Source organism: Acanthochromis polyacanthus, chromosome 18 (assembly GCF_021347895.1).
Source record: "Acanthochromis polyacanthus isolate Apoly-LR-REF ecotype Palm Island chromosome 18, KAUST_Apoly_ChrSc, whole genome shotgun sequence".
Lineage (NCBI taxonomy): Eukaryota > Metazoa > Chordata > Actinopteri > Pomacentridae > Acanthochromis > Acanthochromis polyacanthus.
The window spans coordinates 33,532,175-33,676,353 of record NC_067130.1 but is presented as its reverse complement, the minus strand read 5'-3'; the positions used below and the strand labels follow the sequence as shown (position 1 = coordinate 33,676,353).

Genomic DNA, 144,179 nt, shown 5'->3' with positions numbered 1-144,179 from the left:
TTATGAGTTTTTTTCAGCAGTGGTGTCCTCCTTGGTCGTCTCCCGTGAAGTCCACTTTGGCTCAAACAACGACGAATGGTGCGATCTGACACTGATGTACCTTGGCCTTGGAGTTCACCTTTAATTTCTTTGGAGGTTGCTCTGGGCTCTTTGGATACAATTCCAACGATCCGTCTCTTCAATTTGTCATCAATTTTCCTCTTGCGGCCACGTCCAGGGAGGTTGGCTACTGTCCCGTGGGTCTTGAACTTCTGAATAATATGAGCCACTGTTGTCACAGGAACTTCAAGCTGTTTAGAGATGGTCTTATAGCCTTTACCTTTAAGATGTTTGTCTATCATTTTTTTTCGGATATCCTGGGACAATTCTCTCCTTCGCTTTCTGTTGTCCATGTTCAGTGTGGTACACACCTTTTCACCAAACAGCAGGGTGACTACTTGTCTCCCTTTAAATAGGCAGACTGACTGATTATGAGTTTGGAAACACCTGTGATGTCAATTAAATGACACACCTGAGTTAATCATGTCACTCTGGTCAAATAGTTTTCGATCTTTTATAGAGGTACCATCATTTTTGTCCAGGCCTGTTTCATTAGTTTGTTTTTTTAAATAATTATGTTAATCAACAATTCAAAAGTGATGGCTGTTTTTGATTATTTAATTTTCAATAAATTTTTATTTATTGTTACTTTTGTGAGTTTCAAGTGATTTCAGTGAGAATTGTGGGTTTTTCCTTCTTTAACTGAGGGGTACCAACAATTTTGTCCACGTGTGTATGTCTGAGGTTAAAGGTTCCTGGTTGGTTTGTATCTTCATGTCTGAGGTTAAAGGTTCCTGGTTGGTTTATATCTTCATGTCTGAGGTTAAAGGTTCCTGGTTGGTTTATATCTTCATGTCTGAGGTTAAAGGTTCCTGGTTGGTTTATATCTTCATGTCTGAGGTTAAAGGTTCCTGGTTGGTTTATATCTTAGTGTCTGAGGTTAAAGGTTCCTGGTTGGTTTATATCTTCATGTCTGACGCTAAAGGTTCCTGGTTGGTTTATATCTTCATGTCTGACGCTAAAGGTTCCTGGTTGGTTTATATCTTCATGTCTGAGGTTAAAGGTTCCTGGTTGGTTTTCTATCTTTATGTCTGAGGTTAAAGGTTCCTGGTTGGTTTGTATCTTCATGTCTGAGGTTAAAGGTTCCTGGTTGGTTTATATCTTAGTGTCTGAGGTTAAAGGTTCCTGGTTGGTTTATATCTTCATGTCTGACGCTAAAGGTTCCTGGTTGGTTTATATCTTCATGTCTGACGCTAAAGGTTCCTGGTTGGTTTATATCTTCATGTCTGAGGTTAAAGGTTCCTGGTTGGTTTCTATCTTAGTGTCTGAGGTTAAAGGTTCCTGGTTGGTTTATATCTTCATGTCTGAGGTTAAAGGTTCCTGGTTGGTTTATATCTTCATGTCTGAGGTTAAAGGTTCCTGGTTGGTTTATATCTTAGTGTCTGAGGTTAAAGGTTCCTGGTTGGTTTATATCTTCATGTCTGACGCTAAAGGTTCCTGGTTGGTTTATATCTTCATGTCTGACGCTAAAGGTTCCTGGTTGGTTTATATCTTAGTGTCTGAGGTTAAAGGTTCCTGGTTGGTTTATATCTTAGTGTCTGAGGTTAAAGGTTCCTGGTTGGTTTATATCTTAGTGTCTGAGGTTAAAGGTTCCTGGTTGGTTTTCTATCTTCATGTCTGAGGTTAAAGGTTCCTGGTTGGTTTTCTATCTTTATGTCTGAGGTTAAAGGTTCCTGGTTGGTTTCTATCTTAGTGTCTGAGGTTAAAGGTTCCTGGTTGGTTTATATCTTCATGTCTGAGGTTAAAGGTTCCTGGTTGGTTTTCTATCTTTATGTCTGAGGTTAAAGGTTCCTGGTTGGTTCGTATCTTCATGTCTGAGGTTAAAGGTTCCTGGTTGGTTTATATCTTCATGTCTGAGGTTAAAGGTTCCTGGTTGGTTTATATCTTCATGTCTGAGGTTAAAGGTTCCTGGTTGGTTTATATCTTCATGTCTGAGGTTAAAGGTTCCTGGTTGGTTTATATCTTAGTGTCTGAGGTTAAAGGTTCCTGGTTGGTTTATATCTTCATGTCTGACGCTAAAGGTTCCTGGTTGGTTTATATCTTCATGTCTGAGGTTAAAGGTTCCTGGTTGGTTTATATCTTCATGTCTGAGGTTAAAGGTTCCTGGTTGGTTTTCTATCTTTATGTCTGAGGTTAAAGGTTCCTGGTTGGTTTGTATCTTCATGTCTGAGGTTAAAGGTTCCTGGTTGGTTTCTATCTTAGTGTCTGAGGTTAAAGGTTCCTGGTTGGTTTATATCTTCATGTCTGAGGTTAAAGGTTCCTGGTTGGTTTATATCTTCATGTCTGAGGTTAAAGGTTCCTGGTTGGTTTATATCTTAGTGTCTGAGGTTAAAGGTTCCTGGTTGGTTTATATCTTCATGTCTGACGCTAAAGGTTCCTGGTTGGTTTATATCTTCATGTCTGACGCTAAAGGTTCCTGGTTGGTTTATATCTTAGTGTCTGAGGTTAAAGGTTCCTGGTTGGTTTATATCTTAGTGTCTGAGGTTAAAGGTTCCTGGTTGGTTTATATCTTAGTGTCTGAGGTTAAAGGTTCCTGGTTGGTTTTCTATCTTCATGTCTGAGGTTAAAGGTTCCTGGTTGGTTTATATCTTAGTGTCTGAGGTTAAAGGTTCCTGGTTGGTTTATATCTTCATGTCTGAGGTTAAAGGTTCCTGGTTGGTTTATATCTTCATGTCTGAGGTTAAAGGTTCCTGGTTGGTTTATATCTTCATGTCTGAGGTTAAAGGTTCCTGGTTGGTTTATATCTTAGTGTCTGAGGTTAAAGGTTCCTGGTTGGTTTTCTATCTTCATGTCTGAGGTTAAAGGTTCCTGGTTGGTTTCTATCTTAGTGTCTGAGGTTAAAGGTTCCTGGTTGGTTTATATCTTCATGTCTGAGGTTAAAGGTTCCTGGTTGGTTTATATCTTCATGTCTGAGGTTAAAGGTTCCTGGTTGGTTTATATCTTCATGTCTGAGGTTAAAGGTTCCTGGTTGGTTTATATCTTAGTGTCTGAGGTTAAAGGTTCCTGGTTGGTTTTCTATCTTCATGTCTGAGGTTAAAGGTTCCTGGTTGGTTTATATCTTAGTGTCTGAGGTTAAAGGTTCCTGGTTGGTTTTCTATCTTCATGTCTGAGGTTAAAGGTTCCTGGTTGGTTTATATCTTAGTGTCTGAGGTTAAAGGTTCCTGGTTGGTTTTCTATCTTCATGTCTGAGGTTAAAGGTTCCTGGTTGGTTTATATCTTAGTGTCTGAGGTTAAAGGTTCCTGGTTGGTTTTCTATCTTCATGTCTGAGGTTAAAGGTTCCTGGTTGGTTTATATCTTAGTGTCTGAGGTTAAAGGTTCCTGGTTGGTTTCTATCGTCATGTCTGAGGTTCAGGCTCTTCCAGAGCTCCTCATGGATTATCAGCAGCTCTTTGGTTCATGGTCTGGATGGTGGAGGCTGCTGGTGACGGGACTCAGCGGTGTGTGTTTGGCTGCCTTGGTGCTTCACATCATTACTGGGCTCTAATCCAGCAGCACAGAAACACTCGACAACTGCTGCTACACACACACACACGCACTAATTACTAGCGACATGCACACAACCACAGTGGAGGCTGATGTTGACTCTTATGGCCACAGATATAAACATCACACACTCTCCTTGTTTCACCTCCACGTCTGCAGCACAGACGACAAACACACAACACAACCTTCAACACAACAGACACACAACACAACCTTCAACACAACAGACACACAACACAACCTTCTACGACACGACAGACACGACACGACAGACAACATTTTAGAACCTTCTACACAACAAGAGGTCCAAACTACAGCTCAGAAGTCTGCTAACACTTAGGGAAGTTACTGTAGTGTAGTACTATACTGTATCGTACAGTATAGTACTGTAGAGCAGTGGTCCTCAACCTTTCTTGTGCCACGGACCGGTTTAATGTCAGACAATATATTCACGGACCGGCTTTTAAGGTGTGGCGGATAAATGCAATATAAAATGATACCACCGGCTAGGGTGACCATACGTCCTCTTTTGCCCGGACATGTCCTCTTTTGAGACGCTGTCCGGCCTGTCCGGTCGGCGTTTATAAAGTCCTTCAAATGTCCGGGTTTTTGATCTTGCCTAGCTTGAGCGTGTCACAGACCAGTGTGTTTATCATTCACGTTGAATGGTTCCTTTGGAAACACGCTCTGAGAGGCGGAGTTTGAGCCGAACCCCGGAACATGTATTCATTCATTCACAAATCAGTACAGAGGCGCTCCACGCTCACTCACTCACTCACTGGCAGGCTGACAGGCAGGAAAGCAAATATCATTTCACTGATGAAATGTGAAAAAAGTACATCAGTACATCAGACAGATGTGGAGGAGAGAATTAATTTTAATTTAAAAAAATAAAACATCGTTCAGAATCAGACAATAAATAATACGGAAATAATGTAAGTTATGAATTTTTTCTGTGCGGCCCGGTACCAATTGACCCACAGACCGGTACCGGTCCACGGCCCGGGGGTTGGGGACCACTGCTGTATAGTATAGTATGGTATGGTACAGTATAGTGTAGTGTAGTATAGTAGACTAGACTTGGGTAGAGTATAGCATAACATAGCAGAGTATAGTATAGTACATCATAGCATAGTAGAGTATAGCATAGCATAGCATAGCAAAGCATAGCAGAGTATAGCATAGCATAGTATAGCATAGTATAGTATAGCATAGCATAGCATAGTATAGCATAGTATAGCATAGCAAAGCATAGCAGAGTATAGCATAGCATAGTATAGCATAGCATAGCATAACAAAGTATAGCAGAGTATAACATAGTATACTATAGCATAGCAGAGTATAGCATAGCATAGCAGAGTATAGTATAGTACATCATAGCATAGTAGAGTATAGCATAGCAAAGCATAGAATAGTATAGCATAGTAGAGTATAGCATAGCAAAGCATAGCATAGCACAGTATAGCATAGTATAGCATAGTATAGCATAGCAAAGCATAGCGGAGTATAGCATAGCATAGCATAGCAGAGTATAGCATAGCATAGTATAGCATAACATAGCAGAGTATAGCATAGTACATCATAGCATAGTAGAGTATAGCATAGCAAAGCATAGCATAGTATAGCATAGCATAGCATAGCATAGCAGAGTATAGTATAGTACATCATAGCATAGTATAGCATAGCAAAGCATAGCATAGTATAGCATAGCAAAGCATAGCAGAGTATAGCATAGCATAGTATAGCATAGCATAGCAGACTATAGCATAGCATAGTATAGCATAGCACAGCATAGCATAGCAAAGCATAGCACAGTATAGCATAGCATAGTATAGCATAGCAGAGTATAGCATAACATAGCAGAGTATAGCATAGTACATCATAGCTTAGTAGAGTATAACATAGCAAAGCATAGCATAGTATAGTATAGCATAGCATAGCAGAGTATAGCATAGCATAGTATAGCAGAGCATAGTAGAGTACAGCAAAGCATAGCATAGCAAAGCATAGCAAGGTATAGCATAGCATAGCATAGTATAGCATAGCATAGCAGAATACAGCATAGCATAGAATAGCAAAGCATAGCATAGCATAGTATAGCATAGCATAGCATAGCAAAGCATAGTATAGCATAGTATAGCAAAGCATAGCATAGTATAGTATAGCATAGCATAGCAGAGTATAGCATAGCATAGTATAGCAGAGCATAGTAGAGTACAGCAAAGCATAGCATAGCAAAGCATAGCAAGGTATAGCATAGCATGGCATAGCAAAGCATAGCATAGTATAGCATAGTATAGCATAGCATAGTATAGCATAGCATAGCATAGCATAGCAGAGTATAGCATAGCATAGTATAGCATAGCATAGCAGACTATAGCATAGCATAACAAAGCATAGCATAATATAGCATCGCGTAGCAGTATATGTAGTACTAAGGTAAGTATATAGAATAGAATAGAATAGAATAGAATAGAATAGAATAGAATAGAATTACTTTATTCATCCCCAAAGGGAAATTCAGTTGTCAGGGTTCTTATCTGTTTAATTCTGAATTGAAGAGCCTGACTGCTGATGGCAAGAAAGACTTCCTGAATCTTTCAGTCCTGCAGCGCAGGGATAGGAGCTGTCCACTGATGTTTCGTTGTTCACTGAGGCAGATGTGAAGTGGATGATCCATGTTTGTAAGAATGAATATGTAGATATGTAGAATATGTAGTATTAAGGTAAGTATCTGTAGTCCTAAAGTGAATGTAGTACTAAAGTAAGTATCTGTAGAATTAACTGTAGTACGGATCAGAGACACTAAACTCGACCAACTCGCTGCATAAACAGGGTTTACAGGGATAAATGGTTATTTCTCGTCTCTCTGGTAAATTAGCAGCATTTTATCGACCATTGTTCACTTCCAGACTCCTCATTACTTAGTTTTCTGATAAACTCGTTTAATGACTGGGTTGGTAATAACTGCCTCCATTTTCTGTCTAATTAGTGTCCAATTAGTCTCCCAGAAATCCCAGGAATTCACACACAATTTCACTGTTTTAACATGATGCTGGCTTTTCTCTGCTTTTCAAGGTTTCACTGAGATCTGTGTGTTTATTTATGTTTACTGACGTACTGAGATTTGGATTGTTGTGTTGCCAACTGTTGTTTTCAGTAATTGTTAATAAAAACTGTCTAAATTCTGTGATTTCGGCTCCTAAATGTGAATATTTTCTGTTTTTTTCCTCCTTTATGACAGTAAATTGAACATTTTTGTGCAAAATAAGACATCCAAAGAAACTCTGATTCACATTTTTCATCATTTTCTGACATTTTAGAGACAAACAGCTGATTGATGAATGGAGAAAATAAACAACAGATCAATCAACCATGGAAATAACCATTAGTCGCAGCAGAGACACAAAAATCACTCACAGCTAAAACCAGACACACAAAACAGCAGCAAAGATGTTCAAACTGACCACAGATAAACACAACGAGACACAACATGAACACAACCATGTTTCACTGCAACCTGAGAAAAAAACACCTGAAAGACACACAAAAGGACAAAAACTCACTGCTAAGAGACGCAAACTGATACACAATGAGCATGAACAAACCAGAAAGACAAAACAAACCAAGTAAAATAAACACAGACACACATAATAGCAAAGAGACACAAAACAACCACAAAGAGACACAAAACTAACACAAAGAGACACAAAACTAACACAAAGAGACACAAAACAACCACAAAGAGACACAACAACCACAAATAGACAAAACAACCACAAATAGACACAAAACAACCACAAAGAGACACAAAACTAACACAAAGAGACACAAAACAACCACAAATAGACAAAACAACCACAAATAGACACAAAACAACCACAAAGAGACACAAAACTAACACAAAGAGACACAAAACAACCACAAATAGACAAAACAACCACAAATAGACACAAAACAACCACAAAGAGACACAAAACTAACACAGAAAGACACAAAACAACCACAAAGAGACACAAAACTAACACAGAAAGACACAAAATGACCACAGAGACACAAAACTAACACAAAGAGACACAAAACAACCACAAAAAGACACAAAACAACCACAAAGAGACGCAAAACAACCACAGAAAGACACAAAACAACCACAAATAGACAAAACAACCACAAATAGACACAAAACAACCACAAAGAGACACAAAACTAACACAAAGAGACACAAAACAACCACAGAAAGACACAAAACAACCACAAAGAGACACAAAACAACCACAGAAAGACACAAAACAACCACAAAGAGACGCAAAACAACCACAGAAAGACACAAAACAACCACAAATAGACACAAATCTAACAAAAAGAGACACTAAACAACCACAAAGAGACACAAAACTAACACAAAGAGACACAAAATGACCACAAAGAGACACAAAACTAACACAAATAGACACAAAACAACCACAAAGTGACACAAAACAACCACAAAGAGACACAAAACAACCACAGAGACAAAAAACAAACACAAATTGACGCAATACAACCACAAAGAGACGCAAAACTAACACAAATAGACACAAAACAACCACAAAGTGACACAAAACAACCACAAAGAGACACAAAACAACCACAGAGACAAAAAACAAACACAAATTGACGCAATACAACCACAAAGAGACGCAAAACTAACACAAAGAGACACAAAACAACCACAAAGAGACACAAAACAACCACAAAGAGACACAAAACAACCACAGAAAGACACAAAACAACCACAAAGAGACGCAAAACAACCACAGAAAGACACAAAACAACCACAAATAGACACAAATCTAACACAAAGAGACACAAAACAACCACAAAGAGACACAAAACTAACACAAAGAGACACAAAATGACCACAAAGAGACACAAAACTAACACAAATAGACACAAAACAACCACAAAGAGACACAAAACAACCACAAAGAGACACAAAACAACCACAAAGAGACAAAAACAAACACAAATTGACGCAATACAACCACAAAGAGACGCAAAACTAACACAAAGAGACACAAAACAACCACAAAGAGACAAAAAACAAACACAAATAGACGCAATACAACCACAAAGAGACGCAAAACCAACACAAAGAGACACAAAACCACCACAAAGAGACATAAAACCAACACAAGGAGACACAAAACCAACACAAAGACACAAAATGACCACAAAGTGACACAAAACTACCACGTCTTTTTGAGGTTGTTTAATGTCACATTTTGATTATTTTGTGTCTTTTTGTTCTTGTTTTGTTATGCTTTGGTAATTTTATGTGTTTTGTGGTTGTTTAATGTCACATTATGATCATTTTGTGCTTTTTCTAGTTCTTTTCTATTATGTTTTGGTAATTTTACTTGTTTATGAGGATGTTTAATGTCACATTTTGATAGTTTTATGTGTATTTTTGGCTGTTTTGCACCTCATGTTGGTAGTTTTACATGTTTTGTTGTGTTTTGACACATTTTGGTTGTTCTATGTCTTTTTTGGTTGGACTATATCTTGTTTTGGTAGTTATACGTGTTTTTTGGCTGTTTTACGTCACATATTGGTTGGTTTATGTATTTACTTGGTTGTTTTATGTCACATTTTGGTCATTTTATGTCTTTCTGTGGTCATTTAGCATCACATTGGTAGTTTTACATCTTTTTGGTTCTTATATTTGACATTTTGGTAGTTTTGTTTCTTGTCACATTTTGGTTGTTTCACATCTTTTTTGTTTTTTAAATAATATTTTCGTTGTTTTACATGTATTTTTGGTTGTTTCATGTCTTTTTGTTATTTTAAATATAATTTTGTGTTTTTTTTCATGTATTTTTGCTTGTTTGATGCCTTTTTGTTATTTTAAATTAAATATTGTGGTTGTTTTACATGTATTTTTGGTTGTTTTATGTCACATTTTGATTGTTTTACGTCTAATTGTGGTTGTTTTGAATCACATTTTATGCTTCTACATCTTTTCCTGATTGTTTTTTGTAACATTGTGGCAGTTTTCACATGTTTCTGTGGTTGTTTTCCATCACATTTTTGTAGTTTTACGTCTTTTTATGGTTGTTGTATGCCAGCTTTTTGTGTGTGTCCCCCCCCCCCGTCAGACGTCACGGGGCAGAACGAATATTCAGATATTCGTCTTTAATAGGGCCCGAATATTCGGAGACCAGAAACCACTATTCAGGCCAGCCCTACATTTTATGTGTTTTTGCGGTTATTTGGTTGTACAATTTGGTGTTTTGACATCTTTTTATGGTTATTTTAGGTCACTTTGTGGCCATTAAACACATTTTATGGTTGTTTTGTGCAATATTTTGGTCTTTTTTTTATTTTTTTGGTTGTTTTGCATCATATTTTGGTTGTTATTTTACGTATTGTGATTGTTTTATGTCACTTTGTGGCCATTACACATATTTTATTGTTGTTTTGTGCAATATTTTGGTAGCTGTTCTATCACTTATTGTGGTTGTTTTGTGTCATATTTTAGCTGTTCTGTTACTTATTGTGGTTGTTTTGTGTCATATTTTAGCTGTTCTGTTACTTATTGTGGTTGTTTTGTGTCATATTTTAGCTGTTCTATCACTTATTGTGATTGTTTTGTGTCATATTTTAGCTGTTCTATCACTTATTGTGGGTGTTTTGTGTCATATTTTAGCTGTTCTATCACTTATTGTGGTTGTTTTGTGTCATATTTTAGTTGTTCTATTACTTATTGTGGTTGTTTTGTGTCATATTTTAGCTGTTCTATGACTTATTGTGGTTGTTTTGTGTCATATTTTAGCTGTTCTATCACCTATTGTGGTTGGTTTGTGTCATATTTTAGTTGTTTTGTCCCCTATTGTGCCTGTTTTGTAATATTTCGGTCTTTGTGCGTGTTTTTGTAGCAGAGTTCTGTCCCATATAACTGTTCTTTCTACCTGTTAAATATTCAGAGAATGAAGCAGCATGAAAGCGACGGGGTGGAGCAGCGATGAGGACTATATTTAGTCTCAGTGTGTCGACTCTCTGCAGGTCTGTGACTTTTATTTCAACTCTATTTGCATAAAATCACACCAGTGGAGGTGCCGACATTCACAACAACTGTGTTTATGTGAACTGTAATAAGACTGTCTGCAGAAGTTCACACGTTCTACGGGAGGTTTAGCGCTAAAAGCTGAGGAACATCAGCGTGGTCTAAAGGTTTCTGATGAAATGAAAAATAGATGTCTAAATGGACGTTTTTCTAACCTTTCTGACCTGGAATAAATAAATTAACTGTGCATCCCAGAATGAATATGTAAAGTAGATGTGGAGAAGATTTAAATTTTAATGCTGTGATTTTAAAATGTGACGAACAACACAGGAAGATGTTTTCTTTACCTCCCTGATGAGGTTTTTAGAGCTGGACCAAAATATTGTCTTTTTTATCTGCTTGGATGGGTCCAGATTTATCACTTTTGAATGGACTTTTTCAGAACTTCATCAGTCCAGCAGATAGAACCAGGACATCTAAGAGGAGAAACATCTGGGAAAACTGCAACTGAAATAACTACAAAAAGCTGGAAAACCAACACAAAAATGGCCAAAATTACAACAAAGCAGAACAAAATCACCACAGAAAGGCACAGAATTACCACAGACATCAGTGAAAATACCACAAAAAGATGTACGATTACCACAAACATACAAATCATGACAAAAAGACACAAAATTACCATAAAATCGCCGCAAATGATCACAAAGAGACCAAACCACCAAAAAAGGACCAAAATTACCACAACGAAATACAAAATCAGCATAAAAAGACCAAAGATCACCACACAAAGAGGCTAATAAACCACAAAAACACACAGAATTTACACAAAAAGATGCAAAAACAGGCCAAAGCTACCACAAACAGGGTCCAAACTGCCACAAAAAAAAACACAAAATCAGCACAAAAAGGTACAAAACTGCCATAAAACGACCCCAAATCACCAAGAAAATTAGTGAATATATCACAAAAAGACACAAAACCTCTAACAAAAGAAGAAAAATGACCCAAAAGAACCATCTGGTTCTACAACTCCTGTAACTTTATTAATGATCAGAGTTCTACTTTGAACTAAAATAACTGAAAAAGCTGAAAAATTAACACACAAAGACACAAAACCACCAAAAATGGGTCAGAATTACCACAAAGAAACACAAAATTACCACAAAAAGACCACAAACAGGGTCCAAAGTGCAAAATTTCCACAAAAAGAAAACAAATCACCAATACTGGGGCAAAATTATCACAAGAAAATAAAAAAATGACCACAGAAAGATAAAAAATGTCCACAAAAAGGCACAAAATCTTCACCAAAAGAAGCAAAATGACCACAGAAAGATTTTTTAAAAATCATGTTTTTTTGTTTGTTTTTGTCACAATTTGGTCATTGTGCATCTTTTTGTGGTCATTTTGTTGAACAATTGTGCTCATTTTATTTGTTTTGTGGTTGTTTTCTGCAATATTTTGGTCCTTTTCCATCTTTTTGTGGTCGTTTTGTGTCACGCTTTGGCCTTTATATGTACATTTCTAGTTGTTTTAAGTCAGATTTTATCTTTTTAATATCTTATTGTGCTTGTTTTGTTTAATATTGTAGCTGTTTCACGTGTTTCTGTCGTTGTTTGCGTCACAGTTTTGTTGTATTACATCTTTGTGTGGTTGTTTTCAGTCACATCTCAGTTGTTGTACTTCTTTTCATGGCAGTTTTGTGCCATTTTTAGTTAACTGTACATCATTTTGTGCAATATTTTAGTCATTTTATGTGTTTTTGTGAGAATTTTGTCTTACATTTTGGTTGTTTTTCATTTTTTTGTGGTCATTTTGTTTAATTCTGTGGCTGTTGAATTGTTGTTTTGCGTTTCTTTTTGGTTATTTTTGCGTTTTACTGGATGTGGTACAAACAGAAGCTCCCATCAGGTTCTTTTTTTTGCCCAATCTGAGTAATTTCATCTTTTTTTGTGCAGCTCTGTTTGTGATTGAGGCTTAAACAGCAGAAAAACAGAGAGGAGAGGCAGAGTGGTGTCGGATACCAGCTCCTCTGATCTGTGACCCGATGAAGCCAAAGCAGCCTCCTTAGCGTTCCGTTCAGCCCACGTTCTGAAGAACGCTCGGTAAATAAACGTTCTGCTCAGATCAGATCAGAGACCAGACCAGGTTAAAGCTCTCAGGAGTTTAAAACACACCAAAGCAGAGCACCGAGCTATTCTGGGCGACCCGGTTCTGGAAGGTAAAGCTCCGTTTGTTTCCTGATTGATGACGCTCGCTGAGTCACGCCTCCGGTCTTTTAGAGCCTCGTTGACTCATCGCTTCAATCACAGCTAAAAAACACCGTTAGTTCATCTGATGAACTAAAAAAAAATGACAGGGAGAAAAATTAGCACAGGAAGACACAAAATCACAACAAAAACAGACAAAATTATCAGAAAAAGATGTAGAATCACAACAAAAACACAAAAATCACAACAAAAACACAAAAAAATCACAATAAAAATAGACAAAATTATCAGAAAAGATGCAGAATCACAACAAAAGCACAAAAAATCACAACAAAACACACAAAATCACAATAAAAACAGACAAAATTATCAGAAAAAGATGTAGAATCACAACAAAAACACAAAAATCCCAACAAAAACACAAAAACTCACAATAAAAATAGATAAAATTATCAGAAAAAGATGTAGAATCACATCAAAAACACTAAAAATCACAACAAAACACACAAAATCACATTAAAAATAGACAAAATTATCAGAAAAAGATGTAGAATCACAACAAAAACACAAAATCACAACAAAAACACAAAAAATCACAATAAAAATGTACAAAATCACAACAAAAATAGACAAAATCACAACAAAAATGTACAAAATCACTAAAAAAACACAATCACAACAAAAAAACCACAAAATCACAACAAAAACACAGGTTGTTTTGTACAATACTTTGGTCATTTTATGTTTCTGTGGCACATTTTGGTTGTTATTTGCATTTTTGTGGGTGATTTAAACCCACAATGTTGATGTTTTACATCATGTCCTTCTTGTCGTCATATCGTTGTCTTTTTGATCATTTTTGTGGTTGCTCTGTGCAATATAATGGTCACCTTTTGTGGTTGCTTTGAGAGAAATTTTGCTGTTTTATATAATTTTCTGGTTGTTTTATGTCCATTTTTGGTATTTTTTGTATTTCTGACGTCGTTTTGTGAAACACTTTGATGGTAATACTTTTTATGGTTGCTCTGCGTCACATTGTGATCATTTTACATCTTTTTTTGGCACATTCTGGTTGTTATTTGCATTTTTTGGGGGGGTGATTTACACTAGGGCTGGGCGATATGGCCAAAAAATAAAATCTCGATTGTTTTAGTCACCTTGGAAATTACGATTTTAATGGATTTCTGTTGTTTCTTTGCGGTCTGTTTGCTATGGCTAGTGCTAGCCACTCCCGTAGCTGCAGCACTCTTCCCATGCTTTAGGATGCCTCTGTCCGAGGTGCTGAAAGAGGTTAGTTGTGCTGCTACTCTTTGTTTTCACAGTACCGTATTTTCAGCACTATAAGGCCCACCTAAAAGCCTTCAATGTTCTCAAAAGCCGACAGTACGCCTTACAATCCGATGCCCCATATATATGGATCAATATTGATTAACCATGGCTACCGTAGTCAGGGGGGTGTCGCAAGGCATCCAGCCTGCTGGAATCCCTGGTTTACAGACGCTTTTGTTATGACAACGAGGCACTAATGTGAGCATTACAGGAGGGAAACACGCCAAGCACCTCCCTCCCTCCCAGGCATTTATCCATCTCATACCTGTGTGTGGGTTTGTACTGTGTGGTTTGCTGATTGGTCATTTCTGTCAGTCTCCACTCGGTCGATCACCAGCCATTATCAGGGACAATGCTCACACTCCTCAGAAATGGTCCTCATTTCAAAATGAATAGATAGCAGCCAGAGCCATCTGGCACAGTTCTGGGAGTAAAAAAAACATGGCAAAACCTGGGATTTCATACGTTAAACATGAAGAACACGCTTCACACTTCTGTATGTCCACGACTCAGCATAATAAACAATCCACCAGTCTTCTCTTCTCATTCATGATCAACACGTATCTCACGGGATGCTAAGTGCTAACGTTAGCTCACAGGCTGGCCCATTCTTCTTCTCTTGTTTATTGGTAGAGCAATACAGCGCCCCCCCAAAGGTCTGGCATGTGAACTGATCTCTGAACGGCTCTGTGGATGGCAGAAACGACTTCGTCTTGTAGCTTCTATCTATGCGCCGTATAATGCAGTGCGCCCTATATATGAAAACTGTTTTCAAATAGGCCATTCATTGAAGGTGCGCCTTACACTCCAATGCGCCATATAGTGCGGAAAATACAGTATTTTTGCAAACCTTGCACATGACTGTAGTTTGCTCTGTGTCAGTCTTGTCAAAGCCGAACCACTTCCATATAATCGATGTAACATGAGGCCCTTTTCTCGCGACCAACTCTTCGTCTGCTGTTCTGTCCGCCATGACGGGGGGGTGAGTGTTTTGGCTGAAGGAGATGAGAGGCGGAAGCAAACGCCAGTGCACAAGTCGTGAAAGGCAGAAGAAGAATCTGTATTGTTCTATATTTAAGCTCGCCTCGATTTTACGATTTGGCAAATTTTCAAATCGTCAGGTTTTAAAAAGGCGAATTAATCGAATTAATTCGATTTGTCGCCCAGCATTAATTTACACGCATAATTTTTGTGTTCCATAACTTGTGTTTTTCATTTTGTGTTTTTGTGGGTGTTTTGTGTCACATTTTAGTGGTTTTACATCTTTGTCATAATTTTATGTCAGTTTTTCATCATTTATATATTTCTGAGGGTGTTTTGTGCAATACTTTGGTCATTTTATGTGTTTATGTGCCACATTTTGGTTGTTATTTGCATTTTTTTGGGTGATTAACAGCCATAATTTAGTTTTTTTATGCGCTGAGCTGCTTGTGTCTTTTAAAGCTGCTGATTTAGAGTCTGGTTTGTCGTATTTCTCTGCCTGGTGGAGCTCTGTCGCTCTATAAACAGGCTATTGCTCCTCTAATGGAGGATCTAGTGACAGCAGCAGCTGAAGGTTGGAGTCAGAAAACGGAGCAGATGTTAGACGGTGACTTTGTGAACTTCCAGTTTGTCGGTCTTTGTCGGTCTGTGTGTGACGTCTTTGTTCTGGGCCTCTGCGGCTTCGTTGCCTCTGATCCTCGCCGTCTCCCTGTGATCCTATCGTCTGCTTTAGCATTCAGGCCGTGGTGGAGGCTTCGCTCTGACTGGACGGATGCAAAGAGACGTCGGTGTTCATGAGAGCAGAGCAGCAGCTGCCAGGATCAATCAGACGCTAACAGGTGAGAGGATTCACCTGCAGCAGCAGCAGCAACGCCTCCATCCCTGGAGAGCAGCCGGGCGGATTACACACACACAACATTATAACACAACAACGACACACACACCGCCAGAATACAAGGACAATAACAACACAACAATAACACACAGACAGGACAACACAACAACCAGAGACCACACCACAACCGTTTCTTTCTTTATCTACGGTTACTTTAGTGGAACAGAGGCAAGATTACTGCAGAAAGATGATAAATTACTGCAAATGTTCTAAATTACTGCAAAAACATGTTAAATTAATTGAAAAACATGCTAAATTACTGTAAAATATGATAAATTACTGTAAAAATAGGATAAATTACTGCAATAATATGATAAATTATTGCAAGAACATGCAAAATTGCTGCAAAAATATTTTGAAATGACTGCAAAAATATGAAAAATTAATGGAAATCATGATAAATTACTGCAAAAATATGACAAGTTCTGATAAAAACTGTAAGAAGTTTGACAAGGGGGAAAATCAAGACATAAGGACCCAAAATCATCAAAAAAAGATGAAAGACATAAATTACCAGAAAGGTGAGATTACTATTAAAACATGCAGATGTTCTGTTAAAAACCACGAACAAATCCCCACAAAAACAAAGCAAAAATACACAAAATGATCATAAAACGCACAAAATCATGACAAGAAGCAAAACCATAACAAAAACACAAGAACTCACCATAAAAAGAAGCAAAATCACTACAGAAAGACATAAATCACCACAAATAAAGATGAGATTCTTGCAAAAAGACACTTAATCACCACAAGATGATGATAAATTATGACAGAAAGACAGAAATCATCACAATAAAATTCAAAATCACAACAAAAACTCAACAAAATGACCACAAAACAGCAACATTTATAACAGAATGATAAAATTACTTTTAAAGAATTAATGGTCATTAATAAAGTTTATGTAGATGAAGAACCAGATGTTCTGAGGAGGAGCAGGAGGAGCTCTGATCATTAATAAAGAACCAGATGTTCTGAGGAGGAGCAGGAGGAGCTCTGATCATTAATAAAGAACCAGATGTTCTGAGGAGGAGCAGGAGGAACTCTGATCATTAATAAAGAACCAGATGTTCTGAGGAGGAGCAGGAGGAGCTCTGATCATTAATAAAGAACCAGATGTTCTGAGGAGGAGCAGGAGGAACTCTGATCATTAATAAAGAACCAGATGTTCTGAGGAGGAGCAGGAGGAGCTCTGATCATTAATAAAGAACCAGATGTTCTGAGGAGGAGCAGGAGGAGCTCTGATCATTAATAAAGAACCAGATGTTCTGAGGAGGAGCAGGAGGAGCTCTGATCATTAATAAAGAACCAGATGTTCTGAGGAGGAGCAGGAGGAGCTCTGATCATTAATAAAGAACCAGATGTTCTGAGGAGGAGCAGGAGGAGCTCTGATCATTAATAAAGAACCAGATGTTCTGAGGAGGAGCAGGAGGAGCTCTGATCATTAATAAAGAACCAGATGTTCTGAGGAGGAGCAGGAGGAACTCTGATCATTAATAAAGAACCAGATGTTCTGAGGAGGAGCAGGAGGAGCTCTGATCATTAATAAAGAACCAGATGTTCTGAGGAGGAGCAGGAGGAGCTCTGATCATTAATAAAGAACCAGATGTTCTGAGGAGGAGCAGGAGGAACTCTGATCATTAATAAAGAACCAGATGTTCTGAGGAGGAGCAGGAGGAGCTCTGATCATTAATAAAGAACCAGATGTTCTGAGGAGGAGCAGGAGGAGCTCTGATCATTAATAAAGAACCAGATGTTCTGAGGAGGAGCAGGAGGAGCTCTGATCATATTCCTTAGGTTTTCTCCAGAACATCCTCCTGGGTTCCTGTAAAACTCTCTGAATGTCAGAGCTGTGAACCTTTCGGCTCTTTCTCTGAATGTTTTCATGTTTTATTCACCGTCTGGTCACCTTGAGCGCTGGGATCAAACTAACACCTGGTGAAGCTCCAGCAGAGAAATGCTCTTCAGGTTTAAACTTAACTCTGCTGCTAAAAATCAATCCAAGAAATCACTTCACAAAACTCCACTGCTGCTGAGGAACTACAGAGAAATTGAAGAGAAGTAGAAAGGAGCAGAAAGACATTTATACCAAAGCACCTTCTGATTAAACCACAGCAACAGGAAATAAATGTTAAACGGTAAAAACAGAAAATACTCTAAAAAAGGAAACGTGTTTAAAAGAAGAAGATACATAAATAACAGAGATATTATTTATAGTTTTGGTTTTAATACTAATCAGGGAAGGGTCTAACCCACAGCGCCTCCTACTGGAGCTCTGAACCATCCTCCATCAGAACCTCCATGAAGCTCTGCTGGTCTACACCTGAACCTGAACCTTCCTTCATCTGGAGGAGGAAGGAGACAGAACATACTGAAGGTGGAGGATGAGAATGAGGTCTTTCCACCTCCTCCATCCTCCTCCATCTTTCTCCATCCTCCTCTGACCTCCTCCTCAGTTTGTTGTCTTTCCTCTAATTTCTCTCCTTAATTCATCTCCCTGTTTCCTCTCCTGTCATATTCCCTTATCTCCTCCTCCTCTAATCTTCTCCATCCTCTTCTGTCCTCCTTTGAACTGTTTCCTTTCCTTTAATTTTCTAAAGTTCCTTCTCCTTGTTATATTTCCTGGTTTTCCTTCCTTGTCTCCTCCTCCTCTATATTCTGCTCATCTCCAGCCCTCAGAGCTCCTTTTCTTTATTTATTTCTCTCTCTTATTATGCGAATCCTCCCCCCAGAAACACTGCAGCTGATCCACATGGTTCACTGGAAGGCCAGATATTACCCACAATCCCCTGCACACACACACACACACACACACACACACACACACACACACACACATTATAAAGTCACATGTGATCTGTGTATTCTTGTATTCTGGATCTCTGAGGAACAAATATCAGAACTGGAGACAAAAAAAACACAAAGAGTTAAAGAGCTCTGCTGCTACAAGAGACAAGATAATAAAAACAAAAACCTTCAGACCGTCTGGTTCTTCATCTCCAGGAACTTTATCAACAATCAGAGTTCTACCTTCATACTGGGAATATTTCCAGAGTTCCAGGTCCTTGAAGTCCATAGAGGAGAACGTCTCCTGGAGAAAGTTCTAGAGTAGACCTACCGACAGCTGGAGAAAGTTCTAGAGTAGACCTGCCAACAGCTGGAAAAAGGTCTAGAGTAGACCTGCCGACAACTGGAGGAAGTTCTAGAGTAGACCTACTGACAACTGGAGGAAGTTCTAGAGTAAGTTCTAGAGCAGACCTATCGACAGCTGGAGAAAGTTCTAGAGTAGACCTACTGACAACTGGAGGAAGTTCTAGAGTAGACCTACCGACAACTGGAGAAAGTTCTAGAGCAGACCTACCGACAACTGGAGAAAGTTCTAGAGCAGACCTACCGACGACTGGAGAAAGTTCTAGAGTAGACCTACTGACAACAGGAGAAAGTTCTAGAGCAGACCTACCGACGACTGGAGAAAGTTCTAGAGCAGACCTACCGACAACTGGAGAAAGTTCTAGATTAGACCTACCGACAACTGACGAAAGTTCTAGAGGAGACCTACCGACAACTGGAGAAAGTTCTAGAGCAGACCTACCGACAACTGGAGAAAGTTCTAGAGCAGACCTACCGACAACTGGAGAAAGTTATAGAGCAGACCTACCGACGACTGGAGAAAGTTCTAGAGTAGACCTACTGACAACAGGAGAAAGTTCTAGAGCAGACCTACCGACGACTGGAGAAAGTTCTAGAGCAGACCTACCGACAACTGGAGAAAGTTCTAGATTAGACCTACCGACAACTGACGAAAGTTCTAGAGCAGACCTACCGACAACTGGAGAAAGTTCTAGAGCAGACCTACCGACAACTGGAGAAAGTTCTAGAGCAGACCTACCGACAACTGGAGAAAGTTCTAGAGCAGACCTACTGACAACAGGAGAAAGTTCTAGAGTAGACCTACCGACAACTGGAGAAAGTTCTAGAGCAGACCTACCGACGACTGGAGAAAGTTCTAGAGCAGACCTACCGACGACTGGAGAAAGTTCTAGAGCAGCCCTACCGACGACTGGAGAAAGTTCTAGAGTAGACCTACTGACAACTGGAGAAAGTTCTAGAGCAGACCTACCGACGACTGGAGAAAGTTCTAGAGTAGACCTACCGACAACTGGAGAAAGTTCTAGAGCAGACCTACCGACGACTGAAGGGGACGTTACAGGAGACGTTCTCCTCTATGGACTTCAAGGACCTGGAACTCTGGAAATATTCCCAGTATGAAGGTAGAACTCTGATCATTGATGAAGTTACTGGAGATGAAGAACAAGATGTTCTGAGGAGGTAAGAAAGGAACTTTAGTCCTATTTGGTTGATATTTTAGTGCTAAATTTGACTATTGTTACAAATTCACCTGGTATGTGGTAATTTTGGTCCTTTTTGTGGTGATTTTGGGTGCTTTTCCTGATATATTTGAACCTTTGAAGGTAGTTTTGGCTCTTTTTTTGGTGGTTTGACAAGCTTTTTGTGCCATATTTGAGATTTTGTCAGAATTTCAACTGTATTATGGTGGTCCTTTTAATGGTAAATTCCGACATTTTTGTGGTGGTTTTTCATGCTTTTGCTGCCATATCTGAAAGTGTCAGGGTGATTTTGGCTCTTTTGGGGGTAGTCTCGCAAGTTTTTTGCGTCAAATTTCAGTTTTTGTGTTTTGTGGTCTTTTTTTGGTGATTTTGAGTGTTTTTCCTGGCATATTTGAATCTGTCAAGGTAGTTTGTGGTAATTTTGGTTGTTTTGTGATGAATTTACATATTTTTTATGCCAAATTTGAGTTTTTGTCACAATTTCACTCGTTTTGTGGTAGTTTTGGTACTTTTAGTGGTGCTTTTTGGTGTTTTTCCTGGCATATTTGAACTGTTCTGGTTAGTTTTGGCTCTTTTTGAGGTGATTTTGTGTGTTTTTCCTGGCATATTTGAACCGTTCTGGTTAGTTTTGGCTCTTTTTGAAGTGATTTTGGGTGTTTTTCCTGGCATATTTGAACTGTTCAGGTTAGTTTTGGCTCTTTTTGAGGTGATTTTGTGTCTTTTTGTGGTCATTTTGGCCCTTTATTGGTGATTCGGTCTCTTTTTGGGATGATTTTCCAGCTTTTTTCAGTTATTTATTTGCAGTTTTTCCCAGAACTCAGATGCTTCTCCTCCTAAATGTCATGGTTCTATCTGCTGGACTGATGAAGTTCTGAGGCTCAGAAATGATGGAAAAAGTCCATTAAAAAGTGATAAATCTGGACCCTCCTCTATGGACTTGCTGTCTGAATCTGAATTCTCGGTCTGAAGGCAGAACTGTTATTGTTAAACATTACTGCAGATAAAACCTAATCTTCTGCAGACAGTAACTAACCGCAGACCGTTTTACTCTGGAGGATCTCGGAGTGTTTTTCGGTTTTACTTTCTCTTCACACGTTTTGCTGCGTCTCCGTTTTCATCCTGGGATCCATTAGACGGGAACATTTCCTACCTTTGTAATATTTTTTACTGAAACTTTGGCACCCAATGAAAGCGTCTCAAGGTCTCAGTGCAATAAATGTGTTTGTTCTGCTTTTATTAGGCCTACGGAAGGCAACAATAACGCCGCTGTTTGCTGCAAATAGACGACAAATGAATGAAAAGTAAAGGCCTCGGTGTCGGCGGCGCTCATCGACATGTCTGCTGTCTGATACCGGCTGAACGAAGACACAGAAGAGAAACTTTAACTTACTGTTAGCCAGGAAATTAAGATTAGGATGAGCTAATGTCAGACATCTGCAGCCATCCAGTGTTCATGAATAATTAACATGTAAAAATCAACATACAGACAGCAAAGGTTTCCTCTTTTATACGTCATTACAGCTGCTGGGACTGGAGGTACAGGATTTCACTGACAGAAAGTGAGATTTTATTCAAAAACCTGCAGATAGCGGAGTCATTTTCACCCTGCAGGTAACTGGAAAGCAGCCAATCACAGCTCAGGATGAGGCCTGAACACCTTTACCGGCAGTAAAACTATAAATGACACTGAGCAGAGAGAAAAGCTCAGCAGCCCAAAACTGTAAATGACAACAAAAATGTGTATTTTTCAGAGAGTAAATCATTCTTTTACATAAAATTAAAGTATTTTACTGTTTAAATTAGATAAAAGCATCATCGTTTTCCAGATATTTGGAGTTATATGAAAAAATGATGTCTACTAAAGATGAAAAAACATTGTGAATATTTATTAAAAATGTTAGTTTACAGATTTTCCCTGTTTTTCAGTTTTATTGAATTATAGAAAACTACTAAAGTCACAGATTTTTTTAAAATGCAGATTCTAGTGTTATTTACAGTTTTGGCCTGCTAATTTTTAAGAATTATTTTTACATTTATAATCAACATGCAACGTCCAATAAAACATAAAAGCAGGGAAAATCTGTAAAGTAACATTTTTTAAAAATGTTTTCATCTTTAACATACTTTTTCAAACAATAGCAAATATCTGTAAAATAATGATGCTTTCCTCTGATTTAAACAGTGAAAAGGTGTAATTTTATGTCCCACACACTGTAAAATAATTACATTTAATTTAACAATTAATATTTTTTACAATATTTACAGTTGTGGCTTGCCACTTCGAAATTTTTATTTCTTTTTGTATTTATAGTCAATGTGATGTTTTAATATCCGATATTTTACAGACATTTACAATTATTTTTTTAATTTTAGCAGTTTTTGAATGTTGTATTTTTATTATTATATTTCTGGTATTTTTACTACAGATTTTCACTTTTTTTACAGATTTTGTGGGACAGTCTGAGGCTAATTTAATCTAGAGCAGCATGTTATGAGATTTTTTTTTAATTTTCTATCTGAGTAACTCGTAAATTGTAAAAGCACTGACCTTTTAAATAAGTCAGAACCTTCTTTTCCTGGTGAAGACCTCCAGCTGGATGTAAGTTTAATGTCCTGGTTCCTACAGGAGAAGAAGAACAGCAGCTTTTTAAATTAAATTAAATAAATAAAATAAGGGTCTCAGAGAACAACAGCAGCTCTTTAACCATCGTTTGTCCTGCGGGTCAAATCGACCCGTTTTAAAGTTTGAAAATGTGGAAAATATCTATTTTCACAGCAAAACTTCTCATGTCCACATTTTCAACATTTTGGGGAATTTTTTGAAATTTTTTTGTTGAAAAATGAAACATTTAAAAATAATGTTTCTTTAAAAACAAAATTCGCTGGATTTTAGTTGATTTTTATGTAAATGTTTTTAAAGAAAATATTAGAGGTTTTACTGATATAAATGTAGTGATTTTAGATATTTTTAAGGATTTTTTGGAAGATTTTTACCTATTTTTGGAAAATATTTACAAGAATTTTCTTGCCAAATTTATTTTTTTTAAACAAATTTTAATACAATTTTTCTGGGAAACTTTTAAGAAATTATTGGAATTTTCTTCCAGAAGGTTTTGCAATTTTCAGAAATTTGGGGAAATTTCTTTGCTGAATTTTTGGATTTTTTCAGACAAGGAAAATATTTTTTGTTGTCTGAAAACGAAGACAAAAGGCGTGTTAAGTTAAATAAAACAAACACCTCAGAGAAGAACAGCAGCTCTTTCAACTAAACGTACGGCTCCGACAGAAACACTGAAATCTTGATGCTCCTGTTGTCTGACGTGTTCAAACTCACGCCGTGTTTCTTTGTTTTATTGATTATTAATTAAACTGAACGCCTCACAGCTCTGAGATTTGCTCCGTCGCCACGGTAACCAACGTCCAAATGAAGGCTGCGTCTTTGTTTTTATTCTTATTACTGTTTAAGTATTAAGAGAAGAAGAAAAATTGGCACCTGAGTGGAGGAAAAATAATCAAAAACAGTTTTAAAGATATTTTGGACAAATTTAAATGGATTTCTGCCCAGTTTATAGACTTTATGGACGGTTTTAACTGGTTTTGGGCTGATTTTGTGTCATTCTGAACAAGTTTTGAGTGAATTTGGAAAAGCTTCACACCATTTCTGAAAGGATTTAAGTCTTTTGGACAGAATTTGTTTTGGGTTATTTTGTGATGGCTGCTGCTTTTTTTGCGTATGATCAATTACGTCTCATTTTTGTTTTTTTGTGTCTCATTTTAGTTTTTTGTGTCAAATTTTTGTCATTTTGTGTCTCATTTTTGTAGTTTTGTGTCTTGTTTTTGTTGTTCAGCGTCTTGTTTTTATTTTTTGTTTCGATTTTGTTGTTTTGTGTCAATTCTTGTCAGTTTGTGCCTCATTTTTGTTTTTTTGTGTCTCCTTTTTGCAGTTTTGTCTCATTTTTGTTGTTTAGTACCTTGTTTTCGTCATGTTGTGTCTCATTTTTGTGGTTTTGTGTGTAATTTTTGTCATTTTCTGTCTGATTTTGGTTGTCTAGCGTTTCATTTTGTTTTTTATGTCTCGTTTTTGTAATTTTGTCTCGTTTTTGTAGTTTAGTGTCTCCTATTTGTTTTTGTGTGTGTTTTATATTGTTTTATGTCTAATTTTTGTCATTTTGTGTCTCATTTTTGTGGTTTTATGTGTAATTTTTGTCCTTTTGTGTCTTGTTTTTGTAGTTTAGTGTCTGCTATTTGTTTTTATGTGTGTTCTATATTGTTTTCTGTCTAATTTTTGTCATTTTGTGTCTCGTTTTTGTAGTTTCATGTCTGTTTCATAAACATTTAATAAAATTTGTGTGCTTATAACCGACTATTACAACACAAAAACAATAAACACAGACACGAATATAGACATGTTACTAGACATCCAGCTTTAGACGCGTCAGCTGGCAGATATTCTATCGTTACATCATGTCTGGTGACTGTTTTGTGCTGAAGCTGCTGAAAATAGTCAACTATCAGCCATCTTCACTCTCTATTTACGACTGTCAAATTAGCATCTGTGTGTGTGTGTGTGTGTGTGTGTGTGTGTGTGTGTGTGTGTGTGTGTGTGTGTGTGTGTGTGTGAGTGTTTTAGCATCGTTATTTCAATTACGTGTGTGTTGTGTGGCTGGGAATCCACAGTGACAGCTCATGAATAATTCTGCCACTGTGCAGGAAAGCGTGTGTTTATCTACCCTTTAGACTGCTTATTGACACACACGTGCACGTGCACGCACACACACACACACACACACACACACCTCCAGCGCCATCCTTACGAGGACACGCAGCCACATAAAGCATTAACAGGAGCTCTAATTCTAACCTAAACCCAAAATGAAGTGTGAAGGAGCGAGGAGCGCTGAAGATGTCCTCACAGAGACGGTTAAACACCCAAAGATGTCCTCACAGAGACGGTTAAACACCCAAAGATGTCCTCACAGAGACGGTTAAACACCCAAAGATGTCCTCACAGAGACGGTTAAACACCCAAAGATGTCCTCACAGAGACGGTTAAACACCCAAAGATGTCCTCACAGAGACGGTTAAACGCCCAGAGATGTCCTCACAGAGACGGTTAAACACCCAGAGATGTCCTCACAGAGACGGTTAAACACCCAGAGATGTCCTCACAGAGACGGTTAAACACCCAGAGATGTCCTCACAGAGACGGTTAAACACCCAGAGATGTCCTCACAGAGACGGTTAAACACCCAGAGATGTCCTCACAGAGACGGTTAAACGCCCAAAGATGTCCTCACAGAGACGGTTAAACGCCCAGAGATGTCCTCACAGAGACGGTTAAACACCCAGAGATGTCCTCACAGAGACGGTTAAACACCCAGAGATGTCCTCACAGAGACGGTTAAACACCCAAAGATGTCCTCACAGAGACGGTTAAACACCCAGAGATGTCCTCACAGAGACGGTTAAACACCCAAAGATGTCCTCACAGAGACGGTTAAACGCCCAGAGATGTCCTCACAGAGACGGTTAAACACCCAGAGATGTCCTCACAGAGACGGTTAAACACCCAGAGATGTCCTCACAGAGACGGTTAAACACCCAGAGATGTCCTCACAGAGAAGGTTAAACACCCAAAGATGTCCTCACAGAGACGGTTAAACACCCAGAGATGTCCTCACAGAGACGGTTAAACGCCCAGAGATGTCCTCACAGAGACGGTTAAACACCCAGAGATGTCCTCACAGAGACGGTTAAACGCCCAGAGATGTCCTCACAGAGACGGTTAAACACCCAAAGATGTCCTCACAGAGACGGTTAAACGCCCAGAGATGTCCTCACAGAGACGGTTAAACACCCAGAGATGTCCTCACAGAGACGGTTAAACACCCAGAGATGTCCTCACAGAGACGGTTAAACACCCAGAGATGTCCTCACAGAGACGGTTAAACACCCAAAGATGTCCTCACAGAGACGGTTAAACGTCCAAAGATGTCCTCACAGAGACGGTTAAACACCCAAAGATGTCCGCACAGAGACGGTTAAACGCCCAGAGATGTCCTCACAGAGACGGTTAAACACCCAAAGATGTCCTCACAGAGACGGTTAAACACCCAAAGATGTCCTCACAGAGACGGTTAAACGCCCAGAGATGTCCTCACAGAGACGGTTAAACACCCAAAGATGTCCTCACAGAGACGGTTAAACACCCAAAGATGTCCTCACAGAGACGGTTAAACACCCAAAGATGTCCTCACAGAGACGGTTAAACACCCAGAGATGTCCTCACAGAGACGGTTAAACACCCAAAGATGTCCTCACAGAGACGGTTAAACACCCAGAGATGTCCTCACAGAGACGGTTAAACACCCAAAGATGTCCTCACAGAGACGGTTAAACACCCAAAGATGTCCTCACAGAGACGGTTAAACGTCCAAAGATGTCCTCACAGAGACGGTTAAACGCCCAGAGATGTCCTCACAGAGACGGTTAAACACCCAAAGATGTCCTCACAGAGACGGTTAAACACCCAAAGATGTCCTCACAGAGACGGTTAAACGCCCAGAGATGTCCTCACAGAGACGGTTAAACGTCCAAAGATGTCCTCACAGAGACGGTTAAACACCCAAAGATGTCCTCACAGAGAAGGTTAAACGCCCAAAGATGTCCTCACAGAGACGGTTAAACACCCAGAGATGTCCTCACAGAGACGGTTAAACACCCAAAGATGTCCTCACAGAGACGGTTAAACGTCCAAAGATGTCCTCACAGAGACGGTTAAACACCCAAAGATGTCCTCACAGAGAAGGTTAAACGCCCAAAGATGTCCTCACAGAGACGGTTAAACACCCAAAGATGTCCTCACAGAGACGGTTAAACACCCAAAGATGTCCTCACAGAGACGGTTAAACACCCAGAGATGTCCTCACAGAGACGGTTAAACACCCAAAGATGTCCTCACAGAGACGGTTAAACGTCCAAAGATGTCCTCACAGAGACGGTTAAACACCCAAAGATGTCCTCACAGAGACGGTTAAACACCCAAAGATGTCCTCACAGAGACGGTTAAACACCCAAAGATGTCCTCACAGAGACGGTTAAACGCCCAAAGATGTCCTCACAGAGACGGTTAAACACCCAAAGATGTCCTCACAGAGACGGTTAAACGCCCAGAGATGTCCTCACAGAGACGGTTAAACGCCCAAAGATGTCCTCACAGAGACGGTTAAACGCCCAGAGATGTCCTCACAGAGACGGTTAAACGCCCAAAGATGTCCTCACAGAGACGGTTAAACGCCCAGAGATGTCCTCACAGAGACGGTTAAACGCCCAAAGATGTCCTCACAGAGACGGTTAAACGCCCAAAGATGTCCTCACAGAGACGGTTAAACGCCCAAAGATGTCCTCACAGAGACGGTTAAACACCCAAAGATGTCCTCACAGAGACGGTTAAACGCCCAAACATGTCCTCACAGAGACGGTTAAACACCCAAAGATGTCCTCACAGAGACGGTTAAACACCCAAAGATGTCCTCACAGAGAAGGTTAAACACCCAAAGATGTCCTCACAGAGACGGTTAAACACCCAGAGATGTCCTCACAGAGACGGTTAAACACCCAAAGATGTCCTCACAGAGACGGTTAAACGCCCAAAGATGTCCTCACAGAGACGGTTAAACACCCAAAGATGTCCTCACAGAGAAGGTTAAACACCCAAAGATGTCCTCACAGAGACGGTTAAACACCCAGAGATGTCCTCACAGAGACGGTTAAACGCCCAGAGATGTCCTCACAGAGACGGTTAAACACCCAAAGATGTCCTCACAGAGACGGTTAAACGCCCAGAGATGTCCTCACAGAGACGGTTAAACACCCAGAGATGTCCTCACAGAGACGGTTAAACGCCCAGAGATGTCCTCACAGAGACGGTTAAACACCCAAAGATGTCCTCACAGAGACGGTTAAACACCCAGAGATGTCCTCACAGAGACGGTTAAACACCCAGAGATGTCCTCACAGAGACGGTTAAACACCCAAAGATGTCCTCACAGAGATGGCTGAACACGCAGGCACACACACACACTCTCTTCTGCACGAAATGATAATGCCACGGATAATTAAGAGTGATGCTGAATTACAAAATGGATGAGTTAGTCCCAGTTTGAGTCTAATTAAAAGGTTCTCTGGCCACTTTTTTTCCAGAAAATGAATATGAATGCGGACAGAAAAAAGACACTCCATATCTGGGCAAGTTTGAGCGCAGAAATAAACAAGATTAAAGCAGCAGGAGCTGGACCGGCGGTACAGAGGCCAGAAACATCCAGCAAACAGCCTTTTTCTTTTTTTTGTTTGTGTTGCTTCAGGTCATTTTATAGTTGTAGGTCATTTTATGTCTTGATTTTGTTGTTTTATGTCTTGTTTCTGCTGTTTTAGGTCATTTTATGTCTTGATTTTGTTGCTTTGTGTCATTTTATGTCTTGTTTTTGTTGCTTTGTGTCATTTTATGTCTTGTTTTTGTTGCTTTAGGTCATTTTATGTCTTGTTTTTGTTGCTTTAGGTCATTTTATGTCTTGTTTTTGTTGCTTTGTGTCATTTTATGTCTTGTTTTTGTTGCTTTAGGTCATTTTTAGGCCTGAGCCCCTGACAGCTCAGGGCGAAGGAAGAGGAAGAGGAGGAGGAAGAGGAGGAACAAAACTAAAAGGAACAAAACATGTTGAAATAAATAAAACATCAGAGAACAGGACAATAATTATTATGAGTGACATCACCTGACATAAAAACACACGTTTATTATTTTATGTTCCTCAGTAATTCATTTATTTTATTTTTTTGATGTCCTTGATGCTCTACAGCAGTGGTTGGCAACTGGCGGCCCGCGGGCCAAAACTGTCCCATCAGGAATAAGATCTGGCCCACCGGATGATTTTGAAAATTTGATTTGGCACAGAGCCAAGCCGGTCCGTTACCACAACACGAAACTCTCGTGGTCGGCTGCTGCTGGGCATTTCCACGTTTGCGCTACTGGTCTGACACGGTTGGAGCCAGATTTCACTGAGCAACAGTGTGTGCAAAACATGTGTGTGTCTGGGGAGTCATTTTTAATACGTCTGTGATCAGAACTGAGACGTGTGTCCCAAGCAGTGGTGATAAGCTGTACCACCCCCCCCCACACACACACACCCCCGCTTGCGGAATCGGAGCGCACCCCCCCCCACCCCCCACCCCCGCATGTTGGCCCACTGTTCGATTGTTTACAAACATTTTGGCCTGAAGCCACATCTACTTGCCGACCCCTGGTCTACAGGATTTCTGCATTTTAACAGAATTTAAAGGTTCTGAGGACGTTTAGTTTTCTGTTTTTTCATTTTTCCGTCCTGGTTCTGCAGATAATGATCCACTCTGAAAGTGTGACTCACCCAATAGGAGAATGATTTTATGGCATCATCACAGATTTGATTCAGAGGAGGAAATTAGAGTCTTAAAATATCTCAACGTCTTCAGATTGTTTCTAAAAATCTGACAAAGAACAATTAATCGATTAGTTCTCAGCTTTTAAATTAATGTTTAATCTGTCTGAGCAAATATTAAATAAAAACATCTAAATAAAGGGCTGCACAGTGGAGTAGTGGTTAGCACTTTAGCACTGGGATCTTTCTGCATGGAGTTTGCATGTTCTCCCTGTACATGCGTGGGTTTTCTCCGGGTACTCCGGCTTCCTCCCACAGTCCAAAAACATGCTGAGGTTAATTGGTTACTCTAAATTGTCCGTAGGTGTGAATGTGAGTGTGATTGTGTGTCTGTATATGTAGCCCTGTGACAGACTGGTGACCTGTCCAGGGTGTCCCCTGCCTTCACCGAGTCAGCTGGGATAGACTCCAGCACCCCCCATGACCCTAGTGAGGATGAAGCGGTGGATAGAGAATGGATGGATGGATGGATGGATGGATGCATGGATGGATGGATGATTAAATAAAGTTCTGATTCTACTGTGAAGATTTTGTGGTTTCTGTCCTCTGTGACAGAGACAGAAGGACAGACAGGTAGAGAGACTGTTTTGTCGTTTTATTTCTTGCTTCTGTCATTTTCTGTCTCGCTTGTGTTGTGTGTCCATTTTTTTGTTTTGTAACTTTTTTCTAATTATTTGTCTGTTTCTTTGTTTTGTTTGGTGTCATTTGTCTCATTTTTTTGTCATTTTGTTACACATTTTTGTTTCTTTTTTGCCTCGCTTGTGTTGTTTGTTTATTTTTTGTCACTTTGCATTTTTCTTTATTTGTTGATTTGTGAATTAATTTTGTCGTTTGTACAATTTTGTCGCTTTGGAGCTTTTTTTGTCTCTTTTTTCTGTTTTATGTCATTTGTGTAATTTGCTGTCATTTTGTGTCTCACTTTTGTAACATTTTGTCTTGTCTTTTGTGTGTGACTTTTGTCATTTTGATCACAAAGTAAAATCCTCCATGGTTCAGGTCCAGGTGACTAAATGTTGTGTTCCTTTGTGAACACTCTGATCTGGAAGTTGTAATGTGGAAATGATAAACTGAGGATGAATGTGGATGAAACTGAGCTTATTTTTCTTCATAAATGTCAGGTTGTTCATGATGCTTAGTAAAAAGATAATTCCTTAAATGTGAGTGTTGTTGCACTAAAACAAAGGTGGTTATTTGTAGGTTATTATGCTGTGATTTTACTGGTCACTGGAGCTCAAACTGGACTGAATCTAAAGTTAACACAAAGCTCTGACTCCCTCCTAAACCTTTAAATAATCTGGTATTCTGACAGCTAACCTTTCCATGAATAACTAAAAACGTCTAAAAGCTTAATGGAATCATAATTTTTCAAGCAGCAGGACTGGAATTATCTAAATTATGGAAATGTGACAAAGTGACGGCGTGTTTACTGAATATTCCTGAGCTTAGATCCCACAAAGTGAAACCAAACTCCTCGTCTAATCTGTGACCTGTGGCTCACACACAACCTTATTTAAATATTTGATGTTGAACTTCAGAATAATCTTCCCTCCCCGCCGGATAATGAGGAGCTACATAATCCTCCTGACTTGTTTTGTTCTTCTCCAGTGTCTTCAGAAGTCTCTGTTTCCACCCGAGGCTCCGTCTGAGAGTCAGGTTGGTGAGTTTAACGGAAAACGCCGCTTTATCTCCGAGTCTGTGAGGTTCAGCCGTCCGTCCACACGGCGTCTCGACCGGTGTTTGGGTTCAGACGGACGCTTTCATCTCCCAGAAAAACACCGGCCGGCGTCACACGCTTCTGGCTCTTAACCGACTCTGACTCTCATCTTCAGGCTGAACTTTCATGCATGACCTGCCGGTATTTGGGAGGAAGCGGTGAGTCATCTGGGCTCCATAGCCCCCCACTGACACCAGCAGCACCTCTAATTTCATTATTACTGGGTCATCAGAGCAGTCAGAGGCTGCCGCAGACCAACAGCGCCTCCCTGTGGCCAGAATGAGCTTCTGTCAGATGGGTTTTTGTAGTTTAACAGAGTAAAAATAAAAAAATAACCTTAAATCCCAGATTATTCCAATATAAACAGAACAAAACGTTAATCTGCTCTTTTATTCCTGTTTACACTCATTTTCTGTCATTCTTCTGACAAAGAGGGGAACGTTTAGAGTAAAAGTTAGACCACCAATAAATATATAAACCAGGGCTGTCCAACATGAGGCCCATGAGCCAAAACTGGATCTCAAAGTGTAAAAACATTAACTGCAGATTGTTAATGAGTAAAACCATAAATGAAAAATGATTTCTAGAACATGAAGAGTTGTTTGATCATAAAGTAAAATACTAGATTGTTCATTATTCTTTTGGTGCTTTGTGGCTCGTTTTTGTCCCGTTTCTCCATTTTTTGTTGCTTTATAACTTTTTTGTCTCATTTTTTGTCTCTTTTGTTGCATTTTTCGTGTCATTTTTGTCATTTTGTGTCTCATTTTTGTAATGCTTAGTCTGTTTTTGTCTTTTTCTGTCCGATTTTTGCCATTTATTTCATGTTTTTGTTGCTTTGTTTCTTGTTTTAGTCATTTTTTGTCCCGTTTCGGTCCATTTTTTGTCACTTTGGAACATTTTGTCAAGTTTTTTTGTTTTGTTTCTGTAGTTTGTCCCATTTTTTGCTGTTTGTGTCTCTTTTTGCCTTATTTTGTCTTGTTTTTGTTGTTTTTTGTCTGATATTTGTCTGAATTTTGTTGTTTGTCTCATGTTTTTATTGTTTTGTTTCTCGGTTTGTCTTTTGTGCTTCTTTTTTTCTTGCTTCTGTCATTTTTTGTCTCGTTTGTCTATTTTTTTTGTCATTTTGCAACTTTTTTGCCTGATTTTTTGCCTCTTCTTTTGTATTGTTTGGTGTCATTTGTCTCATTTTTTGTAGTTTTGTTCATTGTTTCTGTCATTTTGTGTGTTTTTTAGACCAACAGCGCCTCCCTGTGGTCGCCCAGAGAACTGACAGTACATCTGAACAGCTAAAATGGACTGGTGGTGAAGTTTTGGGACATCTGTGGATATTTTTCTGAATAAATTTGACTTCATTTGAAAATAAAGCCTCCCTTTATTGCACTACTACACCTAACGTGTGCAGTACTGTCATTTTAGTTTCATGTTTCTAATTACCCAACTTTATATTTGAATATTTCCAAGAAAAATTAGAAAACAACACCTGAAATATGTATATTTTTCATTGAATGTGAAATTTTTAGGCTGAACTTTCACACAAAAAGTTATATTTTACATTTATTTGTTTGTTAATATGTTAGCGATTAGATCACAGTTTAAACTAACATCTGGAATATATTTGCATATTTATTTCAGTTGGCTGCACTCAAACCTTTTTGCTGCAACTAACAATCATTGCATTATTTTTTTTTTTTTACATGTGGGCCAGTGAAAACAATAAAATCAGTCAAGCAGAAGGAGTGGAAGGAGGACTTATTACTGAATACTGGAAAGGTTGTACAAACCAAAAACGTTCACAGATGTAAATATTCACATTTAAAATAGCCAATGCATGTATTATAAATACACAAATTACACCTTCATATGTAGACTAAATGACAAAAAACACAACCAACAATGTGTAACTGATTAAATAACCTCAATGAACAGCAAATAAACGGCACAAAATCCAAACAGCAGCAAGAACAAAACATTTACTCAGAAAAAACACGGAAAAATATAAATACACTCAATTAGCTGCGGCTAGGCGCCAAATTAGCAAGAAACAAGCTAGCAGACACACAATAAAGATAGAAATAAAATGTGACTTACGTTATTTAATCTTCATTTTCCTGTCCCTCATGGTGTTAAGCTATCCACAATGTCTCGCTGCTTCAGTTGTTTGTTGTTTCGTTGGTTTGTTTGTGTGTTTGTTAACAGAAATCCTTGTTGTTGTTTTTTTGTTTGGCTAATAGCTAACCGGTGAGCTAATCCGATAGCTGCGGCTAGTCGTCAAAGTAGCAAGAAATCAGCTAGCAAAAACACAAAAAAGACGAAAATAAAAAATATACTTATGTTATTTGGCCTTCATTTGCTTTTCCTTTGTCGTGTGAAGTTGTTCATAACGTCTTTCTACATCAGTTGTTTGTTGTTTTGTTGGTTTGTTTGTGTGTTTGTTGACAGAAATCCTTGTTTCTTTCGGACGCGGTCGAACAAGCTAATTTTTCTTCCTGGTTTGTCTTAAACAATTTTTCTTCTTCTTCTGTGGACAACAAGCTGCCCGTAGTTTTACTGAAATAAGCTTTTCTGTAGTTTTCTGAATAACCGACCAACTCCTCTGTTCACAGCCCGGCAGTGACCGCAGGTGTCTCATTAAAGGAGGCCGGCTTCACCTATGTTTCTCCCCGACGACCCTTCACTTCTCCTGGCCTCTCTGGCGGCTGGAGGTTCGGTCGGTGTCCCGTCATAGATTAAGTTAGTTACGCTGAATGATGCAACCTGTGCTCACTTTTTGCCATATTTGTTCAAATTTAGGCGATTTTACACCATTTAAAGTATGCCGAATTCACTATTACCTGGTTCTTTTTATAATATACTCATGTTTTTACATATGTCTTTCACTGAATTACTTAGATACTGAAGGAAACCTAAAAATGCGCTGATTTTCAGGGAAGTTCTGCAGTGAAGTGATTTTGCCCAAGTGGATATATGGGCGTTTATTGTAGCCTGTAGATACACTCTGTGGAGTTTATAGATGAAGTTTTTATAGACAAACAAATAATAGAATAAAGAAAATAGTCAGCATGTTCATAATATACAGATGAAATGTATTTCCTCTATGTTTACTGCAGGCTACAACTTGTGACACGTTTTTCCTGTTTTTGTTGACATTTTGGCAAATTTACCAAACTGAAAATACGCCGAATTTACCAGTAATGGTTCCTGATTATGATGTAATAATGGATGTACAGAAAACTACCAGTGAATTACTTTAATAAGGAAGAAAACTTAAAAATGTGCTGATTTTCATTAAGGTTCTGCAGCAATGAGGAGAGCATTGTTCTAATAGTTTTAAAGTGGACTTTTGTGAGTTTGTTCACAATCTTAAGGTATTTTTCAGTATTAAAATATGACAAATTTGCTATTAAAAGCTCCTGTTTGCAGGGCAGCAATGACTGAACAGACAAATATGACTGAGTTACTGTGGCAGAAGAAAACTCAGATATAGGAGAATTTACAGGTGGCTTCTGCAGTTAAGGAATTTGTTTATGTAATCAACACATTTGGAAAATTAAGTATAGCGAATTTAATGTTAAGAGCTCCTGATTTTATGTACCCAATATTCATAATAATAAAAATTTAAAAATGTAATATTCTGGCAGCTGGGGCCCCAAAAACTACAGCAAAATAACAGAAAATAACTAAAAGGCACGCATAGATAGCCAAAAAAATACACAAGAGCTCATGCAAAATTAAGACCATAAAATTAATTTTAATTGTGAAAAATAACTGTACTGAGTTAACACGTACAAGAAAATAAAAACAGGTAAATTAGAATAATAACCACATCCACAAAAAGGAAGAAATTTAAACATTTAAAACAATTTATATCACCATAAATATAATTTTTTATGATTTCTACCTATTTGTGTCCATATATATGTATCATTAGAATACTATATTGTAGGTAATTGTATTGTTTTCACGCCTTTATTAAACATTAAAGAATCAAAACAAAAGCAAAAAAATAAATATGCACATGATCTCCCAGTAAACTGGGCCAGAAAGTGCATGTTAATTATGAAAATGAGTGTATTTTAATTAGATTTTTCATTATTTTATGATGTTTTTTGGCATCCAGGCTGTTTATTTCAGTTTACGTCACCGTGCATGCAGATATGAAACACCACAGCGGATCAGAAGTAATGAGACAGCAGCTTTTATTCCACATGACAGCGAACATCCAACGACAGCGCATGCAGCTCCTACATCTAGTCAAACTGAAATACATAATTCATAGATATCTCAGCCCCGGCGTGTGACGTGAAGCAGAAAACATGAAACACAGATTCATCACCACTTCAAGCTCTTGGCACGAGAATAAAACAACGATAATCCACAACATCCTGCAGCGCTTAAAGCTCACAGCTGCCTCAAACGTCTCATTATCGTCCGCTCACATACGAGTCCATCTGCAGCGACGCCACGACCCCAAACGTGTCAGGAGTTAAATTATTCCCAACCAGGACACGACATTCTGTCCGGATGTGGCGTTTGCAGGGACAGAAAACTTCTAAATGAATCAAACTGAGGCCTGACGAACACACAGAGCTGCTGCTAACACTTAAACTCACATTTTTTACTCATGCAGGAGACAGAAATGATCTGCAGCACGTTAACACGCATGAATCAGCTTGAAATTAGCTTTTATTTTATCACTTCTGACCACAGAATGAACTAAAAAAGAAGCTGTGGTTAACCCTCTGAACTCCAGAGTTTCATTTTTCCTCACTGTAGGTTCATTTTTCAATCTAAAGTCCTGAAGCTCCCAGAAACAGAACAACCATGAAGAAGGAGAGAAAACTCAGAAATGTCTTCTGTGCATCAAAGATTCCAAAGAAAAAGAGAAAAGGTCAATTTTTGAATGAGGAACTTGCCCAAAATGTCTCAGAAGTCACTCAAAATTTGTCCAAAATGATTTAGAATTTGTCAAAAATAATCTAAAATACCTTCACAGTCATTTTAAATTTACCAATAATGACTTGAAACTAGTTGATTGACTCTGATATTGTTCAATATGATTTGAAAATTGTCCCAAAAGACTTAAAATCTGCACAAAATGACCTAAAATGCTTTTAAAGTGACTCAGAATGTGTCCAAAATGACTTGAAATCTATCCAATATCTCTCCATTGTCCAAAATGATTGGAAATGCCTCCATAATTCCTTAAAATTTGCCAATAATGACTTAAAACTTCTCCAGAAACACACAAACTTTGTCCCAAATTACAACATTACAAAACAAAAGTCAGAAATGTCTTCTGTGCATCAATGATTTCAAACAAAAAAGACATTTTTTAATGAGGAACTTGCCCAAAATTATTTAAAATTTGCCCAGAATGTCCCAGAAGTGATTAAAAATGTGTCCAAATTGACTTTAAAAGTGTCCAAAATGATGGAAAATGCCTCCATAGGTTTCATTATAGAAGCTGTTTGTTTCCTTATCAGACATGAAACCTTCTTTGGGATGTTTTAATTAATATTTTCATCTCTGACTTGTTCATCTCTCGGTATTGAATAAACTTCCTGCTCGTTCTTCATGTCTTTCTAAACTCCTACACACCGCGGTAACCTTTGATATTTAATTAAAATCTTCCCATCGTCTTGTTTCTGTTTGTCTGGCAGTAATCTCACCTCTCGTTAGCTAATTAAAAGCATCGGTAATGAAATGTCAGACCAGATGCTTCTCCTCGTAAACAAACCTCGGCTCCTCCAACCTCTGCTGAAGCCACATGAAGGTCACGAGTTGGAAATCACGACACGACACTGGATGCTGGCGGATCGGTGGAAGCGGGGGTCGGTTAGTGCTTGGCCTCTCGGGGGTAGAACTCGGCCAGCGTGCTCTGAGGAATCCTCTTCAGCATCTCTTTGGGGAAGATCCTCATGAGCTGCCAGCCGATGTCCAGAGTCTCAAACACACTCCTGTTCTCATAGGCACCTGAACACAAACAGCAGAAAACCAACACTTCATCAATCCACAGACGATGTTTAACACATGAAACCAGTCATTTCATAAGTCAGTGTTCAGCAGATGAACTTTCAGCTGCACCTCCATCATGGATCCTGTTGGTCTCCATCAATCTGAACATCTAAGCTTCCTTCTTATTAAACTGTTAAACTCTGTCAGGTTCCACAGAGATCCTGAGTCAACAGAACATTAATATTTCTCATCTGGATTGAGGTCTGGACTCCAGAACTTCTGCCTTGTCTTCAAACCACCTCTGAGGATCTTTGTCTGTTTGCTTCAACTCATCATCTGGAAGGAAAACTGATCTTCTCCAAGTCTCAGTTCTCTTCAGACTGCATCAGGTTGTCCTCCAGGATTTTAGTTACCCTCTGCCTTTACAAGTCTTCAAGGACCTGCTGCTGAGGAACACCATGATGCTGCCACCACCATGCTTCACAGTGGGGATGGTGCATATGTGATGATGTTCAGTGTCCATCAAACACATCATCTAGTCTGATGGTCATAAAGCTCCATCCTGGTCTCCTCAGACCAAAGAACCTTCTTCCAGGTGTCTTCAGAGTCTCCACATGTCTTCTGGTGAACTCTAGTCCACATTTAATTGGAGATTTTTCCATCAGAGTCTTTCTCTTTGTCTCCATGAAGCTTGGAAATGTTCTTGTATCGTCCTGACTGATGCTTTTCAACAACCTTTTCTCAGAGTTTCTTGGTTCTTCAGTCTTCATGGTGTAGTTCTATCCAGGAGCTCTGATCCACCAGAGACTGGACCTTCCAGATCCAGGACTCTTTAGACTACAACCACTGACCTCAGATCATCCATTTATTAACTGCTGACTTCGAGTCAGGTAATCGGTAATAACAGTCTTCTCAGACATTAACCAAATACTTATGCAGTCACTTATTTTATGTTTTATATAGAAATCTGGTTTTACTTTGACATGACAGATTTTTCATTATTCTCTTCATGATTTTCATCCATTAATTGTCCCCTGAGTCCTGACTGTAAGAGTCTGATCTGCCCCACTGCACCTTGGGAGATGAAGTTCTTCTCAAACTTGGCGAGGAACTCCAGGTAGAGCAGGTCATCAGCCGTCAGAGCCTCCTCTCCCACCACCGCCTTCATGGCCTGGACGTCCTTACCGATGGCGTAGCAGGCATACTGCACACAGACACAGGGCAGGTCTCACTTGGACAGGAAACACTGTTTTCATACGTTCTTGTCAAAAATGCCAAATTAAATCTCACCAGCTGGTTGGAAACATCAGAGTGGTCTCTGCGGGTCATTCCCTCTCCAATGGCCGACTTCATGAGTCGAGAGAGAGACGGCAGAACGTTGATGGGAGGATAGATCTGACAGGAGAAAGTGAAATCAAAGCGGATCCACCACAAACATGAAGCACAGTTCCTCTAGAAGGTTCTAATGGTTGACTTGTTGCTCCTTCAGCAGAGTCACAGTCACATGAAACACATCTAATTCATTTAACCTCTGAGATCACAATCATTAGAACTAACGAGTCACGAGTCAACACTAACGAGTCTCACAGTGAGACTGAATGAGACAGAGAACATGCAGAAACATCAAAACTAGGAGATGGTTTATCACTGCAAAGAATAGTTTCTTATGACACAAAATAATAAGAACACCAAGTTACAAGTCAGGTATCAAGTCAAGACCATCAGGTGTGACCAAGTCAAGCACCAAATCAAGACTAACAAGATCAGACTCAGGATCAAAGTCCAACTGGACAAGTTCCAAGTCAAGCCAGTAGTTAGCAAATTCACATTTTTTACCTACAGACTTCTTGTTCTTAATTTGGAACCTGAGTTTAAGCTTGTGGGTCTTAACTTGGGACCTGACTCTGGCATGTTTGTTCTGACTTGGAACCTGATTTTAGACTTGCTCATCTAAACTAGGGACTTACGTTATTTCTTGTCTGAGTCTTTTTATTACTTCTCCGAGTTATTTTATTACTTGTCCGAGTTACTTTATTATCTTTCTTGACTTAACACCTGCTGGTCTTAACTTGGGACCTGACTTTGGACTTGTTAGTCTTGACTTGGGGTCTGAATTTAGACTTGCTCATCTAAACAAGGGACTTGTGAGTTCTGACTTGGGACCTGACGTCTAACTGGTCTTGACTTCAGTCTTGTTGGTCTTGTCTTGAGACATGACTTTAGACTTGTTGATGCATAGTTGGGACTTGCTGGTATGACTTGAAACCGGTTGATCTCAGCTTGGGACCTAAAAGAGTCTGTCTATCTGTGAGTCTCTTTATTACTTGTTCAAGTTACTTCATTACCTGAGTCTGTTTCTTACCTGTCCGAGTGTCTCCTACCTGTCTGTTGTGCAGCTGTCTGTCCACGTAAATCTGTCCCTCTGTGATGTATCCGGTCAGGTCAGGTATTGGATGAGTGATGTCTGTGGACAGAGTTAGAACCAGTTAGAACCTGGTGAGATTCTCCAGGAAGTTCTCCAGGAGGCGGACCCTGCCGGGGCATACCGTCGTTGGGCATGGTGAGGATGGGGATCTGGGTGATGGAGCCATTCCGACCCTCCACCCTGCCGGCTCTCTCGTAGATGGTGGCCAGGTCGGTGTACATGTAACCGGGGAAACCACGGCGACCTGGAACCTCCTCTCTGGCTGCAGACACCTGAGCAGGACAGGAAGTACATCATCTATTTCCTGTTGTGACTTCAGAATAAAAGCAGTGATTCTGAGGCTGACCTCTCTCAAAGCTTCAGCATAGGAGCTCATGTCGGTGAGGATCACCAGGACGTGCTTCTCACACTGATAGGCCAGATACTCCGCCGATGTCAGAGCCAGGCGGGGCGTGATGATTCGCTCGATCCTGCAATGAGGAAGTAACGTTCACATCTATCTACCAATCCAAGGCAAACTAACAAGTCCCAAGTCAGGGCTAACAAGTCCCAAGTCAGGTCCCACGCCAGGACGAGCGAGTTCCAAGTCAGGACCCAAGTTAAGACTAACCATGCCTCAGTTACGATTTACAAGTTGAAACTCAGGTACCAAGTTTAAACTAACAAGTCCCGAGTCAGGTCCCAAGTTTAAATTAAGTCTGAAGTCAGGTCAGGTTAAGTGAAGACTTACAAGCTTCAAGTCAGGACTAACAAGTCTTAAGTCAAAACTACCAAGTCCCTAGTCAGGCCTCAAGTCAGGACTAACAAGTTTCAAGTCAGGTCCCAAGTCAGGACTAATAAGTCTACAATCAGGACTAACAAGTTGGGTTAGAAGTCAAGACCAATAAGTCCAAAGTCAGATCTTAAGTCAAGATTAATAAATCCCAATTCAGGTCCCTACTTAAGACTGACAAGACCTAGGTAGGATCCAAAGTTAGAACGAACAAGTCCCAAGACAGGCCTCGAGTCAAGACTGGCAAGTTTCAAGTTAGGTACCAAGTTAAGACTAATATGTCTAAAGATAGGTCCCAAGTCAGGACTAACAAGTATGAAGTCAGGTTCCAAGTGAAAGCTAATGAGTCTCAAGTCAAGACTAATAAGATTCAAGTCAAAACTACTAAACCCCTAGTCAGGTCCCAAGTAAAGATTAATAAGTCTCAAGTCAAGACCAACAAATCTAAAGTCAGGTTCCAAGTCAGAATGAACAAGTCCCAAGTTAAGCCTAACAAGTCCATAATCTAGACCAGGGGTCGGCAAGTAGATGTGGCTTCGGGCCAAAATGTTTGCAATCGAACAGCGGGCCAACCTGCGGGGGTGTGTGCTCCGATTCCGCGAGCGGGGGGGGGGGTGATACCGCGAGCAGCGGAGCTCCTACAGCTGATCGCCGCTGCTTGGGACACACGTCTCAATTCTGATCACAGATGTATTAAAAATGACTCCTGAGACACACATGTTTTGCACACACTGTTGCTCAGTGAAATCTGGCTACAACCGTGTCCGACCAGTAGCGCAAACGCGGAAATGCCCGGCAGCAGCCGACCACGCGAGTTTCGTGTTGCGGTGACGGACTGGCTCAAATTTTCAAAATCATCTGGCGGGCCAGATATTATTCCTGACGGGACAGTTTTGGCCCGCGGGCCGCCAGTTGCCGACCACTGATCTAGACTCAAGTCAAAACTACAGAGTTTCAAGTTAAAAATATCAAGTCTAAAGTCACGTCCTAAGTCAGAACTAACAAACTGACATCAAGATTACCAAGTCTCAAGTCAAGACAACATAGTCTGAAGTCCCAAGTGAGCACTAACAAGTCTTTAGTTTGGTCTCAAAATAAGACCTAAAGTCCCAGGTTAAGAAAGACAAGTCTAAGCTCAGGTCCCAAATCAGTAGTGTCAAAGAAAAATCTAATCTTTGCTAAACTTCGTACGTGGGGTCATTGGCCAGGTTGAGGAACAAACAGACATTATCCATCGATCCGTTCTCCTCAAAGTCTGACTTGAAGAACCGAGCCGTCTCCATGTTCACCTGCAGACAGAGAAACAGAAAATCCTGTTGATGTTCATGTAACACCTGCTGCTTTAACCTCCCTCATGGCCTTCAAAGTGTCACATTGTTGTGGTGAAGCAGAAACAGGAAGTTCTCACCCCCATGGCTGCGAACACGATGGCAAAGTTGTCCTCACTGTAATCCATCACGTCTTTGGATTTCTTCACCAAACCGGCCTGACGACAGATCTGAGCAGCAATCTGAAGAGTCGAGAAACAACGAGAACAGAAAACACATCTGTTAACATTTGCTCACCTTTGGCCCAGATGGTTTCAGATATTAATTAAATTTCACTAATTACAAGAAGGCGACACATTTACATTGAATTAATGAGTGTGATTCATCAGATTTAATTAAGTCTTGGCCCTCTGGATCAGACAGAAAATCACAGGCAGGAAATTAACGGGCTTTGTTTCAAACACTGATTAGGATCTTCTGGGACGACGACCACAGAGGAACCAAACACAAGATTCAGTTTCTGTTTAGTATTTAATGCTGAGAGAAATGCTGGATGAAAGATAAAGAATCATGAAGAAGTGGCTTCAGAAAACATTGCAACAGCAGTTAACACTGAGAGAAATAAGGAAAACTCAACATGCAGAAAAATTACATCAAGTGATGGATATATAAACATGATACATGTTATTGTTTGACAGATGATACATGTAGAAGATAAAATGTGTTTATCAATTTATTAATTAAATCAATTCCAAAATTGTAATTTACATTTTTGGAACACAAGGAAAATATATATAAATATTTGTGTATGTATGTGTGTGCTTGTAACATACGGATAATGTCACTGTGTAGTTATTTTTTTAAAACATACATTATAAAAACAATACTAACTATAAAATAAATAGCAAGACTGTAAGATTATCAGACACATTTATTTATTATGGGATATAGACAGTATTTAAGGGTAATCTCGATTTTAATAGATATATATGGAGTTATGAGAGTTAAAAGTATATAAAAAGAATGAAACAGTATATATGCCATTTCTATAAAAAATATTCACCCACTCAATCACTTTCAAAGAAGTTTGACTTTTTGTGACAAGAAACATCATCCCTACTGTGAAGCATGGTGGTGGCAGCATCATGATGAAGCACGGTGGTGGCAGCATCATGATGTGAAGTATGGTGGAGGCAGCATCATGATGTAAAGCATGGTGGAGGCAGCATCATGATGAAGCACGGTGGTGGCAGCATCATGATGTGAAGCACGGTGGTGGCAGCATCATGATGTGAAGCATGGTGGTGGCAGCATCATGATGTGAAGCATGGTGGTGGCAGCATCATGATGTGAAGCATGGTGGAGGCAGCATCATGATGAAGCACGGTGGTGGCAGCATCATGATGTGAAGCATGGTGGAGGCAGCATCATGATGAAGCATGGTGGTGGCAGCATCATGATGTAAACCATGGTGGAGGCAGCATCATGATGAAGCACGGTGGTGGCAGCATCATGATGTGAAGCAGGGTGGTGGCAGCATCATGACGTGAAGCATGGTGGAGGCAGCATCATGATGAATGAATGAATGAATGAATGAATGAATGAATTTATTTTGGTCAGACACTTCAACACAACATTATATTGTCAATTTCATCATCATAACCAAAATGGGATGGTTGAAGCACGTGCTTTTTTCTAGCCCACCCTCCAGCTGCCACCATGAAGCATGGTGGTGGCAGCATCATGATGAAGTATGGTGGAGGCAGCATCATGATGTGAAGTATGGTGGTGGCAGCATCATGATGTGAAGCATGGTGGTGGCAGTATCATGATGAAGTATGGTGGAGGCAGCATCATGATGTGAAGTATGGTGGTGGCAGTATCATGATGAAGTATGGTGGAGGCAGCATCATGATGTGAAGCATGGTGGTGGCAGTATCATGATGAAGTATGGTGGAGGCAGCATCATGATGTGAAGTATGGTGGTGGCAGCATCATGATGTGAAGCATGGTGGTGGCAGTATCATGATGAAGTATGGTGGAGGCAGCATCATGATGTGAAGTATGGTGGTGGCAGCATCATGATGTGAAGCATGGTGGTGGCAGTATCATGATGAAGCATGGTGGTGGCAGCATCATGATGTGAAGCACGGTGGTGGCAGCATCATCAGTGGAGTTCATACCTCGTTGTGAGGAAGTCCCGCAGCAGAGAATATGGGTATTTTCTGTCCTCTAGCGATGCTGTTCATCCCATCGATGGCTGAGATGCCGGTCTGGATCATCTCCTCAGGGTAAATACGACACTGAGGGTTTATCGGCTGACCTGCAACACACGAACATTATATTATATTATATTATATTATTATATTACTATGTGATATGATATGATATGATATGATATGATATGATATGATATGATATGATATGATATGATATGATATTATATTGAAACGAACCCATGATGTCCAGGAAGTCTTCGGCAAGGACGGCTGGTCCTCTGTCGATGGGTTTACCAGATCCATTAAACACTCGACCTGTAAACACATGATCACATGACCACATGATCACATGACCACATGACCACATGACAACCTGCAGATCTGATCTCCTCTAAAACCTTCTGAGTTCAGCCTGGAATGATTCTAACGGTTTTACCCAACATGTCCTCAGAGACCGGCGTCCTCAGGATGTCTCCGGTGAACTCACAGCTGGTCTTCTTGGCATCGATGCCTGCAGTTCCTTCAAACACCTGCAGGGGGCGACATGGAGGAGGAACTCAGTGAACACCACGATCTGGTAGAACTTCACTCTTTAAAAGTCCTGAAGAACATCAGATACCTGAACCACTGCTTTGGACCCGGTCACCTCCAGAACCTGACCGCTCCTCTTGGTTCCATCAGGCAGCGTGAGGTGGACGATCTCTGCGTACCGCGGAAACTGGTGGAGAACATCAGGAGAGAATCAGGAGAACATCAGGAGAACATCAGGAGAGAATCAGGAGAGAATCAGGAGAACATCAGGAGAGAATCAGGAGAACATCAGGAGAACATCAGGAGAGAATCAGGAGAACATCAGGAGAGAATCAGGAGAACATCAGGAGAACATCAGGAGAGAATCAGCAGAACATCAGGAGAGAATCAGGAGAACAGCAGGAGAACATCAGGAGAGAATCAGGAGAACATCAGGAGAGAATCAGGAGAACATCAGGAGAGAATCAGCAGAACATCAGGAGAACATCAGGAGAGAATCAGGAGAGAATCAAGAGAACAGCAGGAGAGAATCAGGAGAACAGCAGGAGAACAGCAGGAGAACAGCAGGAGAACAACAGGAGAGAATCAGGAGAGAATCAAGAGAACAGCAGGAGAGAATCAGGAGAACATCAGGAGAACAGCAGGAGAACAGCAGGAGAACAACAGGAGAGAATCAGGAGAGAATCAAGAGAACAGCAGGAGAGAATCAGGAGAACAGCAGGAGAACAGCAGGAGAACAGCAGGAGAACAACAGGAGAACATCAGGAGAGAATCAGGAGAGAATCAGGAGAACAGCAGGAGAACTTTACTGTGAAATAATACTAAACTTTATGTCGAGGTTCTGACAACTAATGAGTAACTAAAAAGAACATTTTTTTAAGTGCTGGTTTTTATTAAAATTTTATAAATGTCTACCAGAAAAAAGATCATTTATTTTTATTTTTTCATGATTAAAACATAAATTTAATCTCAAATCATACATTTTTTTTACATTTTCTAATTTTATAAAATATATCCAGATTTCAGAAATTTAATTTGATAAATTGCACATTTCTGAAATAATTATCACTAAACTTTCAGCAGCAGGTTTGTAGAAATGAAGATGAACTAAAAACTAAAATCAAGTTCATTTGTGTTAAATTAAAAATAGATAAAACAGTAACTATAATTAAAAATACAATAATTAGAAATACAGTCTCATTTTATTTTCAGGGAATTTCACATTCTTTAATTATTAAGCAGCTTTTAAATCCCATATTTAAAAGTATTTTAGTTTATCTCTGGTGCAGCTGCAGTCAGGTCGTTCTTTTTCTGATATTTAAATTGTCTTTCAGCGTATAAACGTATTAAACTGAAGCTTCCTCTCAGGCTGCTGACAGATAAATGAATAAAATCTGAATTATTTTTAGTCTCACCTTCACCTGGTCCAGAATCACCAGCGGCCCGTTGACTCCAGACACAGTTTTATAGGCTGACCAGGAAACAAAACAGCATCAGTAACAGAGAAATAAAGCAGTGATCTGGTAAAAAAATAAAGGTTTTAGATAAATCAGACTTCTGCTTTCTGTTATTTAAAAAAGTGATTTAGATTCAAACATCATCAGGAGTTTAATTACATCATGGAGAGAATTTATTCTACATCTGAGCTGAAAAATGTTTTAATAAATGATCAACATTTAGTGAAAAACATTCATGAGTGACACAAAATCATAAAAGAGAGACAACAAAGTGACACAGTATTCACAAATAGGCACAAAAGATGACAAGGAGACAAAAATTAGACACAAAAACAAACAAAAACACACAAAGTAACCACAGAGACACAAAATGTCAAAAAAAAAATCTGACAAAATGACAATATTCACAGACACAAAAAGATGAAAAAGACACAAAAATGATCACAAATATCCATTAAATTACAAAAAATTACACAAAATGACCACAAAAAGACCAGAAAAAACAACAACATGACAAAATGACAAAAAAATACAGAAATGATCACAAATATCCATAAAATAGCAAAAATTACACAAAATGACCACAAAAAGACCAGAAAAAATAACAAAAGCATGACAAAATGACAAAAAAAATACACAAAATGGCCACAAAAAGAACAGAAAAAATAACAACAACATGACAAAATGACAAAAAATACACAAAATGATCACAAAGACGCACAACAAGACAACAGAGACAAAAGAAATTCACCATTTCCACAAAATAACGTTAAAATAGACACAAAATCACTACAAAGACACAAAATTAGAAAAAAATAGAAAAAATGATCACAGAGACAAAAAATAACAAAAAGACACAAAATCACCAAAGAAACAAAATGACAAAAAAGACACAAAAAATAATAAAAAGATGACAAACTGACAAAAATATACACAAAATGATGACAATTTTCCACTAAATAACAATAAAATGGAAAAAATCACAACAAATAAAAACAAAATGAGAACAGACACAAAACAACTAAAACAATTCAACAAAATGACAAAAGACACAAACTGACATACAAAATCACAGGAAGACATAAAACATCTCTGTACATGTGATCATAACAAACTAATAACCAATAATCACATTTAAATCTGATTCTAGATATTTCTGTTCAAACGTTCTCAGCGTCTGATGCTGATCAATCGAGATGATCAGTGATCAGTTTCTATCCTGATCCCTGATTAGTCTCTGACTAACAGCAGAACCAGACCCAGTAGACCCAGTAGACCCAGTAGAACCGGACGGGCGGCGGGACTCACTGAGGCGGGGCTGGGAGATGTAGTCCCGGGTCACCGCCATCACCTGCTCCCGGGACGCGGCGCTCGGAGCGGCGGCCGCCGGTCTGCTGCCGCTGACGGCGGATGACAGCTCGTTCATGGCTCCGTTCATCATCCCCCGGAGAGCCTTCATCGCCATGTTGGACCGGAGAGCCGCAGAACCGAGTCGTGACCGGACGGAGCATGCGCAGTGAGGGGCAGCTGCAACAGAGGAGGAAGAGGAGGAGGATGAAGATGAAGAGGAGGCGTAGTGGTGTTCGAAAGAACTGGAGGTAATCTAATAAATAAATTTATAACAATAATAATAATAATAATAATAATATGTAACCAGGTTAATTATTATTAAAATAAAATCAAAGTAGGATGAAGATGAAGAGGAGTGATGTTTGAAAGAACTGGAGGTAATTTAATAGCCAAATTTATACCAATAATAATAAAAATAATAATAAGAAGAAGACCAATAATCTCATTATATTAACAGGTTAATTATTATTAAAATAAAATAAACAAGAGGAAGATTAAGAAGAGTGGTGTTAGAACTGGAGGGGATGAGCAATAAATAGATTTATATCAATCATAAAAATACGTTATTATTATTTAATAATCATTTTATTTTATTTTTACCAGAAAGATATTAATAAAAAATAAATCTCTCTATTTCTACAAAAAGTAGTCAGTGATGACTGAAAAATAAAAACATTTCTTCCTGAGTGCCAAAAAATATCAATTAAGAAAGTCATTATTAAAAATAATTAGATTTTTTATTAAATAGTTTCTTCCTTTGGAAACATTTTTAAAAAGTTTTTTCTTATTAAACATAAAAAGATCACGAGGAAAAATGCAAACAAAAGTTTAATTTATGATTAAAAAATGAATTCCAGCCAGTATTTTATTTTTAAGTTGGTCATTAATAAACTCATGTGAACTGGAAATTCATGAGCTACTGTCTAATATTCCAGATTCTGAATCAGTGACATGATGAGAAAACTTCAGGTTTTTATCTTTAATAGTTCCTCAGATGATGTTGTTCAGAATTAAAGAAAAAGGCTAAAAAACTCATTGAATGACAGTTTTCACCCAAGAACCAAAACAGTTTATTTAATGAGATGAATTTTATCTGCGGCAGCTCGGAGGTTTGATTGTTTTATTGATTATTAGTTTGTCAAATCTGATCAATACTCAGTAATACATTTTAATAATAATTCACAAAGATGCAGATCCTCTTTTATTTGATGTTTTTTCAACCATCTGAGAATAAAAATGATTCAATCAGATTTCTGATGAATTCACCTCCAGTGGTTCCACGTCTTCTCCTGGTCCTGGTCCTGGTCCTGGTTCTGGTCCAGGTCCAGGTCCAGGTCCAGGTCCTGGTCCTGTTAGCTTCATGTTTGTTTCTGGGACGAACACAGAACTTCAGAGGAACTCCGGATAAACGGGTTTTACTCTTTTATTTATTGAACAAGAATCAGAGTTCTAACAAAGTTCTCTTTTATTTTAAACGATAATATTAAAAGTTCTGTTAGTTCTGTGAGACTTTCCAGAACCTCAGTGGTCGTATCCGATGGTTCTATGTCCGTTCTGAGTTCTAGGGCTCAGTTTGGGCTCCCAGAACTCTTCAGGTTCTCCGTGGTCCCACCGGGGGAAGTACTGGGGGAGGGGAGGAGGAGGTGGAGGATTGTATCTGGACCTGAGGTTCTCTGAAGGATCGTATCTGGACCTGAGGTTCTCTGGAGGATCATATCTGGACCTGGGGTTCTCTGGAGGCTCGTATCTGGACCTGAGGTTCTCTGAAGGATCGTATCTGGACCTGAGGTTCTCTGGAGGATCATATCTGGACCTGGGGTTCTCTGGAGGCTCGTATCTGGACCTGAGGTTCTCTGAAGGATCGTATCTGGACCTGAGGTTCTCTGGAGGATCATATCTGGACCTGGGGTTCTCTGGAGGCTCGTATCTGGACCTGAGGTTCTCTGAAGGATCGTATCTGGACCTGAGGTTCTCTGGAGGATCGTATCTGGGTCTGAGGTTCTCTGGAGGATCGTATCTGGACCTGAGGTTCTCTGGAGGATCATATCTGGACCTGGGGTTCTCTGGAGGCTCGTATCTGGACCTGGGGTTCTCTGGAGGCTCGTATCTGGACCTGAGGATGTCCGGTCGGGTCCAGCGGTACCGGGACGGGGAGTAAGGAGAGGGGAGGCGGTGATGAGGACGATGGACCGGACCTCTGGGAGGAAAAGATCTGGAAGAAGCACAGAAATCAAATCAAAGTTCATCTCTATCGTGAGCTTCACAGTGGAAACACCAAAGAACTTAAAAACAGCACAGTGACATCTAAACATCTAAAGAAATAAAGTAGGAACATGTCCACATGCTGCTGGGTGTTAAAGCCATTTTAAACAGGAAGCTTCAGATTTAACAGACCCGGGTCAGTGATGGAGCCAGGTCCAGATCCTGGGTTCTACTGAGAACATCTGCTCACCTCAGGGTTTATTCAGACTTCAGTACTTCAAGCAGCCGCTGATTGGAAGACCTGAGAGCTCTGATTGGTCCCGTAAAGTTAAAAGCTCCGATAAATAAAGTGGAGCGAGACCATTTAGAGCTTTAAAAACAAAGAATAAAGGTTTAAAAAGAGTTCTGGACTGGAAGCCAGTGGAGAGTAAAGGATGTGCTCACATCTGGGGGTGTTTGGTAAAGACGCCGCAGCATTTTGTACGAGTTACAGGTGGTGGATAGATGACTAGAGATGCTGATGTAAAGAGCACTGCAGTAGTCCAGTCTGGAGCTGATCAAAGCATGAATGGATTTTTCAAGGTTTAAGAAAGGCTTGACTTTGGATAAAAGACGTAACCGAAAGAAACTTGCTCTGACTACTCGGTCAATTTGTTTGTTAATTTAAGTCTCTGTCAAATTTCACCCCAAGATTTTTGACCGTCAGTCTCAAAGTCACTGAACCAAAAGATCAGTATCAGTACCCCCAAACACCATGCATTCAGTTCTGTCCTCATTTAGGAGTAAAAAGTCGGATGACAGCCACTCCTTTACGTCACTGATCCAGCTAGTTACACTACTTAGTGCCTCACTTCCTGTTGGTTGTTCTGGTAGATAAATGTGAATGCTGTATCATGTTTTACTATAACTGACAGAAAGTGGCAGCATTTGAAGGGAGAACAGAGTAGGACCAAGAAGTGGACCTTGTGGAACTCCACTGGAGGAGGACAGGTCACCAATCATTACTGGAAAAACTCAGATCAGTAAGATAAGGAGTGAACCACCTAAGAGCAGAGCCACTGATGTCAACAAACTGGTTCAGACGAGACAGGAGGACCGAATGTCCACCGTGTCAAAGGCCGCTGTGAGGTCCAGCAGCACCAGAACCATCAGACGCTTAGCATCAACAGACGATGTAATTTCACGGAGGACCTTCAACAGAGCAGACTCAGTACTGAGACCAGACCTGAACCCACATTTAAATCTTTAAAAACTGCCGTTGTTCTCAAGAAAAGAGTGTACCTGTATGAAAACAACTTTTTGTACAATGTTCCATTTTTTAACATAAAAAATGTGTGTGCACACATATATATGTATATATACGCATGTGTGTGTACACTAAACAAAAATATAAACGCAGCACTTTTGTTTTTGCTCCCATTTTTGATGAGATGAACTCAAAGATCTAAAACTTTTTCCACATACACAATATCACCATTTCTCTCAAATATTGTTCACAAATCTGTCTAAATGTGTGATAGTGAGCACTTCTCCTTTGCTGAGACAATCCATCCCACCTCACAGGTGTTCCATATCAAGATGCTGATTAGACACCATGATTAGTGCACAGGTGTGCCTTGGACTGCCCACAATAAAAGGACACTCTGAAAGGTGCAGTTTTGTTTCATTGGGGGGGGTCCACTCCTCTTCAATGTCTGTGTGAAGTTGCTGGATATTGGGTGAACTGGTCCACGCTGTCGTATACGCCGATCCAGAGCATCCCAGACATGCTCAGTGGGTGACATGTCCAATGAGTATGCTGGAGAAGTGCTCACTATCACAGATTTAGACACATTTGTGAACAATATTTGAGAGAAATGGTGACATGAGTATATATTGAGTGTGTGTGTATATATACATATATATATATATATATATATATATACACACGTGGACAAAATTGTTGGTACCCCTCAGTTAAAGAAGGAAAAACCCACAATTCTCACTGAAATCACTTGAAACTCACAAAAGTAACAATAAATAAAAATTTATTGAAAATTAAATAATCAAAATCAGCCATCACTTTTGAATTGTTGATTAACATAATTATTTTAAAAAACAAACTAATGAAACAGGGCTGGACAAAAATGATGGTACCCATAACTTAATATTTTGTTGCACAACCTTTTGAGGCAATCACTGCAATTAAACGATTTCTGTATTTGTCAATGAGCGTTCTGCAGCTGTCAACAGGTATTTTGGCCCACTCCTCATGAGCAAACAGCTCCAGTTGTCTCAGGTTTGATGGGTGTCTTCTCCAAATGGCATGTTTCAGCTCCTTCCACATATGTTCAATGGGATTCAGATCTGGGCTCATAGAAGGCCACTTTAGAATAGTCCAACGCTTTTCTCTCAGCCATTCTTGGGTGTTTTTGGCTGTGTGTTTTGGATCGTTGTCCTGTTGGAAGACCCATGACCTGCGACTGAGACCAAGCTTTCTGACACTAGGCAGCACATTTCTCTCCAGAATGCCTTGATAGTCTTCAGATTTCATCGTACCTTGCACACTTTCAAGACACCCTGTGCCAGATGCAGCAAAGCAGCCCCAAAACATTACTGAGCCTCCTCCATGTTTCACCGTAGGGACAGTGTTCTTTTCTTCGTATGCTTGGTTTTTGAGTCTATGAACATAGAGTTGATGTGCCTTACCAAAAAGCTCCAGTTTGGTCTCATCTGTCCAAAGGACATTCTCCCAGAAGCTTTGTGGCTTGTCAACATGCATTTTTGCAAATTCCAGTCTGGCTTTTTTATGAGTTTTTTTCAGCAGTGGTGTCCTCCTTGGTCGTCTCCCATGAAGTCCACTTTGGCTCAAACAATGATGAATGGTGCGATCTGACACTGATGTACCTTGGCCTTGGAGTTCACCTTTAATTTCTTTGGAGGTTGCTCTGGGCTCTTTGGATACAATTCCAACGATCCGTCTCTTCAATTTGTCATCAATTTTCCTCTTGCGGCCACGTCCAGGGAGGTTGGCTACTGTCCCGTGGGTCTTGAACTTCTGAATAATATGAGCCACTGTTGTCACAGGAACTTCAAGCTGTTTAGAGATGGTCTTATAGCCTTTACCTTTAAGATGTTTGTCTATCATTTTTTTTCGGATGTCCTGGGACAATTCTCTCCTTCGCTTTCTGTTGTCCATGTTCAGTGTGGTACACACCTTTTCACCAAACAGCAGGGTGACTACTTGTCTCCCTTTAAATAGGCAGACTGACTGATTATGAGTTTGGAAACACCTGTGATGTCAATTAAATGACACACCTGAGTTAATCATGTCACTCTGGTCAAATAGTTTTCAATCTTTTATAGAGGTACCATCATTTTTGTCCAGGCCTGTTTCATTAGTTTGTTTTTTTAATAATTATGTTAATCAACAATTCAAAAGTGATGGCTGTTTTTGATTATTTAATTTTCAATAAATTTTTATTTATTGTTACTTTTGTGAGTTTCAAGTGATTTCAGTGAGAATTGTGGGTTTTTCCTTCTTTAACTGAGGGGTACCAACAATTTTGTCCACGTGTGTATATATATACACACACACACGATTGACCAAGGACTACAGATGGAAATTAGCTTGAAGCTAAATCTGGTGCAACCATCTTTTTAATGTAACTGCACGCTGTCCTTTTACAAATAAACTTGAAAATAACTAACATATATATGTATATATATATATATATATATATATATATACACACACACACACAAATATATGAAGAGTTCATTTGCAAAAACAGGTAACTCCGGTTTATAAATTTTCAGAAAACTTTTTTTATTGTAAACTTGAGATAATAATAATAATAATAACACCAATAATTTATTTTCTCTATTTTGTCATGTATTTTTCTACTGAGTCAAATCCACTCAACTTCAGTTTGATATTATCTCAAGTAGACAATAAAAAAGTTTTCTGAAAATTTATAAAACGGAGTTATGTTTTTGCAAATAAACTCTTCATATATATATATATATATATATATATATATATATATATATATATATATATATATATATATATATATATATATATATATATATGGTATCAATTATTTTCCAATATTGTACATTTGAATTTGAATACATTTTTAAAACATTTAATTAATATTATAATAAGAATAGTATATTTTGTAATCATCATCATTACCATTATTTTTTAGAATGTTTTTGGACACTTCATTACTTTTCTTGGGACATTTAAACAGTTTTAATCAGGTTTAAAATATTTCAAGGTGTTTTCTAAATACTTTGTGGAATATTTCTGAGCATGTTTTAATATGTTGAAATATTTTAGTATATTTAAAAAACAACTTTTTAGTCTTTTAATTTTTAAAAATATTTTTGATTACTCTATTATGATAACATATTTCTACAACATTTTAATCGTTTTTTTTTTATATTTGGTGGAATATTTTGAGCTTGTATTAATGCTAAAACATTTTTAGAATATTTTATTTTCAAAAATAATACTAATTTTTAGTCTTATAATCTTAAAAATATTTTGACTACTTTATTAATATAAAATATATTTCTCCAACACGTTAATATTTTCATAAATATTTTTTCTTCTTCATTTAATGTCTTGGAGCAGATGGCTGGTTCCCACCGTTGGCTCCAGTCGTCGTTAGAATGAGTTCTTCTCTCGTCTCGGCCGTCAGATGACGTCAGACATGGAGGATGAAGAGCCTGTCCTCTCTGAGGCTCCTGGTCCAGTTCCTCCATCCCATCATTACTGCCACAGAACGGTCACAGCGTTTATTAAATACATAAATAACACAACACAAACACAGAATAATCCAACAGACCGCTAAATGTTCAGGAAGTCATTAATTTACTGACATTAATGTGACGTTTTAGCCAATAATTCATGAGTTTTTGGTTCCTGTTGTGAAGAATTAAACTGATTTTTAAAGGATTTTAAAAAGCAGAAGAAGAGAAATGGATCAGCTGTAGTTCCTTCTTCCTGTTTAATAACACGCCTGTAAGGGTCCGTAAAACAAACCCACCTTTACTGTTACTGTTTTTGTTTTTTTAAGTATTAGACAAACTTTGAATAAGAAGTTTTCTGTCACCTGACCATTTCTGAGTCACTCTGAGCAGGTTCTGAGTCATTCTGAACGATTTTAAAGACGATTCGAACAAGTTTTTATTGTATTTGATCCATTCTGAACGATTTTAAAGACAATTCGAACAAGTTTTTATTGTATTTGATCCATTCTGAATCATTCTGAATGGTTTTAAGTCCGTCTGGTGTTGAAAAATGTTGAAATTAAAACTGAAATTAAACTGCAACACAGCAGTAGATGTAGAATTAAAAGTGTGTCACAGCAGAAAAGGATCAGCGTAGACACGGTAGCATGATGAGGATGATCAGTTTGGTTATCCGGCTGTCAGAGGGCAGTCTGCCAATGCCCCGGGTGTTTACTGATGAAAGTGCTGAAACTGGTTTGGCGGGCTGAAGCTGTGGTACTTTGGTAGTATCTGTGAAATGTAACAAAATGTATCTGCTGAGAGGTAAAACACAGGCTCTGATTGGTTCTCAGCAGTGTTGGGCAGTAACGTCACTACAAATAACGTCGTTAGTAGTTTAACTACATTTTTCTGTAACGACGTGGTAGCGTCATTATTTATAAAATAAAAAACGTTTCAACAGCTTAGCTAATCTTTTGGTCATGTAGCGCGGTAGCGAACGCAAAAAGCTACATTAAAAATGATGAATGTTGAACTGCTTGAAGCGGAGCTTTCTGCTCTGCTGCAGTCTCATCTCACACTTTTAAGGATCAGACAGTGACATCCTCTCCAAACGCCGACATGTCTGTGTCGACCAATGGAAGCGGAGGAACTGTTGATGTCGTCATTCAACAATCCCTTCCTGCGACTTCACTGGATCCACACACACAGACGCTCGCTTCAGTTCACTGAGAGATGGCAGAGAAGGAGTCAGAGTCACCGTGGCCCTACCTAAATAGTTATCAGTTTTTGTGAAAAAAACGGAGAAAAGTTGTTTTCAGATGCCTACTGTGCCAGCCCAAGGCGAAGTTTCTGTCAACTTCAAAGACGTCAAATACCAATCAGAGAACCCATATACAGGTGATACCGAATATGCACAACCAGCAGCAGTTAGCTAACCACCACATGTCAACCGCAGTATAAGATGCACACACAAACGAGCTACTTTTCAACATCTAAACTTCGCGTGGCAGTAAATTAATTAAATGAAGCGTAAGGTTGTGGTGGCAGTGTGTGAATATGTATAAATTGGGGGATTAAATAATTAAACTGATACATATCAGTTTAATTATGGGAGGTATGGGAGAAAACGAGGTAACAGTAAAACCAAAATCTGTCTTCTTCAGTATTACTGTTAACACTAATGAGCAAATGGCTGAAAAAAATAACAGAAAGGGAAACAAAAGTGATGGCATAAATGATTAAATATCTTAATCTTACACTCAAGACCAAAACTGAGTTAAGAAGCAGTGGATACAGCACTTTGGGAAAGCATTGAATGATTTTACATAGATATTAGACTTAAGAAATAAAACTTGATTTAATACCCAAATTATGTATAAAATTGTCTTACTATAATATTGCTTACTTTATATGGAAATGATATCAAATGTAACCTATTATACCCTCCAATGTAAGTGGTGTGTTAATATAAGCTACTGCAACTTAATTATCAGATACATTATGTCTGCAATACAAACTATAAAGAAAATCACAACAATGATTTCTAATGTAAAAAGGTTGATTCATTTTAAATATAGCTCCACATATTCCTCAGTGTATCAATTTACTAAGTTTGGAGCACTGAGAACAAAAATGATGGTTTAATAATAAACAAGTCAGCATTTTCTTGTCTCCGTTTGACTGACTTCATTAGTCCCTGAAATGTTTTGGTAAGAAAAAAAGGTAACTTGAATGTATTAAGCTACTTTGGCCGTATTGCTGTAGCTTAGCTTGCTACATTTCTGTGGGTCATAGCTTCAGTGTAGTGAAGCTTGATTTAACACGGAGTAGCTGCTAGCTTAGCTCATTACAGTTTCCAAGTAGCTTGCCCAACACTGGTTCTAAGGAGGAGTGGATTGTCACCTCCTGGTACAGCTGACCAACTATTATTAGTTTTTGGAAAAACAAGGGTGCAGACACATGAGAATAAATGATGTAATGGTGTAAAGGTCATTGACACTTATGACAAACAAAGGATGGACATGGGGCGTTTAACCCCAGAGCCAGAAAGTAGAAATGGCAGATTTACCCCGGGGTATCTCAGTGTTTTGACCTGTGCTGGAATAAACACTTTATCTTTGAATCTGAAGATTGCTCCAAGACTTCTGTTTTCCTTGGTGAGACTGCTGCAGCTTTTATTTTTGACCGAGGATATTTTTAACTAATTTGGAACCTAGAACTGAGACAGACTTAATCTGTAAGACGATGTATCCACTACACTGGATGAAATTCAAGTTGATCTGCAGCATTCGCTTTACATAAAGTCTCTAGAGGTCGTCTGGATTAGCGACTTTGCTTTTTGTTGGTTTGAACACTTTTACCTGAATCTGGACACATTTTAAGTTCTGAGTCATTTATGACATGATTTAGTCATTTTTGGTCATTCTTGAATCATCTGGAGCAGGTTTCCAGATGTTTTTAGCATGTATTTGATTACTGGTTGCTAATTTTGAGTCATTGTGGACAAATTTAAGTTTGTTTGTTTTTTGTATCATGACATCAGCTCCCATTCTGGATGACTTTACGATGCTGCTGTTTCAGTGTTTTGAGGCGTTTAAACATGTTTACCTCCTCCTCGGTCCTCGCTGCAGGTCTTCCAGGTAATTCTCTCTCTCCATGTCGTGACCTCGAGACGAGTTGAACACTGAGGACAGAAAACATTTAAAGTTCCTCCTGAAAACTGAACCAGACGTGAAATAAGAAGTCAGACTCACGCTGCAGCGCCTCGCTGGGATCCATCCCGTCCACGTCGATCAGGTACCTGCACAACACACATACCCGTTAGACCCCGCCCACACCCGTTAGACCCCGCCCACACCCGTTAGACCCCGCCCACACCCGTTAGACCCCGCCCACAGGTGTTAGACTCCGCCCATAGCTGTCAGACCCCGCCCATAGCTGTCAGACCCCGCCCACACCCGTTAGACCCCGCCCACACAAGTGTTAGACCCCGCCCACAGCTGTTAGACCCCGCCCACATCCACCTGTGCAGCTTCAGATTCTCACCTGCAGATCAGGTAACCGGTTCTGTTCAGGCCGTGGGTGCAGTGAACTCCAATCAGCTTATCTGAGACACACAATCAGAACATTACTATTATAAGCATTTTTAGAACATTTAATAAATAATTGATTATATTAGTGGGGCTACTTGCGTTTCAATTACTTTTCTAAAATATATTCATATTTAGATAATTTCAGGAGATTTCATGAATATTTTTGCAACATTTTTTTTGTTAGAATATTTTTCAACATTTATATAATAATCCTACAACATTTCTGATTTTAGAATTACTTTGGCAATATTTTGGGGATATTTTATCAATATTCTTGCTCTATTTAAAAATGTTTAACATATTTGTTCTGAACTTTATTAGTATATACATATTTTTAATATTTTGTGCGATTTTTTTTCCAATAATTTGCATCTTTTCCTAAACAGTTGTAACATGTTGTTCATATATTTTTGTATACATAATATTTTAATAAAAGACACACAAAACATGTTTTCAGAAGTGTAACAACACAAATATAGCATTCTAATTTTTAAAGAAATATTTTGGAACATTTCATAAATATTAGATCGTATTATTGGGGCTAATTTGCTCTTATTTCTGCAGAATTTTAATCATTTTTGAACATTTTTATAAACTATATTTAGATAGTTTCAGGAGATTTTTTTTTTTGCAACATTTAATTTTACATTTTTGTCAACATTTAATAAATATTTTTACAGCATTTTTTGCAATAATTTTCATTTTTCTTGAATAATTTGAGTATGTTTTATCCATATATTTTTGCACATTTTCAGAATTTTATGTAATGTAACATACCGATATTTTTTTCTGGATTTTAATCATTTTTAAATAGTTGTTGTGCATTTTATTCAAATTTTTGCATAAAAATTTGCATTTCCCCAACAATTAATCTTAGTAAATTTTATTATATAAATTTTTTATTTTAAATAATAATAATAACTTTTTTGTAGATAATTTAGGACATTTTAAAACATTTTGATACTATATTTTCATGCATTTTAAACTTATTAATATCTCTGATTACATGTTTATGTTTTGGACATTTAAGTCAAATTCATATTTTGGCAAAATTTTATTATAAGATACATTTTTTAGACATTTAAATAATCAAATACATTTAATAATATTTTTTAAAATATATATCATCAGGACTGAGGAACATTTTGTGAGTATTTTTCTAACATTTTTTTGCAATATTTTAATTATTATTTTAATATTTCTGCATACTTTATTGATCTTTTTTAAATATTTTGTGATATATTTTATAAATGTTTTCAGACTTTAAGCAACATACTTGTAAAGATAAATATTTTTTGGACATTTTATGAATTGTTAAAAATATTTTCAGTGTATTTTCTGCTATTTGTGCCACATTTTAATCCTTCTGTTGAATATTTTCTGAATATTTTGTCAGCTTTCTCACTCACCGTTGTCCTGGTTTTCTCGGAGGAACTTCTGGACGCTTCGTTTGAAGCTCAGGATGGTTTCATCGTTCGGAACTTCGTGTCCGGCCGTGAAGATCTTCACACAGAGCAGAGACTGAGGAACGTCCTGAGGAGAAGAACAACCAAATGAAGAACCTTCACCCAGAGCTTCAGTCCGTTTCCATGGAAACTAAAGTTTATGAAGCAAAAACCAAAGTCTGGATAAAAGGAGAAAAGCTCTGAGAGACATCAGGAGAAAATGACAAGAAGAAATGGATCAATTCTACAATTCTACAGTTTCATTTAGCAGACGCTTTTGTCCAAAGCGACGTACAACACAAGAAAGAATTCAGACATAAGGAAAAACCTGTAGTAAGTGCAAAAAGTGCTTCAAGTGCGATTGGTCAAAGGTGTTGCCATCAAGTTGCAGAAGGAATTGCCACCCCCACCCCCCCCCCACCCCCTTTTTTTTTATTTTATTATTTTTTCAACTTTGTCAGCGCTAAATAAATGCTGGGTTTTGGACCACCTGACTTATTCTACCCCTAAGGTGGAGTCAGATTAAGTGCTTAGGTGTTCTCTGAACAATTGAGTCTTCAATTGTCTGTTAAAAGTAGAAAGGGACTCAGCAGAACGCACAGAGTTTGGTAGATTGTTCCACCATTTGGGAACAACAGAGGAAAAGAGTCTGCTTAGAGATTTGGAGCCGTGCTGGGCTGGAAGCACCAGGCGTCTCTCACATGCAGAGCGAAGTGGGCGTGAAGGGGAGTAGACCTGGATCAGGGAATCCAAGTAGGCTGGGGCCGTTCTTCTAAATGTTTTGTAAGCCAGGAGGAGAGTTTTGAATTTGATTCTGGCTGCAACTGGAAGCCAGTGAAGGGAGATGAACAGGGGAGGGACATGAGCTCTTTTGGGCTGGTTGAAGATCCGACGTGCTGCATTCTGGATCATCTGTAGAGGTTTGACTGTACATGCAGGGAGACCTGCCAGAAGAGTTGCAGTAGTCAATGCGTGACATCACAAGAGCCTGAACCAGAAGTTGTGTGGCCTGTTGGGTCAGGAAGGGTCTGATCTTCCTGATGTTGTAGAGGGCATAACGACAAGATCGAGAAACTGAGGCCACGTGAACCTTAAAGCTGCTGTCCGGAGTTTCCGTTTGTTTTCAATTTATGTATCATTTTTTAACAAAGCTTAAATGTGTTAGTCTAGTTCGATACTATAATATAATGTTAGTATAACGCGATATGAAAATTTATTCCTGAGCTCCGCCTTCCTCTCATAGACCCCCATGTTATTCCAAAAAGCGCCGGTCGCTGCCGACCAATCAAGTTCGAGCTTCAGCTTTGTCATGCTGTCAATCAACGGTTACGCGCACAGCAAGCAAGCCCATGCAGAGGTGGGCGAGCTACGCACTACGCAACCGCGCGCACATTTGTTTTGCTTGTGGAGGAGAGAGCATCAGGGCTCAGCAACTTCCAGAAAAGTTACCAATCCCACGGCTTGTCAGGCAAGAGACTGCAGGACGTTTTTTGGCTCGGGGTGCTCGCGTCGCTCCCCGACCACGGCCTCCATAGCCCGCCTGACGGCTTCGTTTAGATGCCCGACCTCTGGAGGAAGATGTTGGGGCATCTGGGACATACTCTTCGTCAGAGGAGTCGTGCAATTCTGAACTCTAGATAGAAATAAATAAACAATGTAACACATATACACGCGTAAATGCACTAAGTTTGATAAACAACGTCATCCAGAGGGATACATGAGTGTAATCACATATTGAAACTTTACTCGTTCGTCCTAGCAGATTCATGTTATTTTGGTATTAGGACAAGTTAGACTCAATACAGAATTCTAACGTAATTCCTTTATTATTTACTGAATGTACTAAATGTAGAAGAGGGGAAAACAGCAAAACAGGCGAGATGCTGCAGCACTCCGGGCACTTCTCTCATGTACTGCGCGTGTGCACAAATAAAGGGGTGAAATCAGAGGGAGGGACCAACAGTGTTTTGGGAGACGCTGTGATTCAAACTCCGGACACGAGCTTTAAAGGTCAGCTGGTCATCAATCATGACACCCAGGTTTCTGGCTGAGTTTGTGGGCATAAGTAGGCTCGAGTGAAGTTGGACACTGATCTGAGGCTGAACAGATGGACAAGCTGGAAACACCATGAGTTCAGTCTTAGACAGATTCAGCTGAAGGTGCCGTTCCTTCATCCATGTGGAGATATCAGCCAGACACGCTGATATCCGAGCTGAAACTGTTGTGTCGTCAGGTGGAAAAGAGAGGAAAAGCTGAGTGTCGTCAGCATAACAGTGGTAGGAGAAGCCATGGGAGCGGATCACTGCACCAAGTGAGGTGGTGTACAGACAGAAGAGTAAGGGACCAAGCACTGACCCCTGAGGGACGCCTGTTGATAGGTCATGTGACCTTGACACCTCCCCTCGCCATGACACTCTGAAGGATCTGCCTGTGAGGTAGGACTTGAACCACAACAGGACAGAACCTGAGATGCCGAGCTCAGAGAGTGTGGAGAGGAGGATTTGATGGTTCACAGTGTCAAAGCTAGCAGACAAGTCCAGCAGCAGTAGGACAGAGGACTGACCAGCAGCTCTCACCAGCCGCAGAGATTCTGTGACTGATAGGAGTGCAGTCTCAGTGGAGTGGTCGCACCTGAAGCCTGACTGAAAAGGGTCAAGTGGGTTGTTGTTCCGCAGATGTTCAGAGACTTGGTTAAATATTGAGCGCTCCAGTATTTTTGACAGGAATGCTAGAAGTGAGACTGGTCTGTAGTTTTCAACCTGGGCTGGGTTGAGATGAGGCTTTTTGAGCAGTGGGGTGACACGGGCTTGTTTAAAAGTAGCAGGAAAAATGGCAGTTTCCAGGGAGGAGTTGACAATGTGCGTGACTGCAGGTTTGATTGTGAGCAAGATGGTCTGAAGGATGCTGGTGGGTATTAGATCGAGAGGACATGTTGTAGGTTTTGAGCTCAGAAGAAGCCTGGAGACCTCATCCTCGCTCAGAGGAGCAAAAGAGCAGAGTGAAGGAGCAGTAGTGGGTTTGAGCTGACTGGACTGGTCAGGCTCAGAGAACTGGTTGCTGATTGCAGCCACCTTTTCAGTGAAAAAGGAGGCAAACATGTCTGGAGTCAGCTCAGTGGACGGTTGAGCAGCTGGAGGAGAAAGCAAGGAGTTGAACGCCATAAACAGTTTTCTGGAATCAGAAGCCGCACAGATCTTGTTCTGATAAAAAGCTTTCTATGCGGACTGCAAGCAGGAGGTAAAGGAAGCAAGTTTCTGTTTGTATGAGGACAAATCAGTGGGTTCTTTTCTGCTGCCCTGAGTCCAGCTCTTTGTTCTCTCAGAACTTCAGAGAGCCATGGACTTGGTTGTTTTTTCTTGGCCGGTTTGGACACCAGGGGGCAGAGTTTGTCCAAAGAGGATGCCAGAGAGGAACAGAGTGTTTCAGTAGCCTCATTAACAGGAAGGGAGGAGAAGTGTGAGAGGTCAGCCATGACAGAGCACACCTCCTCAGACAGCTGAGCTGCTGTGAGGGACTTCAGGTTTCTGCAGAAGGAGACCATCTGTGTTGGTGTCTGCAATTGTGGAAAGGCAGCCGCAAATTTTACCAAGAAATGGTCTGACAGGTGTAGGGGAGTAACTGTCACCTCTGCTATGGAGCAGTTACGAGTCAGCACCAAGTCAAGGACTTTACCAGCTTTGTGGGTGGGAGGAGACGGAGCCAGTACAAGAGCAAAAGAGGAGATGAGTGCCAAAAGTCATGAGCCTGAGGTCTGTCAATGTGAATGTTCATGTCTGCCATGACAGTCAGTGGTGTGCCATCATCAGGGATGTCAGAGAGTAACATGTCCATTTCAGAGACAAAGCCATCCAGATTACCCCCTGGTGGGCGGTACACAGCCAGAATATATGCTTTGATGGGAGTAGTGACCTTCAAAGCATGATATTCAAATGTTGTGTTGTTGTTCAATGGGCCCAGTGCAGAGAAAGACCAGTTGTCTGGAATGAGCATGCCAGCACCGCCTCCTCGTCCAGTAGAGCGGGGGGTGTGGCTTAGCGTAGCGGACGCAGAGAGTGCAGCTGGTGTAGCTGAGTTTTCTGGGCGGATCCATGTCTCAGTCAGGGCTAGGACCTGAATGTCTGAGAGTTTCATCAGTGAACTGATGAATTCTGTCTTATTACCTGCGGACTGACAGTTCCAAAGACCAAAGGTAACCGAGTGTGGGCTGGGACCACTTTCAGAGAGAGCGGACAGGTTGAGTGGATTGCGTTTGCGAAGGACTACGCGTCTTTTCCGGTTGCCGACAATGACTGGGATGCATGTGAGACACATTGTGCGTTAGACTGTGACAGACAGACCTTAGCGGTGGCCGGTGTTCGGTGTCCTTGCTCGGTGGACTCGCGCAGGTAGACTCACAGGTCTTAACCCTATGTGGTCTTCGCACTATGTGGGCTGATGCTCAAGCGCAGTCTGTGCCGTTAAGTACCTGACAGAGTCACAGCTGTTTCCAACTTCACTGGAATGCGCCCGGCTGAACCGCCCCTGTCTGGTTTCACTTGGGCAATCAACAGAGGCGTCAGCTGCCCTCACCTGTTGTTGCAGAGAGAAACTGAAACTCCAGTGCTAAGCACTCAACGACCCCCAACACAAAAACAAAAATAAAGCAATTCAAGCTTACCTAAGCTGGCTCAACCTTCTTCTGTCAAGATTCAGTGCAATCCTGTGTTTCTGTTGATTTTGATTAGTTTTTATGGGTTTTAATAGTTTTGTAATTAGTTGTAATTGGTGTTCATTGTTTTTAATTGGTTTTAATTATTTCTTAATTAGCTGTAATTGGTTTGAATCGGTTTTAAATTGGTTTTAATTAGTTTATCACTGACTTTCAGACTTCAGCTCTGGTTTTAGACTTGGCTTTGGACTTAGTTTAGTTTTTAACTCATTTAAAATCTGGTTTTCTTCTGTTTTTTCCTGAATCTGCTCCATCTGCTCTGTGTCCTACCGTCAGTCTGTAGTATCTGCTGGTGAACGTCAGGTCGATGATCAAACCCAGTTCCTGGTTCTGTTTCTGCAAAGCGTCCAGAAGATCCCAGTGACCGAAGACGTCTGAGGGGGAGAGCTGCCGGTTCAAGGCCTGAAAACAGAAAAATAAATAATAATAAATAAATAGAGCTGCCGGTTCAAGGCCTGAAAACAGAAAAATAAATAATAATAATAAATAGAGCTGCCGGTTCAAGGCCTGAAAACAGAAAAATAAATACTAATAATAAATAAATAGAGCTGCCGGTTCAAGGCCTGAAAACAGAAAAATAAATACTAATAATAAATAAATAGAGCTGCCGGTTCAAGGCCTGAAAACAGAAAAATAAATAATAATAAATAAATAGAGCTGCCGGTTCAAGGCCTGAAAACAGAAAAATAAATACTAATAATAAATAAATAGAGCTGCCGGTTCAAGGCCTGAAAACAGAAAAATAAATAATAATAAATAAATAGAGCTGCCGGTTCAAGGCCTGAAAACAGAAAAATAAATAATAATAATAAATAGAGCTGCCGGTTCAAGGCCTGAAAACAGAAAAATAAATAATAATAAATAAATAGAGCTGCCGGTTCAAGGCCTGAAAACAGAAAACAGAAAAATAAATACTAATAATAAATAAATAGAGCTGCCGGTTCAAGGCCTGAAAACAGAAAAATAAATAATAATAATAAATAGAGCTGCTGGTTCAAGGCCTGAAAACAGAAAAATAAATACTAATAATAAATAAATAGAGCTGCCGGTTCAAGGCCTGAAAACAGAAAAATAAATACTAATAATAAATAAATAGAGCTGCCGGTTCAAGGCCTGAAAACAGAAAAATAAATACTAATAATAAATAAATAGAGCTGCCGGTTCAAGGCCTGAAAACAGAAAAATAAATACTAATAATAAATAGAGCTGCCGGTTCAAGGCCTGAAAACAGAAAAATAAATAATAATAATAAATAAATAGAGCTGCCGGTTCAAGGCCTGAAAACAGAAAAATAAATAATAATAATAAATAGAGCTGCCGGTTCAAGGCCTGAAAACAGAAAAATAAATACTAATAATAAATAAATAGAGCTGCCGGTTCAAGGCCTGAAAACAGAAAAATAAATAATAATAATAAATAGAGCTGCCGGTTCAAGGCCTGAAAACAGAAAAATAAATACTAATAATAAATAAATAGAGCTGCCGGTTCAAGGCCTGAAAACAGAAAAATAAATACTAATAATAAATAAATAGAGCTGCCGGTTCAAGGCCTGAAAACAGAAAAATAAATACTAATAATAAATAAATAGAGCTGCCGGTTCAAGGCCTGAAAACAGAAAAATAAATAATAATAATAAATAGAGCTGCTGGTTCAGAGTCTGAAAAACATAATAAATAAATAATAATAATTAAAGCTGCAAGCAGCGATGGACGGGTCCTCGCATCCACGCTGGTCGGCGAATCCATGCACGTCCACCAGGTGGCACTGTGACTGAGAGTGTGTGCTGGCCTCTGAATCACATCTGGACCAGAGTTTAATCACACGTAAAATTTCAGCCAGATTGGAGCATGTTCAGACTAGTTATACAGCATTTCCTGCCCATCCACCACCAGGTGGCGCTGTAACTCAGAGTGTATTTCAAACAGTGGATGTGATGAGGGCTGGACTCTGATCACTCATGAAAAGTTTCAGGCTGATTTGATCATGTAGAGGCCAGTTATACAGCATTTATTGTCCCTCCAACAGGTGGCGCTGCAACTGAGAGTGTCTGTTGGCCTGTAGATGTGATCAGGATTGGATTGTGATCACACATGGAAAGTTTGAGGCAGATTGGAGCATGCAGAGGAGAGTTATACAGCAGTTGTTGTTTCATGGCGAAGCATCAAAACTCTAATGGTCGCCATGGCCACGCCATTTGGCTTCTGGTTAAACTTTTGATAACTTTTCCAAACCAAGTCCTGCTGTGTGGACTGACAAAATTTCAGGTCTCCTGGAATTATCCCCTAGGAGGTATTAACTCTCAAAAATGAGAAAAATCATCAAAAATCTCACAATTAATCCAAGATGGCCGACTTCCTGTTGGGTTTAGGACATGGCTCCAAGAGGCTTTTTTGTGCGTCCTGATGTGCTCTATAAGCCTCCCAAATTTCATGAATGTAGGTGAAACGTGCTGGGGGGGCTGTTTGTTAAAAATACTGTAGGGGGCGCTATAGCATGTGCAGTGCCGAGATGCATACAGTGTTGTTCCTTGGGTCAATGGTGATGTGTGTGGTAATTTTTGTGAGCATTGGAGTATTCCTAACCTGTCAGAAAGGGCTTTGTTTTTCATGGCGATATTTGGTTGCTACGGCAACAGCGTTGCATGAAATGTCACACCCTTCACAGTGTGTGATTGTCAAGAGGTGAAGACTCGACTGACCAATTTCCAGCATGATATCACCAAGTTTGGGGCCATTGTACCTGAAAATATAAGGCCTTAAACTTACTATTACCAACAGGTGGCGCTATGACTTTTTCAAAATTTATGAGTGTGGATGTGTTCAGACTGGACCTGGTATCCAGCATGTGAAGTCTGAGGCAGATAGGATGTTGTTCAGCTGAGATATGAATCGTTAAATTTTCATGGCGAAACATCGAAATTGGTTTGGCCGCCACAGACACGCCCTTTGATGACAAGTCACCATTTTCACTGGGATGCATCATCAATGTGTTTAGGCTGTTGTCACTGCATTTGAAGTGAATATGATCAACCGGGTAACAATAGGGCATGAAAGTGTAAAAGATGTCTATTTCCTGAAACCACAAGGTGGCGCTATGACTGTCAATGAATATCCCTATGTGGATGACATCAGGACAGGACTGTCATCATACATGTAAAGTTTCAGGCAGATTGGAGCATGTTGAGAAGAATTAGACACCAATTCCTGTTTCATGGCGAAGGATCAGTTGTTTGAGGCTCCGCCATGGCCACACCTTTTGGCTTCTGGTTGAGTTTTTGATAACTTTTCATCAGAAAGGTCTGGTGCATGTACTGGCCAAATTTCAGTTCTCTCAGACTTATCCACTAGGAGCTATAAATTTTGACAAATGTACAGAAAATTCAAGATGGCCGACTTCCTGTTGGGTTTAGGGTGTGGCTGTGATTGACTTTTTGGTGTGTCCTGATGTGGTGCATATGCCCACCAAATATTGTAGCTGTAAATAAAACATTGTGGAAGTTGGCCTAATGACCACTTTTTCAATTTTGCAGGTGGCGCTATAGAGCCATTTTTCCACACATATGCGCAACTCCCATAAAATATCAAATTTTTCGCCAGTCCTGATGTGCACGCCAAATTTCACGCGTTTTGGTTCATGATAAGGCCGCCAAAAAGGCAAGTCATTTCCCGAGGAGCGATTAAGTTTGAAAAATTTACAGCAAATTGAAGATGGCCGACTTCCTGTTGGGTTTAGGGCGTGGCTGTAATTGACTTTTTGGTGTGTCCAGATGTTCTGCATATGCCCACCAAATATTGTAGCTGTACATGAAACATTGTGGCAGTTGGCCTAATGACTACTTTTTCAAGTTTGCAGGTGGCGCTATAGAGCCATTTTGCCACGCACATGCGCAACTCCCATAAAATATCAAATTTTTCGCCAGTCCTGATGTGCATGCCAAATTTCACGCGTTTTGGAGTATGATAAGGCCGCCAAAAAGCCAATTTACTTTACGGGAGAAAAAAAAAATAATAATAATAATAATAATAATAATAATAAACCCTAGGGTTTCAATAGGGTCCTTGGCACCGCTGGTGCCTTGGACAGTCGGTGCCCTGGCACCGCCTGTCCTTCGCACCCTCGGTGCTCGGACCCTAATAATAAACATAATAATAAATAAATAGAGCTGACAGTTCAGAGCCTGGAACCACAAATTAAATGATTAGAACAATAAATATAATTATGAAATAAATAGAGCTGAAATCAGAAAAACAACATCAACGCCAGAAAAACTGAGTTTAATTAATAACAATAATAATAAATGAAGCTGAGCCGCTGACCTGCTTCAGAGGAACTTTGAAGGCGATGAATCGAGTCCCGTGAAGTCGTTTTCCAACCGCTGAGTAATCCAACCACCTGCAGAGAAACGATTATTACTGATTATTGATTTAAGGAGCTTTAATACCGTTCTGTTATTTCATGGTTTCAGTCCAGAAGCTCTCATTGTGAAATTTCTTTGTGTTTTCTGCGTTTCTGACGGCACAAATTTTCTATATTATGTTTTATATTCATACAGGGGGTCGTTACTACAAAATTAAATAAAGTTTTCTGTTCATGAAAACCTAAAAAGTGAGAATGAAAAACGACCCATAGAGGCAGAATAAACAATAAAAACATTTCAGGAATTAAAAGTAAAGTTGATTTCTAGGATGTATTTCTATATTCGTGCTCATAAACTTCTGTTTTTCCACATAAATTATTTATGTCCTTTCCTTCCAGTTATTACATATTTATTCACCTATTTCTGTATTTTTATACATGATGAATTTCTGTCTATTTCACAGCTACTTCTAAATGTATTTGTTAATTTTTTATTTTTATATATTTATTTCTGTATTTTTCTACATTGAGTTCTTTGTTTAACTATTTGTAGAAACTCCATAAAGCTGAAAATGAAATACAAACATGTAAAACCGTCATTAATGTTCAGAAAACGGCCTAAAACAGTGAAATAAACCGTTTATAGGCATTTAATTGTTCAGTAAAACTGTTGTGAACTCATTACTCTAATTTTCTGGTTAATATTTTTCCTTATGATCTGATAAAACCTGATAATTCTGATCATAAACACAGAAGTCAGATGTTAAATGAAGGTTTGTGTCTCACCGGTCCGGGATTCCGTTCTTCTTTCTGCCTCCCGTCATGTTTTCTGTCTGTTTTTCTCCACTATAAAACTATAAAATAATCTAAAAACTACCACGTGGACAAACTCAGCTCGAACAGCTGATTTCTCCTTCCGGCAGCGGCTTCAAATTAAAACAAACAAACTGTTAAAAACCCACAGAAAGTCCGACAGACGTTTCAGATCCTCCACAAACTCACATTTATCTCCGTTTCTGCCGGAAAACAAAAAACATTCCGGAGCAGCTTCTGCAAAACACCGACTGACGGCGCACGTTGATGACGTAGGCACGTTATGTGACGCACGGACGCCCCCTGGTGGTAAAAAACAGACAAAACCGTAATAACTCGTTTTTACATCGATTTTTACTGATTAAAACAAGTGTTAAACATAGATTAAAAATAGTAAAGGGTCGACCAATAATTGATTAATAAACAGCATTTTATTTTCATGCATTTATAGCTGCCGGTATAATTTATTTTCAGTTTTTAGTTTAGAATTTCCATTTTCAATATTACTGTAAAGTTATTATTATTATTATTATTATTATTGTTATTGTTATTGTTATTATTATTATTATTATTATTATTGTATAAATTTCAAACTAAACTCACTTACATATTTTTTTAAAGAAACAGATATTAAAATATAATCCTAAAAATAAGTCTGGAAATAAAAAATAATTAGAAGTCTTTGTTGTTTGTTTTTTACATGAATTTACTAGAAGAAAAATAAACACTGACACCAAATGTATTTAAAGAAATAAAAAAAAATAAGTAAATGCAACAAGAAAGGAATAACTTCAAAGTCTTCCCCTGGTTCGTTGTTTTTGCAGCGTTTCAATTAAGTCTGCATAGTTTATTTTTATATACATGTTTTATATGCATACATATATAAATATATACCTACATTTATTTCTACATGATCATTTTCAAATTAGTCTTCTAATTCTAAATATTATCATATATTAATTTGTGATTGTTTAAAATAAATCAACACTTTTGTTTATTTTTACATTTATTATCAGATTAAAAATAAGATATAACTAAGAAGACAAAGAAAAGGAGCGCTACCTGGACTCAGCAGAGTTAGCTTAAAGTGCTCTTTGGAAGGGGATTCAAAAGTCCTTAAAACAAAAAGAGGAGACTCCAAGGCACTCTATAAAAAATATTAAGATTTAAAAAGCCTTTATTTAAACGGCATGGTCACATAGACCTACAAAGCTTCTACGCCTTTCAGCATCAAGCCTTCATCAGGAAGTCATGCAAACAGATGTCAGGCTGCAATAGGCCCTTTTAAAGGGACGCTCAACCAATTAGAACCTGCCACCTACACTTAGGAGACTTTAACTCAGTGTTTAGACAACAACTTCCTCTACAAGAACACAGTATAATCTTGTTCTTCATTTAGTCCAGGAAATGTGGGGGCTTGTAGTTTGTCAGTCCAGAATGTCTCCTTTTGGTTCAGTTTTCTTTGTCTGTCTCCTCTTCTGATGGTCAATGGGATGTGGTCGATGCCTGTAATTTGTAATGAAGATGAGTTGCTGTTATGAAATTCCAGGTAATGTTTGGCCATGGGGTAGTTGATGTTTCCAGTTCGTATTGCATATTTGTGTTCTGCAAGTCTGTCCTGTAGCCGTCTTTTTGTTCTGCCAATGTAAAAAACTTTGCTAATGGAGCATTCCAGCATGTATAGAACAAAAGTGGTCTTACAGTTGATAAAGTAATTGATTTTGTATTCCTTTTGTGATGTTGAGTCCAAAAATATCTTTGTCTGTTTCACATTCGCACAGTGGTTACAGTTATTACATTTAAAAGATCCTTCTGGTTTATGTCCCAGCCATGTAGTTGGGTTGTTGGGTTTGAGGTGACTGTGGACCAGTTCATCTTGTAGGGTTGGACATCTTCTGAAACTGACAAGTGGAGGCTGTGGAAAAATGTTATTGAGTTGTGCATCACTCTGAATTATGGCCCAGTTTTTCTTTATTATCTTTTTGATGTTTTCTGCTTCAGTACTGTATTTAGTGACAAAAACTGGTCTCTCTTTTGTTTGTTTGGGGGGATTTCTCTCCAACAGGATGTGTCTGTCTAGGTTTTTTGCTCTGTTATATGCAGGCGTGAACTAACCGTGACGTCACCCGTTGGTTTCAACGCCGAGAAAATGAAGCCCGGATTTTGCTACTTCCTGGTCGCCGTTTTGGATTTTTTGGAGCCAGTGACGTAAAAAGCGTCATCAAACAGGCTGGACCGGAGAGCAACGAGGGGCAGGATTGGCTGAGGACTCTCTTATCCCGCCCACGTTTTACCGCAGAGGCTTCTGTTGCTGTCTATCAAGTATAGCCACGCCCCCTGGCTCCGCCGACTTTAACGATTTATTTAAAATTCAGTATTGATTTATTTTAAGATCGGCCACCTGATCTCTCATTTTGACCATGAAAACTAACAGAAAAAAATCCTGAGCTGTAGAAAATCAGTCTATCAAATTTTATTTTCTCCAAAAATGAATTGGGGTCTATGGAGAAAAAGCTTTTTGGAGTCAACCCTAGCGGACGGCGGGATATTGCAAGTTTTTGACACTTCCGGGTGGGCTTCAATTCTGGAGCCAGATGCTACGTCCATCTTTATATACAGTCTGTGGTTATATGCCTGTTGTAGTGTGGCATGTTTATATCCTCTGTCCTTGAAGCGGCACATCATCTCCTCTGCTTTGATTTTAAAATCCTCCTCCTGGTCACAAATTCTCCTCACTCGCTGAAACTGTCCATAGGGCACATTTTCCTTCAGCCATTTTGGATGGAAACTATTGGCATGTAGAATTGTGTTTCTGTCTGTAGGTTTCCTAAAAATAGATGTATGTAATGTCCCTTGAGTGTCTTTATGGATAGTAAGATCCAGAAAATGGATACTGGCTTTACTATACTCCAGAGACAACTTGATGTTAGGGTTGGTATTGTTTAAGAAGGCGTGACATTCCAATAAATCTATCATTTATTTATCAGGTGACAAAGAAATAAAGACATTAAATTATAGTAGCTGTTTATATTTAATCCTGTTCTTTAAGTCAGTATAAAAGACGAGGAAAAACATCAGAATAAATTAACAAATTTGCTCAAAAATGGGAAATTGAACAAGTTTAAAATGTGCAACGACAGAATAAATTTATTGAAGAACAAACAAGTTAAAAAAGATTTTCATCATTTAGATTTCTGCATTTTTTATTTCTGCAAAATTCATTCATGTCTTTGACAAATTTCATTTTTATTCTGTTCTCTGCTCATTTCTTGGAACAAAAATATCATAATTTATTTCTAATTCATTTATTAGTTTATAAACACATTTAATGATTCACTGCTTGTTTATTACACATGATGGTGATTTATTACTTTAGCTTCCGACTGATTCCAGTTTGTCTTTAGTTTCAGGTTTATTCTGACCACATATGAAGTAAAACTGATTTTAAAAAAAACTCTTTGAGTCAATCATCGTCTGTTTTACAGCCGGGAAAAGCAAACACCTGATGAGAACACACCTGATGAGGACACACCTGATGAGATCACACCTGATGTGGACACACCTGATGAGAACACAGCTGACAGCTCCTGGTAAACATGAGGAAGGATTGTACGGCAAAGTTTCCTGGCAGAGAGAAAACCTCCAGAATTACGTAAGACTGCGATATCCAATGTGACAACAGCCGTAGCAGGAAATGACCAAACATGGAGCCGTACAGGTGTGTCCTCACCCTGACAGGTGTGTTCACAGATTATAACCATGAGTCAAAGTCTGACAGATTCAGCCGCAGCTTCATTCAAACAGATTCTACCTGAACATGCTGCAGAGGAAGCAACTGATGGACGGGGACAGGAACCGGGCGGTTGTGGTCTCCGTGGCCCGGTACGACCCCGGGGTTCCACTGGGACAGAGACCCGGAGTCAGAAAAGACGAAAAGAGGCTCCACAGAACCCTCAGCCGGCTGGGCTTCAAGGTGGAGCTGCACAGCGACCTGAGCAGCGACGAGATCTACCAGCTGTTCCTGGAAGGTAAGATTCTGAACATCATCACGTTTATTCTTTAATTATGAAGCTAGAACCAGAAAGTAAAATGATTGAAGAACGTAGATCAGAGAATGCAGGCTTTTCATGTTCTGTTTTATACATCAGCAACGGATACTTAGCATCCAAATACCTGAGAACCTGACCTCTAGAACATCCTATCAGACATCTAGATCATCCTATCAGACATCTAGATCATCCTATCAGACATCTAGATCATCCTATCAGACATCTAGATCCGTCTCTGGGTCCCTTAAATCCCTCAACAATTCCTAGAAAATCTTCAACCTTTAGCAAAGCATCCTTAACAGCCTCTAGTGCCTCTCATTAATGACAAAACCTCCTAAAGGACCTCAGGAACCTCCTCGTTTTCCAATAGAACTTCCTCGACAACCCCTAAATCTCTAAAAGAAATTGTCCAGTATAAAATCCCAGAAAGCTCCTTGCAGCTTCTTGTTTGCAACTAAAACCTCTTAAAAGGATCCCTAGAACTTCCTCAGTGTTCATTAGAACCACATATAGGACATCTAGAACCTCCTCGAGGACCCCTATTTCTCCAAAATGTCCTTATTGACCAACGCAAAATCCCAAGAGACCCTAGTGACACTTTCGGCAACTAAAACCTCTTAAAGGATCCCTAGAACATCCTCAGTTTCCACTAGAACATCCTAAAGGACACATACAATTTACTAAGCATTGCATAAAACACCTCAAAGAGTTTCCAGAACATAATTGTTGACCCCTAAATGCCCTGAAGAACTTTTAGAACCTCGTCAATGACCAGCAGAATCTCCTCAAGACCCTCACGATCCTAAAGGACCTCTAGAATGTTTTATTTGCAAATAAAACGTCTTAAATGACTCCTAGAACCTCCTCCATGGCTACTAAAACACCCTCAAAATCTCACTCAACTCTAAGTGATCCATAAAACCTCTTAAAGAACCTTTAGATCTCCCAAAGAACCTTTCATGTCCAGTGTTTAACGACCAGTAGAACCCCCTCAAAAGGTTTAGAACCTCAAAGGGCTTCTCGGATGTTCTCACTGAAAACTAAAACTCTTAAAGAACCACTAGAACCTCCTCTGTTGCCACCTTGACCTCTTTTCAGATCCGTAGAACCTTTTAAGTCATCATCTGGCTGTTAGCATTCAGATTAGCATTCAGCCTCTGGTCTCTTTATCAGCAGACTGCAGATTTATTGCTGTGACACTGTGACCTGCTCTTTACGTAACATGAATGACATAACTGCTGTTCTAATCAGGACAGAGAACAAGAAATTAAAAACAAGTCCGAGTTCTACTGCTGCTTATCACTAATAGATAAAAGTGTGCATGGACACACATAAAACCAAACTAGAACAGAGAAAAGAAGCTGAGTTTGTGATGAAATGAAGACAGAATGAAGACGCCCGTTTGTTCCTGAAGGTTTCTGCTAACAATGGTTCCTGAGCTGCAGCGTAAACACCTGCTGGTTCTGCTGCTTTGTGACTGATAATGACTGAGTGGAGCTGACGGGGCGTCACATTCTCATGTTTGTACATCAGATGACTGTAAACTCCAGTTACATCCTGGGAACCTCCCAAACTACCTGCAGAACCTCCTCAACGACCATTAAAACTTCAAATCTACCTGTAAAACCCCTTCAGTAACCACGACAGCCTCCTAAAAGACCTCTAGAGCCTTCTCAATGACCACTAAAATCTCCTAACTGACCCCTAGAACCACTTCAGTGGCCAGTGAACCCTCCTCAAAAACCCCTAGGTCCTCCTAAAGGACCTGTAGAACATTTTATTCTCAATGAAAACTTTCTAAACTAGCAGTAGAACTTCCTCAGTGACGACTAAACCATCTAAGCTACTCTAGAACCTCCTTGACAGCTCTCTTTAGAACCTCTACAACTTCTGATTGACCAGTAAAACCAACCTTTTTTTCTGCAGAGAGCCGGCGGCCGGTCAAGGACTGTTTTCTGGCCGTCTTATCGTCTCACGGTGAAGAAGGCTGTGTGTTCGGGGCTGATGGACAACCCGTCCATCTGTCTCGGATCTTCACGTATTTCAACAACGACTACATGGAGAGAAAGGCCAAACTGTTCCTCATACAGGTGAGCAGCAGCAGCAGGATCTAATGCTCAGTTTGGATCAGGAAAGACGTTCAGGAGCTGGAAAACTGAGAACTTTGTCTCGGTTCTGTCTCTGCAGGCCTGTCAAGGAGACGATCTGGATGACGGAGTGGAGGTGGACTCAGTTACCGACACTATAGAGAGCAGCTCCTTACAGTACCTCTCTGTTCCCGTAGATACAGCTGTGATGTACGCCACAGCACCAGGTAAACATGTATATAAGAGTTATCTTGTACTTGCACCTTTCGTGACTTTTTGCACCCCTCTGTTTGTTCCTAAGAGCTCTGTAACGGTAAATTTCTCCTTTGTGAGATCAATAAAATCTATCTTATCTTATCTTAAACACAACCCACCACAGCTACACTTAAAAACACCTCGACAACCTGGAGAACCACCTCAGTGACCACTACAGCCTCTCAAACCACCCATTGAACCTCCTCAACCGACACTAAAACCATCTAATCTACCAGTAGAACCTCCTCAGTTATCACTACAGTCTCTTAAACTATCCCCACTGACTGCTTCAGCTCTTAAACTACCTGTAGAACCTTCTCAAAACCCTCTAAATCACCTTAACAACCAAGAGAACCTCACCAATGACCATCAAAATCATCTAACCTACCCGTAGAACCTCCTCAGTTACCAATAAAACACATGAACGACAATTAGACGATCCTAAAGGACCGTTAGAACCTCCTAAGGGATCTGCAGTACCGTATCAATGACCAGTATAACATCCACAAAAGGCCCTAGAACCTCTGACAGAACATCCTGGACCTTTCAATGGCCATCTACCTGCAGAACCTCCCCACTACTAGAACATTTGACCTCCTCACTGGAAAAGATCTTATTAACCAACCCAAGAACCTTCTTCAAGATCACTACAACCTCACAAACAATCTATAAAGTAGAACATTGTGACTGGTCATTAGAACCTGCTAATACGATAGAACGTCCTTTATGATCCCTCAGACCTTTTCAGCGATCCATGAAACCTCCTACTGAGTTTGTTGACCCTCTTCAGTGTCCACTAACTTACCAGTTGAACATATTTAATGATCTCATGGAGAACATGATCCCTTAAATCACTTCAGTGAACCATGAAACCTCCTGAAGCTCCTGTAGAACCACTTCAGAGACCACATACCGGCTGAAGGACTTTTAAAAACTCTTCAGTGACCACCCAGAACCTCTTGAAGGACACCTAGAACCTAATTAAAATCTCCAAAGTGACCCACAAAATCTTCAATGATGAGCAGAACTTTTTCAAGATCCTTCTAAAGCACATTTAGAACCTACTTAGCGTTAAATAAATATCCTAAACTACCTGTTAATGTAAAGTTAAACTGTAAAACTGAAACCTTCACATGATCCCTAAAATCTCCTCAATGACAACTTTTTTAAGGGCCAGCAAAACCCTCTAAAGTGTCTGTAGAACCATTTTATTGACAAAATCTTATAAACTACCTGTAGAACCACCTCAGTGGTCACTAGATCTTCCTCTAGAACCTTCTCTGGGATTCCTAAGATCTTCTAAATGACCCAGAGAACCTTTTTAGTGATCATTAAAATCACGAAAAGATGGAACATAGCAGCAGAAGGAACATTAATCTGATTCAGAACCCCCAAAAGTCTGTGATCTCTCAGACACCAGAGATGTTTCAGCTCAGTAATTCCAGATATGACCCGTTATCTCTGGTTAAACCGCTTCTTCTGTCCTCTCCTCAGGTTATGGAGCTTTCATGCACCCCCTCGGATCGGTGTTCCTCCAGACGTTCTGCACCTTGCTGGAGGAGGAGGGCAATCGGAACCTGGAGCTGACCCGGCTGATGACCCGGCTCTCCCACCGGGTGGCCTACACCTTCCAGGCCAAGGGTCGGGTTCTGGGCGGGAAGAAGGAGATGCCGTGTCTCCTGACCCGACTCACCAGGGAGGTGTTCCCTTTCGCCGAGCCGGAGAAAGACGGCGGGACGACGGGAATCTCTGCCACAGCGCTGGTCGATCCGGAGAACGTCAGAAGACGGACTCCTTCCATCAGTTAGACGGCATCCTGGTGGATCATCTCCTCCTGAAGTACAGACGATTATCAGCTGCAAGGAGGACGGATAAACTAACAGGAAGTAAAAACAGAACAAGATGGAAGTCTGTGTTGTCCTCAGACTGACTGAGGAGAAAAGCTTCTGTACAAACTGTACCAACCTGTCAACTGTTTACATGTTAAAGTGTTGTTTTATGTATTTATATTTAATAAAGAACAATCTAAGGAAGTCATGTCTCAACTCTGACTTTTTACCAAGTTATGAGACCTGGATAAATACTCTGCAGGACAAAGGTTTGTTCACAGCGTCTTTCTGAAACCAGTATGACTTCTGTGGATTCTGGGATGTATTTAGTGCAGAATCAGACTTTCTATAATTGATCTGCCTCATTTAAACCTGATTTACCTTTAGATATGCACCAGTGTTCAACAGTTTGGGATCACTTAGGAATGTATTTTCAAAAGAAAAGCATTTTTTTTCAATGATAATACCATCAAATGAATGATAAATCCAGTGTAGACATAGTTAATGTGGTAAATGACTATTCTAGCTGTAAACAGCTGATTTTTAATGGAATATCTCCATAGGGGTACAGAGGAACATTTCCATCAACCATCACTCCTGTGTTCTAATGCTACATTGTGTTAGCTAATGGTGCTGAAAGGCTCATTGATGATTAGAAAACCCTGTTAGCACATGGATAAAAGTGGGAGTTTTACCAGAAAACATGGAATTGTCTGGATGACCCCAAACTTTTGAACAGTTTAAATTGATGACACCAAACAACTGCTGAATAAATGTTAACAAAGAAAAGAAGAGCTCCGTTTAAAGGAGTGAGAAGATTTATAAGAGTCACAACTTCAGTGCAAAAGCTAAAAAATCAAATCACCGTTTGCATTATTCATTTCTGCTCTTTGGCTTTTGACAGTTTTCAGACAAAAATCTCAGTAAATCTAAACTGTGTCCACATCTCTGACAAACTACCACAGAAATGACTGGAAGGAAAGAGCTGAGCACAGAAACACAAAGAACCTGATAATTACCGTAAAAATCTGGTCTGAGTGACTCTTTAAATAACAATCATGTTTATTTTGTTGCACCAGTGAAATTATGATCATTTATTGTACAAATCTTCCTGTAGTGTGGATCATTTAGTTTCAGGACCTCAGCTAGCATGCTCAGCTTTCTATAAACTGGTCTGAACAACATTTCTGTAAACTAAGACGTGTAAATGTTGCACAAACACAACCAGGACCAAGAACCTCCACAGTGACCACAGAAAGTATCCACAGAAGCTCCCCACTGATTACCAGAACACCTCCATATCTGCAGAACCTCCTCATGATCACTGAAACCTCCTGAACTACTCTGGAACCTCCTCACGATCAGTAAAACCTCCTGAACTACTCTAGAACCTCTTCATGGATCATTAAAACCTCCTGAACTACTCTGGAACCTCCTCATGATCATTAAAACCTCCTGAACTACTCTAGAACCTCTTCATGGATCATTAAAACCTCCTGAACTACTCTAGAACCTCTTCATGGATCATTAAAACCTCCTGAACTACTCTAGAACCTCTTCATGGATCATTAAAACCTCCTGAACTACTCTGGAACCTCCTCATGATCATTAAAACCTCCTGAACTACTCTGGAACCTCCTCATGATCATTAAAACCTCCTGAACTACTCTAGAACCTCTTCATGGATCATTAAAACCTCCTGAACTACTCTAGAACCTCTTCATGGATCATTAAAACCTCCTGAACTACTCTAGAACCTCTTCATGGATCATTAAAACCTCCTGAACTACTCTGGAACCTCCTCATGATCATTAAAACCTCCTGAACTACTCTAGAACCTCTTCATGGATCATTAAAACCTCCTGAACTACTCTAGAACCTCTTCATGGATCATTAAAACCTCCTGAACTACTCTGGAACCTCCTCATGATCATTAAAACCTCCTGAACTACTCTAGAACCTCTTCATGGATCATTAAAACCTCCTGAACTACTCTGGAACCTCCTCATGATCATTAAAACCTCCTGAACTACTCTAGAACCTCTTCATGGATCATTAAAACCTCCTGAACTACTCTGGAACCTCCTCATGATCATTAAAACCTCCTGAACTACTCTGGAACCTCCTCATGATCATTAAAACCTCCTGAACTACTCTAGAACCTCTTCATGGATCATTAAAACCTCCTGAACTACTCTAGAACCTCTTCATGGATCATTAAAACCTCCTGAACTACTCTAGAACCTCTTCATGGATCATTAAAACCTCCTGAACTACTCTAGAACCTCTTCATGGATCATTAAAACCTCCTGAACTACTCTGGAACCTCCTCATGATCATTAAAACCTCCTGAACTACTCTGGAACCTCCTCATGATCATTAAAACCTCCTGAACTACTCTAGAACCTCTTCATGGATCATTAAAACCTCCTGAACTACTCTAGAACCTCTTCATGGATCATTAAAACCTCCTGAACTACTCTAGAACCTCTTCATGGATCATTAAAACCTCCTGAACTACTCTGGAACCTCCTCATGATCATTAAAACCTCCTGAACTACTCTAGAACCTCTTCATGGATCATTAAAACCTCCTGAACTACTCTAGAACCTCTTCATGGATCATTAAAACCTCCTGAACTACTCTGGAACCTCCTCATGATCATTAAAACCTCCTGAACTACTCTAGAACCTCTTCATGGATCATTAAAACCTCCTGAACTACTCTGGAACCTCCTCATGATCATTAAAACCTCCTGAACTACTCTAGAACCTCTTCATGGATCATTAAAACCTCCTGAACTACTCTGGAACCTCCTCATGATCATTAAAACCTCCTGAACTACTCTGGAACCTCCTCATGATCATTAAAACCTCCTGAACTACTCTAGAACCTCTTCATGGATCATTAAAACCTCCTGAACTACTCTGGAACCTCCTCATGATCATTAAAACCTCCTGAACTACTCTGGAACCTCCTCATGATCATTAAAACCTCCTGAACTACTCTAGAACCTCTTCATGGATCATTAAAACCTCCTGAACTACTCTAGAACCTCTTCATGGATCATTAAAACCTCCTGAACTACTCTAGAACCTCTTCATGGATCATTAAAACCTCCTGAACTACTCTGGAACCTCCTCATGATCATTAAAACCTCCTGAACTACTCTAGAACCTCCTCATGATCATTAAAACCTCCTGAACTACTCTAGAACCTCCTCATGATCAGTAAAACCTCCTGAACTACTCTGGAACCTCCTCATGATCATTAAAACCTCCTGAACTACTCTGGAACCTCTTCATGGATCATTAAAACCTCCTGAACTACTCTAGAACCTCCTGAATGACCGGTAAATCAGCCAACATGTTTGAATATTAATGACCCCACACTGTATGCTAAACTCATATCAGAAATAACACTGCAGGCCCAACGTTAGTTCTGATTTGAGTTTGCAGAGTAATTTCATTTTCATGAAAAGAATTAGAACTTCACATAATCAAACATCAGGATTAAGACTCTGTAGTTTATAGAGAATTATAAAAAGTAGCTGCATTTACCAGCAAGCAGAAGCGCAGACATTTTATTGCTGTAATCCTTTTATCACTGCAGACTGTAATAGTTTGCTTTTATGATGAGCGCCATCCCATAAACTGCTTCCAGGGCGATGCATTCACTGACCAGGTCACAGTACAAACAGATCAAAGCTGCTGACGGTAAATGTGCTGCTGAAGGTTAATGATACGTTGTGACTGTCTGAAGTGGATCGTATCAGTTTGATCACACATCATTAATATCGGCTGTAAAAGCTGCTTCCTGTCACCGTTTCTTTATCTGATGCTTCCAGCTCTCAGAGGAAACTCCAGCATTATGTTAACACCTCACCTCAGTGGGAATGTTCTCCTCCTCACTGACCACTGAAACACCTAAAATACCTGTAGAACCTCCTCACTGAGCACCAAAACACACCAACACTTTAAACCAGAGTCCCAAAGCCCCGTTCCACGTGTTCTATAAAAGTAGACATGCTATCACCAACATGCCAGATTTAGCAGATCAGCTGCAGTCTTCCGTTACGATGCAGACTGTCTGCTGTGCTATGAATCATTCTCTGATTAAACTCTGTCTGGCAGCTGCAGGTAATAACAGGTGTGACTTTTCCAGCTGACTGACAAACAAACACGACTTCAGACCGACAGAACGAAACTGAAACCTTCTGCAGCTGCAAACTACAACAGACTGAATATACAGAACTGTTAAACTGCATTCAGAAGAAAACACAGTTATTAATGTGTCTGTGTAGGTTCTCATTCATCCAGGTCATGGTTATCAGTTCTGAGGGGAGAACTGAAGCAGCCTCTGGGATGAGAGGTGAAACGTCTTCAAGGAACTTTCCTAAAGTCCAGTGGATTGATTTAAACGACTTTGGACAATTCTTAATTATAAATATTAGCATGTGTGATAAATATTATCTGTTATCTTTAAAATCCATCAGAACGTTGAACACATGACAGGAATGTACAGAACATGCAGAAAGTTCCTTCAAGGAGTTTCTGTTTTTGTCAGAGGAAAATCTAAGCGGGTTTGTGTTCTCTGGTTGTACTTCCTGTTAGTTTGTCTGCTGATTATTATTGTCATCTTCATACCTGCACTCAGGAACGTCTTCCTCCTCCAACAGACCGCAGAACGTCAGTCCCATCAACGTTTGTTTACATCAGGAATTACAGTCTGTTTTTAACCAACATTAACAATCCTCCATCTTTTTTTGTGTTTGTACGACGACGTCGTGATAGTTAAAAAGGTTCTGTTGGTTCTCAGGAGGTTAGAGTTCATTGAGGAGGTTCTAGAGAATCTAGGAACCATTAAGATGGTTCTGCAGGAAGTTTATAAGACGTAATCAATTGAAGGGTTTACAGGTACTTTAGGAGGTTCAATGATCTGTTGTTCTACTCTGCACTGAAGGCTCTATGAGTCTTTATGAGTAATGTTAGGGATCCTGAGAAGGTTCCAGAGATCCTTTCTTAGATTGTAGTAGTCACTGATAAGGTTCTACAGCTAGTTTTGAAGATTTTAGTTGCAAATAGCAGGTTCTACATGTCCTTTATGAGACCTGATAAGGTTTGAAGGGTCTCTAAGGAGATTTTGGAGGTCACAAAGAATGTTCTACAGGTCCTTTGCATGGTGTAGTGGCCTTTCAAGAGGTCCTAGAGGTAGCCCAGATGTCCTAGAGATCACTGAGAAGGTTCTACAGCTGGTGTAGAAGATTTTAGTAGACAATATAAGGTTCTAGGGGTCCTTTACATGGTATAGTGGCCATTCAAGAGGTTCTAAGATGTTTTAGAGGTCACTGAGAAGGTTCTACAGCAACAAATGCTTCTAGAGGTCCTATCAGAGGTTCTACGGGCTCTTGAAGAGGGTCTCCTGATCACTCATAAGAGTTGTTCAGAGCCTGTAGCTGCTACTGTGGAGGTTCTAAGGACAGTACAGATGCTTCAGTGGTTGTTGAGAGGGTTCTAGAGGTCCTTCGTGAGGCTGCAGTGGAACCTGATCAGGTTCTCCAGCTAGTTTAGGAGTTTTACATTACCATAACAGCTTCAAGGTCCTTCAGAGAGTTCCAGGGATTGAGGACGGTCTGCTGGTCCCTGATCGGGCAGCTTCAGGAGGCTGTAGCTTCACTGAGGAGGTTCTGCAGAAAGTTTAGATGTTTTAATGGTCATGAAGGAGGTTCTGTGTTTTATTGGTCACTGAGAAGGTTCTAAAGGCTGTCCGGGAGGACGTAGTGGTCACTGTGGAGGTTCTACGTTTAAATGTTTTAGCAGGAATTCAGAAGGATCTAGATGTTGTTTAGATGTTTCAGTGGTCGTTGCAGAGGTTCTATAATTAGTTTGCATATTTTAATTCTCACTGAGGAGGTTCTATGGGTTCTTTAGGAAGCTGTCACGGTCATTAAAGGATTTCTACGGGTTGATTTAATGTTTTAATGGTGGTTGAAGATGTTCTGTAGTTATTGGAAGTGTTTTATTGGTCACTGAGAAGGTTCTCTGGGTGTTTAAAATGTTTTATTGGTCACTTTGAAGGACCTACAGGTAGTTTTGTTGTATTAATGTTCACTGAGGAGGTTCTGCAGGTAGTTTGGGAGGTTCCCAGGATGTAACTGGAGTTTACAGTCATCTGATGTACAAACATGAGAATGTGACGCCCCGTCAGCTCCACTCAGTCATTATCAGTCACAAAGCAGCAGAACCAGCAGGTGTTTACGCTGCAGCTCAGGAACCATTGTTAGCAGAAACCTTCAGGAACAAACGGGCGTCTTCATTCTGTCTTCATTTCATCACAAACTCAGCTTCTTTTCTCTGTTCTAGTTTGGTTTTATGTGTGTCCATGCACACTTTTATCTATTAGTGATAAGCAGCAGTAGAACTCGGACTTGTTTTTAATTTCTTGTTCTCTGTCCTGATTAGAACAGCAGTTATGTCATTCATGTTACGTAAAGAGCAGGTCACAGTGTCACAGCAATAAATCTGCAGTCTGCTGATAAAGAGACCAGAGGCTAAATGCTAATCTGAATGCTAACAGCCAGATGATGACTTAAAAGGTTCTATACGGATCTGAAAAGAGGTCAAGGTGGCAACAGAGGAGGTTCTAGTGGTTCTTTAAGAGTTTTAGTTTTCAGTGAGAACATCCCAGAAGCCCTTTGAGGTTCTAAACCTTTTGAGGGGGTTCTACTGGTCGTTAAACACTGGACATGAAAGGTTCTTTGGGAGATCTAAAGGTTCTTTAAGAGGTTTTATGGATCACTTAGAGTTGAATGAGATTTTGAGGGTGTTTTAGTAGCCATGGAGGAGGTTCTAGGAGTCATTTAAGACATTTTATTTGCAAATAAAACATTCTAGAGGTCCTTTAGGATCGTGAGGGTCTTGAGGAGATTCTGCTGGTCATTGACGAGGTTCTAAAAGTTCTCTGGGTGGTGTAAATGTTTTAATGGTCGTTTTTGAAGGACCTACAGGTACTTTTGTTGTTTTAATGTTCACTGAGGAGGTTCTGCAGGTAGTTTGGGAGGTTCCCAGGATGTAACTGGAGTTTACAGTCATCTGATGTACAAACATGAGAATGTGACGCCCCGTCAGCTCCAGTCAGTCATTATCAGTCACAAAGCAGCAGAACCAGCAGGTGTTTACGCTGCAGCTCAGGATCATTGCACCTGTTTGTTCAGTTTACAGCCAACAGAACATTCAGTCCTGATTCTCTGGAACTCCACACATCAGTGGAGTTCATATCAATGAATCAATCTTCTATGTGCACATAAAAAACCTTTAAAAAATAAATACAAATAGAACAAGTGTTTGGATTTGCTGAAGTGGAAAAGTTGACGTACAAATCTCATCAGAAATCCTCCATAATCATCCACAGTCTGATCAACCTCCACCTGATATTCAGTTTAGTTTCACATTTTCTCCAAATTCAGTTCAAATCCTACTTTTGGATGTAAATCAGCTACAGTTAATATTAATCTGGCCTATTTCACGACGTCTCCGTGGTTTGATGTCCTCTGAAGAAGGAGTTACGTGACTGTAAAGTTTAATGAGCAGCTATAAAAGTTGACCTTTCACTTAGTTCTGATTCTACACAAACAGCTGATCTGCAAATAGAAATGCAAACAGGTTTATTCAGTTTGGAGGTAAAAGTTTCCAGAAAAACATCTGGAAAATGTTCAGCAGCTTCTCTGAAAACAGCAGCTGGAAAGCAGTCCATCAGATATAATATGAATTAAAAATCAGATTTAATTTAATGTCAGCGCTGATTTTAATTCTTTTCTGGATGAATAAACCGGCTGTTTGCTCGATAAAATGTCAGAAAATGGTGAAAATGATGGATCAGAGTTTAATAAATGTCGTGTTTAGTCCAAAGATCTTCAGTTTTCTGTCAAAGAGGAGAAAAGAAACCAGAAAACTTTCACATTTAAGAAGCTGAAATCACAGAATTATGACAGATTTTATGAGAAATAATGAAAGATAATCAAAAAACTTGATTACTTTAATAGTTACACCTGTAATTTATGTCCTAATTCTGTTAGCTTGGTGCAGTTTTATGTATTTCACTTTTTAAATTTTCTCCTTTTCAGCTATTTCCATTTGTACTTCATTAAATCTCATTAATTCCATCTTCTTCATTGATTGATTTGTTTTAATGCTTTTATTTGCTGCATTAATTACATTTGTTACAGTAGCTTTTAAAGACACTGAAGTGAAACCAGTGGACGGAGGGTTTTTATTCAAACTTTCCACATCAATCTAAAAAGAGAAGACTTGGTTTGTTTAAAGATTCCGCAGAAACTCCAATAATCAGGTTTATCTGTTCAGCTGCTGGGTGTTTGACTGTGGCTCAGACTTAGAGGCTTTTAGAGGCGTTAGCTTTAACCTACAGCGCCTCCTGCTGGTGGTCAGGTGGAGATGATGGTTGTGAAACTGCTTTTGGAATCCAGGAAACGCGTTCCTGCAGCGCCTCAGAATCACTTCATGTTTCTGTTATTTGGGACTCAAAAGTAAATCTGTGAAATGTAGTGTGTTTTTAGATGAGAGAATTTTTGTATTTTCACCATAAAAAAGTGCCTGAGAAGCTGTTTTAATGGTTCAGTGTCTCCAGAAATAAAACTCCAAGAGCCATGAAATGTTTTCAGAATAGTTTGATCAGATCAGAATGACTGAATGGATCCAGCAGAGGACAATATTAATTATTGAAAATGGAATAAAAGTGCTCAATATTTCAGCAAGATAAAAAAGATGACCCAAACTGTCCAAAATTATTTAAAATGTGCTCAAAATCACTCGTTTGTAGAAAATCACCCAAATTATCCCAAATGACTGAACATTTGTCCAAAAGAACTCAAAATTTGACCAAATTTACTCAAAAATTGTCCAAAAATTACAAAATTTTTGTCCAGTGACTCACAATTTGAACCTAATCATTCAGAATGTATCCAGAATGACTCTAATTTTGTCCATAATGAGTTAAAATGTCTAAAATGACTCCCAGAGTTTTAAGTTAATGGTTAAACTGGGGGCAGCATGGCTCAGTGGGTAGAGTGGCCGTCTTGTAACTGGAAGGTTGCGGTTCGATCCTCGGCCTGTCGTGTTCATGTCGAGGTGTCCCTGAGTAAGACACAGAACCCCTAATTGCTCCTGATGGGTCGTGGTTAGCAGCTTCCGCCATCAGTGTGTGAATGTGATGTATCATGTAAAGTGCTATATAAATACAACCATTTTACCATGTGAAGTTCAGCGGATGTTGACTCTTTTCTCTAAGAAAAGTGAATAAAATGACTCAAAATTTGCACAAAACAACCCTAATTGGCCAAAATGACTGAATATTTGTCCAAAAAAACTCAAAATTGGCCAAAATGATTTAAAATTCGCCTAAAATGACCGAGAATTAGTCCAAATTTAACTGAGTTGTCCACTATTACTGAATATTTGTCCAAAAGCACTTGAAATTTGACCAAATTTACTTAATATTTGTCTAAAATGACTCCAAATTTGTAGAAAAGAACTCAAAATGTATCCAAAATGATTCAAAATGTGTAGAATAACTGCTGTAGAGTCTTAAGTTAATGGTTAACGTCAGTGAAGTTCAGTGGATGTTGTTCTGTACGCTGATGACTGACTGTTCTCTGAATAGAAGATGGAAGGTGTTAACGTTAGCTGGTGGAACCCAAAAGTTCTGCAAAATATTTTAGCTGAAATTTCAGAAACTCATGTTTTCCAACTTGAGTTTTTGTATTTTCACCCCCCCCCCAAAAAAAAAAAAACACCTGAGAAAGCATTTAAATGGTTCAATCTCTGCAGTTATGAAATCAATCCAATGATTGAACGGATCCAGCAGAGGATAAATGTTTAATTACTGGTTCTTGAAAATGGAAAAATATTGGTAAACCTCCAGTCCAGGCTGGTCCAGTGTCTCCAGAAAGTTCCTGTTCGTGTTTATATCTGTGTATGGATCCATGTTTCTACTAAAATCCAGCCTCTGGTCCACATTTCTCCACCTGTTGAAGCTCTAATATCAGTAGAACCTGATGGGTTAACGTTGGACCAGACTGAGATTCTAGTTTTTACATATTTAATGTTAGGATTTAAATGTTGGAATGTTTTGGTCAGAATCTTAATTTAACAACGTTCTGTTCTGGATTAGAATCTTACAGAATCCTGTAGAATGTTTTAGAACTGTTGTGTGATCTCACAGAAAGCCTGAAGCATCTGAAATGGATTCAGAGTTCCACTAACTTCCTGTCCGGTTCTTCCTGTTAATAAAGTTCAGACATCCCATCATGACGGAGGAGGCAGGTCAGAACTCAGTGAAGGTTTATTAACACAAAGAGGAACCAGAAAATAGATTTAGAACCATCAGAACATTGTTTCTAGTTCTTAGAAAAAGTGACAAAAATACAGGTGATGATGTCAGAGATGCAGTCAAATATTGACCAATTAAAGGAGTAGAAAACGTGATGCGTCTATAAAAGCTTTACAAAGGAGGTGGTCCTGTGGTGCCGCTCACAGCCGATTGGTTCTCCGGAGCGGCTGCGTTAAGGCACCGTGAGCTGCTGATTGGTGGGCAGAGGTAGGAGGCGGGACCAGGAAGGGCAGCGGTGAGGGGGCGGAGCCACAGCTGGAGGCGGTCCGGTGAGGTTTGGTGGTGAGAGACAGCGGCTGCAGCTGCTCGGAGTACGGAGACGTGGATTGGCTGAGCTCGGTGTGGGAGGCGGCCGGAGCGGCGGGGGACGCCAGCGCCGCGGTGGGCGTGGCCGGGGAGTCCAGGGAGGAGGCGGGGCTAGCCTGGGACAGGTGGGAGTGTGTCAGGTGGGAGACGGAGGGAGGAGGGTGAGGCGGGTGAGGCCGGGACGTCTGAGGGAGCGGACTGAGCGTGTGCGGAGGCGGCTCGTCACGAGGTCGCTTCAGCTGAGGGGGGAAGTCGTCTGCAGGCATCGCCATGGCAACTGAAAAACAAACAAAGACGTCATTAGTCACCTGGAAGCTAAAGATGAAAATAAACACTGACCTGGTTGTATCTTTTTGTGATAAATGTGCTTCTTTCTGTCGTGATTTTGTGTATTTGTTGAAATTTTTCACCATTTTGGAGCAAGTTAGTGTCTAAGTGGTCATTTTGAGTGGTTTTGTTGGAATTTTTCATAAAATAAAGGCATTTTCGTGTTTTCAATGGTATTTTTGTACATTTTTGTTATGATTTTGCATCTTTTTGTGGTAAATTTGCCTTTTTTTTGCGATTTTTCCCCCTTTAGTGGCAATTTTGTGTCTTTAAGTGATATTTTTGTGCGTTTTTGTTGTGATTTTGCACCTTTTTGTTAGCCTAGCTGCGCTAGACCCATGTTCTGAAGGCACAAGGGTCGACCGCTCGACAGGGAGAGAGGCGGGCTAAAAGGTCGTCTTTCAAATCACTCTGCAGCAATTGGGTAGGTATACAACCAATCAGTGCAACGAATAGGCTGATGGAGTTCCTAGAGCGCCGGCGGATTGTGGCTAAGTCCCATTAGCTTCCCAACCAGCGGAGCCAACTGGTATATTAAGGATTTGCCATATCCCGTCGGCATAAGTCCAAATACGTCTTTCTTCTCAATGAAACACTTCAGTGCCGTCCTTTGTTTATCTTTCAAGTTGAATTTTAGCTTCAAATCTTTAAGGGCTGTGGCCAAAGCCGAGTCTAAAGATAACTGTTTATTGTGCGCCGGTTGTTTCTGTCAGAATCGTCGCGCCTCTGTCGTCACTTAGTTACGCCGCCTTCTGACTCTACACTTCATGGTGATTGGTCCGGCCAGTTTTAGGAGAATCCAGCCTCGAGCCTTATGGAGGGTAACTAGACCCACCCTGGCAGAGAATTAAATTCGTTGCCGTGGGTTGTCTAGCGCGGCTAGGCTACCTTTTTGTAATAAATTTGCCTCTTTTTGTAGTAATTTTGTCAGTTTTTCTTGTGCTTTTTCATCATTTTGGGGGACCTTTGTGTCTTTCAGTGATCTTTTTGTATATTTTTGTGGTAATTTCTGTCTTTATATTGTCACATCACCTGTTTTGTTTTGAAATGTTGCAGAATGGTGGTGGTGTTTCTGCTGTAGATCTGATCTCACCTTCCAGCTCAGCTTCTCCTTTGGCTCTCTTCCTCTTCTTCTTCTTGCCCTGAACAGAACAAACAGCAGATGTGAGCTGATGGAAGCTGGACTCGCTGTTTACGGCTGTGAGTTTGGGGGTTTTCTTACGTAGTTGTCTCTGGCCGACCAGCCGGGGTAGAGCTTGGAGTGCACCAGCCTCTCCTTTCGGGCCAGTTCGTAGTATTTGGACTGTTCTTCTTTGGACAGAGAATGCCACTGAGGAGACAACAAGCTGAAGGTTAGTAAGTTTACAACAGCTCCTCTAGAGCAGCCTGATCAGCTGTAGAACCGACCCGCTGGCCCAGGATCTGGTTGATGGTGGCGCTCTCCTTCACTTTGCACTGAGACACCACTTTGGGTCGTTCTTCTCTCATGTACAGCATGAAGGCGTTCAGAGGCTTCTTGATGTGAGGCTTCTTCTCCTCCTCTTTGTCCTGCTGGACGTCAGACATCGACCTGCTGCAGGAAAACAAGAAAACAGTTAGAGAGAACGTGGATATGCAGACACAGACAGGAGCTGTGAAGACATGAAATACTAGAAAAAGACCTCCTCAGAACATCTGGTTCTTCATCTGCACGAACTTTATCAATGATCAGAGTTCTACCTTCATACTGGGAATATTTCCAGAGTTCCTGGTTCTTGAAATCCAGAGAGGAGAACGTCTCCTGGAGAAAGTTCAAGAGCAGACCCACCGACAACTGGAGAAAGTTCTAGAGCAGACCTACCGACAGCTGGAGAAAGTTGTAGAGTAGACCTACCGACAACTGGAGAAAGTTCTAGAGCAGACCTACCGACAACTGGAGAAAGTTCTAGAGTAGACCTACCGACAGCTGGAGAAAGTTCTAGAGTAGACCTACCGACAGCTGGAGAAAGTTCTAGAGTAGACCTACTGACAACTGGAGAAAGTTCTAGAGTAGACCTACCGACAGCTGGAGAAAGTTCTAGAGCAGACCTACCGACAACTGGAGAAAGTTCTAGAGCAGACCTACCGACAACTGGAGAAAGTTCTAGAGCAGACCTACCGACAGCTGGAGAAAGTTCTAGAGCAGACCTACCGACAGCTGGAGAAAGTTCTAGAGTAGACCTACCGACAGCTGGAGAAAGTTCTAGAGTAGACCTACTGACAACTGGAGAAAGTTCTAGAGTAGACCTACCGACAGCTGGAGAAAGTTCTAGAGCAGACCTACCGACAGCTGGAGAAAGTTCTAGAGCAGACCTACCGACAACTGGAGAAAGTTCTAGAGCAGACCTACCGACAACTGGAGAAAGTTCTAGAGCAGACCTACCGACAACTGGAGAAAGTTCTAGAGCAGACCTACCGACAACTGGAGAAAGTTCTAGAGCAGACCTACCAACAACTGGAGAAAGTTCTAGAGCAGACCTACCAACAACTGGAGAAAGTTCTAGAGCAGACCTACCAACAACTGGAGAAAGTTCTAGAGCAGACCTACCGACAGCTGGATTGGCTCGGAAATGATGGAAAAAGTCCATTAAAAAGGGATAAATCTGGACCTTCCTCTGTGGAACTCTGGAAATATTCCCAGTATGAAGGTAGAACTCTGACAGGCAGTTTGATCAGATGTATTATTATTATAAATGATAAATAATGCTCCCGTTACCTCAGTCGGCTGCTGCTGCTTCCTGGTTCCTGTTTGATCGACGTTTGGACGATGGCCGGACGAGGAACCGAAGACTGAGGAGTCGGAACCAGACGAGGAGAGAAGCTGCTGGAAACCAGGCTGACAACAAAACACACCATAATATTCATATTAATATTGAAGATTTCAGACCTTTGTCTTTGTACAGCTGCAAGCAACAACACAACTAAACAGCTTTAAATTATATGACCTTATTCTCAAAATGCAGGTAAATAAATGTCAAATATTTATCATAAAAACTGATTTTATGTCTGAATTATTAACTTATGTTTTAACTTTCTCTTTCCCAAAAACTTTATTCTTGAAATATCATAATTTGTTCTAAAACACACACATCAATAATATTAATATTTTGACTTTATCCTCAAAATACAGTGACTTGTTTCCTGATAGTTTGATTCTTGAAACTTCTTCCCCAAACTTGTACATTTTCTCTCCAAACATTGACCTCATGCCTGAAATATCGTCTTTTCTTTGTATATTTTTAGGTTTTGTTGTAAAAGTTTAGACTTCATTTTTTAAAAATGATGTAACTTTCAGTTTTGAAACCTTTATTCTTGAAATATTAATAATTAAGTCTCATAAAATTATAAATTTATGAGTATCATCATATATTTATGAGCATTTCCAGGAAATTTGACTTCATCTCCAACATTTTTAAGATTATTATCAAAATATTCTGACTTCATTTTTTTTTTTTTTATATTTCAGCTCGAAAAAAAACCTAAAGAAAAACAAAAATGAATTCAACCAGAAATTAAAACCAAACACTTTAAGAGCCGATAATAAAAAACTATGACTGGCTTTAGCAACATTACAGCTAAAAATTACCCACAATGCATCAGTCGGATTAATTCCTCTAATTTATCTGCATCCTGACTGACCCCTGGTGGTGGAAGCAGCTACTGCATGTCGCTCTGCAGTTTGAATTTATTAAAAATTCAGTTTTAATGCATTTTATGTTTGTTATGAGCTGGCAGGTGTCAAATTAAAGTCTGTTTATAGTTTGTTTCCTGTCTGCAGGGATGGGATCAGCAAGTTCTGATTCCAGTGGAAAGTTGTTGACGGGGGGGGGGGGGGGGGGCAAGAGATATGTGTGCAGCGGCGGCGCTGCGACTTCCAATCGCTAGGCTGTTTACAATCGTCGTTAACAAGCTATCGTTAACGTCGTTACCATCTCGCGGGAGTATCAGCGACAATAAAGTGTTCAAACTTGAAATGAAATCCGCGGAAATCCGCGGATCCGCGGAAAATTCCCATCCCTGGACTCCACACTTCATGGTGATTCGATTACAGTACTGTACATGACTGCTCTCACTGAGTGGCAGCTAGCATTCAGCGCGGTGGATATTAGCAGCCGACCATAAACATACCTCACCCCCCAAAAAAATTTTCTCCTCGAATTTAGACGATTCACAAGAATGACCCTGGCAATGATAAAATCCGCGGAATTCCACGGATCCGCAGAAAATTCCCATCCCTGTGTCTGGTTCCTGTCTGGTTCCAGACTCACCTGGACATGGAGGCGTTCATGGCCAGAGCTGCAGGTGAGAATCCTCCAGCGATGGGATACATGGTCTGACTCTGACTGGAGAAACACAAACAACCGTCAGATGTGAAGTCCTGGAGGATCTACTGAGGAAGTTTAAGGTTTTATTTGATTTTAATGCACAAATATCTGAGCAGCATAAAGAAGGAGCTCAGTTATTCTGTCCAAGCAGCAGAAGGGTTAGGGTTACTTTAATAGCATAAAATAGAAATACTTATAAAGATATCTGTGAAATTTAAGCTACAGAACATTTCAGGTTTTTATCTTTAATAGTTGCTCAGATGTTGATCAAACAAACTCAGATTTAATAAGAGAAAAAAACCTGATCAAAGTTGGTTGACGAGCAGATTATTAAAAATATCTCAAAACATATGAAGCTAAAACTTCACAAACATCTTTACAAATATTTATATTTTACGTCGCAAAAGCTTGATCTGGTTAGTGTAACCGTCGTACGTACAGCCAGCCCAGAGGATGGTGCATCGGTGAAATCCCTCCTGGTGAAACAGGATAACAGGCAGCATGAGGCGTCCTGGACACCCCTGCTGAACACAGGACAGGTACAGGTGAGTCTCAGCTAGAACCAGGACCAGAGCTGCTCTATGTGATGATCTGCTATAAACTGTGATGAGCTGTTATAGACTGTGATGAGCTGTTATAGACTGTGATGAGCTGTTATAGACTGTGATGAGCTGTGATGAGCTGTTATAGACTGTGATGAGCTGTTACAGACTGTGATGAGCTGTTACAGACTGTGATGAGCTGTTATAGACTGTGATGAGCTGTTATAGACTGTGATGAGCTGTGATGAGCTGTTATAGACTGTGATGAGCTGTTACAGACTGTGATGAGCTGTTACAGACTGTGATGAGCTGTTACAGACTGTGATGAGCTGTTATAGACTGTGATGAGCTGTGATGAGCTGTTATAGACTGTGATGAGCTGTTAGACTGTGATGAGCTGTGATGAGCTGTGATGAGCTGTTATAAACTGTGATGAGCTGTGATGAGCTGCTATAAACTGTGATGAGCTGTTATAAACTGTGATGAGCTGTTATAAACTGTGATGAGCTGTTATAAACTGTGATGAGCTGTTATAGACTGTGATGAGCTGTTATAGACTGTGATGAGCTGCTATAAACTGTGATGAGCTGTGATGAGCTGCTATAAACTGTGATGAGCTGTTATAAACTGTGATGAGCTGTTATAAACTGTGATGAGCTGTGATGAGCTGTTATAAGGTTTTATAAACTGTGATAAGCAGCTCACCTGCGTCAGGAGAGAATCCAGGTGAGGCTCTCTGAGGAGAGAAGGCCTCGGGGCTGTAGGACAGCAGAGGATGGAGATGTCCGAGCTGAGGATGCTGGACGACAGGAACGCTGCTGGACTGAAGCACAGCAGAAACCAACAATAACTGTGATTTAAAATAAATAAAAACAGGCAGCAAGGTTCCAGAAAAAAATACGGAATGTTAGAATGTTTAAGAACCGGAAAATCTGTGAAAGTAGCTGCAAGAATACGATCTCAGCAGATTGAAATAAAATAAAAGTGTTTACTAACATTATCTATCTAAGTAAGTACGTAAGTAAATTTTATTTATATAGCACCTTTCACAGACAGAGAGCCACAAAGTGCTTCACAGCATGAATAAAAAACAACAATTAAATGCACAGAAATAGTCAACACTAAAAATAAGATCATAACAGCCCCAGAAACTAAGCGAATGCTGGAGCAAACAAGAAGGTTTTAAGTTGAATTTTAAAAGCGTCAACAGACGCAACTGAGCGGAGAGAGAGCGGGAGATCATTCGGCGGCGGCGGAGACAGCGCGAATAGTCGGATCCGTTCGTCTGGTCTCCCGGGTCCACATTTTGCCCTCGTTTAGCCTTTAGTAAACTGAAGAATTCCCAAACACCGGTCTTCAGCATCTTGTCTTGTGTTTATGCAACGAAGTGAAGCGTGACGTCAGAGTCGGCAGCAACCCGGACATTCAGGTGGTGTTTACAAACATGAATGGATGAGCCAAAATGAGCCGAAGAACACGGCGGGATGAGCCCAAATGGGCCGAAGGCGCAGGGAAGAGACGAGCTCCGAATATTTTTGTCTGGGGGGAGGAGGGGGTGATCACATAGACATATGTATATATGTTATAGACATATGTGAATATGTTTATGTGATCACACGACGAGATGAGCCGATGTGGGCTGAAGGCGGAGGGAAGACAGTAATGCTGAATATTCTTTCCGCCCGGTGACGTCCGACGACGGGGGGGAGGAGGGGGGCGAATATTCGGATACCAAATTAATATCCAGATAGTGCTGTAGCGAACAAATATTCGGATATTCGGGCTATCTGGGTCCAGCCCTAATGTGAGTCCGCCTGTTTGTGCGGGTCAAAATTCTCGCTGCAGAGTTTTGCACAAGTTGCAGCCTCGAAAGCTCCCCCTTGTTCAGACATGAAAACAAGCTGTTACAGTAGTCTAAACGTGATGAAACAAAAGCATGAACGATGAGCTCTAAATCATTACATGAGACCATTTTCCTGAGTTTAGAGATTTTTCTTAGTTGAAAGAAACATTTTCTTATCAGCTGCTTACAGTGCTGCACTAGAGACATGTCTTTATCAAGGAAAACAGCCAAATTTGTAAGACTCGATTTAGCAGACTGCCCTAAGTCACCAAGGTACTGTTTGATCCCTGGAATTGAGACATCAGGGGCGACAAGTGTTTCAGTTTTGTCTGCGTTGAGCAGAAGAGAATTTTCACTAAGCCATTGTTTTATTTCTGCCAAACAATGGAAAAGGAATCGAGCTTCTTTATCTCAGCCGGTTTAAAAGAACAATAGAGCTGGATGTCATCGGCATACAAGTGGTAAGAAACATCCCTAAACCTTTGGATGATCTTACCCAGGGGGATCAAGTACAGTAAAAATAAAATAGGGCCCAGGACGGAGCCTTGAGGCACCCCACACAGTAGATCTCAGCAGATTGAAATAAAAGTGTTTACTAACATTATCTATCTATCTACAGTGGGTATGGAAAGTATTCAGACCCCTTGAATTTTTTCACACTCTGTGTCATTGCAGCCATTTGCCAAAATCAAAAAAGTTCATTTTATTTATCATTAATGTACACTCAGCACCCCATCTTGACAGAAAAAAAACAGAAATGTCGAAATTTTTGCAAATTTATTAAAAAAGAAAAACTGAAATATCACATACAATCTATAAAAATACAGATTTATTATTGTTTTTATCTTTTAGCTGGAGGAATATTTACAATGTTGACCTTTTTGTTATTATTTTTTGCAACAATGTAATTTCTTTATTATTTAATGAAATATTATTTCTAAGCTTAAAAAATCTGGAAAAATGAGTAAAATAACAGTAATTGTAAGTATTGTTTGGTGTTAAACATAAATAATTATTCATTCAAATAATGTCAAATATGTGTATATTTTTTCTGATTTAAATACAGTAAAATTACTGCAATATTGGTGGAAAAATGAATTTCTATCTATTAAAATACAGATTTTTTTTTAGTGTGGATCACATTTATAGTTTCGGCCTGTGTTTCGTTTGTCAAATATTTTACATGTAAATTATTAATTTTTTGGAGATTTTATGAGATGCTATCTGTCATTTAACAATCAAGAAAAACATGCAAAATAACAGTTATTACATTCAAATAAATATCATTTAAATAATGCCAAATATGTGGATATATGTGTATATTTTTAAAGACTCAAATACAGTAAAAACAGTGATCTTTTTCTTAAAAAAAGAACGAATTTCTGTCGATTTTTTGTGTGGACTATATTTACAGTTTTGGGTTGTTTTGTTTTGTTTATCTTAATGTTTATATTTTTTTAATATAGGAGAGTTGCTGCCCTCTAGAGGCCGACAGCAGCAACTCCAGGAAGAGAAAACGATCTAAAAGAGAGAAATCCTCTTTAAATGTTTGTTTTTATTGTAGACATTTAAATGTTCACATCAAACTTTACTTTTCTTCTACTATCAGGTTAGTCTGGTTTATTTGGAGTTTTAACTTTCACCTACTGCCACAAACAGAAACTAATAATTCTGTTTGGATTTACTGTAAAGAAGTTCTCCAGGAAGTTTAAAATCCCTGTTTCACCAGAAAGTCCACTGATAATCGGAGGAGTTTATCTCCCAGAATCATCGAGGTTTTCATCCGTCAAAGTGGAACAACGGCCACAAATTCCTGAAAGTTATCAGATGTAGAAACTGGACTCAACCTGAGGAGCTGCAGCAGAATAAAACTAAGAAAATAGAGAGAGATATAATACCGTTTCAGCTCTGAACAGACGTTTATCGATCTATCTATATATTGGGTTAAACATATAATTTTTTCATTCAAATAAAGGTAAGGTGTGCGTGTGCAGCTTTTTTATGATTTAAATACAGTAAAAAAAATGATTCTTAAAAAATGAATTACCATCCAGAAAAGCACAGATTTATATTTTTTCTGTAAAAACATGTAAAATTAGAATTATAAAAATAATTATTTTTTAAGTTTAATTTTCCTTTAGGTCACTAAGGTGTAAAACTGCATCTCTGGGGAAAAGACGACAAATCTAATATTGGGGAAAAGCTTTCACACATTCATCTGTTTATATCGGCCGCAGAAAACTTTTTAGTCATTGTTGGCCTTTTTTAGAGAATCGTGCCAAAAGCTGCAGGTGAAACCATGAATTCTCTTTAAAACCTGAGTGAGGACTGAGTCAGGATCAACAGTACAGATAATTCCCAGTAACTGATAATCATGATTAAACAGCAGAAGGAACAGATGGTTCAGTGATGGTTAAAGCAGGGGTTACCAGGTGAGTCGGAGTCGTAGAGTCTCTGATCGCTGATCTTCCAGGAACGTCCAGCAGAGGCCACTGGAACGGGAGATACTGTGGAGAAAAGAGGCAGAAACACAAAGTTAGATCAGAAGACCTCAAGATTTACTGATTATCAGCTATGGGGAGGGGGACGAATATTCGGGTCCAGCCATTTGACATCTTTGTGGTTGTTTTTTGTCACATTTCTGTCATTTTATGTCCTTTTGTGGTTGTTTTATGTCACATTTCTGTCATTTTATGTCCTTTTGTGGTTGTTTTATGTCACATTTCTGTCATTTTATGTCCTTTTGTGGTTGTTTTATGTCACATTTCTGTCATTTTATGTCCTTTTGTGGTTGTTTTATGTCACATTTCTGTCATTTTATGTCCTTTTGTGGTTGTTTTGTCACATTTCTGTCATTTTATGTCCTTTTGTGGTTGTTTTATGTCACATTTCTGTCATTTTCTGTTCTTTTGTGGTTGTTTTGTCACATTTCTGTCATTTTATGTCCATTTGTGGTTGTTTTATGTCACATTTGAGTCATTTTTACATCTTTTTGTGGTGGTTGTTTTGTCACATTAGTTGTTTTCCATCTTTTTGCTATCTGTACTCATTATTTTTAACACATTGGGAGCAATAATATCATATTATTGCTCCCAATGTGTTTTTATTTTTATAAAAAGAAGCAAAATAAGATGCTGTAACTGGTGCACGGACATGAAGTTTGAGGAGGAAGCTGAAACTCGACAGATTTTGCTCCAGGAAGCGTTGATAGACGTTACTGAACAGAACATATGTCCACAATATTCTACAGCTCCAAAGGCCGACATGAACGTTTACAGCCTTTCCACTCTCTAAGTAGCCGTTTCTATTTACGTCCAGCTGACTGCAGTGAACTCTGAGTTCACTTTACGTTCTGATGTATGTCGCGGCTCGGCTGCACATCCTGCTGGTATTTTAAGACTCACAGGACAATTCTGGGATTGTGCAGCCTTTAACTAAACAAGCAGAAACCTTTTTAGGGAGTGACTTATCTCATCTGTGCTCAGACCTCCGTGGTTCTTTCAGTGCTGCTCAGGTGTGACGCTGTGAGAACCTGCATGACCGAGTCCACCTCCACCCAAACATTTCTACACTAAAGCTAAAAGACGGAGCTTCAGCTGGTCGGCTGAGCAGGAAGCTCATTAAAGGGAGTTTTAGTGGATTTAAAGGACAAAAACACGGCAAGTAAAAAGAAAAACACAAAGGAATAAAGGAAACATCCAACAGAATGAGTCCACAGACGTCCTACAGCTGATTAAAACAACTAAATCTGACAAACTGAATGAAACAACTGGACATAAAAACACAGCAAACACCAACACAGCTGACCTAAGTCAAATAAATGAGTTTTAAATCAGCAAACTAACCCTCTAAACGTTCTCAAGTATTTTCTTTTCAGTTTTTCAGGGTACAGGCAGTGTTTCCACACAGCAGAAGGTAGACAACCACAAAAAGACATAAAACAACCACAAAAATGACAAATATGACACAAAACAACCCCAAAAACACAGAAAAGGACTGAAATGTGACCAAGAACACAAAAAGATGTAAAAACAACTCCAACGTGACACAAAACAACCACAAAAACAAGTAAAACGACCAAAATGTGACACAAACAACACACAATAGCAAATATGTGACACAAAACAACCCCAAAAAGATGTAAAACAACTAAAATGTGACAAAACAACCCCATAATTATGTAAAAACTACTAACATTGACACAAAACAACTATAATGTGTGTCATATTTTGGTCATTTGCTGCTTTTATTTTAGAAACAAGCTCAGACTGTTCTGCAGAACAAAACCTTAATAACTGCATTTTCTGTCATTTCTATTAAAAAGGCTCCACAGACAACGTGAAAATGAAAAGATTAAACTTTTTAAGACTCCTTTCAGTTTCTAATTCTACACTATTCATGCACTTTAACAGAGGATTCAACAATCATTTTTAGCTGTTTTTGAGCAGAATTAGAAACAAACATCATTCTTTTGGTGATTTGTGAAACTGAACACGTAGAATGAAGTGATGTCAGTGAATCTGCTCCTACTTTAAACACTCATTTATTCTTTTTTTTTACTTTATAGATGAATAAATAAAGTGGTGGTCCTGGTTTGTTTGTTCTGTCTGTACTGACTGTGTTTCATCAGTTTGTGTTGTGAGTATCTGGAGGCGTTTGCTGTGTGACGGCTCAGGAGGAGGTGAGCAGACAGGTTTCCTCTACAGGTTTCCTCTACAGGTTTCCTCTACAGGTTTCCTCCTGCCTGCATCCATCAGTAAACACCTGGATGATGGTTCAGGTAGCGTCCAGGTAAACACCACTGTTCACCTCCACTGGGCTCCATCCTGGCACCAGTTTATCATCCTCCTTCCTCTGAAACAGCGAGAACAGAGCCGATAGAAAACGACCGAGAACAGAGCCGATAGAAAACGACCGAGAACAGAGCCGATAGAAAACGACCGAGAACAGAGCCGATAGAAAACGACCGAGAACAGAGCCGATAGAAAACGACCGAGAACAGAGCCGATAAAAAACGACCGAGAACAGAGCCGATAGAAAACGACCGAGAACAGAGCCGATAGAAAACGACCGAGAACAGAGCGACCGAGAACAGAGCCGATAGAAAACGACCGAGAACAGAGCCGATAGAAAACGACCGAGAACAGAGCCGATAGAAAACGACCGAGAACAGAGCCGATAGAAAACGACCGAGAACAGAGCCGATAGAAAACGACCGAGAACAGAGCCGATAAAAACGACCGAGAACAGAGCCGATAGAAAACGACCGAGAACAGAGCCGATAGAAAACGACCGAGAACAGAGCCGATAGAAAACGACCGAGAACAGAGCCGATAGAAAACGACCGAGAACAGAGCCGATAAAAAACGACCGAGAACAGAGCCGATAGAAAACGACCGAGAACAGAGCCGATAAAAAACGACCGAGAACAGAGCCGATAAAAAACGACCGAGAACAGAGCCGATAGAAAACGACCGAGAACAGAGCCGATAAAAAACGACCGAGAACAGAGCCGATAAAAAACGACCGAGAACAGAGCCGATAAAAAACGACCGAGAACAGAGCCGATAAAAACGACCGAGAACAGAGCCGATAGAAAACGACCGAGAACAGAGCCGATAGAAAACGACCGAGAACAGAGCCGATAGAAAACGACCGAGAACAGAGCCGATAGAAAACGACCGAGAACAGAGCCGATAGAAAACGACCGAGAACAGAGCCGATAGAAAACGACCGAGAACAGAGCCGATAGAAAACGACCGAGAACAGAGCCGATAGAAAACGACCGAGAACAGAGCCGATAGAAAACGACCGAGAACAGAGCCGATAGAAAACGACCGAGAACAGAGCCGATAGAAAACGACCGAGAACAGAGCCGATAGAAAACGACCGAGAACAGAGCCGATAAAAACGACCGAGAACAGAGCCGATAAAAAACGACCGAGAACAGAGCCGATAGAAAACGACCGAGAACAGAGCCGATAGAAAACGACCGAGAACAGAGCCGATAGAAAACGACCGAGAACAGAGCCGTAGAAACCGAGAACAGAGCCGATAGAAAACGACCGAGAACAGAGCCGATAGAAAACGACCGAGAACAGAGCCGATAGAAAACGACCGAGAACAGAGCCGATAGAAAACGACCGAGAACAGAGCCGATAGAAAACGACCGAGAACAGAGCCGATAGAAAACGACCGAGAACAGAGCCGATAGAAAACGACCGAGAACAGAGCCGATAAAAACGACCGAGAACAGAGCCGATAGAAAACGACCGAGAACAGAGCCGATAGAAAACGACCGAGAACAGAGCCGATAAAAAACGACCGAGAACAGAGCCGATAGAAAACGACCGAGAACAGAGCCGATAAAAAACGACCGAGAACAGAGCCGATAGAAAACGACCGAGAACAGAGCCGATAGAAAACGACCGAGAACAGAGCCGATAGAAAACGACCGAGAACAGAGCCGATAGAAAACGACCGAGGGAAGGTAAACTCAGAACCACTGAGTGGATTTCTGTCCTGAAACGGAGATATTTAAATGACTACAGTTAAAATGAGCTGATTTGATTCATCATATGTGACGTTAAACTGGTTATTGACATTTATATTCATTTATATTCACCATCATCTTAAAAAAAAAAAACACCTCTGACCTCCTCAGAATTTGCAAAACTGACAAATCTAGTCTACAATGAAAAAAAGAAGCTCAAAATGAAAAACGTTTCACAAAATGACTCAGACGTTTTGATTAGCTTTAGTCTGACACTCCTGGATGGATTTAAACTGATCTGGTCTCAGTTTCTACCAGAACTCAGATGTTTCTCCTCCTAAATGTCCTGGTTCTGTCTGCTGGACTGATGAAGTTCTGAAAAAGTCCATTAAAGTGATAAATCTGGACCCACCTCTATGGAAATATCCCCAGTAATTATGGTACATTAAGTTTACTACCCTTACTGCAGCTTTGGTTGATTGGATCATCAATGATAAACGTGTTTTCAGCTCAGACACCAAAGCGTTGGTCTGATCTGATCAGTGGTTTCTGTCCTGCTCTGCTTTGCTTACACTGTTTCCTGTGTGAACTAAGCTCAGCTCAACCTGCTCATGCAAACACCTGCATTCCTCAGTGTTGGGCTTATTATGGTCTGGATGCAGCTGAAGCATCATTACGACTCATTCTAAACACAAGACGTGCAGCAAACACACTTTCCTCTCTTTGTCCAACGCCTCCTCCACCAGTGTGAACATGTGGAAACAAAACTAAGACTTAAGTCAGTCACTAAACAGTCTTTAGTCGTTTTCTACACAAATAAGAGCTTTTTAGTGAAGACAGATGTAAAAACAAACCGCTGACATGACAGTGTGTGGTCGGAAATATGAGCGTCTGAAAAAAAAACTGCCAAAACTCCACGGTCTGTCACAGCCAGAAACTGGAAAAGCAGAACAAATGACCCGGTGTTCAACTTTGTAAAGTGTGGCGTGCTGTTTAACCACGAAAATAAACCAAAATATGAACATTTCATCAGAATCACTTCATTCTATTCATTTCATGTAAAACAAAATGCCAAAAATAAGCTGCAAGATCCTGGAAAAACTAAAATATCTGTGCTATTCAGTGCAAATAAGAATCCACGACGAGAAATGAGAGAAAAATCTGAGTTTTCTGTTAAACTGCAGGCATCGTTTCCACAAAGCAGAGAGCAGACGGCCACAAAAAGATGGAAAACAACCACATTAACAACGTAAAATGACTAAAATGTGACACGAAACAAGCCCAGAAAGACGTAAAGTTATTAAAATGTGACGCTAAAGGAGCCCGAAAAGATGTAAGATGACTAAAATATGACAAAAAATCATTCAAATGTGGCCAAAAACAAGACAGAGAACAACAAAAACGAGACGAGTTTGTTGAAGCCGTAAAAATAGTTAAATATCTACAGTATGTGGAGACAAAAGAAAAACAATAAGCAACACACAAAATGACACAAAACAATAAAACAAGACACAGAATGTCAGAAGACGAAAAATCACAGAAAAAGAGACAAAACTGACCCAAAACAACGTAAACAATACACAATACGACACAAAAGAGACAGAAAAATGATAAAAACCAAGATAGAAAACAACAAAAAGTAAACACAAAACTACAAAAAATGAATCGAAAAATGACAGGAGATGAAAAATTAGAAAAAATGAAACAAAACTGAGCCAAAACAACGTAAACAAGACACAATATGAACACACTGAGACACAAAAGACCAAGATGATACAAAAAATGACAAAAACTAAACACAAAACAAAAAAATGACAAAAACTAAACAAACGTGTCTCAGCGAGTTTGTAGAACTTATAGAAATATTTAAATATCGGCAGTATGTCGAGTATATTTAACCATTTTCCTACTTGGACCCGTGCTGGACGTGCTGATCCATATTTTACTTTCACTTTTAGACAACAAATAATTACATTTATTCAGCTTTCTCACTGCTTTCCATCATTCTAACTGAAGACATTTCTCAGTCCCCTCTCCTTTAGTGAAAAACACTTTTAATTTACCAACTAAATCCTGAAACGTTTATTATAATTCTGCAGACTGAACACTGAAAACAACACGTGCTCTAATAGTTAAAAACAAACCAACAGGACCTGAGTTCTGCTGCAGTCTATCTCCTGGTTTTGCTCCACAACAACACTGAGCCTGAGCTCACCAACTTCCCTCTGCAACAACATTTTATTTTTCTGCTTTAAACGCACTTTAATTCCTCAACTTTCAGATCAGCCGGCCTGTTAAAGCGTCCTCCGGTCCGGCTGTAATCCGGATCAGCCTCCAGAAAACCTGAAGTTGAGCAACACGCTGCTGAAGATAATCTGCTGCTGACTGGAGCTGCAGGACCAAGTCTGGACCTGCCTCAGCCTCCATCTGCACCCACACAGCAGCTACACAACCACACACAGCAGCTACACAACCACACACAGCAGTTACACAACCACACACAGCAGCTACACAACCACACACTGCAGCTACACAACCACACACAGCAGTACACAACCACACACAGCAGCTACACAACCACACACTGCAGCTACACAACCACACACTGCAGCTACACAACCACACACAGCAGCTACACAACCACACACAGCAGCTACACAACCACACACAGCAGCTACACAACCACACACTGCAGCTACACAACCACACACAGCAGCTACACAACCACACACTGCAGCTACACAACCACACACAGCAGTTACACAACCACACACAGCAGCTACACAACCACACACTGCAGCTACACAACCACACACAGCAGTACACAACCACACACAGCAGCTACACAACCACACACTGCAGCTACACAACCACACACTGCAGCTACACAACCACACACAGCAGCTACACAACCACACACAGCAGCTACACAACCACACACAGCAGCTACACAACCACACACTGCAGCTACACAACCACACACAGCAGCTACACAACCACACACAGCAGCTACACAACCACACACAGCAGCTACACAACCACAGCAGCTACACAACCACACACAGCGGCTACACAACCACACACAGCGGCTACACAACCACACACAGCAGCTACACAACCACACACTGCAGCTACACAACCACACACAGCAGCTACACAACCACAGCAGCTACACAACCACACACAGCGGCTACACAACCACAGCGGCTACACAACCACACACGGCAGCTACACAACCACACACGGCAGCTACACAACCACACACGGCAGCTACACAACCACACACGGCAGCTACACAACCACACACGGCAGCTACACAACCACACACGGCAGCTACACAACCACACACGGCAGCTACACAACCACACACAGTAGAACAACACTACAACTACACAACCACACACTACAACTACACAACCACACACTGCAGCTACACAATCACACACGGCAGCTACACAACCACACACAGTAGAACAACACTACAACTACGCAACCACACACGGCAGCTACACAACCACACACGGCAGCTACACAACCACACACGGCAGCTACACAACCACACACGGCAGCTACACAACCACACACTGCAGCTACACAACCACACACAGCAGCTACACAACCACACACAGCAGCTACACAACCACAGCAGCTACACAACCACACACTGCAGCTACACAACCACACACAGCAGCTACACAACCACAGCAGCTACACAACCACACACAGCAGCTACACAACCACAGCAGCTACACAACCACACACAGCGGCTACACAACCACACACAGCGGCTACACAACCACATACAGCGGCTACACAACCACACACAGCGGCTACACAACCACACACAGCAGCTACACAACCACAGCAGCTACACAACCACACACAGCAGCTACACAACCACAGCAGCTACACAACCACACACGGCAGCTACACAACCACACACGGCAGCTACACAACCACACACGGCAGCTACACAACCACACACGGCAGCTACACAACCACACACGGCAGCTACACAACCACACACAGCAGCTACACAACCACAGCAGCTACACAACCACACACAGCGGCTACACAACCACACACAGCGGCTACACAACCACACACAGCGGCTACACAACCACACACGGCAGCTACACAACCACACACAGCAGCTACACAACCACAGCAGCTACACAACCACACACAGCAGCTACACAACCACAGCAGCTACACAACCACACACGGCAGCTACACAACCACACACGGCAGCTACACAACCACACACGGCAGCTACACAACCACACACGGCAGCTACACAACCACACACAGCAGCTACACAACCACACACAGCAGCTACACAACCACACACAGCAGCTACACAACCACACACAGCAGCTACACAACCACAGCGGCTACACAACCACACACAGCGGCTACACAACCACACACAGCGGCTACACAACCACACACGGCAGCTACACAACCACACACAGCAGCTACACAACCACACACAGCAGCTACACAACCACACACTACAACTACACAACCACACACTACAACTACACAACCACACACTGCAGCTACTCAATCACACACAGTAGAACAACACTACAACTACACAACCACACACTGCAGCTACACAACCACACACTACAGCTACACAACCACACACTGCAGCTACACAACCACACACAGCAGCTACACAACCACACACAGCAGCTACACAACCACACACAGCAGCTACACAACCACACACTGCAGCTACACAACCACACACTGCAGCTACACAACCACACACTACAGCTACACAACCACACACTGCAGCTACACAACCACACACTGCAGCTACACAACCACACACAGCAGCTACACAACCACACACTGCAGCTACACAATCACTGCAGTTACACAACCACACACTGCAGCTACACAATCACACACTGCAGCTACACAACCACACACTACAGCTACACAACCACACACTGCAGCTACACAACCACACACTGCAGCTACACAACCACACACAGCAGCTACACAACCACACACAGCAGCTACACAACCACACACTGCAGCTACACAACCACACACTACAGCTACACAATCACCCACTGCAGCTACACAATGACACACAGCAGAACAACACTGCAGCTACACAATCACACACAGCAGAACACCACCCAGCACTAACCAGTTAATCTCATGAGGTTTAAACCCACTAACTCTGCAGTTTAACACGGTTCTACTGGTTTATCTGAACCTGGGAGACGTGCTCCTGATTCCTGAACAGTTAGTGTGATCCACCCTCAGCTGGTTTAGAAACAGGCTGAAAATAAAGTTCTTCACCAGTGTGAACCTGTGGAACCTGCAGCTCTCAAAACAAAGACTTAACTCAGTCACAGAAACAGTCTTTAGTCATTTGATACACAAATAAGAGATAAAAATCCAGTTTTCTATTGAACTGCAGGCAGTGTTTCCACAGAGCGGAGAGAAAGCCAAAAGAAGACGTAAAACGATCACATCAACACTGGAAAATGACTAAAATGTGACAAACAACCACAAAAAGACGTAAAACAACTACATTTTCCCAACCCTAACCCAGAAATATCTGACAGACTTTAAAATGTAGAAAAAGCAGATTTTTCTTCTCAAACTCTTTAATCAGAATAAGAACAATCCTGACTGACATCTGACAAATTAACGAGCTTCAAATATCGATCTGGTTCATTAAAAGTTCATCATTTCTGCAGACTGTCGGTCACAGTTTTATTACAGAGTGAAGCAGCTTGTTAACCAGCTTTAACCAGCATCACTAAGCAGATTTACCCAGCTTTAACTAGCTATAAGAACCAGCTTTAACTAGCTATAAGAACCAGCTTTAACTAGCTATAAGAACCAGCTTTAACTAGCGATAAGAACCAGCTTTAACTAGCGATAAGAACCAGCTTTAACCAGCGATAAGAACCAGCTTTAACTAGCGATAAGAACCAGCTTTAACCAGCGATAAGAACCAGCTTTAACTAGCTATAAGAACCAGCTTTAACTAGCTATAAGAACCAGCTTTAACCAGCGATAAGAACCAGCTTTAACTAGCGATAAGAACCAGCTTTAACTAGCGATAAGAACCACCTGTAACTAGCTATAAGAACCAGCTTTAACTAGCGATAAGAACCAGCTTTAACTAGCGATAAGAACCAGCTTTAATTAGCGATAAGAACCAGCTTTAACCAGAGATAAGAACCAGCTTTAACTAGCTATAAGAACCAGCTTTAACTAGCGATAAGAACCAGCTTTAACTAGCTATAAGAACCAGCTGTAACTAGCTATAAGAACCAGCTTTAACTAGCTATAAGAACCAGCTTTAACTAGCGATAAGTACCAGCTTTAACTAGCGATAAGAACCAGCTTTAACTAGCTATAAGAACCAGCTGTAACTAGCTATAAGAACCAGCTGTAACTAGCGATAAGAACCAGCTTTAATTAGCGATAAGAACCAGCTTTAACTAGCGATAAGAACCAGCTCTAATTAGCTATAAGAACCAGCTGTAACTAGCTATAAGAACCAGCTCTAATTAGCTATAAGAACCAGCTGTAACTAGCGATAAGAACCAGCTTTAACTAGCTATAAGAACCAGCTTTAACTAGCTATAAGAACCAGCTTTAACTAGCTATAAGAACCAGCTTTAACTAGCGATAAGTACCAGCTGTAACTAGCGATAAGAACCAGCTTTAACTAGCTATAAGAACCAGCTGTAACTAGCGATAAGAACCAGCTTTAATTAGCGATAAGAACCAGCTTTAACTAGCGATAAGAACCAGCTTTAACTAGCGATAAGAACCAGCTTTAACTAGCTATAAGAACCAGCTGTAACTAGCTATAAGAACCAGCTGTAACTAGCGATAAGAACCAGCTTTAACTAGCTATAAGAACCAGCTTTAACTAGCTTTAACTAGCGATAAGGACCAGCTGTAACTAGCAGCATTAACCAGTTTTAACCAGCAGCTCTAACCAGCAGCTCTAACCAGTTTTAACCAGCAGCTCTAACCAGTTTTAACCAGCAGCTCTAACCAGTTTTAACCAGCAGCTCTAACCAGCCATCTCACCGTTCGTCCGCCCGGTGCCAGCGCTCCGTTAGCGGTGAGGTAGGGGCTGCAGAGGTTCCCCAGGTCTGGGAGCATGAAGAAGGGATAACCGACGTAAGGAGACGGCTGGAACAGACCTCCATCCTGCTGCTGCTTCCTCAGAGCTGAGGACAAACAGAAGAAAACAACATGAACACAGAGTTTAGGGTCAACAGGAAGTATTTTGCAAAAATGATTAAAAATTGGAGCTGCTGCAAGTTTAGAGAGCATTATTTGTCTGATTTAAAGCATCATTCGGTCACATGTTCTGCATCTGTAAAGCCTTTTAAAGTTAATTAACACGAGGATCCGTTGGGTTGTTATGCAGAGAGCAGTTGTTGTTGAGCAGCTTGTAAAAGCAGCAGTAAAGTCTCATAGCTGGCGGCTCTGCAGGGAACTCTGACAGAATAAGTCCACTTACTGCACCTCAGCTTTCACTGCATTTAGGAGCTCTAATACCACACAGAGCGCAGTTAAAGAGCCACTTCAGGCTCAAACCATCACACAGAGTAGTTTAAGGGTTAAAATTATTCACCAGCTACAAGAATTTACCGAGATTTAGAACTGTACAGTTATTTAACCAATAATGACGAATTGATCAGTTTTTGGTCAAAAATGGCAGAAAATCTTGAAAAATGTTGATCAAATTCCTTTAGTTCACAGATCTTCAGTTTACTGTCTTAAAGGAGGAAATAAATCAGAAAAAAACACTTAAGAAGCTAAAATCACGGAGTTTAGACTATTTTAATCTATAAAGTTACTAAAAACCAATTAATCAATTATCAAAATAGTGAACAATTGACTTAATAGCTGATAACTGATGATCACTGACAGAGTTTATTTTACAATGTCTATATCAGATTCAGTTTTTAAAATGTCAAATAAATCATCAAAACATGGACATGACAGAAAAATGACGTCTTCTATCGTCTCGTTTTTTTCAATGATAATTTAAAATATTCCTAAAATATTAGTTTTTACTGAGAAAAGTTGGAATCTGACTCATTTCAGAAGCTGGAACCAGTAATCGATGATAAAAACATGACAAATAATCAGAATTTAACTTTTTATACACATTAAATGACCAAAATCAAACTGCATTGAAGCATTTCTGGAGATACTGAACTCATAATTTTAGTAAAACTGAAATTATGACACAATTATTAAACCAATTATCCCAGACATGGAAACAGGATAGATCCAGATCTAACAGCAGCCAAAATGTCCAAATTTTACCGTCTGTAAAGCTGATTATAACTAAAGGACAGAATGTTCACTATTTAGGAAATCAGAAATAAACACAATAAACTTCTGTTCATTTTGTTGTTTTCTTTTGGATTATTATGCATTAGAAATATGACTTAATACAATCTGATCTCTGTGAATGATAAGCATCGCATGTATTCTGCAGAGTTTAGGTTATTTATTTACATCTTTCAACGTGAGATTCATTTATTATCATTTTTTTGTGTATTTACACACATAAAAAAACACTAAATGTTCAGGATTTTTTTAGATAATCAATGACAAAAACAAAGCTTGAGTCACGTGTTTTGTCATTTAATGGCATATTAATTTGACTGTTTTGGGTTTTTGGTGTGGTAAAGCTTCACATTTAGGAGAATATTGAAGTTCTGATGCGTCCCAGTCCTGTTCTGGATCACCTGGGACTCTTTAAAATTTAAATATCCCGGATTACCTGTGTGGAAGGTTTTTACCTGCGGGGGTTTCTGCGCCCCTGAGACCCACAAAAACACAGCAAAAATCCCCAGAAAAGTCTCCCTACCTTCCTCAAACAGCTGGCTGTGTCTGATCCGGTTCTCCACATCTGGACCGGGCTTGGTTCGTCTGTCCGCCTGCGGGAGAAGCACACACACATCCCGGTGAACAAAAGCCCGCAGCAGCCGGTTGCAGCCTGCGGACAAACTTCCAGACTTCACCCGCTTCTACTCACCTCCGACTCGGACCCGCTGTTGGTCTCCGACTCGTTGACCAGACTGGACTTGACGTCGTCCAGGTCCCGTCCGGCCACATTCCGCTTCTCCTCCTGCTCGCCCTCGTCCTTGAAGGGGATCAGCTCGTCGCTGGCCCCCAGGTCGTCCCCGTCCGCCCGGTTCAGCTGCGGCATGTCGGGACGTTAGCTGGGGCTGAGTTTACACTGAGTTTATGCTAACAAGGTTAAGTCGGGAAAACAACTGAAAAACACCGTGAAACTGGCACCGAAAGTGTCCAGCTACCGTTAGCTGGTTGGTAAGTCCTCACAGCCGCCGCCAAAGTCTAATTTTGGGGGATTTTCTCGGTTTTGTTTTTAAATAAACATAAAAAACGTCTTTGTGGAAGTAGCTAACAGTCTAGCTAGCTAACCGCCGCGGCAGTTGTGGATTCCTGAGCGGCTCCCGGAGCGACTTTCCTCCGAGAAAACTACCGCAAACTGCAGCAACAGCGACGCGTTAGTCGGGAAAACAACCAAAAAACACCGTCAGACCGGCACCGAAAGTGTCCAGCTACCGTTAGCGGGCTGCTGTGTCCTTGCAGCCGCCGTTAGAGTCCAGTTTTGGGGGATTTTTTTCGGTTTTCCCGGCAAATAAACATAAAACACGTCTTTGTGGAAGCAGCTAACAGGCTAGCTAGCTATCCGCCCCGGCAGTTGGTGGATTCCAGAGCGGCTCCAGGAGCGACTTTCCTCCGAGAAAACTGCCGCAAACTGCAGCAACAGCGGCGAGAAAACCCTCAGACGGGTAGAAAACACCGTAAACACGACCCAGACCGTCCCGCTGACCACACCGACCCGAGGCAGAAAAGTTCACGTCCCCCTCGATGCGGTAACTCCGGCGGAGAAAGTCGAGGCCCGTCGCTGCTCTGATGCCCGCATCGCCGCTCCGCTCCGCCGGCGCATAATTCCCACAAACTGCGCTCTTCGCTACGGCTGTTTCCGCATTTTTGCACAGTTTTGCTGATTCGAGGCGTTTTTTGCGGTGCGGAGGCGTGAGAGCGACTCGGAGGGTTCCTCCACTGGAAGGAGAAGACGGAGCACCGGCCAGTACAGACCCGGGATCGGCGGAGCGGCAGCCCGGAGCCTCCAGCTTCCCCCGAACAACTGATCCCAGAGCGGGAACAACAGGTTGGAGAGTCCGCTGGAGCCGGAGGAGGAGTTACCGGAGACCCGGACACTTTACCGTTTAAAGGAGCAGTCAGACCGTTTAACCGCAGCTGGTTCATTACCGGGATAGAGTAGAACCACAACCACAACTAGAACCACAACCAGAACCAGAATCAGCACCAGAACCACAAACACAGTCTGAACCAGAACCAGAACCAGAACCACAAACACAGCCTGAACCAGAACCAGAACCACAAACACAGTCTGAACCACAACCACAACCAGAACCAGAACCAGAACCACAGCCTGAACCAGAACCAGAACCACAAACACAGTCTGAACCAGAACCAGAACCAGAACCACAAACACAGTCTGAACCAGAACCAGAACTGAGAGGTTCATTCACACCAGTAGACTGGATAGTAATTAAAATCAATTAATTATTTATAAATAAATAAATAAATAAGTGGTCGATTTTTCATGTTTCCATTTATTTATTTTCTTTTATTAGATATATATCTTTTTTTTATTTTGGGGGAGAAAATCCCAAATGGGCCTGTTTATGATCTGGAGTCTGAAAGTTTAATGCATTTCCCCATCAAATATCATTAAATAAATAAATAAATAAAATAATAAATAAATAAATAAGAGACAGATCTATTTTAAATTTTGAAACAAATACGAATAAAGGGAAAATTAGCCCAGTTGTCCTTAATTTAACTAAATTTAATTATTTAATTTTAAACATATAAATTACCATTTTTTCTATTTTATTAACCAAATGGACTCATTTTTTCTTAATTTTCTAAAGTTAATTTTTTTTGTTCAAATTTTTCCTTTTCTTCACATTTAATTTTCAGTGTTAATGGACACTGGCTTTTAAAAAAACGGAGAAATGAGTCTGTTTATGGTCTTGGTAATAACATTAAATCTGTTCTCCATCAAATACTAAAAAAATAAAAATAAAAATAGAGAGAAAACTAGCCTATTTAAATTTCTTCATTTTAAACCTAAAATAATAATAATAATAAAAAGTAAATTGAGCCCATTTTTTCTTTCCTTTTAAAAATGTTCTCATTTTGCTTCACATGGTTTTTAATGTTAATAGAGAATAAAAAATGAAGAAATAAGACAGTTCTGGTCTGGGGACTAAAGAATAAACAGTTTTCTCATGAAATGCCAAAAAATATTTGTTTTCAGTTTCCAAAACCATTATGAAACTATTTATTTATTAATTTGGACACCCTTGAATGTCTGTTGTTAACACACTAACCTGAGCAAATGGGCCTTTTTCAGTTGAAAACTTCACATCCAGACATGTTTTATGACATTTTCATTTATTTTTACTCTCTTATTGTTGCAGGCTGCTTATTTACTTTATCATTCAGCAGTTTTCCCCAAAATTAATCACAAATCAAGTTCCAAATCAGATATTTCCAGCTCTGAAGCACCAGCGTGACACTTTATAGAGAAACTTTTAACTTTATTCTCATTAAAAATAAGAAAACGACAGACTATCTCCAGATTTCTGCCTGAAAATCCAGATCTCCTGCAGCCATAAAGAAGTTCAGTGTTTTATAAGATTCCTGTATTTTTCCGATTTGAACCTTAAAAGTCCCGTAAAGGTGGAGGTTATTGGGCTCAGCGCTGGTTCCCTGCAGAGAAAGTCTGCTGCTAATGAGGACGAATCGACTCGTAAACTTTTCCTCTGAGTCCTTTTGTCTGTTTCTTTCCTGTCTTTGTTTGCTTCGGCCTCCTGCTGATCACATTTATTCATGAGATGTGCAGCAGCAGAGACGCTTTCAGCACTTTTATCGTCATAATGAAGAACTAAAGGTGTTATTTTGGACAAAACACTACATCTGAAGCTCTGAAAAAGTCCCACAGAGGAGAAAAACGATAAATGAAGAGTTAAAGAGCAGCAAACCTGAAAGAATGTGAACTTTCTGTTCTTGAATGAGCTGGAAATAATCAAAGTTTAACCATTAAAAACATGCTTTACCTGCATAGTCTCTCTTTAAAAAGAACCAAAACTGTCAGATTACAGTGGAGTAGAAACGAAAGTAACAGAAAACAGAAATACTCCAGTAAAGTACCTCAAAATTCTACTGAACCCTCTGAACTCCTGGAAGTTTCTAGTTTTTCTTGTTCTATGTCTTGTTTTGTGTTTTTTCTTTTAGTTTTTCTTGTTTTGTGTCCTCATTTTGTCTCGTTTTGATTCAGTTTGTGTCTCATTTCTGATGTTATCTGTCTTGTTTTGTTCTTTTGTGGAAACTTAAAGTCACACTGAAGAGGATTCAAGTCATTTTGGATGAATTTTAACTCACTTTGGACAAAAGTTACATCATTCTGGACACATTTTAAATCATTTTGAACAAATCATGAGTCAATTTGTACAAATTTCAAGTAATTTTGGACAAATTTGAATCCTTCTGGACACATTTTGAAGAAATGTAGAGTCCCTTTAGGCACATTTTGAATCATTTTGTATCAATCTTTAGGACTAATTTTGAGTCATTTTTATTCAAGATTTGAGTCGTTTTGGTTCAAATAATACTGGGCAACATTTGAATCCTTCTGGACAAATCTTGAGTAAATTTGAACAAAGTTGTAATAGTTCTGAATAACTTTTGAATTCTTTAGGACAAATCTTAAATCATTTTGAACAGATTTTAAGTCTAAACATCTAAAAAAACTGGAACCTTGTCTGGTCCAACGTTAACCCATCAGGTTCTACTGATGTTAGAGCCTCAACAGGTGGAGAAATGTGGACCAGAGGCTGGATTTTAGTAGAAACATGGATCCATCCATAGATAAACACTTAGAGGAACTTTCTAGAGACACTAGACCAGCCTGGACTGGAGACATTTTAACTCTTTATGGACAAAAGTTAAATGATTTCAGATAAATTTCAAGTAAATTTGGAAAAATTTTGAAGTCATTTTGAGCAAACTGTGACTCCTTTTGTACAAAATGTGAATATTTTGGACAAATTTTGACTAAATGTGGACAAATATTCAGTCATTTTGGACAATCTGGGTATTTTGCCCAAATTTGTAATAATTTAATACAAATTTTGAGTCATTTTAGTCAAATTTTGAGTAAATTTGAACATAATTTGAATTCTTTTGGACTAATCTTGAGTGAATTTGTATAAATTTCAAGTCTTTTTGGACACTTTTTCAATCCTGGTCAAATCCTGAGTCATTTTGAACACGTTTTATGACAAATTTTGAGTAACTTTGGACAAAAGTTGAGTGCTTTTAGACAAATTTTGAGTAAATTTGAACAAATTTCAACTTCTTTTGGACAAATGTTCAGCCGTTTTGGACCATTTGGGTCATTTTCCACGAATTTTAAATCATTCTATAGAATTTTGGAGCCCCTTTGGACAAATCTTGAGCGAATTTGTAAAAATTTGAAGTAATTTTGGACAATTTTTGAATAATTTTGCAGAACCTCTGAATCCTTCAAGACAAATTTCAAATAATTTTTGTCTGAAAACATGAAATTGTCAAAATTCATCCCTAAATATTTTAAACTAAGTTGAGTTTTGGGTCCTAAATAACAAAGAACTAAACTGTGAACACTGAACTCTGAACTGAGCATCAGTCCTTTAACCAGAGAGGATTTATTTGAACTTTCTGCTGAACTTCCATGGACTCCAGCCTGAAGCAGCGGTTGTGTTTCCGTCATCAGAAACTAGAATTATCGTCCTTTACTTTCTCTTTCTGTCCTCCAGCTGTCACAGTTTCATCCTCGCTGTCTTCGCTCTGCTTCCTGGGAAACAGAGGAGGGATTTCCTCCCCTCAGACGGGTCCTCGAACTCACCACGTCCAGTTTCTGGGTGTTTCTGGTGACGTCTGAGCTGAAGAATCCATCGACCCCCACCGAAGCTCCAGGATCTGCTCACAGCTGCTGCTGCTGCACAAAGGCTGCTTCAGTGTCTCGCCACAGTTTATGTTGGCGTTTTTTTCCTCGTTTCCCCTCCAGCAGAGCTCACGTCTCCGTCTGGCTGACAGGGTGAAGAGGCCCGGCAGGAATCTGAACTCTCAGAGCCTTTTCCTGCTCGTAACGCTGGAAATGAAACTGGAGAATTGGGCGTTCTCACATCCAGATGTTTTGATTCAGAGCAGAACACAAAGAACACTTCAGCACAGTTCAGCCTGAAAACCAGCAAACTTCCCTGAAAAACCACGTGCAACTAGATTAGGTTTATTCAAATGACGGTAACATGCAGAGGAAACTGAGAAAAGACTTCAGAATAACATGTGTTTTATTTAAAATATCAACATAAATAAGTACAAAAGAAGTCAGAGTGTGATTAAATCAAACCAGGAATCAGTTTTATTATTATGAAACTAAATGTGAAATCCTGTAAACATGAGAAAAGGAGTAATTTAACCTCATTAGTCATGTGGATTCATGCAAAGTTGTTCCTTCTGCATGAGAATAATTCTACTTTTAATGTTGATATTGTTCCAACTTTACCACTGCAGTCTCCTAAAGGACCTGTAGAACTCTTTATTACCACCTAAAACCTTCTAAACATTGTGTAGAACCTTATCAATGACCACAACAGTCTAGAACCTCACATTATCTCCTAAAACCTTCTAAACTAACTGTAGAACCTTGTCAGGGATGACTACAGTCTCTTAAATGACCTCTAGAACCTCCTGAATGACCACTACACTTCTGAAAGGACCTGTAGAACCTTATCCCGTCTATTAAAACCTTCTAAAATAACTGGAGAACCTTGTCAGTGACCTCTAAAACATCTATTCTACCTCTAGAACCTTATCTGTGGCCACTAAACTCTCCTCAGAGACCCTTAAACCCTTGACCACTACAGTCTCATCAAGGATATCTAAAACCTTGTAAACTTGTTGTAGAACCTTATCAATGACCATTACGGTCTAAGAAAGGGCCCAGAACCTTACATTGTTTCCATCCATTCTCTATACACCGCTTTATCCTCACTAGGGTCATGGGGGGTGCTGGAGTCTATCCCAGCTGACTCTGGTGAAGGCAAGGGACACCCTGGACAGGTCACCAGTCTGTCACAGGACTACATATACAGACACACAATCACACTCGCATTCACAGCTACGGACAATTTAGAGTAACCAATTAACCTCAGCATGTTTTTGGACTGTGGGAGGAAGCCGGAGTACCCGGATAAAACCCACGCATGCACAGGGAGAACATGCAAACTCCATGCAGAAAGATCCCAGGCCCACCCCAGGAGTCGAACCAGGGATCTTCTTGCTGCAAGGCGAAAGTGCTAACCACTACGCCACTGAGCAGCCCCCTTACATTGTTTGATTATTGCTAATTCATTTGCAGCTGAGGGTCCTGTAGGACAAAAGTCTAAACTTCATTTTATCATCACTGATATTTAAAATCACAAAATAAAAAATAATGTAATTAAACGTATGCAGTGGTTGAGCAGAAAAATCACAACACACACTAAAGGAGCAGAAAAGTTTTTTTTTTTTACAGTTTTGCAGATGTCAGAATATCAATAAAGGGAAAAAAAACATAATTTCAATTTAATAGAATCCACAAAAGTGAAACTGCATTCACCAGAGCTGGAAGACAAATGTGATTAATCCAGAATCAAACTTTAATTTAACTTATCTGCAGGAACAATTAAACCACACGATAAATGATTATTATAGCTGATAAAACTAGAAAAGTCAGAACTAAAGTTATTAATAAAGCTCAGCGTGTTCCTGCTGATGGTTCCACCAGATGTTCTCCCTCCTCGGTTCTTCCAGCTGCTCGTATAATTGACCTGCTGTTGACCTTCCCTGTTCTCTGAGAACGAATCACACCCATGAACTCTGATCCGTCTTATTCTTCAGCTCCAACAGCTGTGAACATGGAGTCAGTAGAATTCTGCATGTTTTAATCATTAGAATGTTTTTACACCAAAACTACAAGAAACTTTACTTTCTAATGTCCAGAAACTCAATAGGAACTCTGCATATCTAACACCAACATCTAGACCTCTATGAACATCAACATCTAGACCTCTATGAACACCAAGACCTCTATGAACATCTAGACCTCTATGAACACCTAGACCTCTAAGAACACCTAGACCTCTATGAACACCTAGACCTCTAAGAACACCTAGACCTCTATGAACACCTAGACCTCTAAGAACACCTAGACCTCTATGAACATCTAGACCTCTAAGAACACCTAGACCTCTAAGAACACCGAGACCTCTGTGAACATCTAGACCTCTATGAACACCAACATCTAGACCTCTGTGAACATCTAGACCTCTGTGAACATCTAGACCTCTATGAACATCGAGACCTCTATGAACACCTAGACCTCTATGAACACCTAGACCTCTAAGAACACCTAGACCTCTAAGAACACCTAGACCTCTGTGAACATCTAGACCTCTATGAACATCTAGACCTCTATGAACACCAACATCTAGACCTCTGTGAACATCTAGACCTCTGTGAACATCTAGACCTCTATGAACACCAACATCTAGACCTCTGTGAACATCTAGACCTCTATGAACACCAACATCTAGACCTCTATGAACATCTAGACCTCTATGAACACCTAGACCTCTAAGAACATCTAGACCTCTATGAACATCTGGACCTCTATGAACATCTAGACCTCTATGAACACCTAGACCTCTATGAACACCTAGACCTCTAAGAACACCTAGACCTCTATGAACACCTAGACCTCTATGAACACCTAGACCTCTAAGAACACCTAGACCTCTGTGAACATCTAGACCTCTATGAACATCTAGACCTCTATGAACACCAACATGTAGACCTCTGTGAACATCTAGACCTCTGTGAACATCTAGACCTCTATGAACACCAACATCTAGACCTCTGTGAACATCTAGACCTCTGTGAACATCTAGACCTCTATGAACACCAACATCTAGACCTCCATGAACATCTAGACCTCTATGAACATCTAGACCTCTATGAACATCTAGACCTCTATGAACACCTAGACCTCTATGAACACCTAGACCTCTAAGAACACCTAGACCTCAAAGAACACCTAGACCTCTGTGAACATCTAGACCTCTATGAACACCAACATCTAGACCTCTGTGAACATCTAGACCTCTATGAACACCAACATCTAGACCTCTATGAACATCTAGACCTCTATGAACACCTAGACCTCTAAGAACATCTAGACCTCTATGAACATCTAGACCTCTATGAACACCTAGACCTCTATGAACACGTAGACCTCTATGAACACCTAGACCTCTATGAACACCAACATCTAGACCTCTATGAACATCTAGACCTCTATGAACACCTAGACCTCTATGAACACCAACATCTAGACCTCTATGAACATCTAGACCTCTGTGAACACCTAGACCTCTATGAACACCAACATCTAGACCTCTATGAACACCTAGACCTCTATAAACATCTAGACCTCGAAGAACATCTAGACCTCTATGAACATCTGGATCTCTATGAGCATCTAGACCTCAATGAACACCTAGACCTCTGTGAACACCAACATCTAGACCCCATGAACATCTAGACCTCCATGAACACCAACATCTAGACCTCTATGAACATCTAGACCTCCATGAATTCTAGACCTCTATGAACATCTCGACCTCCATGAATTCTAGACCTCTATGAACATCCAGACCTCTATGAACATCTAGACCTCCATGAATTCTAGACCTCTATGAACATCTAGACCTCCATGAATTCTAGACCTCTATGAACATCTAGACCTCTATGAACATCTAGACCTCTATGAACATCTGGACCTCTATGAACACCTAGACCTCTATAAACATCTAGACCTCTAAGAACATCTAGACCTCTATGAACATCTAGACCTCTAAGAACATCTAGACCTCTATGAACATCTGGATCTCTATGAGCATCTAGACCTCAATGAACACCTAGACCTCTGTGAACACCAACATCTAGACCCCATGAACATCTAGACCTCCATGAACACCAACATCTAGACCTCTATGAACATCTAGACCTCCATGAATTCTAGACCTCTATGAACATCTAGACCTCCATGAATTCTAGACCTCTATGAACATCCAGACCTCTATGAACATCTAGACCTCCATGAATTCTAGACCTCTATGAACATCTAGACCTCTATGAACATCTAGACCTCTATGAACATCTAGACCTCTATGGACACCAACATCTGAGCCATTTTGAACAAATTTTGGGTAATTTTGGACAATCTGAGTAATTCTGCACAATCTAGAAGTCATTTTGGACTATTTGGAATGATTTCATACACTTAAAAGGAATTGTTGGGGACACATTACCAGCCTGGATGAAACATTTTGCATTTATTTTACCTTTTCAAGGTCTAAAAATAAAAGATTTGTCCTCTGATGGATCCATTCAATCATCCTGATCTGATGAAACTATTCTGTCTGTTCTCGCCACATTTCATGACTGTTCTGAAGATGTTAAACCATTGAAGTAACTTCTCAGATGGATTTTTTTGGGTGGAAATGTAGAAATTCTTAAGTCAGGAAACACAAATGTGCTGAAATATTTGACAAAACTTTTGGGTCCAGTAGAACAAAGACAGTAGAGGAGACTGCAATCAGAAATGACTTCTTTTTATTTAGTTTTTTTCCAGGTAAAATAAGCGTAAGTTGTTGAAGCGGCAGTTAAAGTGTGAATGTTTTCCAGTGTGAGGACTCGGTTCGTTCCCCGTCCTCCTGGATCTTTGGGTCTTTAACCGTCGTTTTAAAGCCGACCTGCTGCTGTTACTGGAGATAACTGGAGAGTTTCTGCACTGAGCTCATGAACAGCTGGACTCAGACTCACACAGCTGCATTAACATCCTCCAACAGAGAACACACACTCTGTTTTACTGCTCGACACATTTACAGGATCATAAATCCTCCGACAGCATCAGCAGCAAGAAAAACGACACGACGAGAGTCTGCAGGAAACGGAACACGATGGCTGCAGGAGGAAAGACGAGTTTTAGCGAGTAAAGTGAGGATTTTAGAGTAAAATGTTAACAAAGAGATAAAAAGTGACACTAAATAACAACAAACAAACAAAAAACACACAAAATGACCACAAAGAGATACAAGAGGATGAAAATGAGACAAAAATTACCACAAAAAGACACGAAATGACAATAAAACGACACAAAATGACCACAGAGACACAAGACGGCCACAAAGTGACACAAAATGACAAAAGAACGCAAAATGACACAAAATGACCACAAAGAGACACAGAATGACCACAAGGAGACACAAATGACTATAAAAGGCCACAAAGAGCCACAAAGATACACAAAATGACAATAAAATGATACAAAATGCCACATAAAAAACAAAACGGCCACAAACGGAAACAAAACAACCACAGAGAGTTACAAAACGATCACAAAGAGACACAAAACGATCACAAAGAGGCACAAAACAATGACAAAGACATACAAAACAACCACAAAGAGACGCAAAACAACCACAAAGAGACACAAAACAACCTCAAAGAGACACAAAATGTCCATAAATAGACACAAAATGACAATAAAGTGATACAAAATGCCACATAAACACACAATTTCCACAAACAGAAACAAAACAACCACAAAGAGACACAAAATGAAACAAAACTCTCATAAATAGACACAACGATCTCATGGAGAAGGTCAGACTACAGTGACGGTGAATAAAGTCCATAGTTTTAGACTCTACCAGCGTCTAATGACTGCCCTACAGAGCTCCAGCTGTCTGACCTTCCATCAGGTCAGGGTCCTCGTTCTTCATCTCTGACAGTAAACAAGTGGATCTGATCAGCAGCAAACAGAGACTCAGTCAGAACATAGAACGGCTTTCATCAGCCAGAAGGCCTCAGGAGGAGGAGGAGACCAAACACGGAGCAAAAAGAGGAAAACGCTGTTCATGTGGTCGGAGATGAAGCTCTAAAAGAAAGCAGAGACTTTACTTAACGCACACCTGGCTTTAAAGGAGGTTCAGACTCCAGACTGTTCTAGAAAACATCTGATGTTGTTCCTGCGCTTCACTGACAAAAGATCCGGTCACCACGGTTAAATATGACTCCATTATAACTTTAGTTCTGACCACATCATGAATCAAGGCTCTCGATGATTCCGGTTTCTTCTTCCATCGTCTGCATTTGTTCTGACCAACCGCCGATCGATCACACTGCTCGCATGAAAGTTGAAAATTCACCAAAATTACACAATTTATAGTAAATGGTTGTATTTATATAGCTCTTTATATCCAAAGCATTTCACATGATACGTCACATTCACACACTGATGGCAGAAGCTTCCATGCAAGGCGCTAACCATGACCCATCAAGAGCAATCGGGGGTTCGGTGTCTTACTCAGGGACACCTCAACATGAGCACGATGGGCTGAGGATCGAACCAGCAACCCAGCAACCTTCCAGTTACATGACGGCCACTCTACCCACTGAGCCATGCCACCCCCATTTATCAGCTAGAAACTGTGAAAACTAAATAAATATCATCAGATTTTCAACTTTCTGACAGGCAGTGAATGTATTATATGCGATTTTTAGTTCCATCTGGAAAAAGTCACTAAAATGTGAGCTTAAAGTCACATATTTGATCAAATGATGATGCAGAATGACAGTAAAAATACTCAAAATGTTCAAAAATGTGAAACAAAACAACCACAAAAACACGTAAAACAAACAAAATGTCACACAAACCGAGTACAAGATGTGAAATAACCAAAATCTGACTCAAAACCTGAATAAAAACATTTAAAACAACTCAAATGTGTCACAACATTACCACAAATAGACAGAAAATGACACAAAATGAACTTCAGCTCACTGGATAACAAACAAAACGTGACATGAGGCGACAATAAAGACACACAAAAAACACAATATGGTGCAAAACAAACAAAATGAGACCCAAGACACGTAGAAAAAGTAAAATGTGGTGCAAAATGAGCTTTGGAGAAGGTTTGTGTGTCTGTTGTGGTTCTGTGACGTTAAAACTCCCCCTGGTGGTCAAACCCTGCAGTTACACTCTGATGAACTCAGGTTAGTTTGTGGAAGTTAAATGATAAAAACACAGAACAAAGAGGAGAAGAAGCTCCAGCAGGAAGATTCTAACAGATTCTACAAATAAACATCCAGAAAGACCAGAGTTCAAGCAGCTCAGACTAGAAACTACAACAATGTCGGTCAAAATGACAACAAAAACACAAAAAATACCACAAGGAGGTACAAAACAACCACAAAGAGACACAATTTGACTAAAAAACGACAAAAAACGACAAAAAAAGACACAAAACGGTCAGAAAGAGACACAATTTGACCAAAAATAGACAAGAAATGACAAAAAAGACAGAAAGAGACACAAAATGACTAAAAAGAGACTCAAAGTTTTCAGTCTGTTATCGTGTTGTTGTAGATGCTCTTCTTCCGTCTCTGGACAAGAATTAAAAATCACACCCAGTTTGTGTGTATTTCTCAACAATTGCCACACACACACACACACACACACACACACACACACACACACACACACACACACAGAAGGTGTGACTCTGAGGGAGGACCTGTTTTAAGAATGCTGTAGTTCAGGTTTGGACCTTGTGACCCGACTGGTTCTTTCTGCTGTTAAAGAATCTCTGAGGTTCTTTCTGCTGCTGGAGAATCTCTGGTTCTCTGGTTTCCGTCTGGTTTTATCTCCGTCTGGACCTCTGATGAGCCAACAGGATGTCGGTGAACCTGAGTAAGAACGGAGCGGCCCTGATGGCGGCCTACAAAGACGTGGTGGACGGGAAGTCGGACAAGAACTGGTGAGCTGAGGCTGACTGAGCAGAACCTGAATCCAGCGTTGGTTCTACGTCTCTGAGGTTCTCTGTGTGTTTCAGGGCTCTATTCACCTACGAGGGGAACAGTAACGACCTCCGGCTGGCACAGACTGGAGGTAAGATCCACAAAAATCTGCCTTTCGCTCAGTAAACCTCCATTTAAGTCGATTTTTCTGTTTAAGTAGCTCAGATCTGAACATTTATCAGCCACTGTGAACTTTTACTGCATTTAAACTGTCATCTAAAGTCCATTTAGAACATTTAGAACATGTTAGAATCACATCTGTCAGCAGCCTGTTAACCCTCCTGTTGTCTTCATTTACAGGCACCAAAAAATATTATTTCCTTGTCTGAAAAAAATCTGAAAATTTAGCAAAAAATTCCCCAAATTTATGAAAAATTGCAAAAACCCTCAGGAAGAAAATTCCTGAGTTTTATTTATTTATTTATTTTTAAATCCCCCAAATTTGGTTAAAAAAAATCTTGTAAATATTTTCAAAAAATGAATAAAAATCTTCCAAAAAATCCTAAAAATATCTAAAGTGATAACATTTATATCAGTAAAACTTCTAATATTTTCTTTAAGAACATTCTTTAAAAATCAACCTGTATTTTAAAGTAATTTTATCTACTTTTTAAAATCATTATCATTATTTATTTATTGCTCTTTATTATTTTATTTTATTTATTATTATACTTTGTTCATCTAACTTCATTTATTTTTTATTTTATTTCTTTATTTTAACAAATGATTTTATTGTATTTTTTTTATCTGTGTCTTTTAAAGCAACTTTATCGAATTTTTAAACTATTATAATTATTTATTTATTGGTCTTCATTATTTTATTACATTTTTATGCTTTGTCTTTTCATCTATTTTTATCTACTATTATAATTTTTATTTTTTATTTTATTATACTGTTATTCTTTGTCTTTTCATCTATTTTTATCTACTATTATAATTTTTATTTTTATTTTTTATTTTATTATACTGTTATTCTTTGTCTTTCCATCTATTTTTATCTACTATTATAATTTTTATTTATTCCTTTTTATTTTATGCTGTTTTTAAGCTCTGTCTTTTCATCTATTTTTGTCTCCTTTTTTATTGTTTCATTCATGTATTTGTTAGTTTTTATTGTTTTGTGTATTTGTATTGCTTTGTCCTTGAATCTAATTAAATGTTAGATTATATATTATTTGTTATCTTGAGGCATTTTGTCTGTGGTTCTAATTCAGTCTAATGCTGTCACATTCTCTGTTTCTCTGTTATCTGACCTGTCTGTGGTTCTAATTCAGTCTAATGCTGTCGTATTCTCTGTTTCTCTGTTATCTGACCTGTCTGTGGTTCTAATTCAGTCTAATGCTGTCGTATTCTCTGTTTCTCTGTTATCTGACCTGTCTGTGAGCAGACGGCGGGCTGGAGGAGCTGGTGGAGGAGCTGAACAGTGGGAAGGTGATGTACGCCTTCTGTAGAGTCCAAGACCCAAACTCTGGTCTGCCCAAATACGTCCTCATTAACTGGGTAAGACAGAAGCACAGTAAAATCTGTTTACAATGAAAGTGAAACACAACAGATAGTGAGAAAAGTGCTGATGTGTTTGTGCCTGCAGACAGGTGAAGGTGTGAAGGACTCCAGGAAAGGACTGTGTGCCAACCATGTGGGCTCCATAGCAGGATTCCTGAAGGTCAGCCAGACTTTTTCACGTTAAAAACCACTTAAAACTATTTAAAATTCACCCAAATGTCTCATTTTACTGCTGCTCAGTTCAGTATTTTAGACTAGAACAGCTGAAATGAGGATAAAACCACAGATATTAACCTGCAGGTAAGTTGTGTTTTAACCCTCCTCATTTACGGGTTCCTTTGTCTGAAAAAAAATCCAAAAATTCAGCAAAAAAAAAAACAGAAATCCCCCAAATTTATTAAAACCTTCAGGAAGAAAATTCTAAAAATAAAGAAAGTTCTAATATTTTCTTAAGAACATTTGGAAAAAATCAACCAAAATCCTGTGAGTTTCGCCGGGTTTTGGTTGATTTTTTTCTGAATGTTCTTTAAGAAAGGTTTTTTTTTTTTGACATTTCTTCATTTGCCACCAAAAAATGTTCAAAGATTTACCAAAAATGTTAAAAATGTGGAAGTTTTCACTGTGAAAACGCGTGTTTTTCCACATGTTTAAACTTTAAAACGGGCCAGTTTGGCCCGCAGGACGACGTGAAGGTTAAATGAATGTTCATTGGCTGGTGTCGGTCATGTGACCTCAGGGAGCCCATGTGACCATCAACGCCCGCGGAGACGAAGACGTGGAACCAGAAAGCATCCTGGACAAAGTGGCCAAAGCTTCAGGAGCCAACTTTGACTTCCACCAACGAAAACAGGAATACAGAGACGCTCCCAGAGGACCAGTGGTGAGAAAGAAATGATCGATTATTAGAATTACATCACTGATCTGAAGGTAAACCTGATGAGTTTTATTGGTTTTAATCCAAATAATCTGATTATTCAACGACATTACTGCCCATCAGTCCCTGACCACGTCTTATTATCTACTATTTACCTAAAATCTACCTGTAGTGTCACCTATAGTGTCTGTATCTGAACATATCTGTCTAAAATAAGCTCATAATGATCCAAATTGGTGCAAAAACTGTCAAAAAATTCAAATAAAATGGTTGAAAGTGGCTCAAAACCTGTTCAAAGTTACTCTATGTGTACAAAATGATTCCATATTTGTCCAAAATAACAGAAACGTATCCTATAATAGTCACACTGTCCAAACTGACTCAAAATGTGTCCACAGTGATTCAAAACTATTCAAAATGACTGAATAATTGCCCAAAACTACTCAGAATAGTTGAAAATGTGTCCAGAATGATCCAGAACTTGTCCAAATTAACAACACATTGCTCCAGAACTGCTCTCAAATTGTTCATAATTCCTTAAACCTTTCCCGGGATGTTACAGAACTCGTCCAAAAAGATTCAAAATTTATCTCAAATAGCAAAAAATTGTCTAAAAAGATTAAAATTTTGTCCAAAACTGATAAAAATTCAGCTAAAAACTGAAAATAAACAAAAATATAAAATGAACACGACATAAAACAGTGAAATACCAGAAAAATGTACAAAAACAGAAAGCAGAGCCAGAGAACATTCTGTTTTTATGAAGCAGAACCTTTAGAGGAACCAGAACCTCAACCTGACCCGCTGTCCCGTTCTGCAGGGTTCTGTGTACCGTAAGACCAACGCCGTGGAGGAGATCCAGCAGATCAACAAGGACGACTTCTGGGGCAAAGCTCAGGTTGGTGTTCTGATCAGGTCCACCACAACGGTTCTGTCGGGTCCAAACCTCTAAACCAGTTCTGTTCAGAGGGACGAGGAGGAACGTCGGCGGCAGGAGAACCGGAGAGCAGAACAACAGAGACAACAGCTGGAGAAGGAGAGGAGGGAGATGGAGGAGAAGCAGGCGGAGGAGAGGGAGAGGATGGACCGCAGGAGGAGCCAGAGGATCCAGGAGGACAGGTAGGACCAGAACCAGAACCAGAACCAGAACATAGAGCAGCACCCAGCAGATCCAGGAGGACAGGTAGGACCAGAACCAGAACCAGAACCAGAACATAGAGTAGAACCCAGCAGATCCAGGAGGACAGGTAGGACCAGAACCAGAACCAGAACATAGAGGAGAACCAGGAGGACAGGTAGGACCAGAACCAGAACCAGAACCAGAACATAGAGCAGTACCCAGCAGATCCAGGAGGACAGGTAGGACCAGAACCAGAACCAGAACATAGAGGAGAACCAGGAGGACAGGTAGGACCAGAACCAGAACCAGAACCAGAACATAGAGCAGATCCAGGAGGACAGGTAGGACCAGAACCAGAACCAGAACCAGAACATAGAGCAGCACCCAGCAGATCCAGGAGGACAGGTAGGACCAGAACCAGAACATAGAGGAGATCCAGGACAGGTAGGACCAGAACCAGAACATAGAGCAGTACCCAGCAGATCCAGGAGGACAGGTAGGACCAGAACCAGAACCAGAACATAGAGGAGAACCAGGAGGACAGGTAGGACCAGAACCAGAACCAGAACCAGAACATAGAGCAGCACCCAGCAGATCCAGGAGGACAGGTAGGACCAGAACCAGAACCAGAACCAGAACATAGAGTAGAACCCAGCAGATCCAGGAGGACAGGTAGGACCAGAACCAGAACCAGAACATAGAGGAGAACCAGGAGGACAGGTAGGACCAGAACCAGAACCAGAACCAGAACATAGAGCAGTACCCAGCAGATCCAGGAGGACAGGTAGGACCAGAACCAGAACCAGAACATAGAGGAGAACCAGGAGGACAGGTAGGACCAGAACCAGAACCAGAACCAGAACATAGAGCAGTACCCAGCAGATCCAGGAGGACAGGTAGGACCAGAACCAGAACCAGAACATAGAGCAGAACCCAGCAGATCCAGGAGGACAGGTAGGACCAGAACCAGAACCAGAACCAGAACATAGAGCAGCACCCAGCAGATCCAGGAGGACAGGTAGGACCAGAACCAGAACCAGAACATAGAGGAGAACCAGGAGGACAGGTAGGACCAGAACCAGAACCAGAACCAGAACATAGAGCAGTACCCAGCAGATCCAGGAGGACAGGTAGGACCAGAACCAGAACCAGAACATAGAGCAGAACCCAGCAGATCCAGGAGGACAGGTAGGACCAGAACCAGAACCAGAACCAGAACATAGAGCAGAACCCAGCAGATCCAGGAGGACAGGTAGGACCAGAACCAGAACCAGAACATAGAGGAGATCCAGGACAGGTAGGACCAGAACCAGAACATAGAGCAGTACCCAGCAGATCCAGGAGGACAGGTAGGACCAGAACCAGAACCAGAACATAGAGGAGAACCAGGAGGACAGGTAGGACCAGAACCAGAACCAGAACCAGAACATAGAGCAGTACCCAGCAGATCCAGGAGGACAGGTAGGACCAGAACCAGAACCAGAACATAGAGCAGAACCAGGAGGACAGGTAGGACCAGAACCAGAACCAGAACATAGAGCAGAACCCAGCAGATCCAGGAGGACAGGTAGGACCAGAACCAGAACCAGAACATAGAGCAGAACCAGGAGGACAGGTAGGACCAGAACCAGAACCAGAACCAGAACATAGAGCAGTACCCAGCAGATCCAGGAGGACAGGTAGGACCAGAACCAGAACCAGAACATAGAGCAGAACCCAGCAGATCCAGGAGGACAGGTAGGACCAGAACCAGAACCAGAACCAGAACATAGAGCAGCACCCAGCAGATCCAGGAGGACAGGTAGGACCAGAACCAGAACCAGAACCAGAACATAGAGCAGCACCCAGCAGATCCAGGAGGACAGGTAGGACCAGAACCAGAACCAGAACCAGAACATAGAGCAGCACCCAGCAGATCCAGGAGGACAGGTAGGACCAGAACCAGAACCAGAACCAGAACATAGAGCAGAACCCAGCAGATCCAGGAGGACAGGTAGGACCAGAACCAGAACCAGAACATAGAGGAGAACCAGGAGGACAGGTAGGACCAGAACCAGAACCAGAACCAGAACATAGAGCAGTACCCAGCAGATCCAGGAGGACAGGTAGGACCAGAACCAGAACCAGAACATAGAGGAGAACCAGGAGGACAGGTAGGACCAGAACCAGAACCAGAACCAGAACATAGAGCAGTACCCAGCAGATCCAGGAGGACAGGTAGGACCAGAACCAGAACCAGAACATAGAGGAGATCCAGGACAGGTAGGACCAGAACCAGAACCAGAACCAGAACATAGAGCAGTACCCAGCAGATCCAGGAGGACAGGTAGGACCAGAACCAGAACCAGAACATAGAGCAGAACCCAGCAGATCCAGGAGGACAGGTAGGACCAGAACCAGAACCAGAACATAGAGCAGAACCAGGAGGACAGGTAGGACCAGAACCAGAACCAGAACCAGAACATAGAGCAGTACCCAGCAGATCCAGGAGGACAGGTAGGACCAGAACCAGAACCAGAACCAGAACATAGAGTAGAACCCAGCAGATCCAAGAGGACAGGTAGGACCAGAACCAGAACCAGAACCAGAACATAGAGTAGAACCCAGCAGATCCAAGAGGACAGGTAGGACCAGAACCAGAACCAGAACCAGAACATAGAGCAGAACCCAGCAGAACCAGGAGGACAGGTAGGACCAGAACCAGAACATAGAGGAGAAGCCACAAATAAAGTAGGACAGGTCAGAACCGGTGCCACAGCAGAACCAGAATCTTAAAAAGAACATGTAGGAGAACCAGAACCTCCATAGAACATACAGTAGAACCCAGGAGCTGCAGCAGGACAGAAGAGCACAACCACAGCAGAACCAGAACCTCCATAGAACCAGAACCTGAGCCGTGTTTTGTGTTTGAAGGCTCCAGCAGCAGCAGAGAGAAGAAGAAGAACGAAGGAAGGAGGAGCAGCAGAGACGGGTCAGAACTTTGAAATGATCTTTATCAGGTTTAAACTGTAATTTCAGAATAATTTACTGATATTTAACAGATAATAACTGATAAAAAATAACAGAAAAATGTATTAATTTACATTTAAACCATAAAAACAGTTTTTAGGACGTGACACCGTTTACTTTAAAATACTACAGATTATCACTGATAGATTATGTCACAGATATTTACCATTTTCATTTACTGCTAACATTATTTAGCATATTTTTACAGTTTAATGTTAAATTATAAATAATATGTAGCAAAGCAGTGGATGACTAAACTAAATGAATGTAAATCTGTATTTTTACACATAATTATTTTACACGTGTGGCTGTAAAATGATCATATTTCTACTGCACTTACATCAGCAAAATAAACAAATGTTTTACAGAAAATATTTAATAAAAGAAAATTGATCTAAAAAAGGTAAATAACTGTTTTGTTTAATTGTATCCAGTAAAATCCCAGAAGAGGATGAATTTACACGATGACTGAAAATAAAACACACAGAGCCAAACGTTAAAGTTAAACATCAGTATTTCCATAATGTTAGTTTGTTCTTGCATTAAAATGAGTCTGCTTCCAGGTTGTTTTTCTGTTTATCTGATTGAAAATGATTCATTTGTTTTAGAATCAGGTGGAATCCAGTAAAAAGACGACAGGAATCAACTCAGCAGCTTCTGTTCAGAAAGCCAACGTGAGTCTGAAGAGTATTTACACATAAACACACACTGACACGTTGTTATTGTTATTATTGTTAGAGTAAACTGAATGTTCTGAAGTTATTTCATCAATGTGACCTTTAACCTCCACAGGAAGCTAAATCACTGATTTCTCAGAGATCCTTCAACCCCAGAGACATTTTCAGACAGAAGGAGCAGAACCCAGAGAACGGAAGAGGTGGAGCTGCTGCCTCCAGACCTGGTAAACAACAACAACAACAACACGTAAACAACAACAACAACACAATGGAAACAACAACATGTAAACAACAACATGTAAACAACAACAACAACAACACGCAAACAAAAACAACAACACATAAACAACAACACAAAAGCAACAACATGATGTAAACAACAACAACAACAACAACATGTAAACAACAACACGATGTAAACAACAACAACACAAACTACACGATGTAAACAACTGCATGTAAACAACAACATCAACAGTATGTAAACAACAACACAATGCAAACAACAACATGTAAACAACAACATCAACAGCATGTAAACAACAACATGTAAACAACAACAACACAATGTAAACAACAACATGTAAACAACAACATGTAAACAACAACAACAATACATAAGCAACATGATGTAAACAACAACAATACATAAACAACACAATGTAAACAACACGTAAACAACAACAAGGTGTAAACAACAACAACATGATGTAAACAACAACAGCATGATGTAAACAACAACATGGTGTAAACAACACAACAAAAACAACACAAGACCATACAACAACACAACGTAAACAACACAACGTAAACAACTTGTTTTCCTCCTCCAGGGAAGCTCCAGAGTCCATTTTTATCTCAGAAATCATCAGAGAGAGAATCTCCTGTTCAGCCTCAGGATCAGCTGATCTCTGCTCCGGCTGTCACCCCCCTGACTCCTGTCCTATCTGTCTCACCTGTCTCGCCCGTCTCACCTGTCTCACCCGTCTCACCTGTCTCACCTGTCTCACCTGAGCTGTCCCACTCACCTGCTCCAGCTGAAGAACCCACCAGAAGCCCAGAGATCAGAGACTCACCTGTTCAACCTGCAGGTCAGAAGTTTACTGAGTTGGAACAAATAAAATCTAAACTAAATCTGATGAAAGGATCTGAGGAGCTTTTACAGATCTGAAAGTCCATAAAAAAGTGATAAACTACAGTCCCTTTTTAATACTTGCATACATATTTGCATTTCCTGCTGTTCCTGAACAGACACCGTTTTCACAGAAGAAGAAGAAGAAGAAGAATGGTCGGATGAGTTTGAAGACGATGAACCCACTCCAGGTTTGATTCTAATATTATCAGTAAAATTCCTCCTGAAGCTAAACAACAGGTTGTATGGTTAAATGTTAAATATCATAAATAATCTGCAGAACAAACCTCAGTTCAAGAAGATCTTTACGAGGCTCCACAATCAGCCGACCAGGAGGATCTGTATGAAAACGTTTACCAGCAATCACCAGCGGTGAGTCTCTGAAAACCTGAAGATTAGCCGGAGAAATAAACCAGAACCAGCTTTAAAAGAACCAACGGAAGGTTCTGATGTCGTTTAAATGAACCAATGGAAGGTTCTGATGTGGTTTAAATGAACCAATGGAAGGTTCTGATGTGGTTTAAATGAACCAATGGAAGGTTCTGATGTCGTTTAAATGAACCAACGGAAGGTTCTGATGTCGTTTAAATGAACCAACGGAAGGTTCTGATGTCGTTTAAATGAACCAACGGAAGGTTCTGATGTCGTTTAAATGAACCAACGGAAGGTTCTGATGTCGTTTAAATGAACCAATAGAAGGTTCTGATGTCGTTTAAATGAACCAACGGAAGGTTCTGATGTCGTTTAAATGAACCAATGGAAGGTTCTGATGTTGTTTAAATGAACCAATAGAAGGTTCTGATGTCATTTAAATGAACCAATGGAAGGTTCTGATGTTGTTTAAATGAACCAATGGAAGGTTCTGATGTCGTTTAAATGAACCAATGGAAGGTTCTGATGTTGTTTAAATGAACCAATAGAAGGTTCTGATGTCATTTAAATGAACCAACGGAAGGTTCTGATGTGGTTTAAATGAACCAATGGAAGGTTCTGATGTCGTTTAAATGAACCAACAGAAGGTTCTGATGTCGTTTAAATGAACCAATGGAAGGTTCTGATGTCGTTTAAATGAACCAATCAAAGGTTCTGATGTCGTTTAAATGAACCAACGGAAGGTTCTGATGTCGTTTAAATGAACCAATCAAAGGTTCTGATGTCGTTTAAATGAACCAATCGAAGGTTCTGATGTCGTTTAAATGAACCAACGGAAGGTTCTGATGTCGTTTAAATGAACCAACGGAAGGTTCTGATGTCGTTTAAATGAACCAATCGAAGGTTCTGATGTCGTTTAAATGAACCAATCAAAGGTTCTGATGTCGTTTAAATGAACCAATAGAAGGTTCTGATGTCGTTTAAATGAACCAATGGAAGGTTCTGATGTTGTTTAAATGAACCAATCAAAGGTTCTGATGTCGTTTAAATGAACCAATCAAAGGTTCTGATGTCGTTTAAATGAACCAATCAAAGGTTCTGATGTCGTTTAAATGAACCAACAGAAGGTTCTGATGTCGTTTAAATGAACCAATAGAAGGTTCTGATGTCGTGTTCTTGACCTTTCCAGGCTGAAGATGTTCCTGTGGAGGCAGCAGGACAGGGAGTCTGTGCCAGAGCTCTGTACGACTACCAGGCCGGTCAGTGAAGTCCTGCTTCTGGTTCTGGTTCTGGTTCTGGACGCTTTTGTACCTGAATTTAGACACTTTCACAGATTTAAAAAAAAGGATTTTTTTTTCTTTTTATTCATATTCTTCACACATTTTATATTTCTAACCTCTTATACTTTCTACCTGATATAATTTTTAGATATTAGAGATATTTTATTCATATTTTTATATCATTGTCTGAACAGTTTATGCACATTTTAAGACATTTTTGACACTTTGAAATAATACTATTTTCAGACATCTAAGAACATTTTATTAAGATTTTTCAGACATTTTGTTCCTTTTCAAAAATTGATTGATGACTTTTTTATTTGATTTATTTTTGAACAATTTTTTCATATTTCAAACTTTTTAGAACATGTTTTACCTTATGTATTTTCAGACATTATACAGAAATTTTATTCATATTCTTCAGACATTTTTGAACAATTTATTACTACTTTCAGACATTTTAGAACTTTTTAAATTTTTTTTACATTTTAATATATTTTTTTTTAAATTATTCAGATTTTTAGACATATTTAGGACCTTTGTGATATTTTGGAACCACAAAATTTTCAGACTTTTTGGAGAATTATTTTCAGACATTATTTTTCATTTCTTCTTTCATGACCTTTTTTTTTTTAATTATTCTTATCATTTGAACAACATATTCAGACACTTTAGGAACTTTTTTGTAATATTTTAGTGACATTTCATTTATTTTTCTAACCTTTATGACATTTATACCTCCAATATATATTTACAGACATTTTAGAGGAATTTGAACGTCAGATTTCAGACTCCAATATAAAAACCTTCTCATTAATTATCAGCTCTTCATGCTGAAACCCTGAAAACCGTCTGAATTGTTGAATCTAAAGTCTCTGAGTTCAGAAACGGTGAACGGAGGCTGAGCTGTTGTTTAGTTAAACTGATTTGTTTCGGTTTGTTTCCTGTTTTCTGTGTTTTAATGCAAACTTTCTCTTTAATAATAAATCTATTTTCCTCCTCAGCGGATGACAGTGAGATCACCTTTGACCCCAATGACATCATAACTCAGATCGACATGCTGGACGAAGGCTGGTGGAGAGGATTCGGACCCGACGGACACTACGGCATGTTTCCTGCAAACTTCGTGGAGCTTCTCTAGATTTAATCTGTCAGCTGGAAGATCAAACTTTCTCCTGATCCAACTGGTTTGTTGAACGCCACTGAACTATCAGACCGCTGTACAAATCAATAACTAATAAAAACTGCCATTCTTCTCGTCTTCTTCTTGTAATTATTATTATTATTATTATTATTATTATATTCTGACATTTTTCACTCAGAATACTTTTACGACATGTTATACACATTCATAGTTTCTGACATTTTGTGCATTTCTGGAACATTTTCATCACAAATTTGGAAAAATTTCTGACATTTTTGGGATATTTAACAATTTCAGAAGCATTTTCTGATATTTTGTAGATTTTTCTGAACACTTTATTGATATTTTTTTGGACTTGATCTGACCTGTTAGACAGCTTTTACCTGCAATATTTTCAGATGTTTTTAGCAACATTTCATTTGCAGGTGTGGAAGTTTTTGAGAATTTGATTCATGTTTTTCTCTAATTTTATAACTTTTTACCAGTCAGTCAGTCAGTCAAGCGCGTCCGACGGAATCGGTGACATTTTTCATACATTTTAAATAGTTTTTGTTTTCTGTTGGGACATTTTATACCTTCAGTAGTTTCAGACATTTAAGTGACATTTTAGTCATAGCTTCTGATATTCCATAAATATTTTGCCACTGCATTCATTATTATTTACTTATTTATTTATTTATTTTACATTTTTTGACCTTTAGTAACATTTTATCTGTAGTTTTGAAACAATTTATTCATATTTTATAGAATTTAGAGCATTTGATTCATGTTTTTATTAAATCTTGCACATTTTACAAACATTTTATTGATATTTTCTGGACATATTTATGATAGTATTTTCACATTTTACCTCTGAAATATTTTCACACACATTAGGGACATTTTAGTCATATTTTTGGGGCATTTTTTCCAGGGGTTTTTACTCATTTGTGATGCACTGAATCAGCTAGACTATAAAAAAAAGAGAAACTTAAAAAGCTTTAAGATGATGCAAAAAGATTTGGATTGTTGTTTTTATATTTTTTTTTCTACATTTTTGAATTTTTTATTTTAATTACATTTCATTGTCATATTTTGTTAGACATTTTTAGGTATTTTTTCAGTATACATCATATTAAAAACTACATTATTATTATTATTATTTATTTTTATCTATTTAATTTAAAAATATTAGCATTTTTTTTGAAAATTTTTATTACATTTTATTGATTTGAATCACATTTTGTTAGACATATTTTGCATATTGCTTCAGCATACATTATATAAAAGACTACATTATTGGATTTTTTTCCGCATACGAGTGACGCATCAGGGGTATACGTCATCACCCATCGTCACCGACCATCCAGCACCACAGGAGGGAAGATGGCTGCAAGGTTATTGCTCCGCTCCGGGTTCAGAGCCGCGGCGGCCTGCCGGGTTGTCCGGGTTCCCGCTGCCAGCCGCTGCATGTCAACCGGAGGTAAGGACGAAACCCACACCGACCAGACCGACTGAAATTCGGCTATAATATTAGTTATGAACCGGCGGCAAAGACAGAGCCGGTGTTTCCTGTCGCAATAGAGCGATTCAGACCAGACTTCATTTAAAAATGTCGTAATTCCTGTAGAAATCGGGGCTTGTTTAAGTTTTGTAGCTTGTAAGCCTGAAATTATCATCTCAATAGGATCAGGTTTAAATGTTCTTTAATTCGGCAAAATTTGAAACACTAAGGAATATTTTAATTTCAAATAATTAATCTCTTCCTTGTCTTTTCCGTCTGGTGTGACCGCAGTCATCCGCTGAGTTTTAGGTGTTTTACTGTTTAAATGTGGATAAAATATAACAGTAGGTTTATCCAGTAGTAGCGGAATTTACGGTTAACTTTAGATTTAATTTTAGGACCAGACGACATGAATGTAAATTTTTAACTTAATATTGACTCCATAAAACATTAATAATTGGGATGTAATTTGGTGCTCAGAATTAAGAGCATCGATATAAAACAACGGGTTCAAGGTTCACCAAATATAAACAGTAGAATGACAGTAGAGGTTGTTTCACATTTATTTAAGCTTCAGTTATTTAGAATATTTAATTAAAGAAGAGTGAGTGTATTCTCTGTTTTTAGCAGCTTGTCAGGTGTTATAAAGCTCTCAAGACTATAAAAATTAAACGGAATAATCACTGTTATAAATCTGCATACTACAGCTCTGCATTACATTTTTAAAAATCTCTTAGTGTGTAAAACAGCAGAATTTTGTGAAATATTCCACTGATCCTCTCATGATATTTACAGCTGATTGATTAAATGATGTATTCTGATAAATGATGGATAATGTTTAAGCAGAAAAAATGATAAATAGTGAAATATCAGCATCTTAAAAGTCTTGTTTTTAAAATGGTTACATTAAACACATTAAAATCATCCGCAGAATATTCAGTGTTGACCATAATTCTATAAACTACTGATATAATTCCACTAAAATGGATGAAATGTGATCATGCTGCATTAACTAGTTTATACTAATAAAAGTTTATTTTGGTGTTTTCAGGGATTCCCACGGATGAGGAGCAGGCCACAGGACTGGAGAAGGTCATCCTGAAGGCCATGAGGGACGGAACGGTAAAATGATTTATCTGATGAAGTCGTTTTATTCTCTGGTTGGTGGGTTGACGTCAAACATTTCACTGAAGGATTTCTGACGGATGCAAATTAAAATAGAAATCAAAATTTAAAACAGTAAAGTGGACAAAATAAAGCATTCTGGAAAAATTATATTCTGACTTTTTGATCACTTTTAAGGTGTCAAATCAGTTTTTGAAGCTTTTTAAACTCCTGTAAATCAGGACCTCATTTAAATAAAGTTTATTCAATGTTTTCACACATTTTATCAAAGTTTTGGACTCTATCAGCCACAAGATGTGTCAGACTGTATATTTACAGTTTATGGACAATTTCAGAACCATTTATTCACATTGTTTGATTTTTTTTGACACTTTTGAAACTTTTTACTACTAATTTTAGACTCATTTCTGACATTTTATTCCTGCATTACTATTTTATTTTTTCTTGACAAATTTATTTTTTTTTTTTGCAATTTTTTTAAAAGGAAGTTTCTTTTTTTGGAAATTTTGATGCTTTCTCTCAAGGACTTTTCAGACTTTTTAATCACTTCTTATGCATGAAATGTGCAGATTTGAGTCAGAACCAGGAGAAATCAGCTTTCAAAGTCACCATGTTCAGATATTATTTACTGTTTTCAGAACATTATTTTCTATATTTTTTAATACCTTATTGGAAAGTTTTCTTTCTATTCTACATTTCTCTGACATTTTCTTCACCAGCATCAGCTCAGATCTGAACCTCTGACTCGTAGATATTTATGACTTTATTTGCTTACAGATGACTAAAGGTAAACTTAATGCTGGATGCAGATGAAACAGAATCCCATCCAACCTGAACTGAACCGATTATTCTGTGTTCTGACCTCCTCTTCCTCTGGTTCCTCCAGGATCCCTACAGCATGATGAAGCCAAAGGGCTACGCTGGTTCTAAGACGGACCCTCACCTGGTTCCCTCCATCACCAACAAGAGGATCGTTGGCTGCGTCTGTAAGTTCACTGATGTTTGACTTTGTGCCCCTGTTGGATGAAAAAATGCACCAACGCTGTTCATTGTGACTCTTTTCAGGATGAAATTCTTTTTTAAATTGAAAATTCTGAATATTTTTGGCTTGTGAGACCTTGAAAAAAGCAGCATGTGCTCAAATATTTATGGAATTTCTGAACATTTCTCCATTTATTTCCTCAGTAACGTGTCAGGTTTAGCGTTCCTTCTTCCTCTAAGTTTATTTCCTGGTTTGCTGTGCACAGGGGAAGAAAACTATTTTGTGTGAGAATGGGCAGATTTCTATTGAAAAAGCTAAAATTTCACAGATATCTTCATAAATATCCATTATTTTTGCTGTTAAAGTTTCAGGTGAATCAGAGCTGGTGGAGCAGAAATATTTCTCAAACTTGTGGTGATCTGAGGTGGATTCTGAACGTTTGCTGGTGTTCTGCTTGCAGGTGAAGAAGACAACACGGCCGTGGTTTGGTTCTGGCTTCATGAGGGTGAAGCTCAGCGCTGCCCGTCCTGTGGAGCCCACTACCAGCTGGTTCCTCACGAGCTGCCCCACTAACTACCTCCCTAACCTCTGGAACAGGAAGCTGGCTGATCTGCTGCTGTGCTTGTTCTTGCTCCTGTTCTGTCTCAGTACTTGATCCACCTGCTAAATCCTCAACAGTCTTTCTTTATGTTACATTCACAGACGGGTCAGATGTGGTTTTGGGACACAACCGTTTCTCTCTAAACATTTCCACTCACAGTCAGTTTACATTCACTAACGTACTGTATGATGTTACACTCGGTCCACTTTGCTCCTCTTTCTGAACCAATAAAACTTCCTCAACTCTTGTTTATGGACATCTGTGACGCTTTTCTTACTGCTGTGCTGGTAAAAGGCCAGAAAAAAGGGGAAAAAATGCCAATATCTTAATTTAAATTACCTAAAAATGCAGCTGTGTGATTTTTTTTTTTTACATATTTAGGCCACATGTGGATCGTATTTGCAATACTTTAACTATAGGAAAAAAAGAATTTAAACTATAAAGGTTTTAGACTGCACAACAAATGGCAAAACAGATAGAAATTTTTTTTTAATTATGTTAGACAAAATACAGGTTCTGCATCTGTCCAAGTACTACTAATATATTTCAATATGCATCATAAATCATTTTACAGTTTGTCAAACTTCTGTGTGTAGTTTAAAGACGGCTTAACCACCAAATAATGTCAGCTTTCACTCCATGCAGTGCTCTCACTTTGGCTGTGTAGTTAGCATCTTTATTATGTGGAATTAGTAAATTGAATTACAATACTTTATTAAAAGTTAATGTAGAGACAACAACCAACAAAAATTTATAACTGAACTTACGTTTAGTTTAACCTCGGGGTAGCTGCAGCTATCCCAACAGTTAGCTTTCTCTATGATGTTAGCTGTGAAATTAGCTGTGAAGCTAACTTCTTAAATGACTTAAGCCATGTAGTTAGTTCTTTAAATGACTTTAACTGGCTGTAAAATTAGCAGTCTTTCTATGATGTTAGCTGTGTAGTTGACTCCTTGTTTGAATTTATCTGTATAGTTAGCTCTTTTTATTTATTTAGCAGCACAGTTAGCTCCTATTAATTTAGCTGTGCACTTAACTCCTATGATCAGTTCCTAGCTTTCAATCTTTATTTACTATGTGGAATAACAAACTGAATAACCAGAATGTCAGTTCATCCAAACGGATGTTTTTCCGTTAGTCGGTTAATTTATAGATAACAACTACTGGAAAACTAATAAACAACCCTAGCTTCAGTTTTTATTAGTATTTTCAATATTTCTTCAGTTTTCTGCCAGCAGAGGGCTGCAGACGTGTCAAAACGAAAGAAGACGACAACGACACGTCATCACCGAGCGACGAGCGTGTGTTGACAGCGAAGAAGGAGAAATGGCTGCAAGGTTACTGCTGCGTTCAGCTTTTAGAGCCGGTACGGTCTGTCGGGCTGCCCGGCAGGCTCCTGCCGCGACCCGCTGCATGTCGACCGGAGGTGAGAACCGAACCAACACCGAGACATAATGTCTGAAATATCCTTTAAAAAGGGATTATCAGTATCAAGGACGGTTGATGCTACTGACCGGTTCCTGTGATACCGTTAGCCTGTAGCCATAGCTCAGAGCAGACTTTATTTAAAATGTAGAAATCATGTGTCGAATAAGTCGCTGGGTTTGTAAAATATAAACCAATAACCTAAATATAATTAAAGCTAAAATTTCATTTATTCAGAACTATTTACAGGACGCTAAACCGCCGGAAGACGACCCAGCTAGCTGTTAGCATTAGCTTAGCAGCGTTAGCATTGAGAGGTCAAGCGTGGATGTCAATAATTTACTTCATAAATTACTTAAAGCCGACAGTAGCTACAAGTACACGCTGTTAAATTACACTAGTGTTACTGTGTAATGGCACTACATGTAGGAAAATACACATATTTTCAGACGTTAGTGTTGGCTAGCTAACACGATCAAAACACAGAAGTTCGCTCAGTGAAATTTAAGATAAGATCTATTTTATTCATCCCGGAGGAAATTATTTTGCCAGAGTACAATACAGTAAACAAAGGTTAGTGGAATATGCACTATTACAGAGGCTAGTAGTAAAATATAAATAACAAAGAATACAAAGTGAAAAGTGTCTGAAAAAATAAGTATATAAATAAAATAAATAACACAAATACAAGATGTAAACTAATAAAATGGAACAGATTAACAGAAAATGAACTTATAGTCAGAGTAAACATGTATTACACTTGGACAGTGATAATAAAGACTGAGTCTATTAGTAGAGAGTCTGGTGATTATGTTTTATAGTTTTCACTGGATAGAATTATTTATCAGCTTTGTGTTCTAGTTTTATTAAATAATTCAGAATATGATAGTTTGAACATTAGAGTTCATCACAACAGGTTGTTGTTCTGCAGCAGGCCTCTGTGATTAAATGTTTTTAATCCACTGTGGGCTCACAGGAGGACAGATCCAGTTTACTGAAAGCATTTATGAAGTTTAAGGTCAGATATTTAGACCATCCTCAAACCAATCACTCAGCTATAAAAAACAAAAGTTAGCAACTAATGGAAGCAGCTATGATCATTTTTTTACAGAACAAAGCACATTTTGAGACTTTATCTTGTTTAACGGGGATATTTGTTGTTTTTCCATCAAATATAACTAAAGTGAGTATTTAGGAGGATGTGAGGGTTCTGAACCTTCTGGTCTAATCATTAAAGGACGTCACCTTCAGCTCTGAAATATCCATCAGCACATTTTGATGTGTAATAACCTAAAAGTTACCTGGTTAATTTAATTTTAATAGTGATTTTTGTAGTTTGTCCTCCTCAGAAATGTGTTTATTTGTTGTGTTTTCAGGGATTCCCACCGATGAGGAGCAGGCCACAGGACTGGAGAAGGTCATCCTGAAGGCCATGAGGGACGGAACGGTAAAATGACTCATCATGTTTTATTTCTATCAGTGTTCCTCTGGAGAAGTTACTGGGTTTTAGCTCTGGGGAAGCTGAAGTTACTGGAACGTTTCTTTTTACTGTGTGAAGAAAAGCAGCTTTGGGTGGACGTGTGTCTGACACTGAGGTAAACATGAACGTGTAAAAGGGAAAATGACGGAGAAAGGTCAGGATGTTTGTGCTGGAATAAGTTCAGTGTTTCAGAAGAAGTCCTGTTCATGTTTTGGTGTGATGATGATGCTCCTTTTCTTCATCTGTTTGTGCTTTTTACATCTGGATCATTTTGTTGTTGAACTACATGTCATTTTTACTTCAAGTCACAATATTTAAAGTCGATGGAGGCAGATTTTTTTAGCATAATTCAGCAAAAAATCCTTATTTTCCTTTCAGCATGTCGCAGTTCAAAAAGTGTGAAAGTAAAGCAGACTTCCTCTCAGCTCCATTCCTTTTAGTTCCACCGTCTTTGTGCGTTTGGAGCTCGTGTATTTCTGCTGTTTGAGTGCAGGAGGATCGCTGCCTTTAATCAATCTGCAGGAATAATCCGGTTTGTGCAGGACATTGGGTGCTGTGGTTGCACAGCGCTGATGGAGTTTGGCTGTTCTAGGACTCATACTGATCGTCTCAGTGAAGATGCTGCATGTAAATGTTGGATTTTAAACGTCTGAATGCAGCCAAACGACATTAATGGTTTATTTAGAACAGAGAAGAGAAGGTGGTGGGTGAAGGATGGTCATGAGGAGCAGCAGAGAAGATGCTCTGTGTCTGAAATTTGGAACCGATTCACACATTTCTGGTGTTTTAGCTTTGAATTAAAGAGATTTTCTATCCAGTAAACCGTACCCACAATAAATACACAACAGAATCTGTGAGGAGGATTAGATTTAGATCATAGTTCTGCACCTAAAGATCAGCCAAAAACCTGCTGTGTTTTAATTTGTAAAGAACATCAGGGTCTAAAATGTCCCATAAGGTTAAAAGAACAGACTGTAGTTGTAAAAGCTCAGTGAGGTTTCTGAGCTCTGCTGACAGAAGTCCTGAACTCAGCTCGTTTATTGATAAAGATCCTGATCGATGCACTCTGCTGCTGATAATCAGCCTTCAGCAGATAAAGAGGAGCTCAGAGCTGCTAAATGTGGAGTTTATGGTCGTCTGCCAGCAGAGACGAATGAACGGTTCAGTGTAGGAGCTGGAGTTCACCCGTTACTGCTGGAGGTTTATAGAGCAGAAAAATCACTGAGATACGGTGGAAAAACAAACATAATCACCTGTAAACTGTAGAAAAAACAATAACCTTTTACAGTACTAAAGAAACATAAAAAAATCCAATAAAAACTGTATTTGGACAAATTCCGAGCGATTTTGAACACTTTTCAAGTAGTTTCTGTTCAGTTTTAAGTCACTTTTTGAGCTGTTTTTGCCACATTTCAATACTTTTAAACTACTTCTGAACATGTTTTGGTCGTTTTCGACGTGTAATTAAAACAGGTGGAAAATCATCGTGAAAATACACAAAAATGACTAAAGAGGTACAAAATGAGTCAAAATTAGACTCAAACCACAACAATAAGATGCAAAAAACTACAAATTAGGTGGAACAGACACAAAAATGACTGTAGAGAGGCACAAAAGGTCCAAAAAAAGGTTAGAATGCAACTTAGTCACCAGGAAGAGAGGCAAAGACTGTAAACAGGAGATAAATCATCACTAAAATGAGTGTGAAGTCCCACACAGAGCTACAGGATGTTTGATCAGCTGACCTCCTCTTCCTCTGGTTCCTCCAGGATCCCTACAGCATGATGAAGCCAAAGGGCTACGCTGGTTCTAAGACGGACCCTCACCTGGTTCCCTCCATCACCAACAAGAGGATCGTTGGCTGCGTCTGTAAGTTCACTGATGTTTGACTTTCTGCACATTTTACATGTAAAATTAGCACCAAAATCAGAAACTGTGGCTGCTTGAGGGCAGAAATCAGAGACGAGACGTCGGAGAAAGCAGCGTCTGATCACACGTTTC

The 144,179-nt window shown here is 39.7% G+C and overlaps 7 protein-coding genes and 2 long non-coding RNA genes across 61 annotated transcripts in view; 4 read left to right on the top strand and 5 right to left on the bottom strand.

Moving 5' to 3' along the window:
* Nucleotides 1-19,369: 19,369 nt before the first annotated feature.
* On the bottom strand, nucleotides 19,370-20,253 carry LOC127530842 (uncharacterized). The gene is made up of 4 exons (XR_007937546.1): nucleotides 20,133-20,253; nucleotides 19,869-20,000; nucleotides 19,605-19,670; nucleotides 19,370-19,439 (listed from the first exon to the last, which is right to left on the bottom strand). It is a non-coding gene; the product is annotated as an uncharacterized LOC127530842 (long non-coding RNA).
* A 15,505-nt stretch (nucleotides 20,254-35,758) lies between these two features.
* On the bottom strand, nucleotides 35,759-47,671 carry atp6v1b2 (ATPase H+ transporting V1 subunit B2). The gene is made up of 14 exons (XM_051938518.1): nucleotides 47,515-47,671; nucleotides 46,165-46,220; nucleotides 44,838-44,936; nucleotides 44,655-44,748; nucleotides 44,456-44,533; nucleotides 44,183-44,322; nucleotides 42,140-42,241; nucleotides 41,923-42,020; nucleotides 40,306-40,429; nucleotides 40,081-40,231; nucleotides 39,916-39,998; nucleotides 38,825-38,929; nucleotides 38,609-38,738; nucleotides 35,759-37,552 (listed from the first exon to the last, which is right to left on the bottom strand). Exons 1-14 carry the CDS (start codon nucleotides 47,669-47,671, stop codon nucleotides 37,416-37,418), a joined length of 1,554 nt encoding a protein of 517 aa, XP_051794478.1. The 3' UTR covers nucleotides 35,759-37,415.
* An 11-nt stretch (nucleotides 47,672-47,682) lies between these two features.
* Nucleotides 47,683-77,822, top strand: LOC110970292 (caspase-3-like). 3 transcript variants are annotated; one of them, XM_051938573.1, is made up of 6 exons: nucleotides 47,683-47,804; nucleotides 72,884-73,136; nucleotides 73,225-73,426; nucleotides 75,374-75,537; nucleotides 75,635-75,761; nucleotides 77,284-77,822. In XM_051938573.1, the coding sequence occupies exons 3-6, from the start codon at nucleotides 73,237-73,239 to the stop codon at nucleotides 77,595-77,597; spliced, it is 795 nt and encodes a 264-aa protein (XP_051794533.1). In that variant the 5' UTR covers nucleotides 47,683-47,804; nucleotides 72,884-73,136; nucleotides 73,225-73,236; the 3' UTR covers nucleotides 77,598-77,822. The 3 variants fall into 3 exon arrangements, with proteins under 3 accessions (XP_051794533.1, XP_051794532.1, XP_022076249.2); XM_051938572.1 differs by lacking the exon at nucleotides 47,683-47,804 and adding an exon at nucleotides 59,604-59,854; XM_022220557.2 differs by lacking the exons at nucleotides 47,683-47,804; nucleotides 72,884-73,136 and having other exon boundaries at nucleotides 73,171-73,426.
* Nucleotides 48,962-69,814, bottom strand: dusp11 (dual specificity phosphatase 11 (RNA/RNP complex 1-interacting)). 50 transcript variants are annotated; one of them, XM_051938538.1, is made up of 12 exons: nucleotides 69,372-69,813; nucleotides 68,546-68,621; nucleotides 64,500-64,631; nucleotides 59,486-59,609; nucleotides 58,030-58,090; nucleotides 57,738-57,784; nucleotides 57,592-57,667; nucleotides 54,398-54,523; nucleotides 49,460-49,768; nucleotides 49,370-49,429; nucleotides 49,280-49,339; nucleotides 48,962-49,249 (listed from the first exon to the last, which is right to left on the bottom strand). In XM_051938538.1, exons 1-12 carry the CDS (start codon nucleotides 69,407-69,409, stop codon nucleotides 49,078-49,080), a joined length of 1,281 nt encoding a protein of 426 aa, XP_051794498.1. In that variant the 5' UTR covers nucleotides 69,410-69,813; the 3' UTR covers nucleotides 48,962-49,077. The 50 variants fall into 50 exon arrangements, with proteins under 50 accessions (XP_051794498.1, XP_051794526.1, XP_051794503.1 ...); XM_051938566.1 differs by having other exon boundaries at nucleotides 49,370-49,399; nucleotides 49,610-49,768; XM_051938543.1 differs by having other exon boundaries at nucleotides 49,370-49,399; nucleotides 69,372-69,812.
* Nucleotides 77,823-87,956: 10,134 nt separating the features above from the next.
* LOC110970291 (transcription factor 7-like 1-A) lies at nucleotides 87,957-112,095 on the bottom strand. The gene is made up of 13 exons (XM_051938685.1): nucleotides 110,932-112,095; nucleotides 110,764-110,833; nucleotides 108,960-109,102; nucleotides 97,813-97,890; nucleotides 94,246-94,363; nucleotides 93,438-93,522; nucleotides 92,942-93,016; nucleotides 91,390-91,509; nucleotides 91,283-91,288; nucleotides 90,063-90,225; nucleotides 89,878-89,985; nucleotides 89,749-89,797; nucleotides 87,957-88,605 (listed from the first exon to the last, which is right to left on the bottom strand). The coding sequence occupies exons 1-13, from the start codon at nucleotides 111,103-111,105 to the stop codon at nucleotides 88,163-88,165; spliced, it is 1,632 nt and encodes a 543-aa protein (XP_051794645.1). The 5' UTR covers nucleotides 111,106-112,095; the 3' UTR covers nucleotides 87,957-88,162.
* Nucleotides 90,517-91,097, bottom strand: LOC127530877 (uncharacterized). Of its 2 annotated transcripts, none has more exons than XR_007937625.1 (3): nucleotides 90,921-91,097; nucleotides 90,690-90,854; nucleotides 90,517-90,623 (listed from the first exon to the last, which is right to left on the bottom strand). It is a non-coding gene; the product is annotated as an uncharacterized LOC127530877 (long non-coding RNA). The 2 variants fall into 2 exon arrangements; XR_007937624.1 differs by having other exon boundaries at nucleotides 90,531-90,656.
* An 11,675-nt stretch (nucleotides 112,096-123,770) lies between the features above and the next one.
* On the top strand, nucleotides 123,771-135,196 carry LOC110970290 (drebrin-like protein B). The gene is made up of 15 exons (XM_022220555.2): nucleotides 123,771-123,931; nucleotides 124,007-124,062; nucleotides 125,359-125,471; nucleotides 125,560-125,634; nucleotides 126,211-126,354; nucleotides 127,169-127,246; nucleotides 127,316-127,467; nucleotides 130,382-130,439; nucleotides 131,086-131,151; nucleotides 131,270-131,378; nucleotides 131,988-132,245; nucleotides 132,406-132,477; nucleotides 132,567-132,658; nucleotides 133,848-133,917; nucleotides 134,943-135,196. The coding sequence occupies exons 1-15, from the start codon at nucleotides 123,849-123,851 to the stop codon at nucleotides 135,077-135,079; spliced, it is 1,563 nt and encodes a 520-aa protein (XP_022076247.2). The 5' UTR covers nucleotides 123,771-123,848; the 3' UTR covers nucleotides 135,080-135,196.
* Nucleotides 135,197-136,398: 1,202 nt separating this feature from the next.
* On the top strand, nucleotides 136,399-139,520 carry LOC110970288 (cytochrome c oxidase subunit 5B, mitochondrial). The gene is made up of 4 exons (XM_022220553.2): nucleotides 136,399-136,544; nucleotides 137,617-137,687; nucleotides 138,577-138,676; nucleotides 139,133-139,520. The coding sequence occupies exons 1-4, from the start codon at nucleotides 136,448-136,450 to the stop codon at nucleotides 139,243-139,245; spliced, it is 381 nt and encodes a 126-aa protein (XP_022076245.1). The 5' UTR covers nucleotides 136,399-136,447; the 3' UTR covers nucleotides 139,246-139,520.
* Nucleotides 139,521-140,540: 1,020 nt separating this feature from the next.
* Nucleotides 140,541-144,179, top strand: part of LOC110970289 (cytochrome c oxidase subunit 5B, mitochondrial-like) — a 4,695-nt gene continuing 1,056 nt past the window's right edge. The window contains exons 1-3 of the mRNA XM_051938698.1: nucleotides 140,541-140,699; nucleotides 142,075-142,145; nucleotides 143,948-144,047. Coding sequence (XP_051794658.1) covers nucleotides 140,600-140,699; nucleotides 142,075-142,145; nucleotides 143,948-144,047 — 271 coding nt within the window. The 5' untranslated portion in view covers nucleotides 140,541-140,599. The remainder of the gene's footprint in view (nucleotides 140,700-142,074; nucleotides 142,146-143,947; nucleotides 144,048-144,179) is intronic.

Bases quoted from the DNA above. Each gene is read 5' to 3' on its own strand.
- atp6v1b2 (XM_051938518.1), bottom strand. From the start codon at position 47,671: ATGGCGATGAAGGCTCTCCGGGGGATGATGAACGGAGCCATGAACGAG. The intron at 40,430-41,922 runs GTACGAAGTTTA...TCCTCATTGCAG, and splicing joins AACCTGGCCAATGACCCCAC to GATCGAGCGAATCATCACGC. The intron at 38,930-39,915 runs GTAGGAGACACT...TTCTCCTGTCAG, and splicing joins GACAGCTGCACAACAGACAG to ATCTATCCTCCCATCAACGT.
- dusp11 (XM_051938521.1), bottom strand. From the start codon at position 69,409: ATGACGGGAGGCAGAAAGAAGAACGGAATCCCGGACCG. The intron at 64,632-68,545 runs GTCAGCGGCTCA...TTCTGTTTTCAG, and splicing joins TCAAAGTTCCTCTGAAGCAG to GCCTTGAACCGGCAGCTCTC. The intron at 59,610-64,499 runs GTAGGACACAGA...TCTTCTCCTCAG, and splicing joins GCAGATACTACAGACTGACG to GACGTTCCTCAGTCTCTGCT.
- LOC110970292 (XM_022220557.2), top strand. From the start codon at position 73,216: ATGCTGCAGAGGAAGCAACTGATGGACGGGGACAGGAACCGGGCGGTT. The intron at 73,427-75,373 runs GTAAGATTCTGA...TTTTTTCTGCAG, and splicing joins CTACCAGCTGTTCCTGGAAG to AGAGCCGGCGGCCGGTCAAG. The intron at 75,762-77,283 runs GTAAACATGTAT...TCCTCTCCTCAG, and splicing joins GATGTACGCCACAGCACCAG to GTTATGGAGCTTTCATGCAC.
- LOC110970291 (XM_051938685.1), bottom strand. From the start codon at position 111,105: ATGCCGCAGCTGAACCGGGCGGACGGGGACGACCTGGGGGCCAGCGAC. The intron at 109,103-110,763 runs GTAGGGAGACTT...GTTTGTCCTCAG, and splicing joins CAGCCAGCTGTTTGAGGAAG to CTCTGAGGAAGCAGCAGCAG. The intron at 97,891-108,959 runs GTGAGATGGCTG...TTTTCTCCACAG, and splicing joins TGGCACCGGGCGGACGAACG to TATCTCCCGTTCCAGTGGCC.
- LOC110970290 (XM_022220555.2), top strand. From the start codon at position 123,849: ATGTCGGTGAACCTGAGTAAGAACGGAGCGGCCCTGATGGCGGCCTAC. The intron at 124,063-125,358 runs GTAAGATCCACA...GTCTGTGAGCAG, and splicing joins CCGGCTGGCACAGACTGGAG to ACGGCGGGCTGGAGGAGCTG. The intron at 131,152-131,269 runs GTGAGTCTGAAG...TAACCTCCACAG, and splicing joins CTTCTGTTCAGAAAGCCAAC to GAAGCTAAATCACTGATTTC.
- LOC110970288 (XM_022220553.2), top strand. From the start codon at position 136,448: ATGGCTGCAAGGTTATTGCTCCGCTCCGGGTTCAGAGCCGCGGCGGCC. The intron at 136,545-137,616 runs GTAAGGACGAAA...TGGTGTTTTCAG, and splicing joins CCGCTGCATGTCAACCGGAG to GGATTCCCACGGATGAGGAG. The intron at 137,688-138,576 runs GTAAAATGATTT...TGGTTCCTCCAG, and splicing joins AGGCCATGAGGGACGGAACG to GATCCCTACAGCATGATGAA.